Here is a 144,179-nt window from a genome sequence, read left to right on the forward strand (position 1 = left end):
AAAATGCAACTGTGAAAAGACTGAACAGATGGTTCAAGGATGGTATCAAGTGAGCTTATCATTTATGAACCAGACAGAACATGGGCAAGGAGTTGTATGATTACAAATAGTAACACTGAACAACTCAGAAGTCCAGTTTTGGCTTTTTTCCCATAACATGTACTTATATTCTCCATAAGATCAAGATCAATGAGAATGAAATTGTACAACTCCAACAGCAAAAATACATTATTAGACTAAGAATGGTCATTAAAAAAGGCCTTGCATTGGTCAGCACTTGTTAAACACAAGGGCCAATCCTGTTACTAAGAAATTTTCTTCATACTTAACAGATTTTTTTGCGTTAACCCTTGAAAACTAAGTGACTGATTGGAAATAAAAATAGGTTTCAGTCATTGTAGATAAATCTTCAGAAGATGAAGTTGTTGCAACCTACCTTTTTACCTTGAATTTGAGAAAAAGTAAGAGTCTGAGGCACAGAAAAATTTTAACATCTCACTAAGCATCTTTGAAAGATGAATGACAAATCAATAACACTATACTTGACAATATATATATGCAGCTACAACCAGGTGGTGAGGTTGATGGTAAATATTAATTTATGTTATTGTTTGTGTACACAATATATGGAATGTTTCTTTCCATACTAAACACCTCATTAAAGATAATTTAACCAGCTGAAATGCTAGGATAATAGAAATTTTATCTATATTGATGATCTTTAGATTGGGGGAGGTAGAAGGGCTGATGTATCTGAGCTAAATAATGAAAAGGAACAAATTATTCCTGTGTTTGAAAGGTACAATTCTTATTTCTGTCATCAGATTTCACATTGCCAAAAGCTTCACAGTGATACAGAACTATCATAGTGACCTCATGTGCAAAAGAGATATGATAAATATGCTGTCACTTCCCAATTCACTGCAAGTGATGAATAATCAGATATAAACTGTCAGTGATTGAATATATTTACAATTTTTCAGTTTGCCACAGTGATCAAAGGTGAATCAGTTCAGAGCACTTAAGGTTTGCATATACATTCACCCTGCCTGCTCTCTGCCAAGGCAAACCTTTCTAGTATTATACATTGTTCTTGTGCTGTCATTGCTTTTCACAAAGTCCATCCAGACCAGCCTCCTTCTTATTACTTCTTACTCTAGTAATAAATTTATCACCTTTCTAGGCTCTTTCTCACCATTCCATCCAATCAGAACCTGAACAACACTGAACACCTCACTAAACAGGTTTGAGACAGACTCTATCACAGTCCAGCAGCGTAACTCCACACTTCCATTGGTTTATAGTTGCCTTTACAGTTGCCTTCACAGTTGCCTCAACACCAGGGGACTGGGCTCCACAGTCAGGAGGTCATTTCCAGTCCTTGTCCCCACACTGTGCTGTGCAGCACACGGTGAAAGAGAGAGGGAAGAAGTCTGTCAGGTGAAGAACCAACTTTTGTCTCCATTACATCACGCCACAGTGACAGCAAAGCCACATATCTGTAAGCTAGCAATAAGAAAAAGTAGCAGCATGGGTGCATAAGTGGGTAATATTTTTAGTATCCAGGCTTATCAAGCACAGCCACTCTTAATTCTCCACATGTTTCACTGACAGTGGTGTCATATACTCTTAAGTTAATGTGTGAGAAAAGAAGTAATAGGGAAGAACAGCAGGAGGCAGATGTGACATAGTGAAAATAGAAAATTTGGAGATGGAAGCAGACTGGGAGTATTTTGCTTGAGAGGCTCTGACATCTATTTCAGAGGGAAAGTTAATGAGAGTTAGTATAACTACTACATAACTTTTTAACAGCCCATCTTAAATTTCAGTCTGTCACAACACTCTTGTTTCGTAACTGCAGATGAATAATAATATCTGTAAAGGTCTTCAGCAAGCTGTATGTATGGATGAATATGTATTTTTATTCATCTATAGACACTACCTCCTCTTCTAGTTTGGCAAAGACACAGACATTTTGTTTAGTACAGTGGAGAGGGCCTGACGATCCACACCTGGTTTCTTGATTCCTTTAGGTTACCCCTAACCCCCCAGAGCTAAACAAAGCAGCTGACAGGAGCCCTAATTATTCATGTAACTGCCCCTGCGTTCTCTGCTTGAGAAATGGAAAGGAAAATGGGAAAAGTTTGTGGTGCAAGTGCCTCATCAAGAGTTCTCTTCTCACACAGGATTCGGATCATGCATTTATGAGTCGATTATGGTTTTGCTTTTCTCCTTTTTTTTTTTTTTTTTTCTGAAGGTATCGAATTTGGACGCTAGCATATGATTAATTTTTTGATACAGACTACCTTCATTAAAGAGCTGAAATGACATGAAAACATCAGCATTCATTTGCTTAGCCTCATCCACTTTTTCTCCTTAGGTTACAAAGGTGAACTACATAAATGTAAATTAGCATAGGAAGGACAGGATGAAAAGGAATATAGTGTTTCACTGGCCAAACATAGATACCTAATATAGACTTTGTATCTGCCTTCATCATCTAGGTTCCCTTTCAAGTCAGTGATAACATACAGGTAATTATAAGGCACAATTTTACCTTGTCTTAAAGCTGAGGGCAGATAAGTTACACTTCTCTCCCTTGATTATCAAGATTGCCTGTACAACCCATTCTCATACAAAAATCAAAATTGCAAAACGTCATGTTAAATGAGATTAATTCCTTCTATCTGCCTCCCCACTGCAAAGCAGCACACATACCTACACTTTGTCTCAGACCAGAAGTTTTGGTTTTTTTTTAATTTTGAATTTTCAACTTTCATGTGCCTCATACAGAAACCTACTAAATGGCTCCAAAGCATCACAGAACTTATCCTTACACATTGTCTTTCTCTCTTTAATCCACCATCCATCGTAGTTTTCCAGAATCCTTCCCTACCTCCCAATTTCACAAATGCTCAGAAGTTGCTTATTCCTAAAAACCAAAGTTTATCACCTCTGAATTTACTGACTTGTTGCCTACCACTTTATCACATCTAAAGAGAAATCCTACCTCTTTACTACATTTGGTCTTTTTACTATCATTTCTTCACTGCAGATTTATGCTTTCCACCTCTTGTAAAAGTGATATAATTTCAGGTTTTTCTATAAACCAGTGTAAAATTCATCTTCATCTGCTTCAGTTTATGAATCTCTGTGTTGAGTATCTTAACGACAGCATTCCCTGTGAAGGATGATTTGTGAAGTAATAGTGTTGCTTTGTAGAGTAGATATTACTCTCCTACAAACTAAAGACATGTTTGAAGGACACTGCCACTTTTTGCACTAGTTCACAAATCAGGTGTGAGTGCTGAATATATAGGAATAATTTACAGTAGGCACTAAAGCTTTTAAGAGAAATTTTCCCATACAACACACAAATAAAGAAAACCCAAACCAACCAACCAAACCTCCCCTCTTGTTTCTCATAGATGTATTTGGTTTAGAATTCAGTCTCAGCAGTCACAGAGAACTCAGTTCTGCATGGATTTGAGACAGTACAGCACAAGTGTGCACTAACATACAGACATAGCTAATAAACATACTGCTCCCATGTCTACACTGCTCCTGTGCTAACCATATCTAACTCACCTCAGGAACATCCTTTAATAGTGTGAATATATTAAAAAAAAAAAAAAAAAGCTCTGCTACACTTTAATTATTTGGTAATATTTTATTGTCAGTAGTACAAAGTTTTCAGGATAAAAACATAATTTTTGAAAACACAAATATTTGGATATCACAGAATTTGAATATTTGAAGTATAGAAAACAAAAACAGATGTTACACTCTTGAACCTGGAGTTCTAGTGCTGTTCCCAGTACCTGTTCTTGTTATAAAATAAAACCCATCACTGGATGCATTATTTCAAATGTCCAGTATTAACATTAGGATACACACAAGGAGTCTTTGTATATGTTTGTGTCCATACTTTCAATGGACTCTTACATCCCAGGAGGAGTGCAGTTTTTAAGATCTAGTAAATAGAACAATTTTCAAAAATCTTTGAGCTTTTTTACAAATCAAAATACTTTCTTAACACTCATTTCAGAAGAAATAATAGAAATATTTACCTCCTCTAGAAGTCAGAATAAAAATTTCAAATTGTTAACAATTCTCACAAATTTGCAAGCTTTCACCAGTTTTTCTATATGACTCATATTATTATGGTTAGAATAGCTGCTCAGGATGCTCGTTCACCTTGAATGTGATACACACACTGTTTGCCTTCCAAGCTTTTCAGTATTAAGTCAAATAGATGTTATAATGAGGCCCACTTTTAACACTTTAATGAAGTTTGAATAAACCTGATTTTACCCTACATCCTCTGAGAGGACATGTGGCCAGATTTACTGTCATTTCTTCTCCAGGTATCCTGGTCTTTCTTGTGCTTTACATCTAACCCTGACAGGGATACTATTAATAACTCTCCTTAAACTTAAATCAGAACTGAAACCTCACTTATTTTCCATTTGTGATCTCAGTCATTTTGATCATCACTGGAGACCACAGTATTCAATGAATGAGCATATTTTGTAAAGGGCCTTGAAATGTCATTGCATGATAAGGTGATACAGCATGGATACAGCCCCAATTTTTAGCTTCCATTTGACATATCTTAAATATTTTAAAACATACATGAAAATTCTAGTTAATATTTAAACACAGGCATGCCTACACTTCAAATCTGAAGTACCATAAATAAATGTTAACACTTATTTAAATAAAGAATAGCCAATTTTGATGAACTGCAAAGTAAGTGGTCTCCTGCTGAGATTCCAGAAAACTACCATGTGTCCATTCTGGGGAAAAGAGCATACAAGTGAAACACAGAGTCTATTACTCATCTGTAAGAGTTGGTCCGAACAGTATTTGCCTGACCATCACCATGAGGGAACAGATGCTCTGATAGAAAGAATTGGACAATGACTTGGAGAGAGGCCTGAGGAGAAGAATTGTGTTGCACAGGTCTCTCCGACCCGGGGGGCTACCAGTAACAATAGCTGCTGTGTGGACTTCACCTGCTGCCTCAGCCAAGCTTACCCCCACCTCCTAAAAGGAATTGTGTTATATGTGTCTCTCCGACCTGGGGATGATAGCCGCTGTTCAGAAGATGCATTTTCACCTGCTGCTTCAGCCAAGCTTGCTCCCCACCTCCTCTCCGTTACAAAAGCCAAAGAAGAAGAGCATGCCCAGAAGCAAAACCAGGACACTCACCAAGGGTCCTGAGGTCACCCAATGGACCAGAAAGAGACCCCTGAACACAAGGTGACACAGGTGCAGATGGGTCCTGGCAAGCAAAGCGGGGACTTTTCAGGCCTGCGCAGTTAAGCCTGGATTGTGAAACAAAGGCGGAGATTGGCCTCAAACAATGGGAGTGAGGGGGGGTGAAGAAGCATAAAAGATGACTCCCGACCGGACATCGTTGAGATCTGCCCACCAAAGAATCCTGAATCACGACAGAGGACCGGCAGGAGTCTTCTTACGGGACCTGAGACCAGAGGGACGCCTTTCGGACTCGTCCGGTGGTAGCTAAATCAATCCTCTTTCCCCATTTTCCTTTCCTTTCCTTTCCTTTCTTTCCTTTCCTTTCCTTTCCTTTCCTTTCCTTTCCTTTCCTTTCCTTTCCTTTCCTTTCCTTTCCTTTCCTTTCCTTTCCTTTCCTTTCCTTTCCTTTCCTTTCCTTTCCTTTCCTTTCCTTTCCTTTCCTTTCCTTTCCTTTCCTTTCCTTTCCTTTCCTTTCCTTTCCTTTCCTTTCCTTTCCTTTCCTTTCCTTTCCTTTCCTTTCCTTTCCTTTCCTTTCCTTTCCTTTCCTTTCCTTTCCTTTCCTTTCCTTGTTTTTCTCTACTGTCTCTATCACGTGCCGCTGTACGGGCAAAATAATAAAGTAACACTGTTTGATTGAGTTATAACCCCTTGGCATTTTGGTTGCCTTAATTTTGCACTTCGAGATCAAGGTAAACAAACCGTCACGAGTCCATCACTGAATGGACCGTGACATCATCCCTCCCATGCAGTCCATGTATTTCTAACATTATGTTTGATAAGAACTTGCTGATGGCTTTTCTGCACAGCTTTGTTGGAGGGAGCAGGTGGTTTCACTGGACCCAACTTCTGATCTGTGTTTTGGTCTTGCAGGGTTATTTCAGACATGGCAATGACGAGAGGGATGTTCAGTCAGTCAGAGGCAAGAGACACGATGAACTGTGCTCTCTGAAGCACACCCCTGATACTTTCCTGCATGCTCTCTTCTGAGTTGCTTTGCTGTTTTGTGCAAAACTACCTACATGGGTTTAAGTCTGTGCTACATATCGTGGTGAGGTTGCTATGAGAACATTTCTTGGTCCCACTATTTCATTTTGCCAGGTTTTCTGTAGTGCTCCTCTCACAGCTCTCTCTCTTTTTCACTATGGTGTACATGGGTCCCCCATAGGGCAAGCAGTCTGCGCTCCTAACAGAAGTGATAGAGAGAAACTCATCTTCCTCTACATAGTCCTGTGGTCCAGGCACTTGTACCTTGTCATCCAGTTGCCAAATTTCCTAAGCTGGCACAAGCACAGGCAACAGCTCTCTTTGCGGAGGACAATGAGGAAAGATGTGCCTTTCTGTATTCAGCATTTTCTTTGAAGGAAATTTATATGTATTTCTAGATTGATAATTTGGAGTGTTCAGGTTCAAGTATGTGTCCACAGCCTATAACTGCTGTTCGCAGCTCCTACCGAAACATCAGCTGTGGTTTGTTTGTTTGTTTGTCTGTTTGTGTGTTTTTTCATTTGGATAGAATCTATTACTCACAGTGAAAATTAGCACAAGCTGCTTGAAATTCTGGAAAGGCACTAAAAGATACTATTCTACATAACGAGTAAAAATAAAAATCTATTTCCATTGAAAAGCAGTAGGCAATATGACAATAAATTAGAATTTCAGTCACAAATATTAACCAACCAACTGCAAATATGTGTTAGAGAACATTATTTTCATAAGTGAGCCTTTCAGTAGTTAAGAAGTGCAAGAACTAAATTTTCCTGGGGTACTTCTGTTTGCCACCCTAGCTTTACTGGTCTTAATTACATGATCTGATTCTATTTTCAACAGTGTTCTGGCTTCACTCAGAACTCATGATGGTGCGTGCTCACTAAACATGTATCTAGACAATAGTCTGTTGTCTCAATGAGCAGTCAAAAAACATCTGCAGGTATTATCAGCCTCACATATTATTCAAATCCAGAGTTTAACAGCATTTCACAAACTGATTTAATTTCTTTATGCCCAGTTTTAGGCATGAAGAACTAAGGAATACCGAGAAAAATGTCAGAAGTTTCAACTAACATTGAATGTCCATTCCGAACTGCCTAGAAGCCAATCTTTCAGATAATTTAATTTTAAGTATCCCATCTGATACCCGTAGCAGCCATCCCAGTGGCCTCTGTCTCAGCTGAAGAGGCTCAGCATTCCTCCACAGCAGACCTCACTGCCTCAAGTCAGGTCTCAGAAAAGAAGAAACATTACATTTGTTGCATTTGTGACCCTTTGTAGAAAGGACGGTAAAAAAGCATCATCTAGGAACCGCAAGATGCAGGCATTTTTCCCAGAGTTTGGGGTTTTCCCAGTGTTTTTCCCAGAGTGATTTAGCAGACCTTGATAGTTAGAACACTTTTCCTTCAAGAATTGAAATTGTCAACATTATTCCTTCTTAGTTTTGAAAATTATTCAGATTATGCATCCCCCTTTTCTTTGGTAAGGTTACATGTCAACTAGTATATATATCTATATAATCTCTGTATATCTCTATATCTCTATATATCTATATCTCATTCACATGAGTAGAGCCAAACAGGTTCCTAATCTGTGTAAATGAGTATGTAAAGGATTAAGGCTAGCAGAATCAAAACTTATTGAGAATGAAGAAACAAATCTGTGTTGTTTCAAATCCAGTGTAAACGTCTCTTTTGGAAACAAAAGCAGATTGAATGCAACAACACTATGCAACCAGAGTGGGGACAGTCACACTTCCTCCTGATTAAGTCTCAAAAAAAAAGAGTATGAAAGAACAAGAATAAATTTACACAAAATACTACAGCGATTCTTTCTGACTTTACTGCATTTGCAAACAGCATCATGATAAATTGAGGAATATTATATAAAGCTTTGGAAATTCATATAACACTATCAGGTAAAAAATCTCAAGTAAAGTGTACTGGTGTCTGTTGCTGAATGATAACATTTTTCACACAGAGAAGCAACTATTTCAGCTGACTGAAAAATAACTGGTGCCCACACATTTCTAGTTTTCAAATTATTTCCTGACTCAAGCAAGTTGCTGCTTGTATTATAAAGCTCTACTAGACCCTGGCATACACACTTCTACTCTGGAAGTCTTTGTGAAATCATTCTCTCTTGAGACAGAACATTTCTTTGTGAGACAATTCTCAGAACTGCAGTATTGACCTGAGTGGTATGATTAATTTTGTAAAGGCAAGCAAAAAAAAAAGAAGTGTTATACTCCATAAGAAGCATGTTTCATCTGAATTCAGGAAGAGGGAAGAGTCTAGTTTATCCAATTTCATAATAGGAAGTGTGAGAAGAAAATTAAGATGGGCAAGGCTTTCATTTTATTGATCCAGTGAGTAGCTATGTCAGATTTAAGTTTAATTAATATTTAGGAATTGATTTAAAATCTAGAGGGAGAAAATTAATTGGGAAAACACATATTATAGTAAATATTTGAACTAATTGGAAGGTCAAATAAAATAAATAAGGATAATGGACTTTACAAATCTCAAGTGTCTCTTGAAAAGAAAATTTAATTTGGAATAAGCAAGGTTAGCTAGGAATGTTGGAGACAGTAGAGGTAGACAGGTAGTGCTATAAAGCAAGGCTAACACAGGACCGAGAACTAGGAGTGACAGCACCATCAGAGGCACTGATGATGGCAACATCTCCCAGCTGCTGGTTCCAACTGAATTCCAGGCTCTGCAATTGCTAAGAGCTGCTATTTTGCTTAAACAAAATTTGTAACTGATAATTTGATTGACAGCCTCTGTCTCTTTGAGAGGCAGTATCTTCCAATTCCTGCTGAGACTTAGCCTTCACCTTTGGGACAACAAAATGCAATCCAGTTGTATATGCCACTCTTGATACTGTCTTGACCAAAACATCAAGTGCAGAACAGCTGACTGTTCTTGTGAACAGCTACAGAAAAGCTCAAACAACTAAGAACTTGCTGATCTAAGTGACTTGGTTTGCTGAAAGCAAATCCCCTCTCAGCCTTCTCTTCCCCAGGCTGAACAGACCCAGCTCTCTCAGCCTCCCCTCATAAGAAAGATGCTCTAGACCCCTAATGATTTTTGTAACCTTCCACTGGCCTCCCTCCAGTAATTCCTTGCACTGATGAAGAAAACATGCTGAAAGAGCATGCAGATCAGTCAAATGTGAGCATTGGAGCAGAGATTGAAAATATTCACTTTGGAGTTATTAGGAAACTAGCCATTAGAATTCTGAATATCAGTAAGTATTTGTCAGGGACCTGCAGGAGAAGGAAAAAGCCAATAAAAACTTCTCAGGGCTAATAGAGAACCACATAGTCTAATTAATAACTTTGGAGTTAATTATTAAACATTACATATGTGAGTTCTTAGAAGACAGTAAAACAATCCATATGCATCTCTCAAAAAGAAATCATGTCAAGCCAGTCTATTTTTTCTCCTTTGACAAGCTAACTAGATAAAGGGAGAGTTGTAGATATGGTATATCCTGAGTTTTAATTAAAGCTTCTGAAAATATTCCGTTTAATATTCTCATAAATAAGCTAAGGCAGGACATGTAATCACCATCATGTGGGTGGACAACAAGTTGAGAAATTGCTCTCAGCAAACAATTATCAATGATTTGCTGCCAAACTGGAAGAGGATTTCAAGTGGGACTAGATCAGGGACTGTAAAGGGCTGAGATCTACCAAGTATTTCGATCAGTTCCACCAGTAATGACAAAGACAAGACCAAATTTGATTGTTAGACTAAGTGCAGAGGGGTTCTAAGCACACTGGTGGCTGGAATAAAAATTATTTTTCAGACTGGGGCTGAAATTTCAGCATCTGTCTGGAATTGAGTTGAGGCAAGAACAAAGTATTATACCTGGAAAACAGCAAACACAGTCACAACATGCAGAGTAATAGGGCAAGCTGAGCAGATAAAGGTGCAATAATTGTGCTCAATTAGCACCACTGAGCTCCAAGTAATGCAGTGTCCTCTTTTCACAACACCACTTTAAGAAAGATGGAGATAAATGAAGAAAATTGCAGGGAACAGTGAAAGGGACTAGAAATAAACTATAACCTGTAAGCAAAGGTTCAAGAAACAGAATTTGATTAAAGATAAGAAGACTGCGTAGTGACACAGTATAATTCTTCCAACATGCATGCATGTGTTTTAAACAAAAGGGTGATTTGCTTTGCTCAGTGACCACTGTAGGGTAGAGAAGAATCTAATGTAATTTGCAAAAAATACTATCAAAGCTGAATAGCTAGAAACTTTTCCATTGTTAGGATGAAAGAAATAATGGATACTACCAAATAATTTCTTTGGAAGTTTTTAAGTACACATACATTGCTGGTGCAGCTTGTTTAGGTGTAGTTGATCCTATCGGAGCTCAGAGACTGAACTAAATTACTTGACTTTTCTTCTTGATGTCATATATTTGAATGTCGTTTGATATCAACCACTACCTATGAATCAAGCATCAGCAAGTGATATATGCCACTTTTAATATCAGAGATTTCTAAACTATTAACTACCAATGAAGCCACCTCAAGCTTTTAATTTAACTGAATCATCGGGATAAACCCTTTATAGCTGGAGATTCCAACTTAGCAGCTGCAGATTTTCAAATGCTTAAGTAATTATATGTATTTAAACAACTGGACAATTAATGACTGAGAGGAAAATAATAGTAACTTTGTCTTTGAAAACCTTGATAAGGCTGATATTGGAGGAAGCATTACAATATTGAATGAAATGTGGAACCCATCACATTAAACTATGACGAGGTTGCAGATTTCATCTTTGACATTACCTGAATTCCTGAGATAATTGAGACAACAATTTTATCACAAAGAAGGTATGTTACAAAGTTGACCCAGCCTGTCCCATATGCTTCCACACCACTTCTGAATAATAGGAGTTCTGCTTTGATGTCCAGACAGTATGGACAAGCTGAGTGTTTCAGCATGATACTGTTTACTCTTAATTATTACGTGGACATCCAGCCCAACAATCAAGCTTTACAATATTTTTTCCCATAAGAACACAGTGTACCTTAACAGGGGAAAAATTTCTGTTGATCCAGAACTGGATTCAAACAATCAGCTCAAGTTAAACACCTGGGACTTCCATGAGTTTCACTACATATGTAACCTTTCTCCAAGAATAAATATAGTGTCATTTATCAGACAAAAATGAAGCTTAAACAAAATAGGGCATACTGGTAAGTACAACATGATGCAATAGGAAATTGCAAGGAAAAAAACCAACCAACCAACCAAAGACAAAAACAAACAACCCAAACCAAACAAAAAACCCCCAAACAAACAAAAAAACCCCAAACAATCAAAAATCCCACAAAACAACCAAAACCTCTAAATGATCATCAAAAGACATAAAATCCGAAAAATACTTGAGGTACTCAAATTTATGTAGAAGTGGATTTAGTGCACTTACAACCAAAAGGTCACAATTGCTCCCAGGGAAATCACCAGAGACATTTATTTTAATATAAATAAAGTGGGATTTCATTTTTAAATTATGGCCTTCTGAAGATGTACAGCTACTCTTAGGGGAGTACTTACATAAGAAGTTTTATCCTGGTGCAAAATTTGCTTTGTTACTGCAATCATAGCCCTGCGTTTGAACAGATGAACAATCCACACACCTCTAAGTGCCCAAGAGCACCTGCAGCTTTCAGAGGCAGAACTGAGTTCATCTGTTACTGTGCTGGAGTGAAAAAAATGGAAGAGCTTTGTGATTTCTAATATGGCATTTTGAAGCAGACAAACAGGGAATCAGAATATAATCACATGTTGTACCTTTATTGGTTTTGGGTTTTGTTTTTTTCTTAATAATAAAAAGCATTAGTTGGATGAGGGCAAAGTTCCTCTTTTTCATTTTCTTTTATCTGCATCCTCAGTGAGCTCACTCAGAATTCAGAACAGATTTTGTTAGGCAGTTTTTGGGACCTGACTCTTTGGCATCCCAACAGAAAAGCAAAAAACCTGTCCATCTGGGTGTAGCTTGTACATCACCAGGAACTTCTATAGAAACAATTATTTGTCACATTAATGTGTGATAAAATATCAAAATGTCACCTGCAATAAATAACATTTCTTACTTGGAAACTTGATTTTTATCTTGAAATGGCAAAGTCTTTTAGGGGAAGAATATAATAGTGCTAGTTTCTGTTTGACCTAATACTTTCATTGTTCGTAAAACTTCAGCTTATTTCCATAAAGAGCTCGGACAGGCGTAGCCTTTGCTTTACAAGACACATTCCATATCTCCTTGAGGTTTTCCTGTATTAATTTTGCAAAAAGTCTAACCCTACCTTCCCTTTTTAATATGGTGAGACAAGGAAGTCACATTTGTTGCTATGTCATTGTCAGATAAAATACAAACAAGAATTTGGCTATATTTGAAGCAGGTGTTCATGCATATTTAATCCATTGCCTGTTTTATCTGATTACATCTAATAGGTAAATAAACATTAAAAATAAAATTTAGCACAAAAAAGATCCTGATCACTACTATTGTAAAAGAGAATACTATTACAATCCAATTGATACTCTGTTTTTTCACGATACTGTGTTATTACTCTTGTACTATGGCAGAGAATAGAAAAGGTACCAGTAACATCCCAGTCTGTGCAATATGAACCATCTATCAGGAGTTATTGAATTACTCAAAATAGATCTGTTTATCCAGTTCAAGCTTTGAACATTTTGTACCAATTTAGAAAAAGGTAATAGGACATGTAAAACCAACTGCTATAGAAAACACGTAATATGTTGCAAATACACTTTATTAAGCGAACAGAAGACTCAACAGACCTACTTAGATTAAGATGTTTGGTTTGATGTAGCTGGAGCATGGAGAAAAAAAAGTATCATCTCATGTTTTATTAAAAAAATATATAAATTACAATTAAAATACCTTCATAACTACTGATTTTGCCAAGTACATGAAATTATTCAATTGCTTACTAGAACATAAATACAGATGACAGTCCTAGTAAAAGGTAATTAGCATATCCAATGATCCATGAAGCATATAGCTTTCAGTATAGAGTTTAATTACCACAGTCTCACACTAGGCTGAATATTAGGTTGAGATTTATAAGAAAAATAAAGGATTATGATCTTGAATGTTCTGTTGGCACAAATATATTTCCTAGACTACTCAGGCAAACTGAGAAACATAAAAGGTCTTCATGATGGTATGTAGTGAAACAATTCAATCACATATCCAGGCTGTAGTGTCATAGGGTTGTTACTGTCACTAGCACTGCTTGTGCAATAAGAGTTATTAGTTAACAGAAACTCATCTAGACCAGCAGATACCATTAATCCAAGCCAAACCATGGATCCTGTCTACTGGATTTTGAGTCTTCCTCATGTTCAAAGGCACATCAATGTAAACACTGTCACCGAGCTTTAACCAGCAAGAAGACATGAAAATTGATTAACCTTGACTGATGTCATAGAGCTAGTAACCACTAAATTTATGATGGAAGATATTAATGTAAACTCTAAATTATGTACAAATAAAGTATTTCAGAACATATTCTACTTACTTAGACCAATCCATCTTAATAGCCTTCAATGACGGCTACATATCCTTCCTGTAAAGCTAAAATAAATTTCTGCTTTGTTACTTTGGTCAAACATTCAGCTGAATTTGTGAATTAAAGATAATGGTGACGAGTAACTTAATGGAAAAAAATAGTGTGTTTTCATGTGATAAAGCCTTTGTGAAGGTAAATATAACATAAGCTGATAGAGAAAACACATACAGAAGCATATGAAATACTGTGCAATTTCAATAATTCAGACTTTTTCACTCTGAATTTGCTCCTGTATTGCTGAATGTCAGAATCTATTTCTGTAGTGGAGTTGGAAGCAGCTAGGACTGCATACTGGGGAAATGACTGCTCAAGTCAAAGACTGCAATGGAGAGTGCATCTTAGCAACAAGAATCCCTTGCTTTTTAAATGACTTATTTCAGCTTCTCTAGAATTGTTTTAATTAGCCCTTGTATACAAATACAAAAATAATTAGAAAACATTAGAGAAAAAAGTTGTTACCTTCTTGGAGGTCAATAACAAATCAAGTCAATGTTTTAGAATCTCAAAAGAAGAGTACTTGCACTAAAAAGGACAGTTAACTTTTCAATGAAATTGTGCTCGTTTGCAGCACAAGAAAAAAATACAGTCTAAATAGGGTAGAAATGATTAAAATTAGAGTTTTCATAAGACCACAGCCTCTACAGCTAAAACCAAGTCTCCCTTGTTTGATCTGCATATCTAATCACATTATCTGTCTTTCTATAGGCTATTTATCATTAGAATGAGATATATAATATACTCTGACCTATAGGAAAGTAAAATTGCTTCTTCAGTCTCACAGGTTTCAAAAATATAAGGAATTTTTTTTTTACAAGGATCACAAAAAACACTTTAAAAACATTTTAAAAAAAGATCATACTAGTGAAAGGCTGCTTGCATTCTTGAGCACAGCAGTGCGCCAACCACAATGTGGGTGTTTCAAGAAAAGAAAACTGAGCAGTTTTGTAACAAACCAGGCAAACAAGTGTGCACCGGGAGCGGCAAAGCAGTGAGTGCAGCACCTCTGCTTTTCCTCTGCACTCTTCCCATGCACATGTTATAATACCCAAAGCGTTCTGTTACAGTCCTACTAACCCGCCTACTTCTGCTTCCAATAGCAGCAATGAATCTTGTCACTGAGCAATGCATAGGCACATTTCCTCCTCCCTGAGCAGAAAAGTGAGAGCATTAGGAGTCTCTGTGGAGGCTCCAGAGGCAGAATCAGGCAATCCAGGTAGTATCAGGTCTTAACTGACCGCTGGATCAAATCATCCAGACCTTTCAAGAGCACATTTCAAAGAAAACTGGGGCAGTTACTGAGTTACTGAGAGTGGGACTCCACTGACCAAGACCTCATATATGCAGTTTTCTGTGATGTCTGCTTCCGTCATCACTTTTACAGTCAGTAAAGATTCATCTCACCTCATAGAGGTCTTCAAAAAAAGGTCAGATGAGCAGACTTGAAGCATGGTTATTTCTCTTTGTTGCTTGCGGTGGGGGGTAAGATGCAGGATGTTAGATTACAGCTAAAGAGCACAAAAAGAAAAACACCAAAAAAAAGACAGAATACATGAGCTATATGCAGAGAGGAGTAGTGCCAGGATGGAGTGGGAAGAAAGGATAAGAAAGAGCTGGAATTGGAAATGGAGAGAAAAATAAGGAAAGAAATAAAGAAAACAAGGGTAAGAAAGCTCCCTTGCTTGAAAAACAAACACATCCAAAAAGTTAATAAATTCTATTTATTCAGGTACCTAATTGCATGAATTATTCATTTTTTACAGAGTGTTATTGATGTTCTTGGCACTTAAGAATAAAGCCAAGGCTCTGAATATGAGAAAGTCACTGCTTTTTATTTTTCTGCTTTTTTATTTTTTAAATTGGTGAACATGATTAACTACTGTCTCACTTAAGAATACACGCTTTTCCATCTGCTAAATCTTCCCATTAGAAAGGTACTTAGATAACAAAGGACAACAGACTGGTTTTGTTTAGCCACAGCACAAGTTAATGTTCATATGATGAAGCTACTCTCTTGATGCTAACATAGAAATCTTAACACTACCAGAACAAAAAGTATCCACAGATAAACAATGATTTAAAGGTTGAGCTGGGCATAAACCTTCCTAATGACAGTAGTTTATTTCTTCAGTGACTGAAATAAATTAAATTCCTACTCGACTAAAGAAGGTAAAAGTAGGGGTTTGGTAGATGAGTCCTAGCAAGGATTCAAGAGGTGGTTTTGAAGGAGAAATTTTAAGTTGTTGTTGTAACTGAAGAAGAAAGTTGTTCCAGGTCTAGAGAGAAAGCAATGTGAAAACACGGCTGAAATTAAAGGTTCTGCAAGGCAGGCAGTCAGTAATGCACCCAGTGTTCTGGATGGGTGCATTTTAATTAAATTAAACAAGTCAAAGCAGGGCCAAGTGTGAGCCAAACCGTAGGGAGGCTTGTCATAGGAGGCTTGAAGGTGAGTCTGAGGAAGTCTGGAGTTGCTGAGGAATGAGAAAAGACAACAACAGAGAAGAGCTGTGTAATATGCTGGGGGGAGAAAGAAGGATGATAATTGTATCTGTAAAATGATGAATAGTCTACAGCAGTGAGAGATGAAGGGTGTACTGGCTGGAGGAGAGATGGTATTACTTGTCAGTATGCGGTTGAGATATATAACACACTAAGACATTATTGGGAATAGTGCTCATAGTTTACATGTTTTCCCAATCCTTATCTTTACTGCAGACATCTAGAATGAAATACCCTCTTGAGTTATATTTTTAAGGTTCATTTATGGGTCACTGACCATACTTTGCTTTTTCAAGAAAGTTGACCCATTTATTTCTTAATACTGTCACTGGTGAATTGTGCAGCAGCTGAGTAATCAACAGACACTCTACTTTTTGGAAACAAGTTTAGGACTCTATTGGTATGTGCATAATAAAAGGAATACTAGGGAAAATCCTCTGGAAGGAAACAGGAGAGCTGGTTACCCAGGATATGGAGAAGGCTGAGGTACTCAACAATTTTTTTGCCTCAGTCTTCACCAGGAAGTGCTCCAGCCACACTACCCAAGTCACAGTAAGCAAAGGCAGGGACTGGGAGAATGAAGAACCGCCCACTGAAGGAGAAGATCAGGTTCAAGACCATCTAAGGATCTTGAAGATGCACAAGTCCATGGGACCTGACTGAGATGCATCCGTGTGTCCTGAGGAAACTGGTGGATGAAGTTGCTAAGCCACTATCCATTATATTCGTGAAGTTGTGGCAGTCTGGTGAAGTTCCCACTGACTAGAAACGGGGAAACACAACCCCCACTTTTTAAATGGGAAAAAAGGAAGACCTGGGGAACTACAGTCCAGTCAGTCTCACCTCTGTATGTGGCACAATCATGGAGCAGATCCTCCTGGAAACTATGCTAAAGCACATTGAAAATAAGGAGGTGACTGGTAAGAGCCAACATGGCTTCACTAAGAGCAAACCATATCTGACAAATTGGGTGGCTTTCTATGACGGGGTTACAAGGTTGGTGGATAAGGGAAGAGCAACTAATGTCACCTACCTGGACTGTGCAAAGCATTTGATGCTGTACCACACAACACCCTTGTCTCTAAATTGGAGAGAAACGGATTTGATGGATGCACCACTTGGTCGATAAGCAATTGGCTGGATAGTCATGCTCCAATTGTGTTCAATGGCTCAATGTCCAAGTGGCGACCAGTGACGAGTGGCATTCTTCAGGGGTCAGTATTGGGACCAGTGTTGTTTAACGTCTTTGTCAGGGACATGGGCAGTGGGATCACGTGCACCCTCAGCAAGTTTGCCAATGACATCAAGCTGTGTGGTGTGGTTGACATGCTGGAAAGAAAGGATGCCATCCAGAGAGACCTTGGCAGGCCAGAAAGGTGGGTCTGCATGAACCTCATGAAGTTCATCATGGCCAAGTGCAAGGTTCTGCACATGGATCGGGTCAACCCCACGCACACAGGCTGGGTGGGGAATAGATTGAGAGCAGCTCTGAGGAGAAGGACTTGGAGGTGTTGGCTGATGAGAAGTTCAACATGAGCTGGCAATATGTGCCTGTAGCCCAGAAAGCCAACTGTGATCTGGGCTACATCAAAAGAAGTGTGACCAGCAGGTTGGGGTCGGTGATTCTCCCCCTTTACTCTTCTCTTGTGAGACCCCACCAGGAGTACTGCGTTCAGCTATGGGGCCCCCAGCATAAGAAGGACATGAACCTGTTGAAGCGAGTCCAGAGGAGAGATTGGAGTACCTCTTCTGCGAAGACAGGCGCAAAAGAATTGGGGTTGTTCAGCCTGGAGAAGAGAAGGCTCTGGGGAGACCTTATAGCAGCCTTTCAGAAACCTAAATGAGGGCCTAAAAGAAACCTGTAGAGAGATTTTTTACAAGGGCATGTAGTGATGGGACAAGGAGTAAAGGCTTTAAACTTAAAGACGGTAGATTTAGATTAGTTATAAGGAAGAAATTTTTCACCATGAGGGTGGTGAGGCACTGGAACAGGCTGCTCAGAGAAGCTGTGGGCGCCCCATCCCTGGAAGTGTTCAAGGCCAGGCTTTGAGTGACCTGGTCCAGTGGAAGGTGTCCCTGGCCGTGGCAGGGGGGTTGGAACTAGATGATCTTTAAGGTTCCTTCCAACTCAAATCATTCTGTGATCCTATGATTAAATTTATGAATGTCTGTAGATATTAATAAGAGAAAACAGTTCCTCAGCCTTGCTCCCCAGGAATTCTACAGTTTGTGACTCGGAGTTTATTTAAAAGAAAAAGAAAAAAGGTATTTGTGTCTATCATGAGAGGCAGCCCATTCCTTGGAAACTGTTTTATGTGACTAAAGGGACCAGGAGGACAGCATGATGGATGGATGTACAAAATATGCAAACCAGAAAACAAATAAAAAATCTTCATCCACAACTAACATTACAGAAGTGATCATCCTAAGCTGTTCCCCTTGCAGTGCTCATCTTTTCCCCTGATGTTTTCCTTGAATTGAGAAAACAAAACACGAATAAAAACTTTGCCAAAAGTCTAAGCTAACAACAAATAACACTTATGACCAAGTGGTAGGAGAACTGGTCAAAATATCTTTCCCCAGATGTTTCACCATTGTTTTACAGGAAAAAGTAAATATTCAAGTGATCCAACAGTTACAATTGTGATGTGTTTTTTAACAGAATTAGAATATAAGTTTTTATACTAAAGCTATTAAGTCTAAGGCCATTTCTCTTATGACCATTTACACACACAGTACACTGATTCACAGTGAAAATTCTGGATGCAGCTGTAGGCACAGAAAAATTTGGTGTACGTATGGAAAGCAGACTTATTATCAATTGCTAGAATATTCCCAGAATGCCAGGTTTCAAGATATAATGAATTAATTTAATTGTAAAATGCTTTTAGAATTTACAGTTACATAGAAGAGTTTTGCAGGTCATTAACTGTTCATACTTCACAGCAAAGAGATCTTACATTAAATACTAAATAAATTACATTAAACACATTAAGCTCAAAATTGATTACAATGACAAAAGTGCTCAATTTGAATACATACATGCTTTTCTCTGAATGCCTCTTGCAAGAAAAGCAAGCTTGGGCTGTATTGTAACAACAAAGACACCTCAAAGGAGACTTTAAACTTCATTTTCTGTGTATACAGCGGATGAGTTAACTGCTGGAGGTATCATGGGATATCCGTATACAGAAAATGCACTTGTTTGATAACAGAGATGTAAACATCCTTGACTGTCAGTTAGCGCAACAATATTCTCATGGAAAGCAGGCTTTTAAAATCCAGGTTTGAATACAGAAAGTATTTCGTGAACAGGTTCTCAGTTCAGATATCGTAGGCTTTTATCATTTTAAGCAATTATTTCAGCTTTATATTTTTGGATTCTTGATTATGCAAATATAGCACAGCAGAGATGCATACATATGCCTTGATATTACCAATATATAGCCCCGAACCCCCACTTTTTCCACCCCATTTCACTTTGCTTCACTGCGGTAGTCAGTTTTAAATTCTTGACGGTTAAAACTGACCTGACAATTATGAGTCTAGCCAATACTTGCTTTTCAATGGGAATTCAATGGTAGGTGAGGCAGTAATATTGATCTATGAAACAAACTTTTTTTTCCCACAGCTTTCAAATAAATATACCTAATTCAAAATAAAAATATGAGCACCATCTTAAGCTGATTATTGTTGAAATATAATGAAATATTTCATCTTGACCACTAAGGCAAAGCATGTACTCAATTGCCCAGCTGAGCAGACACCTAAACAAATAATGTATTAACCTTTCTTGGGTTGCTGGTTGACACTAACCAGCAACTTCACAGTTGAATTTTATATGTGAAATTGCATATGCTGGCTTTGGTCCAAGGCCTGACAACCATGTACTTCGGAATGTCTCCTGAGATCCTGTGGAGGATTGTTGCCCTTGTCCTCGTGGCCCGGGAGGTCAACAGCAGAATGCACAGGAGTTTTGTAATAATAATCCTTGGATTAACTCGCAAGCCTCGCTTCTACATAGTCCTGCATCAGCAGTATTCCTGCTGTTCCTGTGATGTTTCCTTCCTCTATCCTTTTACCTCACCAGTTCTGGATTTTCTCCAAAAATAGATTATTTTGCCTTCTTCTACTAAAGGTGTCAATAGGCAGTTTGGTCATCCTCAGCTACTGAAATATTTATCTTAGGGTTATATGCATTCTGGACCCAGAGCACAGCAACTGCAGTTTTGCAAGTGAGCTTTATTTCCGTGTTCACAGCATTACTGTGCTTTGGGAACAGCCAAAGCTCTGACATGTCTGTATTCTGTAACTACTGAAAGGCTCCAGTCTCACCAGAGCTTTAATAGGGATGCCATAGTTGATCAAACAATTGCCAGTCTGTTGCAGATCTGAGAGCTGCAGCAGTTTTCATTCATCATCACACACCCAAGTAATTGAACCTCCAGGGCAATTCTGTCAAGCATCACACTTAACTTGCGTATGACATTTGTGTTTCTACAACTGCATGGACATTTAGGGAGAAGAGGCAGTGGAAGTAGAGAATGATTTGAAGGACTTTTCAAAATATTGAATGCTTTTCTGTACAAGAAATATGAACTATATATCAGTCCTAATTTATTATTACTCTTGTAAGTTTCCTCTCTGCCCACCCATCCAGTTCTCTGATCCCTTAAGTATACGGCTCTGGAAAAAAATTAGTAATCAAAACAATAAAAAGTGCTAACACTCAGTTATTTGATTTGGACTTCTATGAAGTCTACTTGGCAGAAATAAGACAAACAGGAAAGCAGAGAGGGAAGAGAGGGAAATAATTTGTAGATCAGTTTAGTCAGCCTTCCCTTGTGCATGAGTTTCAGAAAAGAGACAAAGGTTAGAAATGGATTTGGGTATCACGTTTATCCAAGAACCTCAGATGTCCTGTTTCAGGATTATGTTTAATTCCCGCTATATGCTTAAGTACAAATTTGATTTATTTGCATTAACACATTTTTGCTCATAAAAACAAAACAAAACAAATGCACAACCAACCAACCAAAAAAACTCCTGAAATACAACTCACTCTGTGAAGCTTTGATCTGCACTCAGACATCAGACCTTGAGCTCACCTTTGTTACTGGATGTAAACATGCAGATGTGTTTTGAGGATCAAGGCTGTTTTATCACTCGGTGTAGTAAATGGCAAGAGAAAAAAATGAATTGAGGATAAGCAAAACATGTTGAAGAAGAGAGTACTATTTTCTCTTTTTGTTTCTCATCTACACTAGAAACACAAAAAAGACGTGTTAAACGGCCAGACTTGGATTAGTCAGTCATTGTAGGAAGCCATTTGTTTTAGACTCAACTTGAAATCAACGCTTGGGAGCTGGTGAAGACAGGACAGAGCAAGGCTGGCACAGCAGCTGCCCAGGAGCCAGCAGCCCCAGTGCTTTAGCCAGGGCTGTAAATTCAAGCACCTCAGTGTGCCCGGTGGATTCAGTGTCACACTCAAAATGGAACTGCCTGTCCATAAAGAGAATCCAATGTAGACAGGTTGATGTCAGCAACATAAACTTCACCCAGAAACCTACGGGCAACTAGCATAGTGAACTTCTCCTTTTGTTGTTCCAAATAATATTTAGTAAAATCGCCTTTGTAAATAGTGAGATATTATGCCTTGTAATCCAGTGTATGTGATCTCTCCAAAATGTGATGTTTCTACAAATGTCTCTTAAAAATGTTTGGATATACACCAAGAGGTCATGCTTTAGAACTGATTATCCACATTAACATTTCTTAAACTGGAAAAATGTAAATAATGGGAAATACTAAACAAATCAAAGCTATGAAAATGGAATAACTCACTAAAGAGAGCTGCCATCTCCAGGTACTTCCTTTGTTTCATTTTTATTCCTTATAAACAGAACCATAAGAGGTGATTCAATTTTGCTTCAGTTTTTGGTTAATGTGTTTATCTGTTTCTTTTGTACCATTATGGATAAAAAATCATCTACTCTCTCAAAAAAAGAATTACCTAGGCCACTGGAGACCTGTTCTACATAAGTCTATAATCCAGAGTAAGGCATTCATCTGGAAAATGGACTCTCAGCTTCAGCATCCCTCTTCTGAAGTAACTGGAGTAGGGACTGAAGGGTCTTTCACATCTTGTGAAGGCAAGCTTGTCAATCAGCTACTGAGTGCATTTATTTTATGAACTACTCGCAAGCACACTGTCATCTCAATTCCGACATTTCCATGAGAAGTTCTTTTCAACAAGTATGGCCTTTTCTTTAAAAATGCACTTAAAACTAATAGTTCAGATCACCCCTTTAAAATTAGTATTAATTATAGTCGCTTCTCCTGAGAAGAGATGCTGTACCAGTGTTATTCCACCAGAAATTATGGCCAGAAAAAAGCTTGCCAAAAGTTTGATACTGCTAGATAGAGTATGATACATTATGCTGCAAGGAAACAAGGAACCGTGTGGGGATATAAGGCTCTAAATTCAGGGTGAGACAGGAGAGATATTTACCACGAAGTGAAAAATGTTCTATAAGAACTTGGTAAATTGAAGAGAACATCAAAACTGTGAATATTTACAAGGCATTTATCTCTTTCTAAGCCAGTAAGAGAGGAAGATCCTGGCACTTCTTGGAACTGCCCTGCTGTGTTCCCACATTTTATTATGAAAACAATTATCATTCATTTCTTCAAATTACATTGAAGTGTTACTTCTGCTAAGTAATGTCACTTTCACTTCATAAATTTCTTTTGGCTTCACTGTACATTTGATCCAGTTTTAGATCACACAGCTTATTAAGCAGGTCTTTGTGAACTCAACCAAAACATACTAGACACTATTTGAAATTTATCATTTAGTAACCAACCAATCACTACAAAACAAGCACAAACATCCTGACCAGAGTGTATGCATTAGGTATTTAAAACTAGCTCTGTGTGTCAGGTTCTGTCTCAGAGCCTTCTATTACTATGGCCACATTGCTGCCTACTGAGTGGCACAGTATCGTATGAGGTGATCACAGCCAACTCACAATAACTTAAAATGTGACACTGACCTTTCACTACATTAAAAGAAAAAAAACCAAAACAAACAACTGAAAGAACCTGTAGCAGTGTCCCAAAAGACAATATGGAACATTACTATCTCTTTTTAATTATAAGTACTGAATTCATGTCTCTAGAGTTTGCTGCTTCTGAAGATTCGACTGAAAACGTAATTCGTCACATATTAATGTGTAATCTCATTTTTAGTTGTGAGGATAACTTAGGTTTGCTACAGAACGCTAGTTACTTAGACCCCAGTAGTAAGTGTACTTTGATAGGAAGAGCTTTTGATCAGTCAGCAGAAGAGCAGCCGACTACACTGTCAGCTGGGGCTGTATCTTCTCTCTGCTTCTGTCAGCGCTCTGCTTTGGATGCCCCTCCAGCTCTTCTGCCTATTATCTCCATCATTCTTGGAGACAGTAACAAATTGCTTATTTCTTTCCCCTGTGAGTCAGAATGATTGATTTGTCAATGTCTAGTTAAAACTTATGACAAGGTAAGCAAGATCTTGCACAAGTCTTTATATGTCTTCATATTCAGGGGCTGATCTTTCTAAAAGATAATGTTTAGGAATAGACCACACAAAGTTTTCAACCTCACCTATCTTATAAAAGAAACCTAGTGCAGAATTTCCTTAACCTTCCCATTTCAACCACAGTAATAATTTCAATTTGGGCTGCCTAGTCATTTAGATAGCTCAAATCCTGAGCCTGCTACTGTGAAGTAATTATGGCAGAAAGGTACTATGCGGTTTATCCAAGTACAAACATTTTCCACAGACATATTAAAATGGGAGCAAATTTACTGTAGGTGTTAAACCTGCCACCCTGGGGAGGTTATGAGGCTGGAAAAAACTGTGTCAATGGAATAGTGCAAGAATTCTGATTATGAAGTTGGACTTGAACTCTCTTTTGTTACATCTTCTATTACATCCACAGCTGACCTTTTCTACTAGATGTTGCTGCTGTATTTGGCTTCCCCAGTAAGAGAAATGGGTGTGTTTCATCTCCTTCTGTGGTCTCTCTACTATTACCTCACAAAATGAGAACTTGAAGCTCAGATACATAGTTTGGGGAATCACAAACATGTTTCTCCTCAGGTTATGAGCAGTCCGAGTTCACCTTTCCAAGATTGAAGACATTGAATGCTAACAGACAAATAAGATTTATAAAGATTCTGCATATAAATCCCATTCAGCTTACTGTGATGTAAGTCATGATCCTGCACAAGAAAAACAGCTTACCCCATGTTATAAAAATAAAACACAGACAGACATCTCCCTTCTTTCATTCCTTGCTGCTCTTGACCATCCTTTGGTGGGAGTTCAGAAGTTCTCATGTTTTCAAAATTCTGCTCTTGTGCAAGTCCCACCATCTAAAACCTCGCTTCTATTCCACAGCTCTGACTTCTCCATTTCTAAGCGGAATTTGACCCCTTTGTTACCTGGAGTCTTCAATCAGTCAGTGAATCTGTCGCTTATTTACTAAACGTCTGAAATTCAGACTTGAAATCTGAATTCACCCTTGGAAATATCTCTTGGTCTGTGGGTGCTAACAATGAAATCTGTGGATGCTGAAATTTAGCAATTTGTTAGCCTTTGCTAGTCTCCACTGTTAGTCTTGTGCCTAAAGCAAGAATTTTTCTGTTACCTTTTTTAGGTTTTAGATCAGTATGAAGACATTCAGTAATAGAGTATAAACAAGCCCCATATTCTAAACAGAGTGCACTCAGACTGAACTTTTACAGAGAGAGAACCTCTGGTACAAAGCAGAATTCCTAAATTACATATTAATGCCTCCAAAGAATTTCTCATGGCAGAGATAGTCATAACATTTTCTTTTCTGTGAGCATTTTTACCGCATTAAATAAATCATTGAAATAAATCTTCTCCCAAGCTGAGTTTAAGCTCTCAGCAGCTGGCTAGCTAGAAAACAACACACACATAAACCTTATGGTAATCAAGAATCAGATTTAGCTAATAGAAGAAAAGGCCAGATTTGAACTGCAGGGTCTTCTCTTGATCTTAAAGAGTCTAGCACATCAGCAGAGACTAAAAAAGGTAGAATATTTTGGCTTAGCTTCAGGAATATCCTCCAGCTCCTCTGTGCTGTTTCTGTGATACAAGGCAAATACTGAAGTGGTTAGACAATCACTTAATCAGCTGCTTCGCCACTGCCAGAAAAGTGAAAAGCTCTATGTCTGGCACTTTTTTTTTTTTTCCCAAGCAGTTTATGTACAGTAAATATAAAGGGAAACAAAGACAAACAGAAGGAAATCACATGTTCTTCATCAGTAAGGGAACTAATTTTCTTCTATATCAATACTATGAACTGAAGATTCCTGAGGAAAAGGCAAAAATAAAATCTCCATGATGCTGTTCATGAAATTAACACAGAGCTTTGTTTCAGTTCATGAAATCCATAACTTCTGATTTGACTATAAACAAATTAATTTTCCTTCATGGAATTAGAAAGCTTTTTTTCTGTTTTGGTAGCTAGCATGGTCACTGTTTGAATTTAGTCTGAGAACAAGAACACCCTAGGATAGAGTTAATGTTGTTAATTGCTCTGGTCTGAGAGCCAAGGATGGTTCTGAGCACTCCGCCCACAGGTGTAAGGCATCCAGGAAGGGGGGCATGGATGGGACAGAGCTTGACTGACAGCCAGACTGATCAATATGAGTATTCCATCCCATTAGTGTCATGATTCATATTTAAGGAGAGTTGGGATCTTCTGGTTAGTTCTTCTTTATTTTTTTGGAGCCAGGGCAGAGATATGTTTGGTGGAGACCTGTTCTACATGAGTCTATAATCCAGAGTAAGGCAGGACTTTCTTTAGTTCAGCCTTGTGCCATCTTGCTGTTTGCAGAGGCCTCTGGGCCCTTCTGCCTTTTTCTCCCTTCTGGGACTGGCTGCTCGGTGTGGATGGAGTTCATGAGGAATTGCACTGAGTATATCTTATTTTATATACTATTTCCATTTTATATATAAGTAGCACTATATTAATGTTATTTTGTTATTTTATTAAACTGAGTTCATCTCAATCCACAAGTTTCTCCCTTCCCTTTTGATTTTCTCCCCTATTGGAGGGGCGGGAGGCGGGGAGGAGAGTGAGCAAACAGTTGTCATGGTTTTATTGCTAGCTGGGGTTAAACCATGACAATAACGTACAATAATCTACATCAGGAATGTGATTCTGATGCCAGTTTTGGATTCTCTTGATAAAGCACAAAGGCCGTTGAGATGGAATTATCTCAGAACTGTAACTATTTTATGCTATCTCAGAAGCACTTTAAGAAGCCTCTTTTCAGAATAGATTCTGATTTGCAAACACAAATTCAGTTCTTAAAAAGGACACTGTCATGATATACTTGACAAACCAAAAATGTAATGGCATAATGAAAATTCAATGCAAAATAAATACCCCAAGAGGTCAATGTCGCCACATATGCTGAAAGATAAATTATTTCAATGTTTTAATAATCAGTTCATCTCGTAAAGAAGGCTGATAATGGACATTAGTGAAACCGAGTTCAACATCTGAAGTTTCTAATTAAAAAATGAGTTCATTCTAAAAAAGTGAAAAAGATTACATTTTTTTTCTTCCAAGTAACTCGTAGCACCATGTCTGAAGCCCTACATCTGACACAGTATGTTCATCCCATTATCATTTTGAGGGTTACATTAAGTAAATCAAACAAAGACTGAACAATGACCTTTGTCTGGCATTAACATAACAGTTTATTCCTTTTGCTAAGCATGCTGAGGCTTTCTACCATGAGTGGCAGTTGATTTGTACCACTGAGAAAAATAAGCTGTGAGAAACGAGCCCTCTGATTCAAGTTTCAATTATATTGTATGGGCTTAAAACCTATAAAACCAGCACTGGGGTAGGAACTGCGCTGTGGAGGACATCTTGCCTCCCGGTGCACCTGGAAATCCAGTTTTCAAGTAACTGGAAGAATACCATGCGCAGATTTTTCAGAAGTATTTTTCAGAGACAAGCACAGAAGAGCTTGCTTAACATTCATCTCCACAAGCTAATTGTTATTAACACAGTTGCTGCCATCATATTATTCATCATTTTCATGGACAGTCAATCAGCAGATACAAAAAAGTATTTCTATCCACATATTCAAAGCTATTACTTTGTCACAGACAAATGTTAGCTTTAATATTTTATAAGGTGTGTGACAATTCCAGGGCCTGAAATTGTGATAAAAGCTGATGGAAAATAATCAGCAGGTACAGAATTCTAAATCATTCTGCTTGAAGTTCTTTGCTGTGAAAGTCCTTGCTCTTTTTATATATAATATTTCCCCTAATATCAGTTGTAGCTTTGCACAAGGTAAGAGCTCAGGATTTTCATACATCATTGAAGTGAACGTTGCTAGAAGTTATCTAAGATTTATGTAAATGTACACGCTAGGAGAAGTCAGCGTTCCTTCTGTGTGGAAATTTAATTTGAATTAATGAAGTTTTTTGCTTCTGAAAAGTTGTTTTCTTTTTTTCCTAGTACACTGCTTCTTAACCTTTTTAGATTTATGATCCAGAATCAAAGTAAAAAATTATTCATGATCTAATCAGTCAGAATAAAATGTGTACATGTGTGCAATATAATAATATAATTTATTTGTGCATGGGTTTCAATAGATGGGTTGGAAATACTCAATCTTGAAGGTCAGCGCATGGTGATAGGAAAAGAAGCTTTTCTTTGCTTTCTGTTACAGCTGCGGTGCTTCTCAAATCCTTATAACCACTCATTGTTTTGAGACTTTCCCCCTACCTAGAAGAATTAAACACTGATCCAGAAACAGTAACTTAATCTTGCACACGCAAGATCCTGTGATACTGCACAGCATTGTGCATCTCGCTGATGTTCAACCTTCCATCTAGAATCAGCTTCCCCTTTTCCTAGAAGAAGGCAAAGATATTGATGATTGCCTTGCAGCCACAGGCTCCCATCAGATTTTGAGCTGCAAGCTGAGGCAGGCCCAGATTTCCTTATAAACCAGTTGCCTGCAGAGGTCAGACTGATCATCTGAGAGTGTCCTGAGCCTGGGACTAAGGGACAGATCCAGGGAGTGACTTGGTGAAAGTCAAACCAAACTTCGAAAATGTACACTGAAGAACTTATTACTGACCCAAAAATCTGCCACTTCAACTTTACTTAGTCAAATCCTTAGTAACATAAATAAGGAAGGAATGGTGAAATGTGCCCCCCTTAAAAAAACAACAACAACAAAAAAATTGTATGTTTTGGTAGAAATTTATCATGTTTCTTATCCTACAAAGGCACAAAAATATCTTCCTAAAATACGAAGTAAGCTAGAAGCTGCATGACATGGAGATATTACTGTTCAACTTAGAGTTTAGCTACATATATGTACAAAGGAGTGTTACAGTTGAACGAATATATAATTTCTTCGCATTGTAGAGCATGAAAATAATAGAAGCTAAAGGAAAACACAGACAGTTCATGCTATAAAAGAAATGTTCTCATTTATGACACATACTTCTAAACTAAAATCTTTAAAAGAAACATGCTACTGCAGAAATTAACATACAGCAAACAAATCTGACACATATGAATGGCTACTCAAAACAGGACATTTCATGTAATATAAAAGCCTGCTAAACAGTTAGCAAGATAAGAAGAATGGAAAAAAGAAGTGTGAATATGTACATGCATATTTCTATTCAAAGGTTAATTTAAAATATCAGCATCTTCTAGGCTGCACTGACCTTATTTATATTGGTCCGTACTCCAGGAAACGCTGAATTTCTGACCTCTATAGCACTGAATAACACGTGTAACTTCATTTACCATTGGCAGAGGAAATATTCACATTGCCAGTGTTGGCTGCAACATTAAGTGTGTGCTGACTATAACCTTTAAGGCCAGCTCTTCACCCAGAAATCAAATGAGCTTTTCATTTATTCATTCATATTGGAGTGGAAAAGATAAGATGGTCCTTTTGTTTGTTTTGTTTGTTTTTTAATATCAACAATGTAGAATGAATGTACAATGAATGTACAAATAATACCTTCTGCATTTGGGATTACATCTTATTTGTCCAAATTAAATCAGTTTGGGTTTTGGTTTTTTTTTGGTGTGCACAACCCAGGAGAGTGAATCAGTAGGTACAGAAAACTAGGACAACAATGTCGTTTTCAGTACAGCTGTTTCCTGTACATTTGAGCAATAGAAATATCTGAACAATTAATTTATTCCAAATATAAATGTTAGGTGAAGGTCTTTTTTAAAGATAATAATTTGTTTTCTTAAAATACATCTGAGATTTTTTCTTTTATTTTAAGACTTTTATCTTAAATTAGCACAAGATAGTTTGTAAAAGAAATGTACCAAAATTGACATAATCATACCTCACACCTAGCTTACATAGATCCTACTCCTTTAAATATCCCATTCCTGATTTCAATACAACTAAATAAAATGGGCAAATTTATTCCTTGTTATAGACAAAAGTATTCATTTTACTAATGCCATATATAACCTTGCAAACTATACAAACATAAAGTATAGAATTTAGAAGCATTCAAAATTAAATCTTCAAATATTTCAAGTATAACTCAACACTGAGAGCGTCCTCTGCAACTTTTAGCAGAGAACTTCTGCTGGCTGCCCAAATCCAGGCAACATGACAATACACCAGGAACAGATTATTCAGTATTGTTTGAATAAAAACATATTATAGCTCCTTGCTAAAAATGATGAACATATCTCATGACTTTATATAAAATCCAGCACAGTTCAAGAATAATGCACATTATGAATATATTATAAATTATTAACCTAAATAAGTTAATTAGTAAAATCAGACATATTAGGCAAATGAGAAAGAGATTTGCAAATATTTAGGTTTGTACAACCTCCGTATCTTGTGGGTTACTTTATTTTAAAAAAATGTAGTGTAACTAACGTGCATATTGCCTTTTGATGTAGGAGTAAAAAAAAAGTTCAATATTTACAGACTACACAATGGAAAATGATAAGAAGACATTTCTATGCAACTTGATAAAGTTTCCATGAAGATGAAAAATCAAATCACTTCACTTTGAGAGAAGTAACTAAAGTTAATAAAGAAAGGTATATTAGCAATACTCAGATCAGGAGGAAGTTTCATGCTACCAGTGATTTTATAAGAACTTATAATTTAAATGCTAGCAAGGAAGTTCACACAGGCACACAAATGTGACTACTGCTGAAAATCAAGGTGCTGGCATAAAAATGGAACAAAGCAGAAAGATCAAAGACCTTGACCCTGTATTTATGTGGAATTTTTCCTACAAGATTGAATAGAATCAGCATTGTATTAATCACTTCAGGTAATAAATATGTATTATTATTATGTCGATAGCAGGAACAATAATCTTTTTAACTGTTTCAGTGGTACACATACAAACCAAGAAGCTTCTAACTTAAACAGACAACTGTGAAATTTCTATAATTAGCAAGAAAAGAACCAATACTAAAACTAGGCAAAGTAGATTTTATTATCTGTTATTGGTTCCTCAAAAATGCCAAGATAACATGTTGAAAATGTGCTTTGCTTCCTCAGGTGACATCAATTTTTGTTACTGATAACTGTTGGTCTAGTATATACAGCATAAGTATAGAAAAGTTGAGACTACAGGACTCTTGAAAGTCATTACTAACAGAGTAAAAACTGCCAGTTTTCAGTGTGGATTACTAAATGTTGAGATTAGAGAAATGAAGCTTAGCAAAATTCTCTGGAGTTATTAATATGCCTGTGATAGTTTTCCACTAGATACCAAGGGAAATGTTTATTTTCAGAGCCAGAACTACCCAGATGGAACACCATCAATATTAAGACATTCTGCCAAATTTAAGGTTTCTGAACTACCTACCATCTGGATTTTTCATTAAAAACAAAACAAAAAACCCCACCAACAAAGAAACAAAAAAACCCAACCAACCAACCAAAACCCAACCACAACAACAAATACCCCCCCAAACACACTTCTTTCCCCTCCAAACCCCAACACACTAACCAGAACACAGAGGGCACCAAATCTGGTAGTATCTGAAACAGATGCACCACTCTAATACTGATATATCTGGAAAAGCCCTCCTCAACTTTTAGTCATATTAAAAACTTCTATTTTTAATTGACATAAACTTCTGTATGGGTAAATGAGTGACATACTTTAGCATTCTTGTAACTTTTGTAAAAAAATTGCACAAACTCATTTCTTCCCAGAGAAAGTCAAAATTATGCTGGCATCTTTCTTAGCTTGGAAATGTAAATCAATAGTAAAAAAAAAAAATCAATATCTTGTGACACTTGGATTTCTTTTCAGATATGTAATTGTCAGAAGATTTCTGATCTGTTCCTGATCTCACATTTGGAGTCATGTAGCAGCTATGCATTGGCTATTTGAACTATTAACCACTTAATAGAAGAACAAGTGTAGAAAAAAAAAAGTTCACTTTGAGATACATTAAAAAATAGGTCTATTCTATACTCTCCTTTTACATGGAACGTTTATTTTACAAATTAACAGAAAAGTCACTGTTCTAAGATTGTTATTACAAGCTTGAACCCAGCAGGTCTTACAACTACCAACCAGTTCTTGTGTATTTAATGGGGGAACTTAATTCAAAATGTAAGTGCATACCACAGCCCAAGAGAGATCTGAGATGCTGAGGAAGAATCTGAACTACCTGGCCAAATTCTTAGGAAAAACTGTTGAAGGAAAGTGCATATAGGAGAAAGAAAGCAGCAAAAGGACCTGATCGTGCATGGCAGACTTGTCCAGAACAGGTAACTTCTGCTACCTTAGGAGAGGCCTGCGAAAACATTTTTTTGGTCTACAGTGCTGGATGGGAGAAGATGGTTATTTGGGGCAAAGAAAATTTCTCCCACTCACTAAAACATCTTTCACCCAGGACTTCATCACTCTTTGCAAGCATAGAAAAGATCATTAAATAATCCCTAACTTCATTTTGTTCCCACACTGAACAGAGAAAATCTGTAAGACACTGATTCTGGCTGCCAGTGATAACAAGGGATAATAATGTGAAGAACATTATAATCTCTCTGCACTAGTATCACTGGCTTTTCATACATTTTATACACTGTGTGCCATGCATGCAGTGCAGTACTGGTCTGGTTCTGTGGTATGTGGACTGTCTCATTAGCAGACTTGTAGTTTTGGTAGACTTAGTAGTGTTAGATTAATGGTTGGACTTGATGATCTTAAGGGTCTTTTTCAACCCAAACTATTCTAAATCAGAGCAAGGCATTTCTGAATGCCATATCTCTGAGTGCCTTTGTATGGTTTGGATGGAAACCTCCACACAAGTTAACTGCATTAAGTTCTAATGCAACCCAATATGTATATTTTGGATCTACAGTTGCCCCACTGCATGAATATAGCTAAAAAGATCCAGTCATGCGATGAGATAGGAAAGAAGGAATTTTTCCAGGTCATTATTCAGAGATTGACTCTTAGAAACTCACAAGGCCTTTGCAGATGGAGTACAAGGATTTCCACAGTGGACAAGGCCAAAGGTTTGCCAAGCTGGGGATTCAGGTTCTGATTACAGTAACTAAAAAGTTAATAAAAAACAAATTTGAAGAAAGTATTTATAATAACTTATCCCTAGGGGATGTATCTCCTTCATCTATTAAAAGATGGGATTTTTTGTTTCTATAAGAACATATGCTGATAACAACTGGACGTCCCTCTATCTCAAATCTGTTGTAACATTCTTACTGTTCACTGAAACATCCAAGTTACACAATGGCATTTGCTTTTCTCAGGTATACTTGTTCTGCTTTTGAGTGTTTACTTGGTCTGAATTTATTATAAAACTGGAATGCATGGTTTCTGTGATCTCATTGAAAATGGGGTACATTATTTAGTACAGTATTAGGAAAGTCTACTAGATTTGTTTGTTTTTTTGATTGGTGCCTTCTCTAAATTACATGGAGCCAACCATCTCAATATTAATTCACGTGTTATTGCTCCTTATCTATCTTGGTAAGTGTACTATATATCTTTAGATTCTGAAACTCTTTGCTATATTCCTTCCTGGTGGTGTCGGAAAGCAAAGATTCAACTCTGTATTTCAGGTTAGAGTTGTTTATAGTATGAATAAGTGGTGTCTTAATGGACTGTATTGTACTTACAATTTCATTCCTTACAAATATTATTAGCTTGTTTTCTTTAACTATCAACCTAACTAGAGGTCTTCACTGTATTGTTCATAATGAAAGTTGAGTCTTGTCTCTATGATGTTAGAGTTAATATGCAGGGTGTTTCAAAAAGATGGACCCAGTGTCAGAGATATAGTGATTCTAAATTGGGTCCATCTTTTTGAAATATCCTGTAGACCCCAGCGAAGCCTTTGTGTATATTGGTATCTTTTACAATGCGTGGTAAGCCAGACTTGATTACTAAATGCTGTGTAATTGAAAGGACATTTGTTGCATAATATCTCTACTAGAATGAGATATGAATACTACAGGCTGTATGTAGACTGCAAGATCATGATGTACCAGAAAACAAAGTGAACAATAGGTAAGACTGCCTGCTACCCACTCCACAGTCTTTGCATAATTGCTCAGCATATTCTACCACCCCTATGATGCAGCAGAACTTCTACACAGAGAAACTTGTTTTCATCATAGAATACTTCTAAATAAATTGGAAATTGCTATCAGCATCACAGTAACAGGAAAGAAACCTTAACACCTATAGCAAACCTGGGTTTTCTCTCCCATGGATAGCCAAACAAAATTCTACATACAACCACTCTTTTTTTTTATTTCAAAATGAGAAGAACCTAACAAGCTCTTAAGACTATCAAGAGAGGGTCAGATCAAAGGCCAATGATTAATGGAGATAACTGTTCCTGAAATTTCTCATGACCACAGCAGTCCTTCTAACAGACTATGTTGGCTGTCCCAAAGACTGATCTAGACACGTGTCTATAACTTGCCATCTTCACGTAAGCAGGGGAAAAAGAAAGAAAAACAACCCAACGGTGTTTACCACGACAACATAATCTGTCAACTGCAGATCACTTCCACAAAGGTGGCTGTTGTTGTCTATCTGAAAACACATAATTGCTGCTCTTGTATTTCCAGAAGATGGAGCAGCTTGAAGTAGATTTATTAATGGGATTTATTAGACCACTAGCTCTGCCTTCTGCAACTTCAGTTTCCTCTCAGTATAAAATAGGCCTCCTGGTCTTCAGACATCTCACAGTGACAGGAATAGTAGCTGACATGCTTGTCAACAACACAGAGTAAACTAATAATTTTTGAAAGAGAACACATAAGCCTGTACAGCTCATACAAAAGACTGATGCTTGAACAGAGACCTCAGTTTTGTCCAACTCATTCTCTTTAGATGGGCTGCAAAGGAGGACACGTGACACACATTTATCTATGGATCCACATATTTCACAGGTGAAACACTGAAATGTGAAATGTGTGTTCTGGTAATTTATATCCCCCTCCCATATGTGATACTTTTCTCTCTATAAAACACGCACCCACACTGTCCCCCATCTGTGTAACAAGGCGTATGCAGATAAATGCACTTGCTTCCTGAAGTGCAGCACTAGCAGCTGAACACTTTGCCAAGTGCCCCCAGCAAAGAGCTCTGCTTTACAGTCATCTCCTATTACACTTGGACACACTGGTAATCCAGGACCAAACTGCTGATTTTGAAAAGGGAGTGATGGTTAGAGAAAGGACAAACCACCACAAGAACAGTGAGGACCATAGTTGACCAACTAGACAATCAGATTTTGTAGCTTGCAACACACTTCCACTCTGCCACCTGGCTTACAGAAAATACATATTGTTCAGAAACTCACTGCTACCTGCCTGCAGGTTTTTCAATAAATGGCATAAACAGCTTCAGAGGAACTCAGAAGTGGTAAAAAGTAAAGCCTTGTCTTCCTCTCTCCCAAGTCCGAGAGATTTCTCCACATCTACTATTTCATGAACGAGTCTCTCCTTACCGCTACAATTTTGAAAGTTCATCTTAATAAACCAGCATACATTAATGTACTCAGTGAATTTTGATTTTTTTTCTGAAAAGAAGGAGGAGAAAAGGAACCTGGATGCCAATGGTATCTACCATTAAGTGATATTCTTTGAATTTGCCTCAGATACTAAAAAAATCAAACTACAAGTCACAAAATATCTTAAATTTCTGAAGAAGGCTACAGAGAAAAGTCAGAAATTCCAATTAAAACATTTCAAACACTTGATATTTTAGTTATTCCCTAGTTTTCTAAGTAACACAATTAGTTTACTATGATGCCATAGCAAAATTTGTAGAATGTTCCAGAGAGAAAGTATATTTTCTGAGGTTTGAATTGTTGGGTTTTTTTGTTTCTGATTTAGACAACAAAGATTCTTTTAGAATGACCTTCTGAAAACTGAAGTCATAGCTATTGAGCAACTTCATCACAAAATGATGTACAAAATTTACGTGAATGTTCAGTGTTAGATCAGAAATTGTGCTAACCTGGCATGGAAAAAACATAAGATTATAAACCCTGTCACTAATCTAAGCTGTCATTAATGCCAATATTTTTAAAATTAAGGCAGAGCATTAATAATTATAATTCCAGTGATACTGTATTTGAGGGGAGAGTATGGTGATCCAGGAGACATTCACTCCTGGGAAAGTTCATTTCTACTCAGCTGAGAACGGAACACTATGTTCTTGAGGACTGTTCCTACAGCAATACATATAATTATCTTTTGATCGTGGGTTCTTAGTCAGATAAATGTTAAACATTTTTATTACCAATTTTTTTTGGAATTCCCTTTTTACAAAGTCCATGTGCATTTATTAAAATTTGGAAAGCTGAATAGGTATGAAAGAGCAGTAATGAAAAGAAAGGAGAATTATTGTTAAAAAGCAGGCATAACATGTAATAAAACAGAACTAATCCAATGAATAACTTTAAAGTTGGACAACCTTATAATGAAAGGAATGTCTCATGAAAGGCAAACAAACACCTGTCTTGCTTTTCCTTTTCATATGTGTATCTGTGCTATTATAAATTTATCCAATAAAGGACAAAGAAAATGAACAAATCAAGAACTGACTATTTATTAAGGAATGCAAAGTCAAAACAAATCTCTAAAACAATTATTTGTCAGAGGATAACAAAGGAGAAGCAGATAATCAGTGTTTAATTTACTGAGTTATTTCATTTGTTGCAAGGTCTCAAAGACTTTAACTTCCAGTCTTCATCTCTTAGTAACTTCTCCCTCCTAAATTTATAGAGCATTACAAGTTTATATAGTTTTTCAGAAACTACTCAAGACATACAGCTGAATGTCTTTGGGAACAGCCTAGAATCTATAATTTTATTTTTTAATTAATATATTTTGCTCCAGCACTTACATTTGCTATTTCAGACTATGTTTCTTAGAAAGACTCCAGATGGTTGATTTGAAACTAAGGTCAGCTTTTTTTTGACATTTTCTTTAAAACAGCACCAATGTTAACAAATAAATAAATTAGAGTGATTTTTCTGAATAATGGCTTACTTTAAAAATTACAATCTCATTACTTCAGCATTCATTTAGGTAAATTGTGGGTCTCACCTTGGTATTTAATTAGTCACTTGGAAAAAACCCAAACAAAACAAACCACCAAACACCTCCACATGGGCATATATTTGCACTACATAACAGTTATTGTTTAATTATCTTTATTTGAGAAGCAATATTTATTCACTTCATCTGTTAAAAAGTGTTAGCCTCTCACAGTCCACTGTAAATGTATTATCAAATATAAAAGCATTTTCTCATTTCTCTTTTATATCCAATCTCTTTTTTTTCCATCCCCTAAATCCTTAGATGTCGCTTTGCACCCTCTCTTACCCCAAATTAGTTCGACAAACACGCAAAAGAATAAGAAGTAAATATTTCCATTTTTACTCTAATGAAATATTTGTCCTTTAAGATATTTCCTGCCTGGAGCATGTACTGTGCTTTACTCAGCTTAATTCAATTCATTTTTGGTATCTAATGTAGAGTAGAATGTCTTTCTTTGCTTCTCATCATTCGGATACCATTTCCAGCCTATTCTACATGTGTATCATTTGAGCTAAGTGTTCACCTCTAGCTGCTTTGAAAATTTAGTAGGAAAACATGCTCACCTTCAGGCTCCCCACAGAGTGTACACTGTGACTCTGCAAAGAAAAAGAGATAAATTGTAATTTCTTTATTTTATGATCAGTCATAATTGCATCCAAATGTAACAAAACTTATAGAACTCTATTTAGCATGAAAAATGCAATTTTATTTTCAGCACCCTTTTTTTAATAGCTGCAAAATAAGTTTCAAAAAATTTGAAAACAGAACTATATAAATGTCTAGTTACATTTATAGAACTATCACCTTCAGAGACTCCAGCTGAATGCATCCATGTAGCAGGGCTTTCTGCTTCTATATGTTTGCTGGTTTGTTTTTTTTTAATTTGTAGAGGTACAATACTGCAGTGACCACAGTCACTCAAATAAAAAGTTTAAATTTCCTAATATTTTATTACTCAAGGTAAGAAATAGTAATAGTGACAGAGTTATAATATTTCTTATAAAAGACCTCCAAGCCCCCCCAAGCAAGAGGAATAAGTCAAATAGTCAATGTAAATGTGCAGTTATACTCTGCAAAATACTCAAGTATAGAAACTAAGGAAATAAAACTCCACCATTACCAACAGACGGCCTCTAAATGTCCAATTACTATTTTATTCACACACCACTGTTTGGAAGTTAGCTGTCTTAAAAACTATTTTACATAATGCATAAATATATAACCACATGGAGGAAATATTTTAAAGTATCCCTCGAGGTTGAGCTGCCTCAGGTGTTAGTATCAAGTTGTAGAACAAAGCTGTTGTTTAGAATTAAAATACCAGAATCAATTGAAATCACAGGTAATGTAATCAAGTTGGCAGATAACTCTGATATACTGGAAAAAAATCCTGCTAGAACAAGACAGCACAAGACATATTTTAAATCACAAATCTCTGAGATCTCCATTTTAACACTCAGCTGAAAAAACACGTCTCTACAAAATATGCAGGCACACACATGTGCACATGTATATATATTTTATATAAATTAAGTACGAAAAGCAGTTTGACGCGCTTGGTTATATACAAATCAAATTCAAAAGCTTGGTGAAATTATCTCTGGCCTTGAATGGCAAATAGGAGATTGGACTTCAGCTGTAATCTTGACTCAAAGGCAAAAAAAGGCAGAAACATTGAATATGAAACACATACACTGAGTAGATTGACCTTTATAGTGCCACTGTGACATTGCCAGTTATTTAGAAGTACTTTCTCCAGACAGATAAAAGACTATCTCACAGTAAGCCCCTGTTGTAATGGTACTTGAACCTACACCTTCCATATATTTTACGTTTTTTAATTTTTTTTTTTAATTCGTTTTTTACTACTGCCAGAGATTGTAGCATGCAAGAGGGAAAGGAATGAGAAAAAATTACGTTCATCCAGGCAACTCTGCTGCTGATAGGTGGATCATAACATTTAAAACAGCATAAAGTTGTATGATAGGGGGGAATTAATTTTGATGCAGTTCAGTACCACGAACCATGTAGTTGAACCATCTGTTGACAGACCCACTAGTGCCCCCAGCAGATCTGACAAACTGCAAACATCACCCCAACAGCCAGCTTGAGAATCCCCCAGTGCAAAGCATGAAAAGCCCGGTCTCAGATAACACAGGCCTGTTTCTTTCACTGCTGGATGAAAAACGCACTTGCCACAATCTGAAGTGATGCAGAGGGTGCAGCTCAGATCTTTTTTTCACTTTTAATTCAAAGACTTTCTGAGGTTTTACTGAGAGGGGCTGCCTGTCTGTGTGCAGTTTATTATCCTGATTGACAAGGAAGAACAAGCTGAGACTTGGTTTCTGAACTTCTGACTTCTTGCTGATCCTCTGTGTCCTGCTAACAACTGCTTCACTGTTTGTTACAATCCAAAGAGCCTGCCTGGCACTTTTTGCACCTCTACACACCACTTTCCAAAGGTGCCCACTCAACAGTACAAATTATTAGCGTTCCTTTTTTTCCTCACTAACATAAATTAGTGCCAATATTGCAAATCTGCGGCAGGGTAGACAGTCTAACCACAAAATAAGGCTTGCAGCTCTGACCGGTGCCAGAGAGTTGTCCAAAAGCTAACTAAGTGTCAGCACTATCCCTGCCAGACAACTGCTTTTTTGGACTTCTTTCAGGTGTTTGTTTAAGGTCTCACATTTACAGGCAAGCCAGGTGTTTCTTCCCCTACCTCAGCATGCCCAGGGAGAGTTCATGGTGGGAATTTGTTTTAATTCATCAGTGTATGCCCTGCTGGGGATCATTTCAAACTGGCAGCACTGCCTCTCCACTGGTGAGAAGCAGACCTGGTGGATGTGGATGATTCACCAATAAGCCTCTGGTTATGAACTTCCCCACCACAGTCTGCTGCTGTGGAGAACGAGTAGATAAACTTTTTGTTGTGCTTGATACATACGGATCGAGTGACAAAAACAGAACCACTTCTACTAGACACGTGAACAATGATAGGGATGTTGTGTGGAGCACTGTTTTCCACAGAGCCTCTGTGTGTGTGAGAGAGAAATAATTAAGTCTATGTAGATCCACACATTCTATGGTAATTGTTGAGAGACTGCATGTCCTAAGTTTCCAAAACTGAAATCATATAAAACATATACATCACACTCAAATATCTGTATGTTTACATTATACAGAAATCCTAAAATCCTACAGAGAAGCTATGTCTTAAAACCGATCTTAACTTACACACTCCTTTTTTTTTTTCTTTTTTGCTTTTTGTGTGTGTGTGTATTGTAAGAGGTCTTAGGCTACATCTTTACAAGAACATTTATGGCAAGAGAGAAATGTTCATTGTAAGTGATCTCTGGATGTTGTCTAGTTCAGCCTCCCATGGAGAGCAGCGCTGTTGCCAACACAAGTTTTGCTCAGCTGGGGCTTTGATAGTCCAATCCTGAAAGCCACCAAGGATGGACATTCCACAACCTCAGTGGAAAGCCTGCTCTAGCGATGCATCGGCCTTATAGTGTCCTACCTGAATCTCTCAGTCTGCAATTTGTGGCCATTCTTCCTCGTTATATCACCCAGCACCACTCAAAAGACTTTGGCTTCATCCCATCTATAACTCTCCTTCAAATAGCTGTAGTCCGCTATGGATCCTCACCTCAATGGATTAAATAAAGCCAGCTCCTTTAACTATTCTGACCAGAGGGCCCTTTGCTAGACTCCCTCCAATTTTTCCCCTACGCTTCAAGAATCTGGGAATCCCAGCCACTGAACACAACCTTCCAAGGGCAGCCTCACCAGCACCAGAGGGTCCTCATTCTACTCATTGCCTATTTGCAATGAGAACAGTGTCTGTAAACCCCTATGCAGCTAGGTATCCATGTTCTTTCAGAAAAAAAATGAACTAATAAAACCAAGTCTTATTAATATTAATCCCCTGATCCAGTTATAACAGTGCTAATGTATGGCACAAGGAAAGAGGGTACACATGGCCAAACACGGGCAGACTGAGACTGCTCTTTTCAGGAGTGGCCAGCCCTTAGATCAGCTTAAGGGAATCATGAAATCTCAGCCTCAGACAAATACATTTTGTATGCCCACGCGGGACGAAATTATGTCTAAAGTGAAAGTGCTTAAGCTACTGTGTGTTGTAATGGAATGGAAACAGGGACATGACCCATTAACACATTTCATACAAGGGTGTTTCTTAATCCCCTCTTTCTCACATTTCCTGGTAATGGATTATGCCTCTACATATCTGATTCACCTAAAGTATTATAAAGATAATTTCACAGGAGATAATCTTTCTTTTTAGTATGTTGCTAATCAGCTGCACTTAACAAAGATGCTCGTTCTTGCAAACCTACATGTGAGTAACTTGTCATTGCTCTCAAAAGTAAAATGACTAAGATGGGCAAGTGTTCAGAGACCTGAGACCCAATAAATCAATAGAACAAGGAAAACCTGTATTTATATTATTAATCTCACTCTATCATTTTGAAATTGTCTAGCCAACAGAAATAATCTTGCCAGATACAGGAACTTGCTGACAAAATAGGTCATAAGAAGGATCTTTTGCAGAAACAAATTTATCATGAAGACCAAAGCACTTTTTTCCCTGCAAATAATAAGAAATTTATTTTATTTTGATAGTTTTTCTCATCTAACCTAAATTATAAGTAAAACTAAACATAATATAACCTAACGAGACATGTAAATGCCAACATTTTTCTCCAAAAACCGAGTTCAACATTCCATTTTAATTTAGAGTGAAGACAAATTACCCTGCTAAACATGTTAACTTTGCTTTGTATATACTTTTCTTGTATGGTTGGTGCAAGTACAATAAAATCTACTGTAAAAAGCTACAATTAGGAAAACAATATGTGGGCCAGATGAAAAATGCAAAATAGTCATTGTGAATAAATTACAATTCAAAATACCCATGCAAGCCATATAATGTAATAAGACTAAGATGACAGAATATTATTAGTATTTTAAATCAGTTTAAAGAAAATACTGGATGATATTTAATAGTTAACTACACTATGCTCTCGGCAGGGGTTTATCCAGCTTATGGAATCTAATCTGGATGAGTTTTGACCAAGATAAATGGAAGTCACAGTGTGACAAGAAATAATATGCAAAGGTGAAAAGCAGTGCTGGGGATAACTTGTCACTGCAGTACCGCATTCAGACAATGGATGCAGTCAGCCCTTCTGACTGCCCCTTGAATAATACCACATATCTGGATCTCTGTATCCCCACTTCATTTCTATAACAGACCTTTATCTCTCTTTTCACCTGATGCTACCAGAGATCCTTGCAACTATTCTTCGCTGTCATCCTCCTCTATACTATTTTAAATTCTAATTGCAAGCATATATGTTTGCTATTGCTTATATTTCTCTTTTATTTTTTTCCCATTACTGTCTAAATCTATTTACTGAGTGGCCAAAAAAAGATACCCGTTATATAATTACTGAATATCACTGCCTATTTGAATTCAAAATTCGATGCATCAGAAGAAAACTGGATTTTATTTTTGTTTCACAGGGAAATGTGGTTGGCTTCACAGGAAATAATTCTCAGTTTGCTTTCTTTTTCCTTCCATTTATACAAAATAATAATAATAATTTAAAAAACAATGAAAAAATTGATCAAGTTCCAATTAGGTAATTTAGCAGATAGTGCTTTAGATTTTGGTTCCAGTGGCAAGAAATGCAACTGTTTCTGACACTGTTTCATCAATATGTCTCTTTACAACATTTTACTAAGGTGAGTGAAATGGAACTCTATGACACTTAAAGAGACTTAGAGTAGCCATGCATTATATTGGAATTTAGTGCAGCTGTAAAGCAAGGTATAATGTAAGGCTAAACTGTGAGACTTCTAATCATTTTCAGGATTTTAAGCCAATATTTGTATCTAAACATGGCTATAGTCGTGCAAATAAAAGCTGACTGCACTATGAACTATGTTTTCCAGCCTCTCTTTTCATGTCAATTTTTTCTCTTACACTTTTTGTCTTCATTGATAGCTTTTTCCTCCTGTTGATATCTCACCATTGCACAATACCATCAGCTGAAGCATTGATGTGACAGACCTATAGGATAAACTCCATTCACAATCACCTCTTTGTTCTGCACTGATGCCAGAGTAAATGCTGTGGAGAGCTCCCGCTCTGTGGTCAGTCACCCATGCAGGGAAAGCATTGAGTGACACCTACAAAAACCAACTAGTGTTTTCTTCTGCAAAGCACATTCAAGATTTAACTACAGATTTTTTTTCTAACATATTGTCTAAGACCTCTGATGACAGCAAATACAACCCTGTTCATGTAAATTAACTCTGTTGCTAAATTGTCTTTGCAGTTGGAGAGATTTTTCCTCTATAGTCCGAACAGGCATTGCTTTTGACTTTGCAGGTAGAGAATAAAATTTCTAATGCACTTTGGAAAGAACAATAATATCTAATTCAGTTACTTATTGTTTCCTTCATGTTCCTTTTTTTACCCCTCTTTTCTAAGCCTTCAATTTTTTCCTCACAGTCATGGCTGCTAATACTCATCTCATCTTTGCTGTTCTTCCCTAGAGTCCTCCCAACTTTGCCATATTTTAAAGTTATGTGTCCCACACTGAATACAGAACACTACATGAATGCTTTAACTGCCAGGTAGAGCAGAATATTTACACTGTAACACCCTTTTTATATTTCTATGCCATTGGCCTAATTTTGGGCAGCGCTATTTTTTTGACTCAAATGTGATCTCATCTCTAGAGGTACCTTGAGCAGTCACCACCATAAGAATGACATAAGTCAAGGATACTTTGCTGGTCTGCCTTTGCAGTAAGAGCCCTGTCCATGTAATCCATGTAAACCAAGGAAAATCCACAAGGCATTCTGGGTGCTTCTTACCACTTTTTGTTTGAAACTATGAAGTGCCAAAAATAATCAAAATGACACTACAACAAAACACTATATATTTTACAGCATTTTGAGTGCTGACAAATGGTACAGCAGGAAGAGAAAGCAACTATGTTTGGACTCAGACATTATTGGGCTCATTTCCATGAACAGTGATAAAACAAATAAACAAAAATAGTTTGAATTTATACATATATACATACAGACACATTTAGTTGTGTGCATATATATCTATATGCCTATCTTGAAACCTTTTCCTTCTCCTGAACAATAGTGTTTACACATAAAAATAACTACCAGCAGTGACTTCATCATGCAGAATGTACTGAAAAAGGTAATAACAACAATTGCTTGGAACTGTTGTGGATAGAGTCAATAAATTTATTTAATCCCTCCGGAACTACTTCTAGAAGCGCACTTCTTGCTGAGTATAAGAGCTGGCTTTCCTGCCTGCCTCTCACTGCTCAGCACCTACTGGATGACCGCTCTCAAGATGAGATTCCCTCATGTTTGCAATTTCAGCTTTGTTGAATCTTCCTTTCAACTGGGGTATTCGAAACAAAGGGTCTTTCACTGCCAAGGATCAGGTCTTGGGGTGAGGAAAAACAAATATCTACTAGAGTTTTATAGAATAGGAAAAATACAATAGAAAAACCAGCTGCCTGTGAGAGACTAGAAGCTGTGCTATATTGGGAAAGACAGAGCAAGGGGAATGCGTAGCCCTGAGAAGGGCAGATACTGAAAGAACTTTAAATAAAAATAGACTACAGAATATTCATTATTAAAATAGAATGAGCCTAAAGCAGAAGAAAATCAACCAGCCTGGAAGCAAACTTAGTATCCTTTTGAGCAAATGAACTGACATCCAACCAAACGCACAAAGTAACCACTAAGAGACCATTATTTTCCCTAGATAAAAATATAAGGTTCATTCTCAAAGTAATGCCAGAACTTATTCACAGTACTTAAGCATCAGATTCTTCTCCATATGGAGTTTACACAGTACATGTGCATCAACCAAGCCAAAAGCGATTTCAGAAAAGAATTATAAGACTAGACAATCAAATATTTTCATAGGAAAACAAAAATAACTGCATCAATGAAAAGCAAGCAAGAAAGAAAAAGAAAGCTAATGTTTCTCTTGATGATCTGAACACAAATACTTCCTTTTCAGAGGAGTAGTCATAAACACAGTAATAAAATGAATGTGCTTTAGCACCCTTCTGATACACATTTCAAATGTACTGTATAAAAATGAAGAGTCCAGATATCCCAAATGAGCTCAAAAATGACCAGATGATATGTTTATAAAGAGTGAATCTACAAGTTTTTATCCTCATTTTTATGCTAGTTTTCTAGTATTTGACATTCAAAGGTTAAAGTGAGTCATATTCTTCACAATCAAGGGATTCTTACCACCCCCACTCACATTTTTGTATCTTTACAAAAAACACCAAGGAGTGTAAGTCTGGTGATAAAAAATCACGAGAGCGAGGACCCGTAAGAGTGCTGTGAAATACAAAACTGAAGACAGTCTGCACCAGAGGCTGGCTCCAAAACCCCTCTGGAGCCAATGCAAGTGTCACTGGAGTTCAGGCAGACTCAGGGACAAATCTCAACAGCACAATGCAAAACTAGCCAGTCTATTTATCACCATTTCTCTACTTTCTGTCTTTCTTCTTTCACTTTGCTCATTTTAAGAGTTTTCACCAATATTCTCAGAGTCTCATAACGACAAGTAAAAATGACACAAATCCAAATTGAGCACGATATGGCAAAGAACCAGCTAGATAGATGACAAAAAATATGGAATGGGACTGCACAGTTCTAGAGTAGATCACATAGGCTGATACTCTGGTACTCTGAAGGTTAAATTGATTTTTCACTCCTTTCTTCTTCTTTTCTCTCATATAAGAATCAGATTTCAAAAGCATTTAAATGGAGTGGGGAGTTGACTTGACAAACAGATTTAAGGAGCTAATTTGAAATACAAAGGGTGTATAAAAAATGACGTCACCATTGGAAAAAGTAAGAGATCAAGTCCAAGATGTATCCACATCTGGGCAAGACTGTTGAATGATGTCTGTCATGTAAAGTCAGTAATGTATATCAACTTAGAACAGTTCGGGTTTGAAGAGACTTCCTGAGGTCATTAGAATTTATCTCTCAGTTCAGAGCATTACCAACATCAAAGCGACTTTAGGTTTCTCTTTTCTCTTTAGGTTTCTCTTGCCCACTCAAGTTTTGAAAATACACCAGGAAGGAGAATGAACAGTCGCTCTGGGCACCTGTTCCAGTGTTTGAGCACCCTCATCATGAAGAGTTTTTTTCTTGTGCCTAATTGAAATTTCCCTTGCTGCAACATCTATCTATTCCCTCTTGTCCTTTCACTGTGCATGTCCATTAAGAGTTTGGCTCCATCTGGCTGTAATGACCCATTAAGCAGCTGAGGACAGCAATCAGCTCTGTTCTCTTAGTTTCCTCTTCAGGCTGAGCAATCCAGGTCTCTTCAGTGTCTCCTTGTGCATCATATGCTCCAGTACCCTATCCATCTCTGGACACGCTCCAATTTGTCTATATCTTTCTCATACTGGGGTGCAGTAAGGGCTAGAACTGGGCACTACTCCAACTGCAGCATCTGAAGTGCCAAAAAAGAGGGGAATAACAACTCCCTTCAGCCTCCCAGCTGTGCGGATGCAGCCCAGCGTGCAGTCAGCCTCCACTGCTGCAGACACACTTCTGAGATCCTGATGAAAGGGCACTCACACAGAAAGGGCTGTGACATCCAGCTAAAGCTCTGAACTGGTCCAGTCTCGAGTATGTAGTGACCTCAGATGCCAAGTGGCTACTCGAGGAGGTTACAGCAGCAAGCTCTGTTGTGACAGGCAATGTTTCCCAACAGCTAGAGACCGTAGCTCAAGCACTGATCTGTTGTATAAACCTTTTGTATACTCCTGAGAAGGAATCCACTATGGATTGCTTCCTTAATACAGGCTGGAGTCACAAGGGTTTTTCACAAGAGCAATGGGGTGTTCTCTGTAAGGATTTCTGTCTTGACCAGTCTATAGCGACTTTTGGGATCTAATGACATTTCCAGATATATTTGCAAATCTTATGAGAAGAGCTTCCATACAGTCTCTGCTCCCCATCAGAAATGCTGCCTTCAGGAGGGAGTGAACAAATATACAAGAAATATAAATTTAATGTGAAACATTAAACTTGCTTTTAAAAAAATAAACAAAAATCTATTTATGCCATATAGCACTTGCTACCAAACAAATAAGTTCTAATAAACCTAATCTGGAAAAATTTAGAAGTGAACTGACAAAAAGTACGCTTCCCTTTCCATCTTGAACATTCTCAGGAAAAAAAAGTCTGCTCTGTTGATAAATTCAAACACTTCCATCTCACTAGATATACAAATGTGACCACTGTCATAACTATTACAAAGGCACAAAGAGTTCATTGCAGGACTCAGGCCAAAGCTCAAAATAACAAGAGTGCTTAATTTTAACCTTTACAATAGAAAATAAAAAAATTATTTGGATAATAGTAACTTTCCTGTGAGTTAAACAGAAAAAAAAAAAAAAAGTCTGCCTTTTTTTTGTAAAATAACTGCAAACTTCAAGCTCCTGACTTGTTCTGATGAAGTGAGGATCCACACTTGTACAAAGACCCTATGCTGGAACAAAACGCAGAATTGGGCACATCTGGAAACTTTTTTTATACACAAAGTTTTCCATAGTGAACATTCCTTATCAGTATTCAGAAACATAATAATCCAAAATTCCAGTTCCAACTAAATAAACATCAATCAGAACTGTAGATACTTCTGTATGGGGATATAGCGGAAGATTTGGTGAGGAGATTAGTTAAATGTAAATACGCTCAAGTGACTTGCAGCTGTCTGTAGAAAAAGCACACACATCACACTAATTGGTTTACTGACCTTGCGTGCTTGATGAGTAGAACCTCTGTGTTAGGTAACATAGGCCTGTGAGAAACTCTAGGCACCTTATCACTATGTCTGAGATGCCTGCTTTGTTGTGAGAAAGAGCGGGAGGCTGAGCCTGCCTGAAGCCTTGAAACACACGCGAGCTCAGCAGGCCCAGTGATCTTCCAGCAGGGCTGAACTGACCAGCGCCTGCGTCCCTGCCTGTGTCGCCTCTGCCTGGGAGCTCAGGTGTGGCTTCGGAGATCCCCCAGCAGAGAGGTAACTAAAATAAAACTTGCTCTTTGCAATGCATTCATGGCCTCTGGCTCTTCTTGCAACGTGCCTGAGTATGTGTACACAACTTCATTTCACAAAAAGATGTAAAATTGCAATAAAAAATAGGACTTGAGAGTAAAAAATATTTCATGAAGATAAAAATGAGATATGGAATTCAATGACTGAAAAATAGACTGATCTTTTTGCAGAATCACTGAGAAATTCAACCTTAAACACACAAAAGCAAAGTTGAAACAGCAGATTTAAATTTACTATTTCTTTACAACCATATGAGTGCCTTTTCTTTCTTCAGTACATCATGTACACAGCAATGTACACCTCTTTAGCCAACCTCACCATTTAGGTTACTGCAGCAAGCTCGCATTCCCTGTCACTTCTCTGACCTTCACTTCTTTTATATTTTCGCAATGGTCTGGTGATTTCTTTAATAGTTAGCTACAAGAAGTCCAGATCTGCAGTATTAGGAGTCCAGACCACAATCACCAAAAGGAGCCCTAAGGTCAAAGTACAAATTATTAACACGTACTATGCCACATTTGTAACTTCTAAGTATCATGGATTACTATGTGTTGCTTAGAAAGTTCAGGGGACCTGAAGTGCAAACCCCCAAAGCTCATATGGGATGCTTTTGTCTGATTCTTGAACACCACTAAAATAAGAATTTCAGCACAAGGCTTGCAAGTATTTCAGACGTTGTTATTAACATATTAAAACCCTCATAAAACTCTCAAGATTAAATTAATGTATAATATACTCAGCTAATTAAGTACAAATTACTGGCATTACCATCATTGGAGTAAACTTACATTGACCAGTCTAGCCCAAGGGCAGGATACTGTTGCCAGCCCCATCTGAATGTTATTGACTTTTGGAAATTGAGTGTTTTGTTGTGTCAAACATAAGATGAAGTTCTATAATTACACATCACCTTCAATCTAGTAATAAAGTAGGAGTCCAGAAAAGACACTAGTCATATTAACTGCCTGTAATTTCTCAGATTAGTCAACTAAGTTTAAATCAAAATTTGTTTATCTCTGTTCTTCAGAACTACCTTTTTTCTTCCAAATCCATTAAATAAAATTTCTACTGTAACTGCCTCTTTCAATCTCAGAATAATGAGAATTTTTTCTACTTCCTAACAAGATATAGAGTTTGTATAAAAAAATGAAAACTCACAGATTAATTGAACAGTTTCTCTTTATGAGTGTTCAAAGGCTATGCCAGGAAACTGCCATGCTCAGTTTTTCTGCCTCAGTATCTAAATGGGAGAAAATTTGATCAATCATAAGTTTGTTGTTAATGCAGCCTTTTCTTTTAGATAACCCTAGTACACTCTGCTGACTGAGCCCTGGTCACCTAAGTGAGGTTATATCTGCAGGAATGGGCGTGAATTTAGAGATTATAAACATGCACATTCTGTGATTTCCATTATTTTAGTGGTTTCCATCAAATTATTTATAAGGTGTAACTAAGGAGTAAATTCCTGAAAATTAGAAACTAAGGACATTATTATTAACAAGGAAATAATATTGTTTTACTTACAAGAGACAAGTAATGAAAAAGTTACGATCCAGCTTTCAACCATAAAATGATAAATAATTATACACAAGTTAATTATAAACAAATATCATAAACGACTAGTTTATAAAGCTAAATTCTCTTAATCACAGAAACACCACTGAATTACTAGTCAATGGAAAACAGACATCTCAGGTGTTAAAGTAGCTTTCTGTCAGATTTAATACTTCATCCTTAAAGAAAAAATCAAACCAAATGAAACCCCCACGATTTACCATATTATTCAGCTCTATTTATTTATGTATTTAAAATATTTCAGTTATCGGATGACGTAATTAGAAAAATACTGTTTGACTTCAAAAACTATCGCACCTCAGATGTGGTTGAAAGCCAGTAAAGCATAATATTGGCTAAGATGGGGTCTGAACATAAACAAGTTTCCCAATATATGTAATTCTTCAATATTTCAGGCCACTTCAATAACCAACCACACGATCTTCATGAACTAATCTATGAGGCACTAGTAATAACATGAATATATCTGTTACACTTGTAAGTGCTATGGCTCATCTGAAGCTTCATGGTATAAGTTTTCTAGCCTAGTTTTAATATTGCAAAACAAAAATACATTTCACATCTAAACTACCTGGAGGGATCTGAATACTTCAAGAAGATTCATAAAACATTCCTACACATATTTTATCTCTCCATGTTCTGAAGGTACACAAGGTTTTCTCTAGGGCTGTAATTTTAGTTCCCTCTGGTCCCATAGCATTAAAACAAATAATTAATGAAACAATTTTTTTATAAAAATAAAATAAAGTTCTAGATGTGAAAATACATGCTGTCACATAATTACACGGGATGCAAAACCTGCAAAAGCAAACAGCTCAATATTAACACTCTTTTCAGCAGAACGAAGTACTTTGTCATACAATATCTGAAATGAGTCTGGTTTTAAATTGGCCCAGATTAGACGATCCTTAAATGCCCATACAACAAAAATAAATCTAGTAACATCCATTCCCTCCTCTTTACCTTATTTTCTGTCAATTAAGAGAAATCACAATATACATGTTCTGATTATGGTGATGCAAGAATAAGTTGTAACATAAATAAATTTAGAAACTGGAAAAGAGAAGTACTCACGTGAAAAAGTTAAATTGTATTTGAAAGGGGAGAAGAATTAATCTCTCAAATAAAGCCTCAGGTAAATGCCCAAATTAGCATTGCCTCATGTTACAGGCATTGAATACGATGCTTACAATTACCATTCAACTGACAATTATTTTTGTTAAGTGGAAAAATCAAGATCAATGGCATTGTATTGTTGAAACAATAATTAGGAATACAAAAGAACTGGAAGCCCTGAGGAAATCCAGGTGTTCTTTCAGCAGTTCTTTGCCTTGCTTGTCCAGCTAACTAGAAGTCTAAACTCTGTGTTTAAAAAGGCCATTGAAAAGAATATTTTTGCTGATTGATACACAAGATAAAATGTTGCAATAAGCTCGTGTTCCCTATGAATTCGTGTCCCTGCTACAACACTTTAGTCCCACTGCTCAAACTAACAACTTACAAGGGTTATGCTTATATGAAACATTTTTCCACAGTGAAAAGAAACAGTTCTGCATAGTTTGTATGGTAGGTCTCCTTACTGTAATAGCTCCAAAATCCAATTCAGCTGATTTGGAAATAAGAGAGTCTGTCATGAAAGAAAGAGATTTTCCTACATAGAATCTATCAAAACATACACAAATACATAGATGGGAACAAAGGACAAGAATGGGCCTTGTGAGAAAGAGCTTGGTAACAAGAATGCAGGCTGAAGAGCCAGCTCACAAAAAGAACATATTTTTCATCAAGTAAGGTCACAGGTAGCAGGAGGTAACAAGCAGCAGAGAAATCAAAGTGCAAGGCTTAAAATAATTACACCAAAACCAACGAAAAAAACCAACAGATCCAGAGAAATAAGATACGTATGAGAATTTAAAAGTGGTAGGGGTGTTTTGTTTGTTGGTTTTTAAATGCTGTAAGCATTGGCATTTCAAAACATCTGCAAAAGTTCACATGTGCATAGCAGCAAATGAATACTCAGTTTGTGTTTACTGAAACATTGAAGCTCTTTGGAAGTGCTACTAACTTCTCATGAATTCCCTGGAAAGAGTACACTCAGAGTAAAGCTAAATGAAATACTCATTCACAGCAGGATCTTGGTCTAAGTGTGGGAAACATCATCAATACTGTATATAAAAATTGAGAGAAGCGTGACTCAGACATTTATTTTTTTGAAAGACGGAGAACTTAAAATATACAACAGTAGGAAGTGAAAGATCAGAATCTCGGTATGTGTCACCATGGCTCAGCCAAAATCAAAGGAATCTCACTGGTTTTTATCAATTATTTGGCCCAAGATCCTCCAATCTGTGGGTAATAACACAACTGGAGACAGAGCCAGTAATTAAGAGAATGCAATCGTATTCAAAAGGTTTTCCATTATTTTTTTGTGACTGGATGAGCAGATGGCAAATGCAGCTTAACACAGAAAAAATGTGAGATAATTAGAAGGGAAACCAAACACCAAGTTAGAGAATATGTACTAAATGGAAATCTCATCTAGCAAGCTAATCAAGAGAGGAATTTGGGGGTTATTATGAAAAATAATTAAAACCATCAAATCATTTCACAGCTGCTGGAAAAAAGAAGGCAAAGATGATAGCAGGTTACATTAATAGATAGATACACCAAAGTAAAGTGATATTATTAGTGTTCAAGGCATTCATTAAGAACCATCTAGAATACTCCATCTGGCCCTGGCAGGCATGGGAGTGTGTGGCAAGGCAGTGCATTAGAGATGAAAATTTGGTGTGCTAGCGGTACTCCCTGAATACCAGGCTTCTAGCTCTATTGAGACTGAGCCTCTCCCAGTCTCTTTCATGATGTGAAAAATTCCACCCAAACCTTGCCAAGATATTTTTGTTCCCACTGCTCTTACAATGCTACTGCAGAGCCTCAGTCCTGGATGGTTAAAATCATCCTACTAAATCTCAACCTACATTTATTCATGGCCAGTTATTCTTACACTGGCAATATACTTTAGACTATATTGCTCTTTTTTCTTCTTGCTGTTTACTGCCTTGTTGTACCTATAGAGGGCAATCATATCTCTTCTTGGCCTTCCCCTTCCTGTGTAAAACTTGTTAACCCATTATCTTTTCTCTTGCAAAGTAAACGCTCATCTTTCTTGATGACCACTGTAGTCCTATAAGATCAAGTGTTCACTTCTGTCTGGACTGTGCAAAGGATTTGACACTGTCCTGCACGACATCCGTGTCTCTCAATTGGAGAGACATGGATCTGATGGATGGACTACTCAGTGGATAAGGAACTGGCTGGATGGCAGCACTCAAAGACTTGAGGTCAATGGCTCAATGTTCAAGTGGAGACCAGTGATGAGTGGCATTCCTCAGGGGTCAGTATTGGGACCAGTGCTGTTCAGCATCTTTGCCAGTGACATGGACAGTAGGATTGAGTGTACCCTCAGCAAGTTTGCCAATGACACCAGCTGCGTGGTGTGGTTGATACTCTGGAGGGAAGGGATGCCATCCAGAGGGACCTTGGCAGGCCTGAGAGGTAGGCCTGTGGGAACCCCATGAAGATCAACAAGGCCAAAGTGCAAAGTCCTGCATATTGGTCAGGGTAACCCCAAGCGTGGGTACAGACTCGGCAGAGAATGGATTGAGAGCAGCCCTGAGGAGAAGGACATGAGGATATTGGGCAATGAAAATCTCAGCATGAGCTGGCAATGTGTACTTGCAGCCCAGAAAGCCAACCATGTCCTGGGCTGCATCAAAAGAAGTGTGACCAGCAGGTGCAGGGAGGTGATTCTCCCCCTCTACTCTGCTCTCATGAGACCCCAGTTGGGGTACTGCATTCAGCTCTGGGGCCCACAACATAAGAAGGACAGGGGCCTGTTGGAGCAAGCCCAGAGGAAAGTGACGAAGATGATGACAGGGCTGGAGTACCTCTCCTGTGAAGACAGGCTGAGAGAGCTGGGGTTGTTCAGCCTGGAGAAGAAAAGGCTCTGGGGAGACCGTATAGCAGCCTTCCAGTACCTAAATGGGGGCCCAAAATAAACCTAGGGAGGGGCCTTTTACAAGGGCATGTACTGACAGGACAAGGGGTAATGGCTTTAAGCTGAAAAAAGGTAGATTTAGATGAGATATAAGGAAGAAATTATTCACCATGAGAGTGGTGAGGCACTGGGACAGGCTGCCTGGAAAAGTTGTGGATGCCCATCCCTGAAGTGTTCAAAGGTCAGGCTGGATGGGGCTTTGAGCAACCTGGTCCAGTGGAAGGTGTCCCTGACCATGGTAGGGGGGTTGGAAGTAGATGATCTTTAAGGTCCCTTCCAACCCAAATGTTCTATGATTCTATGATTCTATTCCAGCACAGATTTCTGCTCTGTGAACAGGTCTCTATGATTGCAAGAATCACTTACGACATCGATATCTATGTTAGGTAGTAAGGAGCCCATGGAAAGGGACATGCTTATCTGTCAGAGCAGCCAAGAAGTTGGTCCAAATGATTATTGGGAGCAAATCCAGAACATAACAGCAATGCATCAACACAGCCATATTGGTATAAATTGCACTACCTGTACCTGGCTGGGGAAAGAGGCAGATGGTTATGGGGCACTGAGGAAGGAGTGTCACATGGGAGAACTTGAGGTGGAAAGGGTTGGAACCACAGGATTGGGAGGCTCTGGGTTGAACTGGGGTTCTGGGGTACGAACTAGGACCAAGGCTGGGATAGGGTTTTGGAGGGAGCAGGAGCACTGTGGGAGAGGAGATATGTAACTGTGGGGCAGGGGTAGGGGGAGTCACTTGCAGGATGAGAGAGCGGTGTATTGTAGGTAGCTCCAGATAGGCTGGGAGGAATGGAATTGCTTTAGAGTAAATTCAGAAATACAGGGGAGGCTCTAGAGCAGTGTTGGTACTGTTAATTTGGAGTTCATTTGTAGAGCAGGACACACACATACAAGCTGCTCCCTTGTTCCTGCTTCATTCTCCTTTTGAATTTTGCTTTGATAAGGAGATTAAATATGTGACTGAACTGTCTGGTCATTTGGCAGTTCTCTGACTCTCCTACACACTATTCCTCCACCTTTGCACACTGTCCTGCATTTCAACAGGGAGTTTGACACCTAGAAGACAAGTTGCTAAAAAATTTGAGAATATTGGCATCTGGGCAGAGGAAGGAGAAACCCAAATTAAGACCCCCCATTGGAAAGGCAGCCGTACAAGCTCAGCAACTATCAGATTCTTTCAGTCTCCCAATCAGCACGAGTATTATGTTGAAATCAGCTATTATACAAGCTGCTTCGTCCCCAGCAGCTGGGATTTAGGGGAAATGGGAAGGTGCCAAGCGCACTGTGAATAGGGAGGCTTAGCAGATGTTACAGAGGAAGTGAAGATATTACTTGGGGTGGGAGGAAGGTTATTTATAAGGAACAGGAGGAGAGAAGACTGGACTACTGTAACACAGGAACATAGGTTACAATTCTATAAGATACTTTCATCAGTTCCAACATTAATCAAACAACATGCTTGCTTTCCAAATACAAAATGGCGTTGGAGTGTTCAGCATAAGCCTAATGTTGAACTGGTGAATTACTACAGGTCATCAGAGCCCATATATTCAGCAGAATTTCAATGCAATGACTGATATATGCCAGGTATTAATTACAGTTTGACTGAAAACCAGAACATATTTCTAAATGTTTTTTGTTTTTTTTGATCACATCCCTTAAACTTGCAGAGAATCAGTGATCTCAAAGTATTGTTTAAACAATATTGAAAAATTGCAGTAATTTTTTTTTTTAACAAAACAGAGAATCTCTAAATTACTGTTCTTCGGAACATTTCCCTAGAGTTTGACTGTCCTTTGGAGTATTTTCAACCCACATCTACAAGAAAGAATAAGACCTTTACTGTACATTTTTGTATGCCAGCTATTTCTTTCTTGTTCCTTCACCTGCTTCCTCTTTTCTAACCTGGTAGGTGGGAAACATGAAGTCTTATCTTCATATAACAATTATAACCATAAATTTACCCGTACTGAGTAAAGTGAGACTTTGCTTCTGTTACTGTCAGTCATCTGATTAGTACTTCACTGCAGCAATGGGAATGAAACTGCCTTGGAGACAGATTTCATTTCCAGGATGCTTCTAGGGTCATAGACTTGCACAGAATGACATTGCTATTTTTCTTTGGGAATAACATATTTATTATACAAATTAAGACTAAAGTGATGTTGTAGTTCACTGATACCCAATATACAATATCATGTACAAGGTATTATAGGTTAGTTAACACAAATCAGAATTTCTAACCAATGGAGAAGTTCAACATTTCAACAATTGCTTTTATCCACAACGAGTAAAACTAAAACCTCAGCCCCTTTTGTAGGTTAAATTACACCAAACTCGGACTAAGCTGAAATTTTTCACTCGAGTTTATCGAAGAGAAAGGAAATATTATTTCTATAGTTTGATTTATTTTGGTCAAACTCTGTTTTGCTGCTCCTGTTTCTCAGGCCTCCTCTCTCCCCAAGTAAGCTTCCTAGCCATCTCTGTGATGCCAAATAGCTCCTGTGAAAACATCTGACCACGCATATAATGGGAAAAAGCCCAGTCTAGGAGACCTGTTCCATAAAAAGAGCGTGGACACAAGGAAGGACTCTCTGAAAGGCATTCGAACCGCACCAGTTCATGCAGTTCAGTGTCTATCACAAACAAAAGCATTCCAACAATGCACAACCCTGGAACATGGCTGATCCAACCTGAAACAGAAATAATTCCTTTTCCTTATGTAATGTTCAACAAATTAAAAATCTGGCAGTTTCTGATTTTGCAGGAAATGCTTTCCTCAATCATGGAATATGTAATAAACATCATAGCTCATTTTTGCAGAAATCAACTTTTAGTAAAGGTATCTGTCACAGGCATGACGAAACCTGCAATATGTTAAATGTTATTAAAGAAGGTTCCTAATGCTATTGATATTTTTATTACTGTTTCTCTTGCAGCCTTGTTCCGTTCTTTTTGTAAAGAATTTTCTGAGCTAGAAAATGAGAAGAAGCAGGAAACAAACTTGGGCTGCTTTAAAAAAAAATAAACTGCAAAAGGCTGTTGCAATCTGTTGTGTCTCTCCCTTTGGCCCTCAGCCTAAATAATTAGTGCTGGCTACTTTTCTGCTAGTCATTCAAAGCTGTCACTCTTTCCCTACCAACCCAGCAGCCAGAAAGACTGTCTTAACACAAAGGTTTCCCCGAAAAGCAGCTGCATTTTCCTTTCTCTGTGAAGCTGGAGAAAAGAGCACTATGTTTGAAAGAAGAGTTAGGTCATGTTTTACAAAACACTGGTGCATTTAAAATCTAATCATAAAATAACATCTTGTGCGCAAAGGTTCTTATAAGTTCTTCCACTGTTTTGTCCCCAGTGGGTACCATCAAGTGATTTTATTTTTTATGTTGACAGCTTACTGTTCAACAAGTAGTTAGAGAAAGGACTGTGATTTTTCTGAATGTGAACAAGTGGTCATTGGGGGATACAAATGCTATGGTCATGTGGGTATGGGTCAGAATGCCCTAACATACATTTTCACAGGGAACTAAAAAAAAAAAAAAAACAAAAAAAATCTTAAGTAACTGATATTTTGCTGAAAGCCTGTACATGAGCTGGGGCGTGACAACATCTTAAGGGAAATACTGGAAAGCAGAATTCTTGCCTTAGCTTCCTGGTGTCAGTGGGGGTCACCCATTTCTAATTTCATGGACTAAATAAGGTCAAAACCACAGCCAAAGGCATAAGAAATAAATACTTCCTGCACTTTACTCAGAGAAGAAAAATAATAATTAAAAATTATATTAATGATCATTATTGAAGCTACAAAAGGGCTTCTTGCTCCTTGAGTAGAGGCTAGTTACTTCTTATCTGCCTTGCCTCTGTCTTTAGTGTCTTTAGCCTGTCTGAAGGGGCACGAAAAGAGATGATGCGCTGGCTGGCAGCATTATGCTTCAGGTGAGGTGGTTGGTGGGGGTGTGTTCCAGAAAATTAGTTCCACAATCCTATTTGCTGGAAAATCACACCCTTCTATGAGAGTAATCTTATTAAATTTATTTGTTTAATCTGTCATTATAACACTAAAACAATACTGTTACAAATCAACCATATTAATATATTAGATTGCAGTGGGTGAGGAATAAAGTGGGCGTTTATAAAGCAGGAGTCATGATACTCAAGTTTTGCTAAAACAGCATACAGAATGGTCATTAAATTATAGGAAATTGTAGGAAATTGTGGGAAATTTGTTAAATTGTAGGAAAATTGATAGGTGCTATTGTTTAAATTTCATAACACCTACTTCGGATTCCTTCCAGTTACCAGACCACTTCTTGACAAAAAGCCCTATCCATTTAAAACATCCCAACTCTAATATAAGGTACTCTCTTCCCCTCATCTGAAGTAAAGCATAAATGTATTGATCTCCCCTTCACTGCTCATGCTATCTAGAGTAAGAAGGTAGTTGTTGATATGCCTGTAGATGATGGCACGGGCAAGGCAAAGTGACGCTGCCCAGTGCGTGCAGTGCACACAGGAAAATGAGAGAGGTGGCAAGGAGCTACGCAAAGCAATCAAGTCACCCTGGCATGGAGAGCATGGAGATTGCAAAGACCACGAGAGCAGCCCAGGTTGCAGAGGAAGTGGCATAACCAGCTGCCTTTTATCGAAGGCATCATGCCAAACCCGTCACGCTATACAAGCGCTTCTAACAGCTGCAATTAAAAATATACCGGTGTCTCCAGAGAAATGTATTTTCCTTCCTGCAAATGCATTTTTGTGCCATCCTCTCACTTTCATTCCTCCCCCACACGACACTGTCCTAAGGTCCAAAATGTACAAATGAACCAGTGACAGGCTTGGCATTCAATATCTGGCAATTCCCACGGAGATAGCAAATGGCACTTCATGTTACTGGGAAGTGAACATTCCTCAGAGGATCCCAGCATATGTCTCACAAACCACACTTAAAATTGAGAGTTTTGCCACTGCTGTACAGAAAGCTAGATTAGATCATTTCAAGTCAGAATTTAGTAATTTCAGTTATGAAGACAAAGGATTATTAAAAAAAAAATAAAGTCCTAATAAGTTCAAACAATGCTACAATTTCAAAACAGGGATTTTTTTTGCATATATAGTCTACAATGGAATGTAGCACGAGGTTTATGGTACAAGTGCTCAATGCAAATATGTATTAACCTTTCCACATAAAGGCTGACATTAATATTTTGATGTTTGATTCACAATATAAAACCTAATTTTTGTCATAGCTTTTACCAGGTATCATAGGAAGTTACTATGCAAAAATGAGAGGATAATATAGATGGGAGAAACTGCATCGGTAAAGAGATCAAAACTAATCTTGTACATTGAAAAAGCAATAGTACATGGGACTGTTGTGCTCAACTGTAATGCCCTCTGAGGTAGAAAAGAAAAAGTAAAAAATTATTACTGTACAAACTTAAAGATTAAAAAAGCAACTCTTTTTAAAAGCTAAATTATGTCCTGTCTTTTATTTTTCTACTTCAGTAACAAACTTCATCAATTCTTACCCGTAATTTGCTTTATCAGGTTGCAAATAAAACAAAGAGAATTGAATACCTACAGCTTCTCAGAACATTCATTCTGATTTAACCATGCTGATTCTTGTTTACAGACAAACAGACAAAGCAGTCTTTAAAGGGTTAAGAGAAAAGCAACTTCAATGGCGTATGAATAAGGATGCTGAGTGTATTTTTCTTTAAGAGCTAAAAGAGAATTATTTGAAGGCGGATTGCCACCCCCTACTGTGTAAAGTTGCTTGGATAGTACATTTAGGCTTTGGTCTTTTTCAGTCTTCTAATTCTAGTCTTTCTGAATGGAGGGACACACTAACCGAAAACAGACAGGCTTTTGCAGTACCTGAGGTCACGAGAGAGAAGAGATGCAGATGGCAAGGCTACCAAGGCCGGCCGGTGAGACAGCAGGGCCAGAGGTATCATCCATAACCACAGCAGTGTCAAAACCTGGCGAATCAAAGTCACTGGCTCCTACCTCCTTATTTATCTGGTTCAGATGGGGTCAGTAGTACTTCATCTTAAGGCACCAAGTAATCATGAAGACTAAAACTGAGTTTTCTGCAACTAGAGACTGCTAAATTTTTCACAAATTAGCTACATTTGTAAGATGATATGAATTTTAAGTCAAATATGTTTGATTAGACTAGAAAATTTTATTTGGCTGATTGGTTATTTTTGTAAATACAGTACACTAGAGGACAGTAGAAAATTTCATCTGGGATCTGCACAATAACAGCTCTAGAGCTGTGATATACACATACTATGTTCTTTACCCAAATGAATGACACAAAGATTGCTTGTCATAAGTGAAGTCAGTGAACATTATATGGAAAAGGCATCAGAACAAAGGAGATAATTTGCAGATGATGTTAGTTCTGTGAGAATAAGAGTGATATTTTATCAGTGCTGAGTCGGAACAATAGAAATAATTTGCAGATAAAGTTTGAAAGAAAAGCAAGGAAAAAAAATGGTATTTTTATCACAGTTAATGTCTAAAGTTTGTGATGATTACTTTCCTGAAAGACTAGGATGATTCACTGTGGAAAAAGGAAGCTGAATAAATAATTCCTCTCCACCCAAAAACGTGTCAGAGGAAATCCACGGAGATCTGAAACACTTTGTTCCATGAGCAGGGGCCACTAAAGCATTTTTTCTTCTATTTTTTTGTTCGTTTCCAGTTATCTCCTGACTTTTTATATACCTATTACTGTATTCTAGGTTCTCCCTGTGCACCCAGTCCCTCATGTAGAAATTCCAATTTCCTTCCATTCCCCTTTTTCCCTACATTTCCCCAAACCCAGCACAGTCTTTCTCCAGGCTCCTCCACAGCGGTCGCTGGGCCATGCGCCAGCCCTCTGCCTGTCAGTCTGATCAAATCTGGGCCTCTCTCCCTTCCCTAGCTCCCCAGCTGTAGTTACAAAAATGACAAACCTTCACAACTTCGAGATCAGTACGTTTACAAGGCCTTTGTTAGGAAGTCCATTCCACTCTTCGGAGAGGTCCCTCATTGGTGTGAGGGAGTTTCCTCAGTTTCCCCAGCTGCCAAAGCCAGTCAGACACCAGCATGGTCACAGAAGCAACAGATCTGCTGTCTTGCCACAGACTGCACTATCATGAACAGCCTGCTCAACAAGAACAGCCCAAGAGTTCTAAGCAGATGACCCGTTTTGACCCGTTTCATCTTTCACTCCTTTCCTCCCTCTTCCCAAGCTCTTCCCTTTTACCACACTCATCTCCTCCCAAATAAACAGTCCACTCTATCTTCCCCTTCCTCACTGGCTCTGTTTTTGCTGACTTTATACTCTTATTTGCTGATTCTGATACAGTTGCCCTGGTATTTCCTGCCTTGGTCCTCAGTTCTGTTCAACTAATGGTTCCCTTTATTTATCTATAGTGTCCTGCTGTCTCTCACATGGCCATCTTACGACCATCATCAAAGAACACGCTGGGTTGTTTACATGTACATTACTCCCATTTGACTCTCTGTAGTATCCTGCAGTTCCACATGTCATATCTTACCAGGTGTGCAACAGCTCAGGATTAGCCGTCTACACACATAACCTTTTGAGGGTTTTTTGAGGATTTACAGATGGACACAATGATGGTGCGTGCACACGAAGCCTAAAACCTAGGAACATTGCCCTGGTAAAATCCAACAGCCCAGCAAAAACCATTTCAATCCCAAGGGAAACTGGATCTCAAGAATCTCCCTAAAGACTGCGGAGATAACTGACAGTACCTGGTGGGAAACAGAGAGAATTTTTTAGCTAGAATATGAGACAGCTGAGTGAGGTCTTGCTACAGCAGTAGGGTAAGAGTAAGTGGTTGAAAGAAGCCCACAGGCACTTACAAAACACAGATTTACAAATTTAGAAATTACACATTGCAGTAAGGCTATAAGAGGAATAAGAGTGAGAATAATGAAATTTTATCTGAATCTTCTGGTAAATGCCAGGTATTAGGCTACTAGTAAGGATAACATAAAAACATCTATACACATCATAGATGTCACAGAGACAAAGTGAAAGAAATCCGTTTTTAACAAGCACAGGTGTTGAATTCCACGTCTTTAACACTTTGAAATTCAGGAGGAACTAATAATCTATCGAATGTCTCTGGGTGGATCTAGCCAAAGAAAACAGAGTCATCACCAAGGAGTAGATAGGGGCTTGGAAGACTATTTTTTATTATTTTTTTAGGACACATAATTTATCACATCTTTAATGCAAAAGTTCAGTTAGTTTCAAGAGGTGGAAAAAGCTACTGGGGAGGAGCTATTGTAGGTTTGGTTTTAACTAATAGTGAAATAAACTGGAAGTGCAGAGCTAATATGGGGTCATCATAAAATGATGAAGTTTACTGTATGAAAAAAAATAATTGAAGTCCTTGTTCTGAGCTAAAATTACTGATGAAAAGAGAAAAAAAAATCCACAGTGAGATCTCTCAAGAAGATAATCTAAAGGATAAATGAACACGAGAGCCACTACCTACTGAGAGAAACTATATCAAATACACAAAAGCAAATCGCTTTTGAAGTGTAGGTATGAAAAATATGAAGAGACCATTCTACCTGCATCAGTAGTTTTTTAATGACCTAAAAAAAGAAAAAGAATCATTATAAAAGTGGAAACAAGAGCACATGATTAATGATAAGCATAATGGATAGCTCATATGCCCTATATGGATGAAAATCAAAAGGCTGGGGTGCAAAATGCATTTCAATTAGCTAGAGTCATAAAAGACAAAGAGCAAAAAGTCTATAAATACATTAAGCAGCCATGGGAAGACAAAAGAAAGGAAGAGATTATTATTTAATTGGACAGAAGACAACAATATGGATGATACACAGAGATGGCCAAAGTGCTCAATGCTTCAGTTTTCATACACAGAAAAATTAATTATAATCAGCTACCAAACAAAATGCATTTTAAACAGCTGCCCGGCAAAAGAAAAGAAGCTGAAGAATATTTAGAAAATGCAGACATCTGAAGCTTCAGAGAATGAATCACTGTAGAGAAATTCTAACTAGCCAAAAGGAGCTGGGTCTCTTTAACTTGGAGGAGACTGAGGGGTGACCTTATTAATGTTTACAGATATATAAAGGGTGAGTGTCACAAGGATGGAGCCAGGCTCTTCTCGGTGACAACCAACGGTAGGACAAGGGGTAGTGGGTTTAAACTGGAACACAAGAGGTTCCACTTAAATTTGAGAAGAAACTTCTTCTCAGTGAGGGTGACAGAACACTGGAACAGGCTGACTGGAGGGTTTGTGGAGTCTCCTACTCTGGAGACATTCAAAACCCACCTGGACGCCTTCCTGTGTAACCTCATCTAGGTGTTCCTGCTCCAGCAGGGGGATTGGACTAGATGATCTTTTGAGGTCCCTTCCAAGCCCTGACATTCTGTGATTCTGTGAAAGCAGTCTCAACAGAGAGATCACCTTCAAGAACACAAGGAAGAAGTAGCAGAATGGCAAACATCACAACTTCTTCTACTGGGAAAAAGAAAGACTGAGGAAATTAGCAACATATTAATCTAGCTTTGAAAGTAAAAATATTGCAAAATAAGCTAACAAAAAAACTAAGGTACAAAAAGAACATAAGACAATCTATAAACAGCTAGTAAGAATTTGCCAAGCATAGCAAAGCCAATTTGATTGCCTGCTGACCAGTGCATATAAGAATTATTTCAATACGGTTGTTGATACTGCTGAAAATTTTGATAAAAAGTCTTGTTAATTATTACTTGAATATTATCACTACTACAGAGAAACACAAATGTGGAAAAAAAAAACCCAAAAGATTCCTGCTGTTATCAACTGTCAGTCATCAAACTTAAGAGTCACCAAACTTGGAGGCCATCTTCAGTGCAGGCCCAAGTCGGGACTAGAATATATTTTCAATGATGATTTACACAGTTGCAGAGGAACCTCATTCATACCACTCTAGGTACAAAAAGTGTTTTGTCAGATAGCATCAGAATTCAAAACGATCTTGACAAAGTTCATTGTGTTCAAAATTCAGAAAATAAAATTCAACACACACCAGGCAAATACTGATATTGGAAAGGAGCAGTCACATGCACTAATAAAAAAATGGAAACATACAGCTAGGCAAGAATTGGCTGAAAGAAATCCAGGTGTTAACAGTGATCACAAAGTAAACAGCAATGCCAATGGCATTTCAGAAAAAGGATGTACCTCTTTCTGGGTCATGTTAGGAGGCAATGCCTTGAGACAGAGTGTCAATCATTTGGCTTCCTGAGCTAGAAAATCCCTCCAAAGGTTATTAATCCTTAAAAAGCAGCTCCCTTTAAGAAAGCTATAAACTAGGACAAGTCCAAATGAAAAACAAGCAAACAAACAAACAATCAATCAAACAAAAACATAACCACAAAACCCAGCACATTTAAAGTGGTTTAACTAGGATGCAAGAATGAAGGAGCTGAGCTGTCTTGCCACCAGCGCACTCATATTATATGGCATGGGGTGTCACGCAAACCTCTTATTGCTAACTGCACCATGGCATATTCTATAAAAAAATCTGTAATCAGCACACAGTTTTTCATAACAATTCTCTTAATAGAATACAGAACATTCTCTGTTCTTTCTGGTTCCCCATTAGGGTAATGACCTCCAACTGAAAAAGATGCATAACACAGTTAAGTAGAAAAGCATAGCATTACTGAAACAATGTTGGGATCAGGTCTATTTGACAAACAAAGTAGAAAGTACATCACAACCTATTGTAGTGTTCTGTTTATCCTTTGAAGGGTTATCAACATTTGTATATACTGGAGACATTAAGCAGGGCATTTGTATTGTAGAAGCTTTTTATCCCTCCAGGCCTCCTGTAGCTCTTAACAAAAGGCTTATTCTAAATGTTTCTATGCTTCCTCCTCTTAATGCAGTAAAACAAATGTTATCCTTCCTCATCAGTACAAAATGGAAAACATTAATTATCATTATTCACTATAAGACAAAACATTGAGGTCTAGACTGAGGTATGTGCGAATGTAGCAGACTCCTCTGTTATGACAGGAGTACAAGTCAGATCTTGGCAATGGAGACACCAGCTGTGGTCAACAGCAGCCTTACAGAGTTTCATTAGAGTTAATTGCTCAGTGTGATTATAACAAAGTCTGCATTCTAGAAGAGGTCTTTGAGAGTAAAAGCACAGGATGGTAACAGGTGTCTTGAGAGAACAGACTTGGTGTAACACTGAGGCCCCAGGGGAGTAAGCACATAGTGCAACTGGTCTGTCCCTGGCCACTACGGGAGTGCAGCTTGGAGAGCTCAACAGAATTCCTTTCAGAGCACAGTGAAGAAAATAAAAAACACACACCAAACACATAAAACTGGCTACATGAAATGGAAATTCAAAGGAGAAAAAAAAGGTACATAAAAACAAGAAGTCACAGCCATTCTAAGAATGAGGACCAACAAAAATCAGGGAGAGCATTGCTCCAGTAGTATCTCTCCTGGTTAAGGATGCTGCACCTGATCAATGCCCTGCACCCCTTCAGCAGATGAAAAGTGTTTTTTGATTTGTTCTTCACAACATTTTTCTTCTGCAATTCAGAAATCATATATGAAATGTTAACTGTTAGTATATACTTGTGTGAAGTAAATCAGAATTTTAAAGAGTTGCATGTGTGTGTGTTTGTTTTATTCACCAACGCTTGCCTACATGGCAAGGTGATTGATATTACAGCACCAAATCAGAATAAACTCAGATGCAACAGTACATCATATTTAGACTTGAGCTGGAGAAGTTTTGCATATATGTGTTAAAATATAAAAAGATGAGGTTTTAGATCCCCTATAACATAATTTGTGCTGATAACTGGTATTCAGTTATCCTGCCATCCTTCCTACAGCTGTTTAAGTTCTAAGATGCCCATTCAGTTCCACATATGATATGCTAGTCATATGCAGGAATGACAGAATAAACTTCCATGGGCTGATGTCACCAAGTAAAATATCAAGAAACTTTCACTCAAACTGGCATGAGTCAGGGAGGCTGACAGATTCTGTTTCAGACTGCACTAGGACTGAATCTGTTTGCTGTACAAAACGATAAGCTGTTTGATAAACAAAAGTTAAATTCATGGATTGGTACAAAATTTCCAAATTATCAGTCCTGTTTTACTCGAATGACTGAGCCAAAACAAAATTTTCTCCAGGCTGCCATATCACATCTGGAGTCTTCTTTGTAAGGCTTAGTCTGCAAGTACACACCTATGTGAGAGAGAATGGAAGAACATTGCTGTTAGACCCATATACAAAATACCAGAATTTTAGACCTGAGTGTGTAGGAGTAAACCAGACTATTTTCCTTTGAAACAGGTGAGCAGAAGGACTATAGGGGGGAGTGGCTACAGATTGAAGTCTTTTTCCAGACTTCTTGGCTGGAACAGCTGCGCCACTGCAGAGACATACTAATTTCCAGGAGCAAATTACTGTTCCCTCAGAGCAAGACAGAAGCAGAAGAGAAAATGTGATTCAGAGGAATATCTGAGTCACCATACTTCCCCAGGCTGGCATTACAATGATGCAGTTCGCACACCACTTTTTGCTCAAAGCTATGCCAATAGGCACGATCTTCCCCTAGATAAAGTACAGGACAGTTGTGTCAGCAACTTACAGTTTCCATAAGTAAGCTTTATATGCTGCTGTTTAAGGTTTAGGGGAAGATTGAGAATCTAGAAAGCTATGAGACAGAGCATTTGCTATGTTCTCATACTAAAATATCCCTGTGTCACATGCTTTGTGTCTTTTCATAGCACAGAAAGTCCCCGCTGTAGAATAAAAACCCAGATGGATCATTTTGTAATGATTAGGCATCGCTGTTTAAATGTAGAGACCATGAATCACTCTGCAACAGCTGCCAGTGATTTGCCTTGGAAATAAAAGCAATCATCTACCAAGTTTAAAGAGCTACTTTATGGGAAAGGGATGGGAAGCGTGTGTTCAATGAAAAAAATGACACAAAAATCCAGAAAAGGGAAATGATTTAGAAGTTTTGTCAAAGTATTCTGTAGGGATTACAGACTATCATCATTTAGGCTGCAAGGACCTCTGGAGTCATGGGTTCCAATCATGTTGGCTAAAATCAGGGCCAGCTTTGAATATTGATGTTCTCCATCTAAATGTGATTAACATGATTGAGGTATTCATGTTCTTTATTATCAGAAATAAAAGGAAGGTGCATTAGTATTAACTACTTGTTATCAAATTCTGTTTGACTTTTAACAATAAATACAATATACATAAAAAGTTCATTGTGTTATGAGCCTAGGATCTGTAAGTATAAAGAATTCTCTTGCCATATATGAGAAAAAAAGAGTGGCCCTACTTTATCAGATCTTCTGTTAGGAAAACTGAATAAGCGCAAAGGAGGAAATACAACTGGTCAACAAAAAGTGAAAAATCCTATTGTGTACATTGGTCACCGTTGTCTTAGCTATCTTGTAAAACTATTATGGAAAGAGTCAGCTATTTGCATGAGTCTTTCTTGTGCATATGCTTAAAACTGCTGCCATTTTGAGTTTCTGATCCAGTATCTCTTCGCCAACATTCGCTTCAAAGACTCAGAAGTAGACATACTCAGCTGGGCATGCTCAGAGTCCCTCTAAGATACTAAGATCCTTTAATTCAACAATAACATTTCAGCATCAGCGGCAACTGCTATTGATAACACAAGGTTGATGAGTAAGAAGGAAGCGAACTGTTTTAATCTTTTCTATACCAGATGAGGGTTGCCTTTATCCAAGAAGCAAGAAAACAGGTCTCTTTCAATGCCTTCTTCAACAGGAGGGATTTTGTTATCACACCTCTCCTTTCCCAGGAGTATAACCCAGTTATCAGACTGGAGGAAAGGATGGAGTGGGGTTTATGGTGCCATTGAAGTTCTCATACTGCATTGTGAAGACTGAAAAAATTCATAGGAGTCTGTTGCTAAAACACAGGAGGCAATATGTTTCTGCATCTCTGTTAGAAGGACACTTTGTTGGGAACAGAAGTACCTACTTTCCTGTCCCTGCAGTCAACCTTGCCTGTGTATATTATCCTCTGACTAATGAAAGTGCAAACACCCCCGTGGTATTTGGAGAATTCATCTTACCATAGTACATTACAGGGAAAAAAAAAAAAAAAAAGTAGGGAGGATATCATAGAAGTCAATTGTCCAAGATCACAGGTACAGCCCCAGCACTTGTTACTTGCATCAGTCACTGTAGAAACAGTGGTACTTGCTGAGTTATTTCACTGATCTCTGAGATATCCCAGTGTATTCCTACAGTCACAAAAAGAAACATCCAGTTTATCTCTGTTACAGGAAAAAGTAACTGTCTGAAACACCAACTTTCTAATAGGGCCACCTATGAGTTTCATTTTCTCTGTAAGCTTGGTTTCCAGTGTCCTTCTTATTGATAAGCCTTACTCGAGCCTTCTTGTGGACTCACTTATCTCCTGAGCAAACCTTCATTATTTCCTTACCAAAATAATTTTAACTTTACAGTAGTGCTGTGGCAAGGCAATCAGCCATCCTTCTATCTAGGAACTGGATTTACTCATTGAATGGCAGAGGGCCCTGGATCTGAGAGCCTTACCCAAAAGCTCTAAGGTGTCTGTTGACAATCTTCAGAATACATGAGGGAGATATTTCTCTCAGTATACTCCTCTAAGAAACCATCTGGCCTGCTGGTTAGCTCACATCCCATGGAAAAACTGAGCCAAATGTCTCTATTATCCACACAGCTAGAAGCATTCCATCATAGAGCTGAATGGTTTGAAAGCCACATGATCCTCATTATCACGGAATTAATTTAAAACTGTCTTTCATTTACAATACAAGAGACACCTATCTACCAAATGTCTTCTTCAGACCTTCACGTATAGGATCTTCCTGGATGATCCACACTCCCATATGCACAGTCTTTGTCATGCTATTAGACAAACGATGCTCAGTGAGATGAAACCTAACCACAAATAACTGTGCCATGGCTCTATTTATCTGATTTCTTTGGTGGAACAAAATCGCATCAATTTTTAAAACTTGCTGTGAATATTTAAGCTCAAAATATCTGGCCCCATGAAGAATGCAATATTTTTCTATGGCTATATACTTCTGTGGACATTTGTATTACCTATGAATGTGATATTTAATGTGCAAGCCAAGAAAGGAGAGGAGCAATGTATTGTGCAAGACTAATGGACAGCTAACCATAATTCATTAGGTGAGACGGGCAGTGTATAGAATGAGAAGTTAAATCAAGCAGCAATGACCTTGGACTGAGCCACTTTTCTAAGCGAGTCTACTGCATTTTTGAATTTACTTTGGAGAGAGGTCCTTTTATTATGCAATGAACACTACCGAGTGGGATTCATATAATCAAATGTAGATGACTACAATGAATTACATTTAAGCTAGTTCCCTCAAAGTGAAGAGAGAAAAACGGTCACTTTAAAGGCACAATGCATGTCATTTGATGTACAGCTCTGAAAGAAAGACAGACCTAAAACCCCCTATTTCTCAGCATTAATCATGAAAGAAGGTGGATGTGATGAGTTCAATATACAAACATCTCTACTGTACCAGAATTAGGTGAAATTAATTCCATTCAGAAGGACTAAGAAATTCTGCTCTCTATAGCCAGTTTCAGGCATCCAGATTAAATTCCAGCCAGGGATTTAATTTTAGAACTGGGGGATAAGGAACATGCCAGATATAATAACAAGGCTTACCTCCTACCTCCTTCTCTAAAAATATACAGTTTGTCTCCTAGTTGCAGTATACCTCAAAATGAGCAGACTACTGAATCATTTAAGGGAAACAGTTTTTCTCAGGAATTTTGTCATTTTGGGATTTTGATTCTTTTCAATCATGGAGAACACTTGAATCCATCTTGCAAAATCTTCTTCATTAGAATCCAAGGAAAATCTGTGGAGCTATAAATTGTTACATTTTTTTTTTATTTCAAGAAAATATTAGAAAAATAGTAGAGAACACTACTTTGTCTGCTTTCTGTCTTAGAGCTTTATTTTCAGCTGCAGTCTCATTTGGCACCAGGCTAAACTTCCTTGTGCTGGCAATATAAAGTGTGTCTGGGGAAGTAAACACAGTCACAGCATCAGGTCTGCACTGCTTGGCATTTGGACAGCACAGTTCCATATAGACCCGGAGTTTTCTAGTGCTGCTCACTTCGGTTTGTATTTTAGGAACCAGCAAAGCTTGGAGTAGCTGAATATGCTTAGTAAACACAGGTGTCCAGCTGTGACCTTGTGTTATGGATTTGCTTGTGTTGTTGCAATAAAATAACTTAAAAATGCACGAGGCGTAGTTTTTAAACAACAAATACCAAATGAGCAATGAAACTATGAAAAACAAAGCTTTCAGAATGTAGGATATTATTCATCTGTCAAAAGCACAGAGGAAGCTTCATCCTTTTCTTCTAAGAAAAAAGTGCTAAGCAACCCACAAGGTATAAGGTATAGTGCAGTGTTTATTCTAGTTCATCTACAACTACAGAAAATACTTTGAATAATTGATGATTCAAAATTAACTTTCTGTTAATAAAGAAAAATAATAATTTTGGCATACTATTTTACGTCGTATTCATAATTATTTTAATTAAAGTTATTGGCTCCTATTCTGTCCAAGAAATTAGTATCATTATTTATTTATATAATTTTTTGCTATTAAGTTCATCTCCAGTGACTGTTCTTATGCTAATTGATATAACAGTACTAAAACATCTATGAAACATCTGAGTCAGTGCTGAGAACTAGTGACAAAATGCTACGCGAGCTTCAAGTTGTTGCCAGGACACAGTGGTACTAAAAAGAGAGTAGGCTGAGGACAGGACTACGGAGTTCTTACACCTTTCCGGTTTCCTCTTCGGTCTGCATCACGCTAATATCTTATTCTGATACTTACATTTTGAAGGCTTTGAGATAATAATGCTTAGGTCATTAAGTCACCCTAATAAAGACCACTGAGATACACAAACAGCAAGCTTTAGGGAAATGCAGGTCATTTTAATAACGCACAAATAGATGCAGCCATCTAGAATACAACAAGCTTCATATTCATCATATCTGCTAAAAAATCTATGATGATAGAAAAATATCATTTCTATAACATATTTCACTGAAGCAGGAAAAGACATTTGCTGCTACAAAATCTCCAGTTCAGAGGCCATCTTGAAAATGTCTTCCATGGCTTCATGTACTGCAGTGAAGTTCAATAAAACACATTCTCCTTAATCTTCCATTTGCCTTTTTTCCTCCCCCCCCTTTTTTTTTTTTCCAGTTGAAATTCACAATCACTACACCTGAATGTGGGTTCAGTTGTCTAGCCGGCTGCTACAGACTACTCCCATTCAGTCAATGAGTTTAGCATGGGGAAAGCTACAACATCTGGGTCCCTAACATGGATTAAAACATCAGACTATGATGGATTAAAACACGAGACTATAATGCAAACAGCTTACATGTTTTCCAGTGTCCACTAATTCAAATCTTAAGTATTCTGAATTTTCTTTTTCCTTCTCCTGTACAATTTCTTCTCCTGCATACTGGCACTACAACTAATATTCCACAGCTTCACAGATAACTTCACCAGAGCACAATAAAAATTGCACATTCCCAGCAAAAAACCATTTGCAAAGGCATTTAGTGATAGTTCTAAAGTTAATAATTTATTGTCTCTCTTCATTAATTATAAAAAACTGAAAATTTTGCTACAAATGTCTGTGTTAAGAAGATCTAAGGAAGACAAGCTTTGGATGTGTTATATAAAAGCATGTAAGAGCAGTGTTACATTTTTAAAGGGAAAGCTGCCTTTAACACTGGAATTCCTCAATATTCACCCTTTTGAGACATTTGGCTAGGAGATAACTGACCTTGAAATAGGTTATGCATCTTCAGTTTAGGATGCATAAGAAGTCATGGTCAATTAATACACAACAGAGCCCATAATCATGGAGATTATTGCCTGATCTGGAGAAAACAACCTCAAGGGCATTGCAGCCTAATTTAGCTTTGCAGTCAAATTGATAACTTTGGCACCTCAAGTACTCAGAAACCACAGCAATGAGTGCGCTGGAAACACGCATGGATCTCTAATAAACACTGACACCCTACAACGGTGTTTAAAAATGAGCTGTAAAACTTTAATAAATATTAGGCCCATAAGCCTCATTTCACAATCTTGCTAATACATGATAACGCAGTCCAGAACTTGTCCTCTACTATTATTTCCCAACAGAAAGCAGTCACCCAAGATGGAGAATTCAACTCGGGGCTTCCCCTACATAGGGTGAAAGAGATGCTGTCCAATAAAAAGGTCAACTGGGAGTTCCTCGCTGAGATGGGCCACTGCACGGCTCAGACCAGGCAACCACTGGAAATAATCTTACAGCTCTTCAGAGCTCCACTGAGCAAGCATGGTGCATTGACACCATTCTTATCCTCAAAAATATCCTGCTTTGACCAGCTCAACCAGAGAAAAGAACATGGGCCAGAGAAAGAGGACGCCTCAGGAAGAAAATGTGAGGCTACATTTAACTATAATTTAGAGTGTGTAAGCGAACATTGTTTTTAATGTTTACACTTTTTGTCCTGTAGAGGCTCTGAACATCAATAAAACTCTGCTCATTAATTTCCACTGTAGTTTTTGTGGATAGTTTTTCAATTCTGAAGATGACTGCCACTGACCACCCTACTCCCCCCCCCCCCCCAAAAATAGGTTAAAAAATTGGATCCCAAATTACAATTGATTGTTTTTTTAAATTAGAAATGAGTTTTACATATGTCCTGAAGAAGCTGAAAATAAATGAATAATAAATAAGAACGTTTTATACTTGCAGTATTTGGAGCCTTTAATCCGAAGATTTTAATAGTGCTCTGAAAAGTATTTGCTAATTAACTTTCACTTTACTATGAACAAGACCAATCTCTGTAACCTTCTTTTTAGCTCAGATAATAAATAAGAGGAAAAAAGGAAAGAAATTATGTGATTTTTCTATTTCATGCCCCATACTAGGTTACAATCAATAATGTGCAGCACTAGCTTGAGGTATAACACCTTGTTGTCATTCTCCACGCACACCAGCCTCACAATGATGCAATGTTTTAAAATCTAGCTAGCTGTCCTACCTGGAGATGAGGGTTGAAGCTCAAATACTAGTGGTACTCCTGTTAGTAAATAAGTGAGGAACCAGTGGTAAGAAGTGGGTAAACTGATTCTCCCTGTTGTACCTCAAGGCTCTCAGCTACAGATAAATGAAGAATATCTCTTCAGACTACCCTCCAGAAGAGGAGACACTGAGGTAAGTATGTCCATGTCCCCAAGGAAACCACCACAGCTGGCATGGCAGGACTGGAGAATCTCCATGGCTTGACAGCAGGTGCATTGAAGCACATGAGAAGTAACCTCAAACCTTTCAGGCTGAGAAGCAAATTCCCACTCCAGACCACTCGCCTAAAAGAAGGACAAGTGGCTGCATCAGATTGCTGGCACCATCAACCTCATGTCCATCAGTGGTTTTAGAGACCAAGCGAGGCAAAGAGATTTGCCAGGAAATACATTCTACTCCAATGAGTGCCTTGTTTTGAACCTCGTGAAACTGCCTTATCCAGCAAACGGACTATTCCAGGAAACAGAAAAAAATACTGACCGCCCAGCCTGACTCAGCTATTCTGTGCTGTTAATACAATCGCTTTGGTGCACTTAGTTACCTTCCAGGGTAGCTTTTCTCACTCAAGGCAGGCTGGGTTGACAGAAACTAATCCAAATTCTGATTTTTCAGCACTCAGTCACATTCAATAGATATTGATTCCTCCCTTTTCCAAATGAGATACTGGTGTGGGATGGGAGTCCAGGAAAGAATAAAGGAATTTTGGAGATGACCTGAGATATGACTCGTCCTTGTCATGGACAGCAAAGGGGAAAGTCAGCTTGATCAATGAATATGCTGACTGAAAATTTCCATGTCAGTGAATCCTAGGACTCATACTGATGACAGTGAGGATTAGGAAACAATACAGGTTTTCACGCACCCTATCATTGCAAAGTAAGCCACACAGTTCTTTGAGTTTCAAAAATGATTACAAGGAAGAATAAAAGGAATTTTGTAAAAAAACAAGCATAATCTGTATGAAAAGCTTAAAAGAACTTTAAGGTTTAATGGACTCCATCAAAATAGTAATCCAGACAACATGTATGGCTGCATATTCAAAAGGTACATGTACGTGGCAAGTATAATAATCCATCTCTGATTGCAAACTAAAAATAAAATTTCCTGGAAGAAGTAGTAATCCTCACCCTATTTATTTAACAATTGACTTAGATCATAATACTAACTGTATTAAAATTCTGTATTTGTTCATGAGTAATGGTTCTGTGTTTAATACTGAGAAGTTAAGACTGATGGATGCAAACCAAGATTTTATTGATTTTATAATTCCAAACATTCAACCACAAAACTCATACATTTTTTTTCATGTATTCAATCACCTCTTGAATATTTGATTGGCTGAAGAAAGATCTTCTTATTACAAGATCAGAAATTAGATCCAAGTGTTGTTTTTTTGCTTTTAAATCTGAAGCATAAACAATTACCTAGCTATGCCATTTGGCCCTCGTTCTAAGGTTCAACACTCCACCTTCCCCTCACCCTGCCTCTTGCCACCATCATCCCTAATCTTTGTTATCTCTTTTAAGATGCAAACCATGCTTCCATGCCTCCCCAGTTACACCTCCATCTCCCAACACCCTTTGCAGCACCTTGTACACTGCTCGAGTTCCACATTCACTGCAGTCTCTCCCTTTCATTCCTGTGGTCTACACGTTCCTCCCTAACAGAGCTTTTAACAACACTACCAAGACTTCCCATCAGCACTTTTAACCTTGACATCAGGTCAAGACACTCCATGCACTATATTTAACACTACTCAAATGGTAGTTATTGAGTTGAATGCTACCATGTAGAAATGACTCAAACTGAGCTACCCTTGCATCCTAGTTTAGAATCATAGAATTATTTAGGTTGGAAAAGACCCTGAAGATCACTGAGTCCAATAATAAACCTAACCCTGTCAGGTCTACCACTAAACCATGTCCCTAAGTGCCACATCTACACATCTTTTAAACCCCTCTAGGGATGGTGACTCAACCACTTCCTTGGGCAGCCTGTTCCAATGCCTGACAACCCTTTTAACACTCCATTTCTCCACACCAAACAACCCCAGCCACTCCTCATAAGACTTGTGCTCCAGACCCTTCACCAGCTTTGTTGCCCTTCTCTGCACTCTCTCCAGCACCTCAATGTCTTTCTTGTAGTGAGGGGCCCAAAACTGAATGCAGGATTCAAGGTGGGGCCTCACCAATGCCGAGTACAATCACTGCCCTGGTCCTGCTGGCCACACAAGCCAGGATGCTGTTGGTCTTTTTGGCTACCTGGGCACACTGCTGGCTCATGTCTAGCTGGCTGTTGACCAACGCCCTCAGACATTCTGCCAGGCAGTTTTCCAGCCACTCTTCCCCGAGCCTGTAGCGCTGCCTGGGGTTGTTGTGACCCAAGTGCAGGACCCTGCAGCTAGCCTTGTTAAACCTCATACAATTGACCTTGGACCATCTTGCATTCTGTCCACATTCTCCTGCCATGGTGAGTGAGGTATTTCTCTGTCAACTTCAGCCATGGGCCCATAATCATTAGGGAAGGGACTGTTAGACAGAATGATTGCAGAAACCCAGCCTGCTTAAGAAATAAGGCCATAAAAACAAGGCTACAAGACAAAAAAGGTGAGGACAAACAGAACACATAAAGCTGAATGACATAATTTAAGGCAACTGCATCATCAATATAAATTTACTCTGAAGACAGATTCACAGCTAGCTACTATTACACAGAGCACAGTGTGACTGTAGCAAAGGGAGATGTCATTAAGCCATCCTCATTAACACTGCCTGCCAAGGACAGGTAGAACGCAACTCATTAGAACTGCAACTCATATCACCCAGGAGCAGTAATGTAAGAGCTGGAACTTTTCACTGCATAAAAAACATTTACCAGGTAACTGGTCAGGAGATAAGTGACTTGGAATGTGTTAATGGCAGCAGGAGGATGGCTGTTCACCTGGTACCTGCAGTGGATGAGATTGGTCTCACAATTAACTCCGAGCAATGGCAGGATTTGCACTGTCTTTCTGCTACAAGTGCCTCAACACACGCTGTGAGTCAGGAGCCCGTGCAGCCCCATGAGCAGGCTGTTCAAAAGCGTTTGGCAGTTCGCTGTGATGCCTCCCACCTGATCTAACTCAGCTATGCCTGTGACTCATTTAGCCTGCTAATGCAAGGAGAGGCACGCTTTATCTCATGCATGTTCCTGTTACTCTCATGCTTTGCATAGTCATCTTATGATGGATTCGAGTATATTATGAGATGTCACTGATTGGATCAGATCAGCTCATTTTCTTACCTACTTTTGTATTTCCAATTCTGCAAAGACACAAGAGTTTCTGTTACCTCTATGCCACCTATTCTACATCTTGAGTTGAAATAAGCCAGTGAACTTTGAACTGACTTCCCGCACACAACATAGGAAGCATGCAATTCAGCATAGAGGGTTTGAACCCCATTTATATCTTTATGTATCATCTCTGCAACATCTCTGCTCTGTTAACAAGTTCATACCAAAAAAACTGAACATACATATCATACGATACTGGCACAAATTTTCCCGTACTTTCCTCTAGAATTGCAGTGCTCTCTGATTTTATATTTTTGATATCTATTTGATATCTGGGACTACAAGGAGGAACCTTGGAAACAGAAAGATTAAGACAGAGTATAAGGCCCTCCATGAATACTGGATATGTTTTCTGTTGGCTCTTTTCCATCTGTGAACTTTGCTGGTATTTCTGAAGTTCATGGCATTGGCACCTGTTTTTCCAGCATGAGTCTATATAAACATCTGCACGCCAGTATGGATGGTCACGTTGTTCTGGAGTAACAGAGACAGGCAGACATGCCTACAGGAGTAAGGAATGATGCTACAAGCCAATAAATACATCCTTCCATGCAGTGTGGATCACCAGGCTGAACACACTCACTAAAATGTGGCCAGAACCATCTCACACAACTAGCTGGCTCATGATATGGGAAATGTAAATGTGACACTTTCTGCTCTGATCTGTGTAGATCTAGCCTAACATTGCATGTAAAGCACTAAATAAGGCCAACTTACAGAGTGGGAGAAATAACATTTTCCTTTGGGGAGTGTCTTTAAGTCTCAGAAATTTCAAAATGTCTAAAAGTATTATGTTTTGAATTGAAAATTATCATTTCAATTTCTACTACATAGATATTATATGCTTTCTTTGCTAGAATTCACTTTTAAGAGTCACACTGCAGATAACAGAGACAGAAAAAACAACTCAGTTCATTATTACAATAAGTCAATATTGGATGATGTACAAGTTGATTTTCTTCTTACTCATTACAAATACCTGAAGAGTTTACATTCAAAAAGAAAAAGAAAAGCTCTGTCCTATTTCAAAAAGGAACTGTGTCAAAATAGTGTGGTTTTACTTTCACATATGTATTTGGAGTGTGCAAATAGACACTGGATTATTTTTCTTCATATGCACTCTTAGGACTGTTCTGTTAAGTTCTACATATTTATACCTGTGCATGTGTCTTAAAAACATGAAGGTTGGTCTGATTTCAAGCTATTCATTTGTTCATACATTTATGTATGAAACATGGTGGGATGACTCGCACAACTGGATGACTCGCATTGGATGGCTATACACTCTTCAGAAGGGACAGGCAAGGAAGGAGAGGAGGTGGGGTAGCCATGTATGTTAGGGAGTGGTTTAATTGTCTGGAACTTGATGAGGGTGACGATAGGGTTGAGTGTTTATGGGTGAGAATCAAGGGGAAGGACAACAAGGTGGACATCCTGGTGGCGTTCTGTTAGAGACCACCCAACCAGGATGAAGATGCACATGAAACATTCTGCAGGCAGCTGGGAGAAGTCTCCCGATCGCTAGCCCTTGTTCTTATGAGGGACTTCAACCTACCAGATGTCTGCTGGAAATACATCACAGCAGAGAGGAAGCAGTCTAGGAGGCTCCTGCAGTGCATGGAAGCCAACTTCCTAACACAGCTGGTCAGTGAGCCTACGAGGGGAGGTGCTCCACTAGATCTGTTGTTTGTAAGTAGAGAAGGACTCATGGGTAACAGGTTGGTTGAAGGTCACCTTGGGCATAGTGATCAAGTTTTCTATCCTTGGAGAAGGAAGGATGTCTGCTTTGGACTTCTGAAGGGCAGACTTTGATCTGTCTAGGAAGCTGGTTGGCAGAGTCCCTTGGGAGGCAGATCTGAAGGACAAAGTAGTCCAGGAAGGCTGGTCACTATTTAAGAAGGAAATCTTAGAGGCACAGGAGCAGGCTGTCCCCATGTGCCAAAAGACGAGCAGGTGGGAAGAAGGCTGGCCTGGCTGAGTAGACAGCTGCAGCTGGAACTCTGGAATGAAAGAAGAATTTGTAACCTTTGGAAGAAGGGGCAGGCTACTCAGGAGGACTACAAGGATGCCATGAAGTTATGCACGGAGAAAATTAGAAGGGCCAAAGCCCAACTAAAGCTGAGCCTGGCTACTGCTGGAAAGAGGAACAAAAAAATATTCTATAAATACATCAGTAACAAAAGGAGACCTAAGGAGAATCTCCCCTCTCTGGTGGATGCAGGGAGAAACATAGTGACAGAGGATGAGAGAAAGGACGAGGTACTCAATGCCTTCTTTACCTCAGTCTTTAACAGTAAGACCAGTTGTGCTTCAGATACATAGCCCCCTGAGCCAGAAGACAGGGAGCCAGATGGGATCCACCCAAGGGTACTGAGGGAGCTGTCAAAAGCACTCACCAAACCACTTTCAATTATTCATTAGCACTCCTGGCTAACCATGGAGGTCCCAGTTGGCTGAAAATTGGCCTAGGTTCCAGGGAAGATTATAGAATAGATCATCCTGTGTGTCATCACGCAGCACATACAAGACAATCAATTGAGCAGGGCCAGTCAGCATGGGTTTCTGAAAGGCAGGTCCTGCTTGACCAACCTGATCTCCTTCTATGACAAGGTGATCTGCTTAGTGGATGAGGGAAAGGTTGTGGATGTTGTCTACCTAGACTTAAGTAAAGCCCTTGACACTTTCTCACAGCATTCTCCTGGAGAAACTGTCTGCTCATGTCTTGGATGGGTGCACTCTTCTCTCGGTGAAGAACTGGTTGGATGGCCAGGCCCAAAGAGTTGTGGTGAATGGAGTCAAATCCAGTTGGAGGCCAGTCACGAGTGCTGTTCCCCAGGGCTCAGTATTGAAGCCAGTTCTGTTTAATCTCTTTATCAACAATCTGGATGAGGGGATTGAGTGCACCCTTAGTAAATTTGCAGATGACACCATCCCTGGAGGTGTTTAAAGACATATAGATGAGATTCTTAGGGGCATGATTTAGTGCCAGAGTTAGGTTATGGCTGGACTCAATGATCTTGAGGGTCTCTTCCAACAGGAATGATTCTATGATTCTATGATTATGGAATACCTGATCAGAGTAATAACACTTCAATGAACAAGGACACCTTTGTGTCCTCTGAGTAGATAACTGTCCCCTGCATAGAACTCAGTTCAAATCAAGAAATTTTAATATAAGGTTTTTAATTTTAGCTAATTTCCTTCAACAAACCATAGTACAGACATTTAGGTTGTAGAATACCACCCTTTCAGAATAGTGCTGTGACAAATTGTACAGCCTCCTTTGAAGGACTTTAGAAATTAAAAAAAATGGGTAAATGTATGTTACTTTTAAAAACAGTGTTTAGCAAAAAAGCGAAGGTTAGATTTTGAGTCCCCTCTGAGATCAGTGTGCCCCTACGGCACATGGTCATATCAAGGAGATCTGTCAGAGTGGTGTAACTTTTTTTTTGTGACATCCTGAGACACTAGTTCACAACAGAATTGAAAATTCCCAGAGGGCTGAAGATACCTGTACTGGTAAATGCATATTATTTTATAAGACACATTTAATACTAACTTTAAAACATCTTTTCTTTCTGACTTCTTTGTCAGTACTTACAAGTCAGTTGTCAGAGAAAGAGCAACTACAGCTTAAGCATTTTAAGATGTTTGCTAAAGAATTAAGTACTAGTTTTCTATCTCAAAACATCAGAAGTAAAATTTTAACTACCATATGAACAGCTAAATATTTTACCAGCTGAGATTGCAACTAAATACATACAGAATATGGTCCCACTATGGAATATGGTTCCATTGAAACAACCGATTATGAAAGAGACACTGCTGCTCAGGCATCTGGAAACAACACTTTTACTCTTGTTAATAAAAACTAGAGTTGTAACAGATGCCCACATGTTCCTGGCAGGTACTTCACAAACTATAGTTTAAAGCATTTTGCAGGATTAATTAATTGCCTTTTTCATGTTTATAATATGAAATACAAGCTTTAAAGACCACAGGGAAATGATAGCTAAACAAAGCATACAATTATTAGTCTCCCTTTGCAGGAACACAATCTCACCCTGACTGGGTTAGATGAAATCATAAAACACTTGTCTTCACATTTAGCCTTGATGATCTTGTGATATTTATGTTCTCTTGTAACATAAAATTCTCTTAGCTGATCATGAACAACCAACAGAGAAAATATGTTTTGGATTTGCACGACAGATATTGAAGTAATATAGCAGAAGGTTGTGTGGAAGACGAAAAAGAAATATTATGTTATTTATAATCTGTCTCATGGCTGGCCAACTTTCTTCTCTTATTGGAACATGTATTAGTCTGTTTTCTCCCGAGGACACTTCTCTCAAATGTGTCCTCCCTTAATGTCTGTTTTCTCTGCTTCAAAATATTGAGTTTACACTAAATCTTTTTTATTTTAAGTCACATAAATTAATTCTTCAAAGAAAAAAAAAATAAGGTAACAGGCATACTATCTTTCCTGGAAAAAACTTCACTCTAAAACTTGATTTGTACTTTGTGGACTCCTAGTGCACCTCTATACAATGGTTAAGTAACACGCAGCAGCCTAGAATGTGAAAAAAATATTTGCTTTTGTTGACAGTGAGATAACAAGACTTTTCTCTTTGTTTGTGCTCTTACAGATTGAGTTTCCAGCTCAAAATGGCTTAGCCCACACCGGGTAAGCTCATTCCTGAATTTCCAGATCCACTGGGGTCCACTGCACCACCTTGGCAGCAAGAACGATTTAAAATAAGGGTGAATGTAACTTAAACCAGATTATTTTATACTGTTTAAGAATGGAACTAAGAAGCTAAACCTTGATCTCAAGTGACAGCTCCTTCACACATCTAGCATGTAACAAGCTGCACATCTGAATGTTTTGAAACACACGTTAACCCTTTCTCAAGAGTAACTTTTGGTAAGAATGCAACACGCCCAAAGCGAACACTGTCACAACAAATTATTTGGCAAATATTTGATTATGCAGGCTGGTTTTTTTTGTGTGCTTCCCCTCTGCTAATGTATCCAGTCGTATTAACCTCTTTTTTATTCAACTTCATCTCTCCTAAATGGTGTCCCATCTCTGCTTCTTATTATCCAATTATTAAATCAATTAATATATGGCTTTCTGTTTCACAGAGAATGCTCACATTTTTTGAATTAACAAATTTGAATCCTACCTTCACAGGCTAAGAATACTATTTTGCTGCTGTTTGAAATAAATGAGCAATGTGTCATATATATTTACAGTACTTAGAAACGTATATTTGCTGCTCTGCAAAATACTAGGAAAGGCCAAGCCCCATGCAGAGACATTTGCAGCACAATTTCTGTCACCACACAACAGATGGTGGTAACCAACACAGAGCGGTTGGAAAGCACAGAAACGAGCACTGCAGAAGTAACTACTTAAGTTAGGAGCACACATTGGAAAGATTTGCTGTTTTTCCTTTGTTTGGTTAATTTTTCTAATCTAAATTCATGTATACTTTAAGTCTTTGTACAGATATTACTAAACATGGTTAAGGATGAAAGGCTTCTAGATCTGATCTTGAGACTGGTTCCTGGCAGAAGCTAAATGCACTTGCAGCACAAAAGGGTTAAGCATAGCGCTGGAATACAATATAGAAGAAACTACCAAAAGCTGCATTATTACTGAACACAAGGTTTAAAGTGCAAACAGCTAACCTACTAGTATGACAACTACAGGCAACATAAAAATAATTCTTTAGCATCTTAGAATGCTAACATGTTTACAGTGTTTTGCACAGTATAAATATAATGCCACAAAGTGACAAAATTAGAAATAGCCAGAAATGCTGCCATGGTAAATGTTACCAAATGGCAAAGAACAGTAGAGAGAACTCTTCATGTCCGAATTACTGGAGAAAGTACAGCCAGGAAACTTACTTAAACTTAAACTACTTTCCCAGTGTAAGGCTGGGCAAGAAATGGGAAACCTTCTAATTGTGTGTGTGCACATGGATAATGTCTGGAGACTCACTCTTCAAATGTGGTGAGTTCTTTCACACTTCTTTTGACTTCCATGTGAACAGGAGGCCCTCAGCATGTGGAGGAACTGCACTGCCATTGCCACGAATGAGCCCATGCACACCGATGAACAATGCATTATGAACTGCCTTAAGTGGTTCAATTGGATTTAATGGGGCAACTCATATGCACCTGAGAATTCAGGTCTAATTCAGTAAATAAGGATTCCTAAGAGATGTTGTCATGCTACAAGTAAGAAACCTGTCACAGAAGAGGTCTACATAAACCAATAGATGAGGCTGACAAAAAAACAGAGGTTGGCTATAAAGGACTAGGACAACTGGTCCTTACACTGGAACAGGAGTGTAAGCCTCAAATAAAGCAATGGCTATTTTTTTTTTAACTGACAAAATAAAATACAGTAGTAAGCATTTAAAAATCAGTTATATTGATTAAACAATCGTGGCAATTCTGAGCTATTATTATTCATTTAGTTCATAAATTTCTGTAGAGTTCTGCTGAGTCACACAAATGGAAAACCTAGCCAACTGCATGGATATATGACTTGATTACTATACTGAGACAAAACATCCTGTTATATTTCTGTGACATAGTTTAGCTTATTGATTTGAATACACAGATTGTGTGATTCAGATAGTCAGATAGGAGAAACAAAGACGGCAGTGTTACTCAGGATACCACACAAGGTCAGGGCCAGTGGGCAGCTGGCCTGAAAGACCAACAGCAGAGATGTCCATCAAACTACACCTATGGAAGAGAGCACTAATGCCACCTGGACCTGTTTGGAAAACATTTTTACTCATTTTACATCTGTTCGAACTTTATTAGACATGCTCATTTTTAAAAACGGATAGAACAACCTCTAAATGAACAGTCATTGATGCCAGACATTTGTCTTGCCTGCTCATGTATCTTTACTCAACATGAATGAGCCCTTACTGTAACAGTAATTTCATATATTCATATTTTCATAATACTTCCTGTGCAGTAAGCAGTGGTTCACTGCCTGCTGGCTTTTCCAGGACTCAGAAATATTTCTGAGAACATTTTACAGGTCATGCTACCTTCAGTAATTTTTTAATAACAGAGAAGTTCTTAGACAAGCAAGACAAAACAAATTCTCGGTATATAAAAAATGGAATATACCTTTAAAAGAAGCTAGTCTGACCAAATTTCCTACAAGGTGGGTTTCAGTTTCAACTCCACCCACTCCACCTCCACTTCCTCCCACTCCCACTCTTACTGGTCCCAGCCAGCTGTACAATCTGCCCCATCTCACCCCAAGAGCCAACCAGTGGGAGGGGAACGTGGCTCCTCTGCTCAGATGTTGTGAGAAAGGGTCCCATGGAGGGCACCCACCAGGGCAGAGGAGACAAGTAAGAAGGAAGGAGCAGCAGAAGTGAATAGCGAGGCCCAGCGCCCACCCTCCTGCATGCCCGGCCTGCCCCAGTGTGCCCCGCCGCGGTGTCAAGGGGAGGGGAACCAGGACACCAGGAGACGTGTCCAGGCTGGAGCTGGACCTAAGAACAGGGGAGAAAATGTGTCTGTCCCAAATTGTCTTCTTAGTTTCTCAGTGCTGAAGTCAGTAATGATGTTAATTGGTAAGAAATTAAGTGAAATTCCCCATGTCAAGAACACTTCTCCGAGATGCACCATCATTTTAAAGGACTCAAGTTTTATCCATTAGGATATTTGTACATTTTGAACCTCTGTTATCTTTTAAAACATTTTTATAAATTTTAAGTTATTCACAATATCTTTTAACAAAATATATTATGTAACATCAATATAAAAATACACATACTAATGGATTAGCATCACTGTTGGATATATATAGTCATACGTGGACAGCTTCATACACTATTTATGCATAAATACAAGTAACACACTTGCTATATTCTATGATCACACAAGGGCAATCTTCATCATCACTTTGACAACATACATGTGTAATGTTTGATATGCAAACTGGCTTCTTCCCCTTTGATCGACCTGTTAAATTTGTCTATTCTCATCCCTTTAAAAGGAGTGACATTCCCTATCATCCCCTAGGAGGTGGCAGAAGCTGCATGTTCCTTTGGAAAATGCAGCAGCATCAGTACTGCAAGGCAGAGACAAGAAAAAGCAAAGAGATAGAGAAAGGGCACACCTGGATCCTGAAGCTCAAAGAGAACCTGACTGATTGCTGAGAGCAGCAAAGGGCTATGAGCAGACCAAGAGGAGATACTGCCAAGGACTGATAAGGACCACCAGAATTTGTAGGAACACAGCAGCAAGGAGATGACTGAAAGCAAAGATCATCCTGCAAGGTCACAGGGAGAAGGAGGTCACTGATTTCCAAACCTTGCTGTATTTCCATTCTGCTTCATCCGGCCCCTTGGAGTTTTCTATAGCTTTTATTAATTATTCCAGTTCACAGCCTAAGAGAACCTGGCTTTTGAACCTCAAAGCCATTTGGATTCAATTTGGAAAGCTCTTTATAAGGAAAAAGGTTCAGGCAGCACTACCTCAAAGCTCTGGCAAGTTCAGGCTCTCCCACCGCTCTCAGTTCTCAGTGAAAGCTTAATAGAAAGCACACTTTACCATGAGGAACATAATGTCTTTTACAAACTATAGAATAGAACCATTGACAAGCACAACACAAAGGGCTCACTTGAGTATGTCCTGTAACTCCTACAGATTTGATTTACTCAGCCATGTGATTTTCCATTGATGTTGCTACTCTCAAAAAGGAAAGAGGTGCAGTAGTACCTGAGACACACAAATTCCAGGCAAAGAAAGTATGGCAAGTGTCAGCAGGAAACTGACTGTGAAGCATTGAAGCTGGAGTCCAAGCTGGGATATCTAACAACACATTACCTTAAAACACAGATACCTGTAATTGTGCCAGCAACTTGTGCAGTTGCACAGTCAGAACTGTACTTTAGTGCTTCGATGCAGCTTTTTGGTATGAATGGTCATTTACAATATTTGGCCTTTATATGCGCAATTTTCATTTGGAGGCAAGTCAATCTGAAACCATTTGAAGTACACCAATAAAGGCTGTGATAGCTAGCATTAATTTCCAAAGATATGCTTAAAAAACCCCTCCATTTTCTAAAGAATATTGCTATGATCAAAGAGTTCAGGTTCCTTGTCAGCTCTAGATGTTGAAGATTATCACAATAAATCTTAGAGAAGCAAATTATTGTGATGCTGGCTTGACGTCTCTTCTTACTATCCGCCAGTGTAAAATGTTCTGCAAATATAAAACACTATCTGAGGAGAATGCTGCACATATGCAACTCCATAATGCTGGAAGCTGTCAGTTTAATACTAACATACTACCAGGCATAACAGCAAATAGAGAGAAAAAATATCCTGTCAGAGACAAATTCTCTTGATCTCAGTCATGAAAATTCCCGGCAGTTTAATGCTGTAGAAAACAGAAAATTTGGTCCAATGTTTTAAAGATAAGTTATTTTTTAAAAGAGAAATAAATCAATTTCCTGGTACTGGGGTTTGAGATTTTCAAAGCAGATATAGCTATTCTTCTTCTGTAAAGGAAAATGTGCAGATAAGTTCCCCTGTTCAAAAATAAATCAAATCATTTGACTAGGGAATGATTCTCTATGAAAAGTAAATAGGATATTTGGATTAATTAATATTAAAAAACATTCATACTATATAATACTATGAATTGGTAACTGGCATATTAGTAGGACAAATAAAATATCAGGCTGGATTAATCAGTATTCTGACTTTACTGATAAGAAACTTCTCATTTAAGTTCAAAGCTTTGGAGGGGTTGTTTGCAAAAATATTCAGGGTTTATTCTTTTCCAGTGGCTGTGCAATTTGGGAATGAAATTGGTGAAAACCGACTCAGAGTCTTTTACACATTTCTGGAATTCTCTCAGGAAACCTGAACAGGTATTGAAAGGTGATACTCTGTGGAATGAATGTGAATTTACTCTGCCTCTAAATGTACACAGTTGTCTAGAGTAAGATACAAAGTGGCATTCAATTTCATTCACCTGCAAGAAGACAGATTTCTTCACAGCTCCTGGTGCTTTTAGTATTGTTTTACATTTCAACAGCAGCAGTGGTGGTGGTTGCTATTGAGATCCGCAACCATATTGCAAAAACCAGTTCATTTCCATGGAAGACCAGTATCCTATATTGTTACAGGACCATAAAGAGGAAGCAGGTCTCTGTGACTGATTTTCTTCTATTGTAGTACTTTTTTTTCCTTACAGAATAAATATTGCTTCAACAGATGACAGCAAAAATGGCGAAGTTTTCATTTATTGTTTGTGGTACCATTGGCTGTGAATGTGATCTGAATTGGTAGATTTGCAAAATGGATGACAATTTGCTTTCCTCAGTTGACAGTGGTTGTATAGAGCAATTGATCTATCAAAGTATAAAGTTAAATTAATGGAACATATGTGGATATTTCTGAACACTTTTCTTTTATAATCTGCCTAGATATGCTCATACCAGTCTACCCACACAACATTAAAAAACACAACAAAGGTTTTGCCCCAACACCATGTCTTTCAATTCCAAAATCATGAAACACATCACATTTTCTAAATAAGGTGAAACACTCTTTTTTCTTCAAATCTATAAGCTTTCAATACAATAGACAGCATAAGGCTTTAAGATTCTGCCTTTTTGTCCAAAAACTTACAAATAGAGAACATATTCTCCATGTCAATTACAAACTCTCTAAGCATTGGTATCAATGATGTGCATCACATATAAAGAATTGTGGATCTGCGGTTCTTTGGAAGAAACTGCTTAGCAAATTTCTGAATGGAAAATGTGAGATATTTCTGAATATTTCAGGAGTGTCTTATTGAGTAATGCAATGTCCTCAAGCAGTTGTGTGGTTATTGATTGCTACCAGAAGAAAACTGTAATGTAATACCATACAGTTTTTACTAAGCTCTTTTAATAGGTGAATATGTCAAAGTAATGTATAATGTAATTTAAAACAATTACAAATCCTTCAAGCATACCAAGCAAGAAAAAATTAAATAATGTTGTACTGAAGGGAGATTACTTTCAGATGGGTATTGAATTCTTCAATTCTTCAGTGAAAATCTCTGATGCAGAATGGCAGGTTCAAAAATAATACAGCTCTTGACATCAGCAAATGTCTTTACAAATTACAGATGGTACTTACTTTCTATTTTATATACTTACCCAGCACCTGCAACTGTATTATCTGGGTTCTCCTCAGTCCCATTTCCAGGTGGGAGAAAAGTATAGAAAGATTAAGGCCAGTGTCACACAGACCATGGCACTTCGGATCAAACTCAGGACCTCATTTTCTAAAGATCAGCACCTTGGCCATCAAGGTGCTGATCCTCATGAGGCCCTTGCATTCAGTTAGAATCAGCTTAGTTTTCTGGTCTGAATCCTGGCAAACCAGGGCTTCTGCACAGCGCCCTAGAGACTGGATGAAGTCTTCTGGAAAAATATGTTTAGAGTGCAAATGCAAAGGTTTTCTACACTCTGTTTACGGGTGACTGTGTCTTTTGGATAAAATGGACAGTGCTGTGTGGTAAGTGCTACTGATTATGTTATAAGCCTGCAGTGTGTGGCTTGTTCTCATAAGGGTAATTTAAACAAGTAATAGAGACAGGTGTGAACAACAGAGATCCTGAGAAAACCTTTAAGGCAAGAGAGGATAATACATTTTGCTTGAAAAGCATGGGGAAATGCCATGCCTCCTAAACTGTATATGCATTATTTTTAAGCTGCATTCTCACAATATGTTGTGGTTTTCACACCATAACTTAAAATGCTATGCAGCCCATGTCAACTTATTTACTGAAGTCACGCTGGCAAAAAATATTCTGTGTAGCTCATATCATGCTTATCCTGCCGTTTGCTGCTATTATGTTTTCTGCATTTAATACATTAAGTGTATTTCTAATGGTATCTAGTTTTGAACATCTATTCTGACACTGAAGGTGACAGCAAGTAAATTCAGTTCCATTTAAACTAATGGAAAGGTGTGAAAACTGATCTAACAGCATTTGCAGCTAATTTTACCTTTTTCTTACTTTTAAAATTATCAACGTAATCTTAAAAGTGAAAACTTCTTAGTTTCTAATGCAATTGTATGTTCCTCACAACTACTGAAGCAAAACTAGTTACTCATTTCCAAAGTTGGAGTTTTCTTTCCTGTTTGTTATTATGTGATCCATACAATGGCATTACCAGTGACCAAAAAATTACACTAAATAGTTGCCGAGATTCTTCAGTCTTCACGCAGGCAAAATGTAAAATAATTGATTAGATCTTCAATTTATTATTTTTCACTTTCTGTTCTTCCCCATGGAGTTAATATCCATTCAATGAAACTTTTAAACTTTTCTCACAAGTTATGCTAATGATTAAGACTTTTACAATGTTCTTGATGAACTCGGTGGAAGCCACAGCTAGAACATGATGAAAAAGAAGTAATTGTCACTCCTGGAAAAACAGGTAGAAAGAGACCAAAGAGTCAGGTAAGAAGAGCCGGTATATGAATAACTAAACTAATTTTATAGCTAAATAGTGCAATCCATGTGAAGGACTTGTTTTATTGTAGACTTGCTATAAAAGTCAAATAAGGGAGGGAGTATTCTGAACAAGGGCTGTGCAGGCTGCTCTTTAACCTCTTCATACATGTCCCCGATGAAGAAACTCAAAACAATCTGGACCACTGTCAAGATTAAGATTTTAACTAAAAGTTTTCTGGTCTGAATCCTGGCAATCTGCCTAGATATGCTCATACCAGTCTACCCACACAACATTAAAAAACACAACAAAGGTTTTGCCCCAACACCATGTCTTTCAATTCCAAAATCATGAAACACATCACATTTTCTAAATAAGGTGAAACACTCTTTTTTCTAATAGCTAATAGCTATGGAGCTATTTAAATACTAAAGAGTTTTTTCCTAACACTCGGTCTAAAGAATAGTTAGCAGAAGAGTTAAATGGACTCTTCCAGTTTGTTAACCGCTACAGGAATTGCTGGCTACCCAGAAAAAGTGTTAGCAATAAAGTATTGATACAAATGTTTTCACTGTCTTGTACCCTTTCCTTTTCTTATGTTCTTGACAAATTTGGTGAACTTCTGCTTTCCTCTCAAAAAATAAATAATGAAACTGTGGTAAATAAATAAACTCTAATAATAGAAAAAATGACAGTAGTTTTTGCCTTTACTTACTGAGCAAAACTGTTTTGAAACTTAATATCCAAATAAACTGTGACAATGTAAACAAAGGCTTCTGTAAAAACCAAACATATTTTCTGAATTAAAATATGGCAGAGGGCTATGTGACCACTCCAGTTTTTAGATACTACATACTGATGTTTTATTAAGACCTAGAAATAAATGTGGTTTTTTGTGGCATTAAAGCAGATAATTATCGTTCCCATCCAACTAGGTGCTGGAGGCCCATTCTATTTCCAAAATTAACTCTGTTGGTAGGCAAAATCATTCCTCTGCAAAAGTGTGCATGTAATAATAATAACAATGCAGAAGGGAGCTCTATAAAGTTATTAGGAAAAGAACATTTAAAAACAAGTTTCTAAAGTTTCCTCAATAAATTTATTGTGAAGCCAGAGTCTGGGTTTCCTGAATGTGTGGTGTGCACAGAGATCCAAACCAGAATATCTCTTTTTGAATTTTTTTTTACATTGGAAAATCCATATCCAGAACAAACTAAATCTGTGAGGTAGGAATTTCCCTAGTTGATGGCTAAACCCGCTAGTGTTTAGTGTCCTTTCATTATTCAGAATGATGGAAGTTCCTGATACGTAACACCTTAACTTCAATAAAACAAACCACTAGAAAAACAGCAGCAAGGAATAAGCTTTCATGAGAAAAAGAATGGGTTAGATTCCCTCCTGTTTCAAAGAGCTATAATTTGACAAATGGACTCTAATGATACCCGTGGAAAAAATACATGGAGGAGGAGAAAGACAACATGGACACAGGGATTGCCTTTCATTGCTTCAGGGCAGGACAAAGGGGAGCGGCAAAGGTGCTCCCCGTGCTCTACAGAGCCGGAATGGAAGACTTGAGTCAGTCTGGCTTCCTTCGGGGGTACTACGTTCATTTACACAGAAGATGAGTCCTGAGACTGCGTAATGTACTAACAAGAATCATTTTTTCCCTGCCAGTATAAGATCTGATGGTATTATTATCAACGGATCTTCTCCATTCCTTTTACAGGTGGTAAACACAAGCAAAAGGTGGATTTTTACAGTAAATGAAATATTTCACTGAAAAGTATTTTGACAATGCATTAATATACATTTTTATGTAAGCCAAAATTGTAAGGAATAAAAAGAAAGCTGCTTCAATTTTCCTCACATTACCTGGACTTAATGAGTTGCTTTTATGTCATCACCAGCACGCATATTTAACAGAAAAAAAAATAAAAAAGACATACTTAAAGCCTGCAGCAGTTTCCCAAAGCTGTTTCTCCATATCTTTTTAGAAAAAAAATGGATTCATCCAGTTCTAACAGTTTTCCACTGTCTGGGTGATACATGACATGGATCTGAAAACATATGGATGACTCAATCAAAATTCATGCTTGTATATGCTCAAATTTGTTAAATATTTGGTAAAGGAAAACATTTTTTTTTATCTTTCTTTTTACCTTTTTTCCCAAACCTCTCTCAAAGACAATAAGAGTTCAGTTCAGCGCAAGAAAAACAATCATTTGAGAAAAAAATCTTTAGGTGACATGCCACTTCTTAGCAACTTATGAGATTTCTACTGAAATTATATATATCCTAAACTGACCTATAGAGAGAATCATACAATCAGGGAACCATTTAGGTTGGAAAAGGTCTTTAAGATCATTGAGTTCAACCATGAACCTAACACTGCAAAATCCACCACCAAACCATGTCCCTAAGTGCCACATCTACATGTCTTTTAAACCCCTCCAGGGATGGTGACTCAACCACTTCCCTGGGCAGCCTGTTCCAATGCCTGACAACCCTTTCCATTAAGAGGTTTTTCCTAATATCCAATCTGAACCTTCCCTGGCACAACTTGAGGCCATTTCCTCTTGTCCTATCAGTTGTTACCTGGGAAAAGAGACCAACACATATGCTCTTTCATCAAGAAAAAAAGATAAGACAGAGTCATGTTGCAATATTTTAGTGAGCCCTTCAGCTGGAAACATTGCTTATGTTTTAAATAATGTTAGAATAAGTCTACAGTTCTAAAGTAACAAGTAACTGGGATTGTAGCTAATTTAGATTTGTATTAATTGTGCTTCCTACATAATCTAAGTATAACTTGTTTCTGTGCACAACACTAACTGTACTTCAGCAGAATTCTCATTGATTTAAGTGGGAAGGAAAAAAGATCTATAATTTGCTGAAGTTACAGGACTCAGCTTACGGATAATGATTTTGTTCTCAGCTTAGTAGACAAACTGGTTATTTGTCTACTGAGAAAGTTCTGCAAGACAACAATATCCACTTGTCACCAAAATATTAATTAAGCTTCTAGTATCTAACTGTGCTCCCACAACATAATCGATGGATTATTTCCCAGTGCTTCACAGTGTGGGTGATTTACAGCCTTCTAAAGTCTTTCTTACTTTTCTTTGACTTAAAATTCATACATATCATGATAGATCCAGTTGCCATTAGGAACCTAAACATTTCTCCAATATTTAGAAAAAAATAATCCATCTCTACAGACATGATTGGTTTGGAGGTCTTTAGAATAATATTCTATTTTATCTCCTAAGAAGATAGCTATTTTTTTCTTACAATTTTCTTTCCTTTAAGATGACCATAAATGCAAGTTTGTTTCTGTTTCCAAGCTGTACAGGATATCTCTACCATTTACCCCTTTTCACTCTGCCATACAACGCCCATATTGGTCGTAAACTGCCTTCACATAAATATGAAAGACTATTCCTATCTTTTCACTCTTTCCACTTCCCATTTTGCCTTATTTTTTCTTACAGTCTATAATCTACTATTATTAATTTGTTAGTCTGGTAATAGCCTTGATGATGCACCATTAATAAACAGTTAATGTATCTAACTTCATGTATGTATATTGCATTTCATTCCAAAGCAAGTACTTAAGTTGATTATCTACTAATAAATGCAATTCAAGTATTAAACTGCAGTTATGCCTATGGCAAAAAAAAAAAAAAAATATATATATATATATAACAAACACAACCCTCCCATTTGAGAAGAAAAAAACAAACAAAAAAGCAGTATTTTTTTAAGTTCCCCAAGTCTCCTTGTTTTTGAAGGTGCGATATTTAGAACATCATAAAGTTAATTTTATTTAGCATTTTTGTAGTTTTCTGATCATTAGCATTTGCAATTTTCTTCTTTATTTTAGACTCGTCTCTTGTAGTCTCTGAAATTTGCTGTTTTCCTTCTGTGTTTCTGTCATTATAGTACATGACTGTGATTTGCTTACTAATGCTTTCCAATTAGCAAAGCATTTACTGAGCTTTCACAGTCAATATTCTGTGATGGCGGAACCAGCTCCTGGAAAACTAAAAGTTGATACTACCATTGTTCAAATAAGTCATGAGACAGAGTAAAATATATAATCACCAGCTAGCTTAACATTTTCTAATACATATTGAAAACAATTTTGTTGCAACTGGCAAGGGAGCACTAAGCAATGCTTTATTCCAGCCAATATGAATGTATAATAGGAATGTCTTGCATAACCAAGTTGATAGAACTCTGAAGATAATGCTGCTGTGATAGATAAGAGTGTGATGTGGCCAGTATGCATTTTTCAAGAAGCATTTGATAAGGCTACATGTCAAAGATAATTGGTTGTTGTAAAGAAACCTGACACAGAATAGAACAAATCTAGAGAACTGGAAAGTGCATATTGCCATTAATACATAAAAATTTTCATCTTTGTAACTATAAACCATAAGACGAACATAAAACTATTAGTAGCATTAGTAGCAGAGACGCCACACTGGATGCATGAGAACAAACCAGCTCCAACCCATGTAGGTGAGTACAATGATATTCTGCTGCATTGAAAGATACAGGTACGTATTTGCCAAAATTTTAATCACAAAAGGCATCCTTTCCTGGACAACTATGATTAAAATGAATCAATCTTTTGAACTTCATACCAGTACTTCAGAGAAAAATAATGTGTATGGAGGTGTAACAGTGAAATTATACCTCCATCTTTTTTTAATTGGAGGTAAGAGGTCACTTGTCTACTGATATTTTTTATTAGCTCTTTCTTTGTTTCCTTGCCCCTTTTTGGATAAGAAGATCTACGAATCTTTAATATTATTAAGAAGCCGTACTTGGCAGTGAAATGTATAATCTCTATATAAAATTACAGAAGGCTTTAAATGCCTTTGCATAAACTATATAAAGCATCATGAAAACATACCAGGGTGATAACTCCTGCAGTGCGGTGAGATAGATTGGTTGGTTTAGGTGTTCTCTGAGCTGTGAATGATGAGATTCACTACTGGTCTATCTCCCATGAAATCAAGTCCCCCTAATCTCTGAGGCTTCGCCACTGGTCAGCTCATATCTTCATATTCTCAGCATACACTTGCCTTCAAGACTGATGAGTCTATCGTTTTTTCAGAGCAAATGTATGCAGGGTCAGTTCAGTATTCAGGCAGTGTCATCGACATTTTGTAATTATTGCTTGAATTGTTACACTGCTGTTTAGAAATGATAGCTAATAAAAATGTCATTTATTCATAAACATCAGAAAACCTAAACATAGCCGTTGAGCTTTTCATGAATACTGAAAAGTTAATAGTTATTCTTCATTGAAACTCATGACAAGTTTTTATATCTACCCTCTGAAATTGTTCCATAATGAGCTCTCAATAATGACAGACTCCACTGATTTACTGTCTTGAATACCATTGACTGACTGAACCCATGATGCCGAAGCAATTGTTTTCCCAGTAGCATCCATGCTTATGCAGCATATGCAGTAATACATCTTTGAAATCTGAATTCTTTTGCCTACTTTCCATATGTCTATATTTTTACAAGAAATCTGGAAGCATTGAACCTAAGTCCTTATTTTGTCTACTGATCTTATTAATCAGCCCACTACTACACGCTTGCAATCTCTTTTGGATCTACTTGGATTATGTCTGCAATAGACATCTTCTTTATTTGGTATTCTAGTCAAATACTGGTAAGATTGGAAGGAAAGATGAGGAATGTCAGGATTAAAAGTTGCTTACTAACCAGCATGTTCCAGTGGTCTTCTACTGCAATTTTTGCACCCATTTAGAGAAAAAATACTGAAGAGTAGACCAGCAAGGACATGCCTAAACTGTTGAGAGAGCATGAAACAATGAACTCTTCATTGTATCTTTGTTTAAATGTATACTTCATACAGTTTTGCCAGCTTTGACATGTTACGCTGTTCTTTCAAATTTCTGTCACATGGCTATTTTGGGGCTCTCACATTTAGAAAAATATGCTAAAAACAGTGGGAAACAAACAAAAAACCAAAACCCCCACACAAAACAAACAAACACCAAACCACAAACATGTTCAAGCTGCCCACTAACACAGATAGTTCCTACTCTTTTTTTCTTCTATGGCTAGAATGAGGCCTTCTTCTGTTTCCACAGACACTTTTATCTAGCCAAAGTCCATCTATAAATGAAGTGGTGGGACACATTCACCTGAGAGAATGTTAGCTTTGCAGCTCAGGAAAAAAAAAAATATTATAATGGATGGGGGGGGAAAAAGCAAAATGTTTGTTACTATTACAGACTTAAAACATAGTTATAACAAGTTAAAAAGACCTTTCTATTTGTGACAAGCATAACTAAAAAATCATGTAGTCTTCAGAAAATCAGGAAAGGAATAGGGTCTTATTTTTTTAGTTAAACCTCTTAAACCACCTACTTTAACCAAGTTCTAAAGTTTTGGTAAGATGCAAGTTACTCCAGAATGAACAAGAGAAATTACGGTCTACAGAAATGAGCCTTATTATGATATGCCAATCCTTGCCATCAAGCCCTTGGGTCTTCAGCGTGGGGTTTAGCACTTATTTTGAGAAGAGAACATTTAACTTCCAGGCCTTTTGTATTTAATTGCATTCATAGTTGGAGTCCATGCTTCCATATGAGTATGCAATAGCTTATAGGATGTAGCCATCATAAACTCTAGCTCGGCAATTCCATATGTCAGAAAGACTCACAAAAACTGTGTTCCAATACAAAGACATGCAATTCAAAGTTATATTTTAGCAGATGTATTCATAGAATTCATTTCTGGTAATTTGATCTAATCCAATTATTTTAGATACTTGGCTTTGTAAAACAGCTCAAAATACATTTTGCTGCTATTTAAAAGCATTGATATATATCAATATAGATTTATGTCAGGAAACGAGCTTTTCAGAATGAAGGTGAATGAGTCAGAATACATGTGACATTAATACATGTACACCTGCAAACACAACTACATAAAAATACCCAAAAAATTCCTTATGATCTCATTTATATTATCCAAATAATTTATCAGTCAAACAAATATGCACACGAAAAGCACTTCTATTATACTCACAGGCAGTAGCACAGTGACAGAAAAATTATATTCAGGAAAACAGGATGAACACAATTATAGAGCATAACTTGTGCAGTGAAAGACATAAATTCAAGATCAGAGAAGACTCCTATCCCTAAAAATCAAGTTAAAACAACACTTGTAGAGAGGAAGAGGGTGCCTCGTCTTCCCTTACTTGTTTTATAAAATATTAATAACTATTAGAGAAAAAACAAACGTTATCATTTGTGGTAGTAGTCGTATTTCAATGACAAACAAATCTTAAAGCCTTAAACAATTTTAGTTTCCAGAGTTTTCTGCCCAATAGCCTTACACACCTTTGCCACCCTAGATTGCTGTTAAACAGAGCAGAATCCTGACTTTCCTTACATCTGAGATCAGGACATTGCTAACATTCAGTGGAATTACAACTACATGAACAGGTTTTTTTATGGTTAAAATTGCACAACTTAACCCCATCTCTCCATTCAGAAAGTTTCATAGAGTGATATGAGCATTTCTGCTAATGACATTATCAAGAATTTTGGTTCCTTATAGGATTTTGGATTCTTACAGTATTTTGGTTCTTTCTAACCTTGAGCATTTCCATAAGATGGAAGCTGGAAGTATTCTCTCCCTCTACAGCCACTGCAGAAATTCAGAGGTAAACCTCTTGCACAGGCACTAAAGCTCGACAACAGAAACTAGCTATTATCTTTGCCACCTTAAGCAAAACTCTGGAAGTTACTTGGAATAAATATTGGCTATTGTCTACCTACACCCCATTGTGTGAGCATGGGTTTATCTTAAATTCTTCTTCAAATAATAAGAAATTATTAATCTATTGAACAAAGGAGGTCCTTACAGACAGCAATCATACCCACTTATATAGACACACTTTTATAGTCACAGATCACTGGGTTATGGTATAATGGCTGCAAGCCATCCACAAATGTGAAGCGTTATTCAGCACTACTCTGATGAAAACACCGGCAGCTGCTAAAATGCTCACAGCAATGAAAGAAACCATGCTGGATGTTTATCCCTCGCACTATATATAGCCCTGTAGAATGACCTAAGCTTGTGAATTACACCAACAAAAACTCTTCGCTTTTCATAACAGATGATGGAGAAAGAGGTTACTGTCGAGGATAATAAAAGTGATTCTGAATAGACTTCCCCAGTAAAACATGTATTATGCATGGGCACCAGAGGACAGTTAAAATCTTCACTCATTTATAGGCATTAATACCGTGTAAATAATGTACTGTGGTTGCCTTTATGCTTTGCTCTAAGTATCAGTGTGGATCATGATGGGGATAACCTCCTGGGTACTGAGCCACATCTGAAGGCTTCTGCCCTAGAACTTCATCTTCCATACTTACTTCTAAGATGGAATAAGCACTTAACCCTCTTGCTGTAAGATATATTAGTGACCAAAGCATGGTGATAAAGGCAATTGCTACCATTCTAACAAAGCTACTGGGACAATCCAGCTCCCAAATTACCCTGAAACAAAGGAGTAAGACTGCTGCTGTCCAAAATTACACACTACCTGATTTTCAGTCATGCGAGTTAGTTGGTTTAGAATGGCACTGAATTCAATCAAGTGACCTGGATCCATTGAACTTCTTCAGAGAGCACTTTGAAACGGCAGGATTTATTTGACATCTCTTTGCAATGGCACAGAGAGTTAAGCAAATCACCAACTTCAGATTTTTCCTCATACATACTTTCTAATAATTCCAGTCTGCTCCGTTGTTTGTTGTTTGTTGTTTGTTGTTTGTTGTTTTTGTTTGCTTGTTTGTTCTAGAGACTATTGATCCAGGTTTGAAGAATAATGACAATTATGATAATTTTATTTCTTATATGTTCCTCTGTTTGTTTCATAAGTAATATGGTTTTCTGCAGTTTACAAATTAATAACTGCCCCTCTGTTGTGCTCTTCTCAGGCATATCAAGTGACAGGACAAGTGGCAATTGGCACAAATTGAAATACAGGAAATTGCACTTAAAAATTAGAAAAAAATATATCACTGTGAGGCTGGTGAAACACTGGAGTATGTTGTCCAGAGAGGTGGAATTCCCATCCTTGGAGATACACAAAAGCCAACTGACATGGACATTGTCATGGGCAACCCACTCAGGACCCTCTCCAGGGATGTCTTCCAAACACAACTGTTTCTGTGATTCCATGAAATAATTCCACTTTAAAACATCCACTGGACAGGCACTCCCAGAACAAAAGCTCAAATCTTGATTGTGTTCCCAGAAGAGAACTGAACAGAGAGGAGCTCAAAGACGCCTTTGACACTGGAGGTCAGTATAGTATTGCTTCCCTGATAGCCGTAGACTTTATGCCAAAATTGGTGCTAATCTTGCATTTGCAAAGCAGATTTCTGGGACAAATACTGGCATGGAAAAAACCTTTTCCAGTCTAGGTGATTTCTCTAAATAAAGATGGTAATAATATAGCAAGCTTATATCCACTACCTACTTTGTTTCAAAGATGGTTATTAACTGAAGATTCAGTCCACCTCCTTTTCTTGGCTAAGCCTTCTCTTACTGAATGCCAATCTGGACTGAGGTAATTGGCCAGTGTTTGAAATAACCCAGTTTTGTACATGGAGTTTAGAGGTCACTGCATGGTCAGAAAGGTATTTCAGTACTGCTTTATTATTCCATTTATAGAAGCCTAAAATAATAGTGCATAAGCTGATTTTCCATCAAACTATTTTTCTCCAGCTTCACTGCGTGGTTTATGTTTGCAGAAGCAGTTCGCAGTTTCTTCTGGCCTACCTAAGCATGCTTAGCTACAGTGAAGGGGAAGGAAACTACCCCAAAAGTCAAGTCCTTCCTCATTGCAGACACTCAATATTGCTTCACTGATTCAAACCAAGAGCAGGTTCTTTCTTGTATCCATGCATCCTTCTTCTATCCAAGCAAAGATGTCATAAGAGAATTAAGAAGCAGAATTTTTTTCAGATCCATCCTTTCCTTGCCCATGAGTTCAGCTTACAGTGCCAGCTGCTTTTCTGCCCATGAATAGCTCATGAGAGCTCACGAGAGCACTGGATGTGAGGAAGACACACATCTTGAATGACCATAAAAGTCAGGATAGATATTTGTCACTAGTCATTTCATAATGATAGGTCAACTAGCGTGTCCAAACCACAAAAAAAATAAGAGTACATTTTCCAAAAATCTGGAAGTCAGTGTATATCTAAACATTTAACTCCTCTTGGATACATGAAAGCTACTATTTAAAACACTTGTTATTTCATCTGCTGAGAAATTTGGTGAAGCTTGTCTCAAATTTTGTGCTAAATCTTCTTCCTTGACTTTGGAAACATTTATTCTGTAAAAATAAAAATTATTAGTAGCCCTCTAAGAGGGAATAAGCACTTCTCAGTATTTCCTGCTTCCTCTTCTACTCTAACTCTGCACGTTTATAAGTAAAAAGAAACAGTCCCATAGCCGGGAAGCAAAGCAGACCCAGCAGTGGAACACGTGCCGGAGCACTGCCAGACAAGGAGCCATGTGTGAGATCTGCATTGGACGATGCCTCTGAATGTGCAAGGACGAGAAAAAAAATCCCGTGAAGACTGTACACTTCTAATACACTTTGTTAAACAGTAGTATTTAAATTATGTCTTCAGACATGAAAATGAACAGGCTAAAGGGACCTGCTTTTATTTCTGCGTGTGTTCATATCAGTGATGAAAAGCAAGGGGATTAAGTTCACATTGGGAACACTGTGGGTTTCTAACAGCTGCTGGGACCACAGAGCCGCACTCAGACAGTGTCCGTGCCCAGAGAGGCACTGCTGGGGCAAGGGGAAGGGCTGCCCCAGGAGAGGGGGGCATTCCCCACTGGGATATAAATTATTATGGAGGAGATGATCTTTCTGTTTTGTTTTGGTTTGGTTTTTTTGGCTGGAGCACCTCAAGGAAAAAGATAGCAAGAAATGATGCATTGCTTTCTCCAATCTACGCAGCATTTAAACCTTTCCACCTTAGGTGAAGTGTTATCCGCTATGCCTCCTGCATGGCAGAGGTGGGGAGCAAATACTGCAGCCATCCTTTGCCAGTCTGGGTCACTGTCTAAAAGGAAAAGAATTTGCTTTCAGTACTTCTCTCCACCATTCTGCACATTTATTTATTTTCTAACCCTAGTGACCATTGAAGAATACTGACCCCATGGAAAGTGAGAAAATTAGGCATCTAGGAATGCCTAATGATAGGGACAGGTCACACATAGTAAGAGGGAGAAGGTGCACTGCTGGCATGACCTGAGAGAAGGGAATTTGGCAAAAATAGAAATAATGCAGTGAGAAAGCCTTTAGTATTTCCAGTTACCAGCAGAACTGTTGGCAAAACTCATATCCAAGGGTCCTTAAATTGCTGACAACGTTTTACTCTCTTTCAATCTGATCCAGCTACAGCTGGGTGAAGGAAGAGTTGAAGCATTACTAAGACTTGCCCCATGTAAGTCAGAGAGGTTTTGCCTCTCTAGAGAGGGCAGTCAGAAGTTATAGCAAGGCTCACAGTGACACAGGATAGAGGAGTGCATTTGTTGTTTGTTACTCCAGTTTGCTGTTAGTTGCCTAGATTCACTCTGTCCTCAAAGCAGCAGCATAAGAGGCAGCCTTTCTTCCTGAAGTGCTGCCTTGCATGGCTTTAACGCCAGCCTGAATTTCTTCATGGCACTGTACGTCTCACATCTGTTGTGAAGCTGACGCAACATACCCGGTTAATGATACATTAACACCAACACCCCAGCCTGTATGGGTTGCTGCTAGTTTCCAAGTAAATGGTTCGTTTTCACATGTGGAGTTTTCAGCAATCTGGATCGTGCTCCTATTCTGTTGCATTAGTAATGAGTAAAAGCATCTGATTTTAAGGAAATGCCTAAACCAGGTAATTTTCTATATTTCTTATATAGCATCTCTTTTAAACTTTTTTTCTTTTTTTTTGCTTCTAGTCCCATACTAAACTGTATCGACTTAAAAGGGATCCCTAACTGTTCAAAACTTCTGCAGAAGGGAAAGGACAAGAACACATGCCGAGTACTAGGAGGAATATCATTATGATTAATTCCTTGGCTGGATAATTTTGTCTGGTGATGGAGTTGTGATTAAATAGCCATATTAATTATTTATTTAAGACTGTTTAAAATATAGGTCATGGTTTCCAAATGTCTGAGGAAAATGCTTTCCATTAATCTATACAGAACAAAATAAAGACTGCTAGAGGCATCATCTATCTAGTTTGTCCTTACACGTAATTTCTACCTTGCCCCTTATTACTGTTGAGTCACCTCAAGGCTGAAAATTGCACAGGTGCTTTGGGATGTCAAATTCCCATTCAACTTCATAGGTGTCCAAGGCCTTCTGGATGTCGGAAAAAATTCTGACATCAGCGTATCTGAATAACGCAGCAGCAGCCCCGCAGCCTTTGAGGGTCCGCAACTGCAGCTGCTGCCGGCCTGGCTCCCTTCTCACTCCCCTCACCCTTCGGCTGCCAGCCAGCTCTCCCTGCCTTCTCCTCACGGCTCTTAGTGCTCAGCCATCACCATCTTCTAGCTCTCTTCAATCCTACAGTCACATCCTCTACACAATTCTGGTTACCTCTCTCCCAAGTCTCCTCTTCTACCAAAGATAATGATTGTGCTACTTCACATCTAGCTTCATGCACAATTCGGAACATTTCTGCAAGTGGTGCCCAGCTCTGTTCTCCAGCAGGCAGGACTAGTCCTGGTCCTATGGAATCTGGTAGGATTTTCCGGTTTAATTCAGTGGCTTTAGAGCCAGTTGAAGCAGAATTAGGCCATTTGATGCTAAATTCTCAGGATGTGCCTGAATAAAAATAGTACAAATACTGTGGAATTCAAGCTCTTCATCCATAATATATTCATCTTGAAGTGCACAGCTGCCATGCATATATTTATGTAACTGCTATCTGTAGAAATATTTAAGCATTCTGTTCATCTCTGAAAAAAAAATGTTTAGGAAAGTTAAGAATGGCTAAATGGTGAGAGCGAGCAAGGGGAGATCGTCATTAGACATGTGTCTTCATAAAGCAGCAAACCACTAACAGTTTCATCTGAATCGCTGAAGAAACACAGAACAGCTAGAAAATCTACAGAGAGGGACAAGGATGACCAGACATATGGAATAGAGGAAATCTAAGCAGACCACAACTTTACAGCTTATAATTAGACAGCTTAAGGTGGCAATGACAAGCGTCTCTGTGAGGTATACTATTCACAGTAAAAACACTTGAGGCAATCCTTAAAATCCTCAGACAGGAGGCTTAAAACAAAGACAATGTAATTAATTTATAGAACCCATTTCCATAACATGTTTTTTGAAATCAATAATTTAAACAAGTTAAAAAAACAAGATTGGATAAATTCATGAACAGTTGAGACATCGGAAGCTTTTAACCACAGTGCGATCTCCAGTCTGAGAGGACCAGCCACAGCAGAAGCGGGATAAGGATCAGAGAGGAAGGCGGCAGCACCCCCTACAAGTCCTCTCTCCTGCATTGCTGTTCTTCACCACCAGCTACTGAGAACTCTGGTCTCTCCCATTACGGCAGCTGTCACACATTTGCCCTGCCCTGTTCCCAGCCTTCAAAGACAAAAATGCCGCAAATAACCTGTTCTATATATGTAGTAAGTACTGCAGGCTGCAGGAGCATCTCTGCCTCTCCGCTCTGCCCAGCTGATATGGCCATGCAGAACCTCCTTACACATGCCTCTACTTTTTCCAGATTTCTGTTCCCTTCCTTTCTAAACTCATCTGTGACAAGTCTTTAGTATCGCATGGTCTTACAACACAAGCACAGTCACATTAATCAGCAATATTTTTATTCTGTTGCATCTCTGGCAGGCTCCTGGCAGTAGAGCAACAAACATCCCAGTAATAAATGAGCTTTCAAGTGCACCAGACTTTACAATTCAGCTGCTGGCATGTGGTCTCTGATCAAAACTTAACTTACACAAGCCCCGTATAGGCAGCACACCAAGTAGCAATAACAGCAACAACACTAATAAACAATGTAAGGCACTGCTCTGACCTCAAGAACACAAGCCAACCATCTTCCTAACTATACCAAAATCTATTACTTCAGAGGCTCTTTTCCTAAGCTACACCAATACTCTACTGAATTACAGTGAGGTAGGTAACTACAAGCATGATACCCATTTAATCTCCACAAACAATTAACTTGCACAGCTGAGCTCTACCACAAAATACCCTGCCTGCTGCCATGGGATGTTGCTTAACTTCATGTAGGTCATCGGTGAGGTAATAGACAGTTTTAACCAGCAACAGCAGAAAAGTAGTAAAATCCCATCACAACACATCCTTTGATAGGTTTTAATAAAAATACAGATCAAGTTTATAGCAGAAGAAACTGAAAAATAAAAGCAATTATTACCTCACTTTAATGTGTTTTAAATGTTTTCAAAGAACACAGAACTTTACTGCTAAATATACCCCAACAAAACATACATTCAATGTAAAAAAAAAATGCCTTAAACTTACCTCTTAGTTTACACTGATTTAATATATTTTTTCTTCTACTTTTCAACTTTCCTTGCATCTTGGGAATATAGTGGTTTTCTCCACCCGCTTCCTTCCTCTCACCTCCTCCCCCTCCAATCTGGCCTCCTTTCCTTCCTTGGAGGTTTTTAAGCTTTAATTTGAGAGTGTAAAGCTGAAAAATATTTGATACAATTTTTTTTTTTAATTAGAGAATTGAGCTCCTCACCATGGTTGAAGCATTTCTGGGAACAGCACCAAAAAGCTGGAAGCTACTGCACCGAGTAGCCACAGCATCTCTCTTAAAATCATCACTCATTTATTCTTCCCAGACAACTAGTGTTTCAGCATTTTACTTACAGACATGACTGCAGTTTAGGAGACGAAGGCTAGAAATGAGTCCGAGTCTCTTTGTTCAATTTTGGAATGTGAAACCTAGATTCCCAAATTCCAGCGTGGGCCCATCTCCAGCTGGAACAGGAACAAGACTCACCAAGTGGGATTTGACAATGTATGAGCTGAGGCTCATTTTCAATGAGCTCAGAAGGGTATTGATGATTATATGTTCTAACTGGAGGAGGTAGTTGTCAGTCTGCCTGCAGCGAGCATGTCACCACAGCGGGGAAGGGGAAATATTTTAGAGTTTGTGTGGGATTGTGCTTGCTGAATGGAGTACTTGGGAAGTCTCCTATCCTATAATTTGGACATTGTTGGGGAAAGGGAGGGGAAAGAAAAAAAAAAAAAAGGTCAGATCTAACAATTTAGGGCCTCTGCAATGCACGTTCACACTGAGGGGTGTTGAAGAGACTCAGCATTTCCATATGCTAGTGAGAAACAGCCTACAGTCTATTTTAGGTCTACATTAGTTGACTACAGCCTCTGTGTCTTTATTTTTTAATGCTTGACGTAATACAGTAAGAGTTTGCTTTCACCTAATAAAGAACATTTTCCTGATATGATATCAAATTTGTGGTAATGCTAAATAAGTCATCTTTTCTCTAAACGCTTACAGATGTTTCAGGCATGTGGATAGGCATGAGGAAGAAATTTTGTACAATGAGGGTGGTGAAACACTGGCCCAGGTTGCCCAGAGAGGAGGTAGATGCCCCATCCCTGGAGACATTCAAGGCCAGGCTGGACGGGGCTCTGAGCAACCTGATCTAGTTGAGATATCCCTGCTCATTGCAGGGGGGTAGGACTAGGTGACTTTTGAAAGTCCCTTCCAAACCAAACTATTCTAGGATTCTATTCATATAGTAGACTTCCTCTCCATTCCTTGTTTGCTCAGTCATTACATTTCAGTCTTTCCTCTTAAATCAGTCTACTTAACCACTGACTTATTTGCCATTGCTTGAACAACAGCAAATTGCTCCTGCAATCCACCCTATTTTTGTGAAGCTCAACAATTACTTGTCTGCTCTTTTACACAATCTATCTACACATTCTCCCAAAGACAGTATTTCCCTTTTTGGTATCACACTGATCACAAACTGGACTTTTCTGAAGCAGAAAAAAAAATATTTTATTGTAATTTAGTTTGGCTGTTTCTGTATACTTAATATGTATTAGCCATACAAAATCAGTTCTGAACTACTTTATCCCAGATGCATCAGCTTCTCTTTTTTCTCAATCTGAATATGATACATTGATAACTCCTCTTGCTCATGTTTCTAATCTGTAAGTATATTCTATTTTCTGTTTCCTGCTGTTTACATCATCTGCTGACTTCATTAACATGCTGTTCACTTGCTTTCTTTAATACTGTTAATGAAACTGTTAAATAAGGCTGAAACAGAGACAAATCATTATAGTAGTACATTGGACATGAGTAATGTGTCATCAGTCAGGTTTTCTGCAGTAAGGCCTAAAAGCCTGTTTATCAAAATCATTCCTTTTAATTGGTTTCAATAAGTTATTATTTGTAGAATTGACTGATGCTTAATTGTTGCATTACCACAAAGCTGTTTGAGAAACCTTGGCATAGAAAAGCTGACTGCTTATATATGTGTTTTTGTTTAAACCAAACCTATGGGAAAGTTTGGATTTGCTTCAGAATGGGTTTTAAACTATTTACTTGAGTTCTCCTTTCTATTTACCTCTTCATACTCACTATTTCATACCACAGTTTACTCTTACCGATTTAAGGTATTTAAATTAACCCCATGCAATTGATAAAACAATTAAGTTGCTTAAAAGCTGTGTAGAAGGGTACCTGATAACAAACATATAAGATTAAATAGAAGATAATATTATTTATTTAAATAGACACACATAGTGTGAATGTACAACAGACATAAACAGTTCCAAATGCATTTCCAGGATAACTAAGGGAGGCATGAGAGGTGTCTCTCTGTTAAACATCAAAAACAGATAAACACAGAGAAGGAACAGACAGATTTTACCTAATAGTTACTAATGACCTGCAAACAGACTAACTGAGAATAAATTAGGCTAGAAATGAGAAGGTATATAACAACCATCAGGACTGTGAGGCTTCAGATAAGTCTTGCAGTACTTGTAACCAAGGCAACGAAACTAATGTCTTTTAATACAAAGCTGGCTTGGTTCACAGGAGGGGCTGTCGAGTGGCTGCTTGAAAAGGCAGCGTATCCAGCCCAGTTTTCAGATGTGCCCGTCCCCATCTTCCTCCCAGCTCTACAAGCACAACACTGAATATCAATGAATCTTAAACCCTAACTTTGTATTTGAAACTACTGACTGTTCTCAAGCATGTTTTCTTCATACTGAAAGCCTGGAATTAATAGCGATCGTTTTGATGTACCTAAATTGCCTCATGAAATCTAAACAAAAGAAAATGAAATTATTATGCGTTATTACTAAGTAGACACTAGTAGCTAAAATTTTAAATGCCAAAATTCCAGCCTCTAAAACAGTAATTATAAGTAAATACACAAGGAGGAAAGCTTCACAAGCAAGGGTAATCCTGAAAAAAATGGACCTCAGCACTGGCCAAGTTCTTGCTGAAAAGCTCAAGTTCTCTACTCCTGACACAGAGCAGCTATGTCAGGCTCTGCTGCCTCTCCCAGACCTGCAGGCAAAGCAAATCATTTAGACCACAAGAACACCCCCTTGCTACTTTTCCTCCTTTCGCTGCCAAGAAGTATGGAAATCTCTCACGGGTTAGAAAAGATGGAAAATATTTGAATCCGGGTCCCCAAATCTATTTTGGATCTGTGAAGTGTCAGAGTTGATAGCAAAGGACAACTGGGCATTTTTTGTACTCATAACATTTTGGACATATAGGTCATTTCATTTTGAGGTTTTCACCTCAGCGACTCTTCCCGACATGCCAAAAAATCAGCAGAACTCTTTTCATAAATTAAAAACTAGTCTCAGTTAAAAAGAGTATCAAAATATTTGTTCATGGGTATGTATGAAATTTCATGGAATGAAGTGTTCTTGGTCCTCCTTGGAGCATTGTCCTTTAAGTTTTTTTAACCTTTATAGTGTATTATTTACACAGACTACTCAAAGAAAACAGGGCTCTTACTCTACATATGATCTCTTTATATGGCTGAATAGTTCATGGCCTCTTGAAAGCACACGATTCATTGTTTTCATCAGCCAATGATCATAATGATACAAAGAAAAATCATAGTAATTATAGAGCAGTCTACATAAAAGCTACATTTAATAAGCTATGTTCATCTCTGTTCCAACTCCACTCGCTTTTGTCAAAAACAAGGATGTATTTTACCATTATGTGCTAGCTTGCATAGCTACAATTATTATCCTTGAGAAAGCAGTAATGCTCTGGCCCATTTAGAGGTTAAACATTGTTTCTATCTGTTAACAAAAATACTGAATACTTAAAATAAACTGACAATGCAATAAATGTTCATGGAATCCAAACTAAGCATTCTTTCTCAAATCTCATATAAAATAGGCTTAATTATATTTTTTGCTTTTCAGCTGGACAACAAAAAGGGTAACAAAAGGCAAACATACATATATCTGTATGTGTGCATGTATAGGCATTTATACAAATATTGGCTAGAAATACTTGTATCATCAAAACTCTTTGTTTTTCATTGGATTACTAGTTGCTGTAGCATTTAAGAACTACAATTCAATTTCAGATGTCCATAAGAAGTCGAACAAAAAAAAGAAGACAAAATACACTCTTTGTTTAGAAGAGACCACAATCAATGTATGAGACAGCAGGAGGAGACAGACAGCTGTGCAGCACAAAGAAAATTGAGAAAAAAGTTGCTCAGCATACATCTCCGCACGTGACTACTTGAACTGAGCATTAGATGTAATCTGTTGCCATCACCAGGTGGTTTATGTAAACATTTATTGGTTATGAGGTCTCTTCAAATGCTATTTTGAATTGTTACTGGATTTATTTCAATATAATATGAACTAATGACAAAAAATCTCAGGGCACCAGCATAACCTGGTGCTATTTTACCTGTTGAATTTAACTGGGCAAAACTAATTCAGACTACCTTGCAGGAAGATAAAGCTTGTTATTGACTTTAAAGGGCTCGCTAACAGTAGCATACAACTTACAGTCTGGCATTATTTCAGTCTCACTGATTCATGATAATTAAAATTATTGTTTACTGCATAGTATACTTTTAATTAAAAAACAATAAGACATTTACATAGTTTCTTTCTTATGCTCTTTGTAAACATGTTGTGTTCTGCCACACAAGTGTTAACTTTCTACTGCCCTGGAGAGGAAGCCTTGTGCACACAAGGGAGGAAGAATGTGGCTTGGAGAACTAGATCTACAGAACTATCATGCAGTAATTCACCATTTCAGGTGGGAGGGATAAGGGGGGAAATTTCACATAACAGTTATGTAGGGGGGCAGACAATGGGGCCAAACAATAAGTCAGATAAGAGAATCAAATTCAAAGATCCCAACAATCTGGTTTAAGGCTATGCCAGAACTCCACATATCCTTCCTATTATTAAAAATCATGAAGTATCACAAAATCCTCCCATCTCATAAACTGCATACAAGATACCCATCTTCCCATCCTGCCATCTGATAGAGCTCCGAATTAGGGACTTATAAGCCTCAAGATAAAATGTGCTGTTGTCTAAAATAAAACTTGGAAAGCATACATTGTCTTTATAGGCTGGCTCACAGTCACAGGGACCATGTGTGTCTGCGCATGTATATGTCAGTTTATGAGACAAGACTACTGAACCTATTGATTAATTTCTAATTAAAAGAGAATAGAGTGAAGCACTGGGAAAATTCTGAAGAAACCTTGTATTGTGATATGCAGAAGAATGCAAGCTGCAGTTCATTGGTGTCTCCATAGAAACAAGACATATTGGAGGGTGTAAGACATTGTCAGAGGACTAAAAAATTTCAGCTTCAGCAGAAAACAGAAAAGCACCTAAGGGATTTTTTTAACCAGGAAAACAAAATTAATTATTCATTTCCCATATAGGAAGCATCTGTTTTTTAGATGAGTTACTTAACATATATCAGGATTAAGTTATGGACTGGGTAATCCTACGATTTTCTAATCCATAAAATCTGTAGAAAATGCATGGTTACACTTCTAAGTATAACGCCGAAGAGGAATATAAGTAGACTCTCAATGAATAATTGAAAGCTCCATTCAATGTGCTGTTAATTCTTGGTACCATTTTCACACTCGCTTTAGACAGGGTGCTTATGCATTCTTATGAATATTGGCCTATATGCCCCTGTCTTGGCCTGTGCAAAAGGCATCCCCAGGAACATTAAAGGCAGCAGGGAGACGTTTCTTGAATAAGACACTACGCTCTCAACCTGCTCAGCATCCCTCCTACTTCAAAATGAACAGAGACTCACAGCGTGCAGCTGCAGCGACTATTTTTAAGAAGTTGAACCCACACACAGGATGGATTAAAAAAGGCTCATCTCCTTCTGCCAACCTCAAGCTACAGGCATAGGGTTTTTTTTATTATGTGACCAAGAGACTTGTGTCAGCTGGTAGCTTCATGAGCTGGGCTGCTCTTCCCTGATTTTCTGCCCAGACCTGGCCAGTGCAGCCTCAAGGACAGTCCGCCAGATGAACCGACCTCAGCATGCTTAGATCCTCTCCTAAAGACAGTCCTTATCTGTGGAGCTCCCCAGTGCTGGAGATAACTCTGCTTCTCTGCTGAAACAAAAATTCTGGGGAAATTATCAGTTTTTAGTTTCCGCATCAAGTCACTTCTCCTCCACTTCCACAAATGAGCAGAAAGACTGTCTTGCTGCCTGCATTGCCCAGGGTACAGATGGGGTATATACATGTATATACATGCCTGCTTGTGCTATGCACACAAGCTAAATTTGACAATTGCTGTTAACTTTTGGCTGGAGGTCACTCTGGTTTTAGGAGCTTCTCTGCATTAAGATAATGCATGGCAGACACCAAAAGAGAAAAGGTCCTTCAGAATAATCAGGCCTTTTCCTGGTGGCATGGCATGGCATGATGCTGTGGCCACATCTAACCCTTCCACAACAATTAGCTGCTTTAAAGCTGCTTAGTCAGGAAGACGATTAAGGAAATGGATGAAAACTATGAGACTTCCCAGCTGCAAACAAGAGTTAGGTCTCTAAAAAGATGTATCAGGGAGTGAGATAGGAATGAAAAGGTTTAAGTTAAAGTGAAAAGAGTTATTTTGGGGCTTTTTGGTGTGCATGCAACACATAATGTTCTGTACAGAGCACCCATACTAGAAAAAATATTCAGAGGACACACTGGAGACTAAGTATTACATATTTTTTTTTTTACCAGTTCTGATCTTCATAATAAATATTGAGGTATTAGAGCTGTGCCAGAGCATGCAGACTGATTCTCTAGCTCTCTACAGACTTGCATCAATATACATTTAAGAACCAGTGCAATCCTTTAATTAATAAAGCATGGCTTCTTCCTGTCAGTTGCCAAAATTGATAAAAACACAAAAATGGGAGTAAAAGTGATTATGGCTCTTTTGTGTCCAGGTGTGCTTTTTAGCATTTGTTAAAAGACGTGAATTCAGAGAAATGTGAATGGATAGGCTCTATTGCTGCCTGCATAGGATCTCCAGAAAAAGTTAAAATTCATGGGTACACATGCAAAAGGGAAAAAAAAAAAAAAGAGATGCAGAAGATGATGAAAAATAGTTAATATTGCTATTTTTTTCTAAGGAGGATAAGAAATAAAAAAACCTTGTGATTTATATTTGCTCTTATGAGGACTAATGCAGTGGCCCTGTAACCCTGATAGCATCCTACACCCCTGTTTATATGTGCCACTCTTGCCCACCTAATCAGTCTTACAGATGTTAAAGGCATTTCTCACACAAGTAACATTTACTCAAGGAATAAGAGATACCAACAAAACCACTTTTTTCTGAAGGACATAATGCTAGACTGCTCCTTTAGGGAATCTCTTAAACTCTTCTTAGTTACAACTAAAACAAAAGACAAAAAAGCTGTGTGATCTCAAATATTCCAGCTTCACATCCTTCACTGTCATCACAACTTTGTCTCCTCATAACTTACACACAGTGACGTAAAATGAGGAAAGGATAAAATAATCTGAAGCCTCTTTTCCCCTTTCGTGTACTCCTTAGCTGTTTCCCAAACAAGGGAATGAGAAAGAGGAATGATTAACGTTTTCCGCTAGTTGTGCTACTTATTGATGAAAGTCAGACTGAAAGGACACTAAGAAATAACACTCAGAAAGGAAGAGTGCACCAAAACATCTGATATGCGGTTGCTGATGTGTGCACCATGATGATATATTACTGCAATTCCAGATTAAGTTAAATGGAATGGTGTTGACATATCTCAGGAGAAAATTAGCTACAGCTTACCCAATAAAGTCTTTATTACCCATGAAGCATGCTTGACACTTATTTTTACTAAGTATGGTACTTTATAGGAGTCTATACAAACACTGACTAAATGCTTTATTCTATCACAACTTATAGGTATGTTCTTTGATATTAGATCTGTCATATCAAAACCACATCCCTGCCGTGTGCAGTGACGGAACTTCAGCACGTTTTGACATCAGTAACATGCATTGACTTCCCCATAATGACTGCATGTGTCATGCATACATGCATGTATGAAGATCACTTGCACACTGAACAAACCAGAAAACACCATTGCATACACTCTCACTAGCTCATCTAAGAGGCAAATCTATCCCCAGACCTAAATGGTTCAGGCCTATGTAGCAAACACCAGTGATCAGTTGTTTATCCCAGGGCTTTGTTAGACATATTGCTGAAGGATTACAGTTGAACTTTCCTAATCTCAGCTCTAGGAACAGTGAGATCAAAGATTTCTGCCCAATCTCCCGTCCCTGCAGATGCACACAGACCCAAATTTTCCAGAGATTCACATTTTCTGGGCAGCCAAGGCTGGCTGAGTCAGCATAGGATTTACAAAGTTTTAGCACAGTTACTGGAGAAAACCCACTGGCCACGCTGGCTGTCATAGAGTTTTGTCACTCACAGTTATCAGACATGAGGAAAAAGTTGTGAATAACTTTTACGAAAGACTGAAGACTATGGCAGTGTGTCCATCATTCAGGTCAGTGGTTATGGCTGTACTGTGAGACTGGTGAATAATGGGTTTAATTTCATGATTTGCCAAAGGCTTCTAAGGGACATGAGGGAAGCTACAGAGCCCCCGTTTAATTCTTAAAATAAGGATAATGTTCTTTCCTCAGAGGTGTGCTCAGATGAAAACTGAGGCAGGTAGCCATAGTGTGCAACAGGTTCACACCGGTTTGTTCCTATATATGTATACATATACATACACACATATACATATGTACATATCACAGTATCACAGTATCACAGTATGTTTGGGATTGGAAGGGACCTCAAAAGATCATCTAGTCCAATCCCCCTGCTGGAGCAGGAACACCTAGGTGAGGTCGCACAGGAACATGTCCAGGCGGGTTTTGAATGTCTCCAGAGAAGGAGACTCCACAACTTCCCTGGGCAGCCTGTTCCAGTGCTCTGTCACCCTCACTGAGAAGAAGTTTCTTCTCAAATTTAAGTGGAACCTCTTGTGTTCCAGCTTGATCCCATTACCCCTTGTCCTATCATTGTTTGCCACTGAGAAGAGTCTGGCTCCATCCTCATGGCACTCACCCTTTATATATTTATAAACATTAATAAGGTCCCCCCTTAGTCTCCTCTTCTCCAAACTAAAGAGACCCAGCTCCCTCAGCCTTTCTTCATAAGGGAGGTGCTCCACTCCCTTAATCATCTTCGTTGCCCTACGCTGGACCCTCTCCAGCAGTTCCCTGTCCTTCTTGAACTGAGGGGCCCAGAACTGGACACAATATTCCAGATGTGGTCTCACCAGGGCAGAGTAGAGGGGAAGGAGGACCTCTCTCGATCTACTAACCACCCCCCTTCTAATACACCCCAGGATGCCATTGGCCTTCCTGGCCACAAGGGCACAGTGCTGGCTCATGGTCATCCTGTTGTCCACCAGGACCCCCAGGTCCCTTTCCCCTATATTCTCAGCAATGGACCCCCTATATTCCCCTATATTCCCCTATATTCCCCTATATTCCCCTATATTCTCAGCAATGGACCAATGGCAAAGACCTCACACAGTGAGTTTGGATAAACAACCCAAACTCATGTGTTTTCCTAAAATTTGCAGGCAGTGCATCTTACTTAGAACGAGGGATGATTTTGTAAATATAAACATCTTTACATTATGCTTCCTAAATCTATCCAGGACACCATAGGGCAATATTATTCCTTTAGTTATGTTACCACTTTGGCATATAACTGATTGATCGTGAGCGTATTTAAGTGAGTTTGTTTGGGTTTTGCATTTTGTATAGTGAATGCAAGCTGCTTTGAACAACTTTACTACTTTCTTTAATTAAAATAAAATAAAGCAGAAAAGGGACATGTTAATTTTCCAGAGTTGCAGTTTGAGCAAGGCACAGTGATGCACAATATGTTGCACAGAAATTGTGCCTGGTTAAAGCTCCTGATATTAAAGAATAAGCATGCATCCAAAAGACAGTCGGCCTCAGACGCAGACAGATTGACACAGCATGGTGCAAACACTTTTGTATAGAAGCTAGAAATGCCTGCCTGTGAAACTTTGGCAAGAGTAAGTCTGCACCATGTGTATCTCCTTGTAAGTTTAATTGTCTGTATACAAGCTATTAGTCTACCTTCAGGAGTTACTTTTCTTCATATTTTTCTACTTCTTTTGCAGCATTCTGGCTAAATGAATACGAGTAAGTCAAATAAACGAAAGGCAATCTGTGGTAATTTGAGGCTTTTGACCAAGCCTGAAGCCAGAGCTGATGAATAAGATAAATAAATAAACAGATAGATAAAGAAATGTTTGTCTCTTAATCAGTGCTGCTATTCCACAGGCTGAATTGCTCAAGGCAGAGGTTCTTTAGTGTAGACCACAGCTCAGCAAAGCTAATGTGTTGATCTCCTGCCATCACTGCACTATAGTGCAGTCCTCCTTGTGTTCCTCATTATTATCTCTTCACTGCAGTAAATAATAGAGCTATCCTTCATGAAAAGGTATATAAAATAATTTAATAAAAATTTGCACTAAGGAACAGTGGTCAACCCAACTGAAACTGCATGAAAGTTCTGCAGCAAAATCACAGAGATTTCTTAGAAGAATTTGTATGCTGATTACCTAGTTAGCAGCAATAATCAAAAGAATGCTATAGGGATAAATCAACACACCTACAAAAGAAAGGCATGAACTGAAAACAAGCACAATACATTTCACTTCTCCACATTGCATTTCAGTGCCACAGCACAACGAATCCCTGTGAACAGCACAGTGATGGCTATTTTGAAGGCACATCTATCTGCCTGCTAAAAAAGATTATGTCCTGTGTGAGTCTATTCAGACAGTTTAACTGCATTACAAACTGTACAGACTATCTATGCCATGTGCATGTGTTGTTTACATTATTGTCATTAGGATAGTCCCAAGGTATCACAATCAAATTTTTTCTTGGTCTCTTCCTTTTGGAAAATACAGAGTTTTCTTAAATATTTGCTCTGGGCTTGGTTTCATAGAAATTATAGTTTAAATAGGCATGATGTTCATTCTCATGTGTCTACATGAGGCTACATGTAGGCTGCTGGGGACTTACACAGGTGCCACGGTGACCGGAAATCTGAAAAACCTGCAACTCCACAGTTCCACCATTGCTGTGGGACTTCTTTGGCGCCGTGAACTATTTTGTTCTCTGTAACTCAGAAGTGCTATCAAGTTGCAGCTGAAGTGATCTGGAAGACAATCTACATTAACACATTGTGGAGCAACTCGCATCTGAGCACACAGTCAAACCTCCAAGGAGATGTGCTGCTTGGTGCTCCCTTCAAAGGGAAGCTCCTGAGGACAGGATGCTGTGCAGTGCTCTGAGAACAGTCAGACTGGCTGCCCGCTGGTCAGGCACTTCTCAGTCTGAAAGATGTCACCCGTGATGAGCCAGGGCTGGTCCCGGCTCTGGCACTAAGGACAGACTCTCACCCTCGCTTTGTGGGCTAAGGAGAGCACACAGAGCCACAGAGGCTGCTCTGGTGCCTGTTTGCCCTCATTTCTACCATGCTGGATGCCGTACAACCTCTCAGGGTGTGGACTATATCAAAGACGGACAAAAAAAGGCATGAACCTTATTGCTTCTACAAGTATATTTTTCCTCATATTGCAATGTTTTGGGAATGGTTGATCTGCACTGTCAAACTTGAGGGTTTTTCACAAAAAACCCCTACATGTGAATAATAATTACGAGAGCATTTCCATGAACTGAAACACTATGAAATTCATCAAAATTTAGATATTTTGGAATATTTCACTAAAAACTTTGTTTTCTCACCTGGAAATTTTCTGTGACACTTTTAAAAACCAGAATAAAATTAGTGAGGTTTTAAACAGATGAAATTCAGGACAACTTTGAAATTTCAGATCAGGGTTTCAATTTTCATCCTGGTCTGCCCTACACTCTTCCCTTCCCATGAGAAAAAGGCAGGACGCACTGCAGAAAAAAGCCTACATTACTGAATCTTCCACTTGCTTTGCCTACACATCATCACCTACACACCATCCGCATTACCTAAGGCTTTTTAAATTGCTGCTCCATTCTGTGATAATCAGATATATTAAGAACTTTTTGTTTTAAACAAAAAAGTGCCGTACTGGATGTGGGTACTCAGGCACTGGGGGCTGCAAGGCTGACTGTGAGGAGAGCTGCCCCGTGCCGGACACAGATGGTTCCAGCAGCTCCAACCACCCACGGCAGGGCACGGCTGAGCCCCTAGCTGAGGTGGTGGGGTCTTGGGGAAAATGTATTTAAGAAAGGGGAGAAAACAAGGGGGAGAACAGCTTTGCAAGCACCAAGGTGAGAGAAAATGGAGGGGGAGGAGGTGGTCCACGCACCACAGCAGAGATTCCCCTGCAGCCCGTGGTGGAGCAGATATCCACCCTGCAGCCTATGAAGACCCCATACAGAAGCAAGTTTATCCTGAAGGACTGCAGCCCATGGAAGGACCATGCGGGCAGGGAAGATGTGTGAGGAGGAAGGAGCAGCTGTTATGGACTGACCACAGCCCCTATTTCCCAGCCCCTGCACCGCCTGGGGCGGGGGAGGCAGAGGAGTCGGGAATGAAGGAGTGAAGTTGAGCCTGGAAAGAAGGAGGAGGCTGGGGGAAGCTGTTATTTTCATTTGTCTTTGTTTCTCACTATTCAAAACTATTTTTAATGGGTGATAAATTAAATTGATTTTCCAAAAGTTGAGTCTGTTTTACCTGTGCTGACAACTGGTAAGTGACCTCCCTGTCTTTATCTCATCCCACAGCTTCTTCACCTTATTTTCTACCCCATCCTGCCGAGGAGGGGGAGTGAGAGAGCAGCTGGGTGGGTGACTGGCAGCTGGCCAAGCTCAACCCACCACAGGCACTGAAATCAGGAATATACACCGTTCTAGAAATTAAGTACAGCATCACATCAACTATCTTGTTAATTAACTAAAAAGCACTGCTTCAAGTCATGAATACAAAAGCACACCACAACTGTAGAGGTTTGTAATTATAGCTAAGAATTACAGAAGAGGTTAACAGATGAATGGTTATCTGTCTTTTATAACACCATTTCGAAAAATTGTTAAATAGCTTGGTGGAAAATACACTGTTCCTTGTTATTTCTGCAGACTGAAAACAGTGAAAGCCTTTCCCGGCTCAAGGTTGCCTAGCAAGACTCCGATAGCCATGTAGGGAAACAGTCCAACATTCTACCTAGGCAACTAATTTCGGTATTGGAGGAGGCACATTTAACCCCTGTAAGTACATCAGTGGCAAGTGAAAGAAGAACACCATGAGCAGAGTAGGTGGGAAAGGGGCTGGTTTGTGCAAATAATCCACCTAGTCTAAGATAACACATAGGGAAGTTAAATCAAGTCTCCAGACTAAGCCTTAGTTACAGCCATGTAAACTTGGAATCATTTAAGCTAATACCTTAGCGATTCAAAAGATAATCTGCTCGATATAAATGCTAAATTATTAACCCCTCCACCAAACCAGATCTCAGGTTTTACAAGAAGATATTTTACAAGAAGATATAAACATATTCTTATTAATCTACATGAATAATGTCTTCTTGCTGAAAATAAAAATCCTTCCACTCTCAATTCAGATTTATGCTTACTCAGTGGACTTCAGAGTACTCCTACATCTGATTTTTCCTACTATTAAATACGCCAATGTTTTGACTGAGAGGATCTGTAACCTTTTGCTAAAAAGCAAATAAAAATCACACAAATCTCATTTTGAAACCAACCTATAGAACACTTAGTCAGACATCTGAATCGATAGATTTTGCATGCTTAGGGAAGGTTTGGTAGATCCCTACTTCCCTTTACTTGTGTGCACATCTTGATTTCATTCTTCTCATACTCTATACAACTTCTACATAAGAGTGTCCTTCATTTGAAGAGAACAGCTGCTAGCACGGTAATCACAGTGTCCCCTTCTGTGTCAGAAACAGTAGCTAGGAATCCTGTTCTCAATTGTTTTGCTGCATCACAGCTGCATGAATAAGACCACTTAAATTTACACACTAAAAAAAAAAAAACAGTAAAGTGTTTTGTTTGGAGGAATCTCTATTATTCAATGTCCAATACTGTTTTGATCTGTTCACAGATTTCAGTGTCTCTGAAAAAATTTTAGGCATGTCAGCTTTGTCTGAATTCCCTTGGAGCAGGGGCGCAGGTGCCATGTCCATGTGACCAGGAGCTATGCAACCCCCCAGCCTGCAATCCCATGGAAATCACATCTTGTCATAATCAAGTGACTACCCCAGATTGGATTCTTAATGGCACACTACCTGGAAATTCAAGTGCAGCCTCTTTTAGTTTCAAACTAACCCATTTGAAAGCATACAGTTAAACTTAATTGTTACAAGCATTTAACATGAGTGAAAATTCTAGAAAGCAAAAATATATTATTTCACCCTTGGAGGACAGGGAGAAAAATGTCCATATTGTATTCAGAAAACTGGCACTGCTAAAGAAAAAAATTACAATGGTTGATCTCATGATATTTAACTGCTAATAGAACTTGGAACTGAAATTGGTGAAATAGAAATTGTGCCATTAAATTAATATTAATATTATAGCAGTACTCTTTTGAAATGCAGTTTTAAATATCTGAGTTGATTTCCAGGTCTCTGTGCTACTTGTGGATGTGATTTCTCCTCTTTCATTCTCATGCCCAATGCAGCAGGGCACACATGGAACCTTTCGGGCTAGAAGGTTTTCTCAGTGCTTCAAAACTAAAATACATGTAAGTGCAGAATGTGTTAAAGAGTTGCACTTCCTAGTACTTCCTTATGATAGTCTTCAACCAAATCTCACCAGTGGCAGTATCTTCCATGTATTTTCAATTTCAAAACATTAATTTTTGGAAGCTAATGAAAATCTGCATTCTTTATTAGGTCTTTAAGTCTGCCCTTGCCTCCTGCTATAATTTTAAGTTTTAAATCTAAGGAAATGGAAAACATGGTTGAAGAAGAGATTTGAAAGTGAGCGCATTAGTGGCCAGGTTTCCTAGGTGTCTTCAATGATTTTTGCATGCAGAGGCTCTTTCACCGGACTTTTTCAGAGTCCAAGCAAATTGACAGAAGAGAATCAATGCAAATGTCTGCCCTTCTGTGAGAATAATTTCCCCTTCTTCAGAATAGGCAGAAACATTTATGGACATCATAATATGTAATTTTTATCAATTTATGTCGGTAGTGCTTCTCAAATATACAGTGAGCAGCTCCTGCACTTTTATGTCCAAGAAGACAGCCTTTTACTACCTTGTAAGGTATTATCATCCATACTTTCAGAGGAATGACTTGTAAAGAAATGGAGTGACCTGTAACAACCAAAAATGTTTCCAGCACAGTCACACCTCCACCTTCCAAAACTGTGCCTGACAAACTCACCTTGCTCTTTTTTTTTATCAGGAATAATGTATATATCCCATTTTTTTTCTCAAGTATCTGAGTAATTTATCATTCTATTATCTGTTGTTAACGGCATAAGCATAAAAATCAAATAAAAATATCCGAATCAGAGAGACTAATCTGGTAAAAAGCTGGTATGACTCTTTTGTCACTTTTCTGAAAAATCACGTATTGGTCCCACGGGGCCTCTTTTGCAAAGATCAGAATAAACACTGCAAGTGCATGAAACAGTGAAGATTGAAGTATTATGAACATGTTAAATTGCAGTTCTGCTTGAGAGTTTGGGGGAGGCTGTTAATTATTCCTGTATAAATTAAAAGTGGAAATTTCAAATTTACTTATCAACCATCTTCTTCACTTCAGAATCCCATCACTATACAATGATCACTAGTCCAAAATCCACTTTTTACTGATTTGATTGTTTAAAATGTGAATAGTTCCTGAAAGGGCTTATCTGAGAATTGCGTACCCACACTTCAAAGAGTTAGGACCAGAATCTGAGTGCACTGCATGGGCTCTGCTGCCAGGCTTGGGCACTGAGGGTGCTGTGTGTGCAGCCGTGGAGAGGGGCAGCGAGCTGAGTGAGGGGAGGCACCAGGCAGTTTTTAGCATCCTCCCTGGCTTTTGTGGCCCATGCAATCCAGCAGCATCTTGAGGAGACACACACTGCTTTGTCTGCCTCTTTCCAAAGTGTGTGTGTTTGAGCATGTGTGTGTGTGTATGAACACGTCCCTGCCTCTGCTCGGACATAACAGCATTCCTGTATGAGACCAGGTACAGGAGACATAAGATCCCAGGAGGACAAGAGAAATTAGAAGTAAATCTAAAGATTACATTACAATAAAACTATTAGACTGTGCCCAGAGGAGGTCCACAAAGTTGGTGAAGGGTTTAGAAAGGAAGCTGTATGAGGAGCAGCTAAAGTCACTTGTTTTGTTCAGCCTGGAGAAGAGGAAGCCAAGGGGAGGCCTCATCACAGTCTGCAGCTTCCTCACAAGGAGAGGAGGAGGGGCAGCTGCCGAACTCTACTCTTTAGTGACCAATGACAACCCAAGGGAATGGCACGAAGGTGTGCCAAGGGATGCTTAGGTTGGACATTAGGAAAAGGTTGATCACCCTGAGGGTGGTGGAGCACTTTAACAGGCTCCCTGGGGAGGTGGACAGGGCCTGACAATATTCAAGAAGCATTTGGACAACACCCTCAGACACAAGGTGTAAATTTTGGGGTTGTCATATGTGAGCACATGAGTTGGACTCAATGATCCCTGTGGGTCCCTTCCAACTCAGGACATTCTATGATTTGATGATAAGTACTTATCTGCTCTTGCTTACTGAAGCACAGACTTACCTGTAAACCCCCATGCTCTGATCAGACACTGAGGGGTTTAATATAAAGCAGTTAGTGTCTAGACAGCTTTGTCCTGTCTGGGAATCATGAGAATGATAAGAAGCAGGCACTTGCAGCACAACAGGTACATGAGGCATCCATCAAAGTAGTACTAAAACTAGCTTCAAGGGAGACCAAACACAAAGGCTGAGATGCTATGTCCTGGAAAAGGGAATTTCCCATGTCAGAAAGCATTTCCCTTTGCCACAGAGTCTTAACCCAGTCCCCTCTAAAACCAAGGGGAAGCTCATACTCATTTTCATCTAGAGTGCACCCAAACTGTTCCCACTACCGCTTTCTTTATAAGGCATACATTGCACTGTAACACACAATGCTGAAATTGACATTAACATAGTAAGAACCATGCAAATTTTATTTCATGAAGCTCCACAAAGGTCTGAACTGCACCAAAATCTACAGGATTTTAGAGCATGGCCATGGAACTGCCTTCTTGTGGTGTCTGTGTAGGAAAACTCAAGAACTTCCAGAAGACTACAAAATGCGGCTACATAGTGTTGCTGGAAAGTGTCCTGTGCTATCCAATTTCTCCACCACATATTACATCAAAAAACGTTATACCTAAATAAGCTTGCTGGTATTTTTAACTCACTATCTCATATTTGGATTTTATCTGTTTCATCGCCAAACTGAACACATTTTGACAGCTGCAGTGTGAACACTAAGGACAGGGGTTAATCTTTGCTTCCTGCTATAAAAACAAGGTCTTACTCAGACAGTGCTTAGTTCTATGAATTCCTCATCCTTCATTTGCTTTATAGATGCTCCTAGAATGGAAATTATACTGATAACCCAGCCATCCTATTCTGCAGTAATGTTGTAATATTGAAGAGAAACACTGTATTAACATCAGTTGCAAAAACCTTGCAGATACTTCTCCCCTTGTTAATAATTCAATCTGTTTTAGGAATCCAACATTTAGATCAGGTAAACTAAGCTTGTTAATATTACTTTAGCTGTAGATCTGATTTAAGAGGCTCTTACTAGAACTTAGTCTTGCTCCTAGGTCCAGATCTTTTCCTGTATCAACGTCAAAAGCCATGCTAATCAACAAGTTATCTGATGTGCTTTGAAACCGAACTGTGAAACGGTGCATTCAAAGAAAACTACACACACACACACAGGACTACACACACACACACAGGAAAATAGCAGGAAAAAAAAAAAAAAAAAGGCCTGTTTAGCCTGTATCTGTGTGTTTTTGAAAAAGCCAGTGTCATCAAAGCTGTGGTTTGGAGTGTGGCCACAGAAAGCGCCAAGTCAGCACACCTGGGCACACTCGAGGCAGGGAGTGGGGAAGAGCAAGTGTCCGTGGGCAGGATGTGGATCTGCTAACGGAATAATGAAATGGTGCCACAACTTTGGTTAAAATGTGGGGGAGATAAATGCTTAGAAGGCAGTTCAGAGCAATTGCGCAAATTAATTGTCTAATTGTAAGGTATAATTTTATCTTTTACTAAGTCTATCAAGATGTATACAAACTACATATTTATAACAAAAATACCATTGACTCCAAATAATCAATAAAAGCAAGAGTCCCTATGAGATTCAGCTACTTATCCTGCCAATCTTTATGACACTACAGTATTATTCCTCTTGGTTTAAGATGTTTTCTCCTTTCAGCTGCTGCTAAGCCTGCACAAATGGGAAGAAGCCAAATGACTGCACTGAGGAAACAGTGAGGCTGAATAGATACGAAATGCTGTCAAACACATCGAGTGAACAGAAAAAATATGCCTTTAATTTCTTTTAGTTCTTGCCGGTTACTCTACCAGCAATTGGGCAGGGGGAAGGAAAATAAAACAGATGCAAGAATGACTGTCACAATGACAAAACTCCACTTAAAGACGTATTGGTAAAATTCATAGCACTAAAAATTCATGAAGAAAACTGGGATTAGAAAATCACCTCAGGAGAAATGTGCAGAATAGCCCCCAAATTCTGTGCCCTCTCCTAGCCATGCAGCTGATGTGAACAGTGAGGGACATGAGACTTGGGGTGTTTAACCCAGGCCTCGTCTCTAAAAGGAGTGAGCCAGCACAAACAAGGGCTTTCTAAGAACAAGCACTTGCCACGGAAAGCCTGATTCCCTCACAAACAAGAACATCTGAACATCTGACATCGCTCAAAGCACTGTAAAGCTCACCGCCCCCTCCAACCTCACAGAAAAATTTCTATAGGAGATGAACTACCTCCGTTTGGGTTTCCTTGTCACCATGTAGATAGGAAGCCACAGTGAGGGAGTTGCCATGGCTGTGTGCTGAATTAACATCTGATCAGCAACACCTGTTTTCCTTTTTGATCCTCTGCATTCAAAGCCCAGGACGCCACTGGGGTCCTGGCAGCAGGGGTGCGGTGCCACACAGCTAGACATGGTGCTACATATAGGGATGATGCTACACATAGGGATGGTGCTAGAGAGAGGCACGGTGCTGCCGGCTGCACGGCCTGTACGCTGCCTGCCCCGGGCCACTCGCTCAACAGCGATGCCATCGCCTGCTCTGTGCTACAGGAATATTTATCTTGACGTGCCTGGCCTGCCCTTGCCCCTCCTCTCTCGGCAGGTAAAGCACACGAGGTCTGGAGAGCTCTTCCTCTTCGTGACCTGCTGAGAGATTTCTGCCCGCAGGAACACTACCTGGATCTGACAAGTAAAAAGCAGCCTAATATTTTCTGGCCTGTATTATTAAAAGGTGGGCTGCCCTTATCATGATCCCAGTTAAGCCAGTAAGTGTTTTGCCATCAGCTTCAGCAGAAGCGTGTTCGAGCCATAGATACCAAGGATTTGATGATGGCAAGTCACCTAGAAAATGAACAGAAATTTATAAAGGATGTTGTTGCTGTCATATCAAGACAGAGTGAAGAACTGGGAGGACAGACAACACATGATTGTTTTCACAACACATTACTATAGAGATCAGCTAAAACTTGAACCTGATAAAAACCAATGCCTTTCTCAGACATTGCATGGAAATACACGATCCTTAAGTGATTTTCTGCTTTGGATCTCTTTCTCACTTTCTTTTCATGGGCAATGGTCACCTTTAAATCCTTGACTTTGATACCGCAAGTAATTATTTCTACCACAAACACTGCAGTAACATTTATTAATTGCACGCTGTTTCTCTTAAGATGGTAATGGTGACTGTGATGCAGTTTCACTTTCCTTCAGGAAAGAAATCTATGAACTACTATGTGGTTTTCTCTATATATCACTAAACGCTCTACTATGCGGGTTGTCTGACAGTAACAGACTTGTTACCCTATTTGTACCTTGGTAATGTACTGCCAAGAGGAATTAATAGCTTGCTAAGCAGAACTACTTCGCTGCTTTCTGTATGCTTTGCTGGCATTCACACTGTCCTGTATGATTTTCAGGCTTTAACATCAATTTTGCAAGCGTATCTGTCAAAGACAATTAAATTATATGACAGATATAATTCGTATTGGACCAATCCATGCAAATCATTCATTGTTGCAGGTATGAATATTTTATATGACACAATGAGAAACTAAAAGCAATTCAGTTTGATTTAGCTATTGGTTTGCCAGGCAAGGATGTGTGGTTTTGTACATACTCCAGCCCTTTACACTGACCTTGGGCAGATTTTTTGAAGTACATACAAAAAGAAAAAATGTATTGCCTGTGGTATTCAAAGAAAATGAAGCCGGCACTCGCAGAACCTGTGTTATACTGAACTCTCATCAGTGAACAGAACTGCCTTTTAAAATGAGTGTAAAAAGCCAGCTAATTTTCTTTGCTACTATAGAACAATTTATTAGGATTTTATTTTTGATAGCAACTAGGAAACATGGAAGTGCATATTCCATATTCTTTCCTTTGTGTGCACACTTAACTCACTTTATATTCACATCAGAGACATCTATCTGATCTCATTTATACTACACTCACAAAACTTGCATGTACAGAAGTCCAGTTATTCATTATTTTCCCTGATACGCCTCAGCTCATCCTCAAAAACAGAAACAAATGACTTAACTATATAAACTTATGGCAATAATGAAGCCAAGAACACAAAATTAAGTATCTAAGAAAAAGAACTCCATATATAAAGATCAAAAAGTTTTCAGAAAAATAAGGCTGAGATTTCTAACATATTGGCAACAATAGAATGCAACAAATAATGAGGAAAATTTATGGAGCGTAACTAATACGATGTAATCTATGTTACAGAGTTGTATGACTCCTGGATATATAATTTTAAAACTTATTAGATAAAGCAAAAGTGGAACATTGTATACTCTGTGCTATGGTCATTCATCCTCCACTATATTTCTTAGATTAATTTAAGAACTGTATATATTGCTTTAAAGATTATGGATGGAATGCTTTTATTTATATGCCCTTCAGCATGCTTATTATTCCAATTATGTTGATTGTCTTTCCCATTAATTTTAGATTACTTTATGATTTTTGAAAAGCTGTTGCCAAATCTGCTTTCCTTTAGTGGGAAACTATGAGAGAGATGCAAAACTGGTAGAAAAGTATTAATGCAATTTCTTTGAAAATCAAATTTAAAAATAGTAAGTGTCTACAAAAAGCAATGAATACATAATAATTTATGCTTATTCTTCAAAAGATGCACCCTGCAAACTGCTCAATGTTTGAAATTTGATCAGCTAATCTACATAACAGTTGCATGCTTGAATTACAGAGCAGGTAATTTGGCCTCTACATTCAGTACATGCCACTTTCCTTCAGCTTTTTCTTAACATGCATAAAGGGTGGAGATGTCTTCAATTTCTAGATCACATTAAGAGGCTTTTACAGTGAAATAACTTCCCTGAAACATATTTAGCAGGTCTAATTATGCAGTTATTAGAACAAGATAGCCTTTATTCTGCTCTTTTTTTTGTTCAAAAGCAAAGGATAATGTCGGGCAGAGTGATGCTGTTTAATATGCTCATGTGCTGAAGTACCTTCACATGCCTTCCAGCATTTTTAGACAGTGTGTTTCATTCAAAAAAAGATGCCAGCAGGAACCAACTTTGCTAAACACACAGATTTTAAACACCTAGTAAATATTGTTTAACTGTTTTCACTTTTCAGAAGATACTTTTAAAATGTACTGCACTGGGCACTATGTTATCATGTAGATCACTTGTTGCTAAATAGAAGGATGCAGGCTTTCTCAAATGACAGGGAAACATGACAGATATGGATCCACGAACCCATTATGAGCAAATGCAAGAGCTGATAATAATGCATGCCTGTAAAATAATCACATCAGTACTACAGAAATCAAACCTTCAAACTTCTTCACAGTCGTGAAAAAGCAACAGTAATTACAACTTGTGAACTGATGACAGCCAGCCTGTACCTTTGTTCTCATTTCATACAGACCTCACTTATTTTTTTTCCCCTTTTTGGCTTTGTTCCTGCATAAACTTTTAAAGAGTGAGCTTTTTCACTCAAACATCAGAAACCTATACTGGTGAATACAATTTTTTTTAATAGACATTTCCAAAATTAGAAGGCTAATACTCAAGGAAAAAAACAAAACAAAACAAACCCAAATCTCTACTGTTGAAAAGTTTAAGACATTGGGAGGGAAGAAAAATAAATATAGATAATTCTTCCCATACTCAAACATTTCAAGCCACCTGAATGCTGCTCACTTGCTGCAAAGTTGTCGATTCTAAAATCAGGATTGAATGAATCTTGCTAAGGGAGACCCAGTAACCCAGTGATCCTTCAGACCTCTGCTTAAAGGTAGGTTTCTCTAAAAAATTCTTAGATCAAATCTTAACCCTTACTGTACAACTGATGTCAGCGATCTGCAAGAGTGCTTACTATGTGTGTGATCATAGCACTTTTTTAAAGCTCTTTAAAGAATATTTCTGTTCAATAGCATTTTTGTTAGCAACATTTCTATAATGTAAAGGCTCCTATCACTGTGCAGCAAACATGTGGGGTTTTTTGCTCTTATCTCATGTAGTGCACTCGATAAGGGGTACTACTGAATCTTCTTCTGCATGCTGCATTACAAAGAAAACTGTCTTTTTGTAAGGCATTTTCTCTGCTCTGCTTTCACATAAAATAAAGGCTCTTGTAACTGGATGTATTTGTCTGTATTAGTACTCAAATGAAAAACAAACCCCTTCTACTTTATCTGAAGTATAAACCCCCAGAAAGATTCTTGCCTTTCCAATTGTGTTTGCTGTAATAAAGGTTAATATTGAACTGAACTTATCGTATTCTAGCATCACATGTTAAATGCCAAATCTGTGTGTGTGAGATCTATTTTCTTTTTTATTGTTGAAATTAAAGAATAGGACAACCTATGTTGGCAATATTATTAAAAATTAGAGAGCTAAAGCATTTTACTTAATGACAGTTCAAACCTATTGCTTTCATGAGGAGAAAAATACATGGTGCAAAGTACTGGGGGGAGGGAAGGAAGAGCATCTGTTGAAAATTAACTACTTCGATGTTAATTAACACATAATTTTCTACCTGATGAGACAGTGTTGCAGAAAGTATAAATTCAAGGCACAAGAGTAAGAAATGAGTCATCTTTGACTTACCGTATGAAAGACTATTGCTGTATTGCAGTCAGCATCCAAACACAGAGCATGAAGCTTCTCACAAATCAGAAAAAATGTACGACCAAGGAACAAATCAAATGCATTGCAAAAATAAAGGCCAGAGATTAGAGTATGTATCCAAGGGTCTGGTTAGTCACAGCTTTGACTAGCCTGCTACAGAGCTCTGCAAAACAAGTATACTGCAGCAGTGTGGCAAGCATAGGATTGCAATGCATGTCCCATATATTCAAGCATAATAGAAAACATGGTCTGGAGCTTATTCCATGTGGAAGTGGGGTTTGTTTTAAGCAGGCAGGAAAAAACGGAGGGTTTTTTTCTCATATAATAGAATTAGAAATGAAGATTTTTCTTGATTATTGTACACAATAATTCCCCAGGATATCAATTACATAAAGCAGGTGCCTCTGTCTCCTGTTTCCCAGATAAATGCCTGTAATCTCATTTCACAAATGATCCTATTTAGACAGGAGCCACCTATTGTGATGATATCATTTGCTCTAGTATCCATAAATGGGCAACTTCCTACCAAACGTCACGACCACTGACGACACAAATCTTTATAATATTGAGTGGGCAGGGTGGTTGATGGGGTCCCATCAATCTACAGCAGCTTCTGCTGATGTGATATCATGAATCCTGCATAATCATCTAAAAGGTTGAAAATGAAGAGAAGCATTAAACCTGTCTGGTGAAGCTCATTAAATAAAAACACCTAAAACTGAAAAGAAAAAAATCCTAGAGAGATGGTGAAGGCAAATAAAACATAGCCACATAGCAGTGGCACCTTTTCAAATGCCTTCTGTACTCACGAGGATACTGGCAGATGTGAACAAAATCACTCTCAGTTAAGAAGTGTAGCTGTCAGTTTCTTTTTAACAAACAATAAAGACTGTATATCCTCTTTCCTTGCAAATGCAAAAATTATATTGACAGCAAAAAGGACCAGAGCTTCAATGATGCACACAAATTAGCACACTCTTACTGAATATTTTTAGAATTAGCAACTGCTTGTCACAGTAGCTTGGAATATGAACTCTGTAACAAAATATCCTCAGACTGTTTGAAATCCAGTCTGCTAGAGTGGTTTGCTTCATGCTCTAGCTGCATGGATTTCATTTCTCAGATCAGTGTTTTCTTAAGAAAAATAATTTCTTTAAAGATACATATTTGAGAAATGTTACGATACAGTAAGCTGAAATTAGTTTCCATCTGCCTGCTTTAACACATAGAGATTTGAGGAGAGTTAAAGGTGATATAGGGTTCACTTGCTTCCCCATCTTTTCCCCAAAGGACTCGGTTGTGCCTACTGGCTAAAGCAAATTGCTTAAGAACTTTTTATTTAATATTTTTCCTTGTAGGAGTTGGTAATAACTTCAAAAGAAGGTCCCCAGTTTCAAAAAAAAAAAGACCTCAGGGTATTTTTTCAACAGGATCTCCACAATCTTGGTTACATACTCCTGCACTGAACAGACTGAGCTGCATCTAAACAACTTGCTAATACACAGACCGAAAGGAATAACATTAGGATCCATCCACTCTAGCATTTGGAGAATGTTCACCAGAGCGCCAGTCAAGCTGGGGCTTCAGGGTAGAAACCTTTAAAGCTTAAAAGTGCAAAAACTGAAAGGACTTCATATACATTTCCACTGAGATAGTTCCATCACAACACTTCTTAAAATCCAGCCCCTCCATTGTAGGCAGCCCTTATTACACCTTGCATTTACCTCAGTGTCTTTGTGTCAGGGCCCACCCTTTACTGAACATCTGTATTACATGTAGGAAAGGTCCCCAGGGCAACCAGTGCATATGTTAATAACAAAAGCAACTCTTTCAGAGTTGGCTACTACTACAGTGACTCACGTCAGGTCTAGACGAGGTGAAAGCAAAACGTGAGCACAGCACCCGTGCCTCCAAGGTGCAGCTATGCTGTCAGAGCAGAGAAGTCAATGGGTTTCCTAAAAGCACCATAAAGAACTCCTTCCTCAGAGACGGAAAACAATGGAGAACACCAGAGCCCTGAATAGCCATTTAGACATGAGCAGGTGTTTTCCTTCTCCCTCCATCCCTCCTGTGCCCATCTTCCAGATAACACTAGCTGATCTCCTTAGATATGCTGTCTAGACAAAGACATAAGTGCAGTTTTGACTCTGGGGATCACAACCCCTTCATTTCAGTACCAGGTGGAAGTAGAAAAGCATATACTCTGTGTGTCCAGATGGCATAAATATTTTCCGTGTGTTTCCATGACAAAAGACAAAGATAACACAAGAAACAGTTAGAAAGTGGAAGCATGTGTGAGTGTAACTGAGATTGATGGTCCAGAAGTTTCTCTCTTGGCTAGATGAAAAATGATGAAATTTGAATGAGGAAAAAAAAAAGGGGGCAGAAAATAGCTAAAAAGAATATTCATCACTGCTCCATCAAATTCAGTCCTGCTTTGGGAAACGCCAAATGTCAGATTTTCTTGTTAATGTACAAAAACTTTTAAGGCTGTTTCAGGGCACAGTAGGAAAGCATGAGTTTTCTTATGCATTTTCTTAAAACAATATATTTTTCAGCGTCTGAGCCAAAGGATGTCACCACTCTTCCTTAGCCTAGTTTTGAGCTTACCAAGCACATAGTAATGAGCTTAGAGCAAGCACAGCTTTCCCATGCAGAGGAGGACGTTAAACATAGTCCAGTGGAAGATGCCCTGATGGTTCTCGTCTTTGACTAAAGGTCTCTAGGCTTTATAAGAGATAATGCTAAAGAGAATGGACTAGCATTCCCAAACAGTTCCCATTTGTGTAGGGCTTTACTGTGAGAAAACACCTTAAACATACTCCTGTCTCAAGAATGGCCTGAAGGATTATACTGAAAGGATGAGTTGATCTAGTGAAAGGAAAGCTGTGGTATTTCATAAGATCATAGAATCATAGAATGTCCTGAGTTGGAAGGAACCTACGAGGATCATCGAGTCCAACTCCTGTCCCCACACAGGACAATTCCACAGTTCACACCGTGTGTCTGAGGGTGTTGTCCAGTCTCTTCTTGAACACTGTCAGGCTTGGGGCCGTGACACCTCCCTGGGGAGCCTGTTCCAGTGCTTCACCACCCTCTGGGTGAAGAACCTTTTCCTAATGTCCAACCTAAACCTCCCCTGGCACATCTTCCTGCCATCCCCTCAGGTTCTGTCATAGATCACGAAATAGAAGACTTTGGCACCAAGGGGAGACTGTCATAAACCACAACATCTAATGTTAAGCAAGCAGTGGACATCTGACAAAACTATAGACCATACAACAGAATATTCTAGTCCTCTTAATGTCTTTGTTTTACATTTGGGATCATAAAAACAAAACAAAAAAAAAAAACCCGAACAAACAAACAGACCATGAAATCCTAAAAATAAGTCCAAATGTCTTTAGACAAGCTCTAAAATGCCCACTAGACTTCTTTTTATTTGGCTTATTCTTTCCAGCATACTTGGAAACTAAGTCTCACCAGGCATTAGGGCCAGTCCATAAATCTGCACATTCCTGGGCAGAGAATAAGCAGACTGAATCTTCTTTAAAGTGTCTAGACCTTCCACTGATTAGAATTGAAACCCAAGTCATAAACCACCAACGGATTACTGAAAACTTCTTTCTGAAGGGGTGGAGACAGAAAGATGCTACCTTCTAAAACACCTACTGATATTTTAGTAGAAAGTCTCTTTAAAGTAGAGATGGAAGGAACTGCTTCAGTTAAATCTGCTTTGTCTGCTGATTCTAGTAGCGAGAAACCCTGCCATCTCCAGTAAGCGTCACTGCACCTTATAATACTTACTGGGGGAAGAGGAAACCAACAAAAACTAGGATAAAAATATAGCAATGCCTTCCTTTCAAACTGCAAGCAACCAACAATGAATACAAATAAAAAGTTAATTCTGACATACCATCTTTTTTCAGAAACAGAGTAGGGAAACAGTTACTGCACATTGTATGTGCTGATTAACATGGATCATGCACACTGAGACAACAAAAAGCCTTATAAGAACTTGCACCTTCACTCATTTCTTCAGCAAACTAACAGGAAAATTAGGCAAGGGTCTTGGACAAAGAAATTTTAGTCCACTATCCTTTCTAATCTTTGCAGCCAGAATCAGAAATGCTAAGGGCTAAGCCAGATCTACTCGTATATAAAATCTCCTGAACTTGACAGGACAGAGTGGATGGACATCACCACAAGATGCATCACTTTGCTGTACTTAAGCAAAAATTCTTCCTTAAATCCCTCTGAGATTCATCACTATTGCTTTTCAACAAGACCATGGAAAACTCCAAAGGGGGATTTCAGCCTCATCAGGCCAAATGTAATTTGTCATAATATAATAATGATGAAGAATTATCTGCAGTTCTTAATTACTTGTCAAAATCCCATTACCCAACAAAAAACTAGCAATATCTATGGTCGATATCATTCCTAAACAAATTCTTAAGAAAAATAATCACAATAAATTATTACTTAATGGCTAAACCAATCAGAGAAAGACTCCGTTCATAGGCTTATGTCTGTACTACCAGCTGCAGTGCTGGTAATCCAAAGAAAACATGAATGTTCATTTTAATTTCACACTTCATTAAGAATACAGGTGTAAAAAAAATCTAGCAAATAAAAAGTGACATGTTCTGATGGGAAAACACATAATTTTCATTTCCATATCAATATTTAAATAATTGAGATCAGAATCATTTAGATTTTTTTAAGGGGGGGGATTTTCTTTGTTTTTTAAAGCCTGGTTAGCTCAGGTATTGATTGATAAGGGATGACCGTGGTTTCCACCTAGTCACCCTCCTAAATAAATCACTATTGTTTGGGAGATTGGTGGAAATGGATAAAAAGTTCTGTCTGATGTCATTCTGCCTTTGAAACTATGCATTTTACTAATCCATGGAACTCCCCACTGCTTTGAGAGCTGTGTTGAAACACAAATGGCCCAAAGGTTTGTGCAAAATATTGTTTAATGTAAGTAGTAACTAAATACCCTCTTCTACCATAGGCCTCGATACTGTAGGATGCCTGGTAGAAAGAGCCAAAGGTTAGGTGGTTGGCAGGCTTCCCCCTCATAGCCTATAAGTCCGATTCTTAGGCAATTTCACATCAGGATTCCCTATAAATTATAGCTGTTGTGACAAAACATTCCCATTGGCAGACAGATACTTTGCTTCCTATGAAATAGTCCTAACATTGACCAGCAAAGCTATGCTATGGTCATAAACCTGTGACACATAAAAAGATGTCAGAAATTATTTATATTCTGATATTACCAAGGTGGAAGATGCAACTGTGAGCACAATAGCTTTGTGAACAACAATTCCTCTCTCATTTAGAGGCAAGACTGCAAAAACTGCTGGCTACCCTTTAATGCAAGTTTTGAAGAATGGTAATAATAACAACAAAGACCATCCTGAAAGACCGTATACCAACAATAACATAAAAAAGCATTTTCCATTGATGCCTTCTTTTAAAGACAATAACATTTTTTTTAAAAAAAGTTCACTTTTTTATTCTTACCAGCATTTCCAGAGGGCTTAATTTAGAGTCTCTTAATAGCCTACCCTTTATTTCTTCCTTTTCAGAGCGGCTGGTGCTTTTCACTGCAGTTGCATTTTCAGAATATACCCAAGAACTTGGTATCTCAAAAAGCATATTGGAAAAGAAAAATAAACAGTAAACGCTTACTCTCCCTGTGGAGATGTGTAAGCTTACGGTAGTTGAGAAGTGTCTCAACTTTGCACTGTTAAATTGTAACAAACTTTATAACAGGGGCATTATTTTTACCAAAGCTGCAAATATTTTTCTCAGGTAACACTGCCTCAGAAATCACTGGTCTGAGAATGTCAGTGTAGACTTTCTGACCCTTCCTTGTTTTGAGTAAAAACAGGTACCAGTGACTTGTGACAAATGACTGGCTTTTATCTACCTTTTTGTCTTCTGACCTACGTCCCATGTCAAACAGTTCTTTCACTTGCAATCCTGTGTTCCTGGCTTTGCCTTCTGCTTCCCTGATTTTCTAAGTTCAACTAGACTAAAAAATGTTGTGAGACAATCTTTTCCTATCTGGTTTTGGATATTACACATTCCTGGTGTCTCTGAAATGTGACCAGTAGATATTACAACAAAAGTGAAGACGCTGCTCTAAGAAATCACTCTAGAAACTATGCAAAAAAACATAGCAAAGAGGTAGGACTTCAAGATGGCCAAAGGATGATCATGTTCTGGCTAAATCTCAAACCCACAAATGTGTTCTCCCTTGACAAGCTGAAGAACCTAGTGTGCCTTCTAGTACAATTGTGTTGTCAGTCTGTAAATGTGATCAGTAGCAGCATTTCAGAGAAAAACTTTACGAGAGGACCACAGGTTTATGACACTTCCGTGTCAGCTGTGTGCAAGAGGGGAAACAGATGCACGTTTTCTGAAGCTGGAACCTCCATTTTCATATTTTACTTCATTGACCATGAGTGACAAAAAGGAAATGTGAAGACAGCAACGGTAAAGACTGAAATGCCTTGGTTTTACGTCTGTGTAAACATATGTTTGCACAGAACACTGTAAATAACCAAGAATAGTTTGCTCAGATATATAAGGGAATTCAAACATCTGCAAACGTCCTTTACACACATGTGAGATCCATACTGCAAAAAGCTTGCTACCATTTATACCTAGCCACAGGTATTAAAAATAACACAATATTTGTAAGTACTGAAACTACCAGGTTCAAGCTCCTGGTTGAGCCTTACCCAGTCATACAGTTTGAAGCCAAAAATATCCCAACTAAATTGTTAAGTCTGAATTCCTGGAAATAATGGACAGTAAGATTTTCTCTACTTATCTCTGTATTGAGTTTAATCATTTTTGGTTTTAGAAAAAAAAAAAAGTAAAATAAAACCTGAAAAAATGAATTCTTCACATATAAACTGAACTTCTGCTTGAAGAGGGATCTGAAGTTTTAGCCCAGGGAATACAAAGAATGGGACTTTGAGATTTGGCTTTGTGGGAGAAACTGAGGAGAAAAAGTCAGGGAAGAGGAAAACCAGATAAACAAGATTTGTGGAAGAGAGAGAGATATCAGTAAGTGCAGACAGCTCCAAGGCTTTCTCGGGGGCCAGTGAGCACCAAGGAGACACCCTACATGTGGGGCACCAAGTGAAAGCACCATCTCCAAGTCATAGCCAGGAGAAACAGACAGCCCACAAGTTTTTGTTAATATTTCATGGCTCTTTGCTAATAATAACAATGTTATCTTGATTGTCTGGTGTGTAAACAAAACTCTGCTTCACATAATCTATGCTTTGCACCTCCAGCGTAACTACCATGTAAGCCCAATATGAAATGTTTGCAGCTCTGCAACAGCTGGAGTTCCCGAGTTTGGGCCATTTGGAGTCAAAACATATCATGGGGTTTGACATCACATTCAGGTCCTTGTTCTGGCAGATACACAGTGATACGAGATGACAAACTTTGTTTGGAAGGTGAAATGAAGTCAAGTTCTGTAACCTCAAATGTTGCCATGAAACAAAACTGTCGTCTTCTGGCCATATCTCATAGGCACTGGCACTAATCCATTTCCAGACATCACAGCTCATAAACTCAGAACTGTTATGGACTCGATAAAGTCAATCAATACATTAGTTAAGTGAGATGGAATGATTTAGCTCTTAGCGGAAAAAAAAAGAGCTCAGTATTTTTTGTTGCTGTTTTTGGGCATCTCGAAATAATACATTAAATGCCAAGGAAACTGAGTTCAGACAGACACCCATGCCTTGGCAAGTTGACTTGAAACAGAATCAGGAAAAGACTTTTTATTCTGTTTAAATAAATTCAGATGTCTTCAAAGCAAGGACCACTTCTTACTATCTGTTTTACAAAGACATCTTGAAGGGCTTTTCTTTTGGCGCTATTTCATATTGAGTATGTGAAAGAGCTTGACAATATACTGGTTTTGTCAAACTTTCAAGTATCAACATATCACTGGTGATTTTTCAAAGGTAGAAAAGCCTACAGTACTTAAATGACTCTTCCGCAGTGCCAAATCTGAGCTAGGTATAAAGACATGGTACAGTGGTAGTGGGAGGAAACATGGTACACTGGATCCCACAATATGCATTAAAAATAAATTTCCATGCAAATTCTCTTCAATCTTGCATGTTAACTTAAAGTAATAGTGGTAAACAGCTGCATGTATTTACACACATCAAAATAATCAATAATGTATGTTGACTTATCACAATCTTTATGTGTCCTATTTTATCAGCAACTCCGCCTTCTATTTTAGAAACCAAATTAAATTACATTTAATGCTTCATTTTTTGCAGAGAAAATACATATTCATGGGACATGGTTGGGACAGGGAAACTGTATATTTGTAATAAAAGAAACCCCAGAATACTTTAATGAAATCATACACAATACTCTGTATTGCAATATTCAATACCCAAATATACAATAAATTCATACAATAGCAGTCACATCTTGTCCTCCTCTATCAGCCTACACTCTTTTTTCAGAGAATCCTGCTCCCACCCCAAAATAAAGTTCCCAAACTGACATGTACTAGAACTTTTAATCCATTTCTTTTAGCTTGATTAAATCCAGAGGCTTCTAGCATAAGCTGTGGCAGTTATAATATGCAGCAAAAGGACTGTTTAGCATGACCGCTAAAACCAGTGAAATTATTTCTGACATAAACAAAATAGTGGAAATATTATTTCAGTAGATTATTTCTATTAAGTTTCATGTTTGTTTCAGAAAGACAATGTGTGCAAGTCTACTCATCAACAGTGGTAAGTAATAGGAAGTAAAATCCTCTAGCAATAGCTCAGAAAAGCGTATTTCTACACAATGGTCAACTGGCTCTTCTTTAAGTGTGGCTTAGAGCCAGAGAATGACATGACAAAAATGCAGGTATCACTGGTAGATTTTTTAACCCTGCCAGCGTGCAAAGGGAAATCATCAGCAATAACATTAATATTCACAGTGACAACCTTTGATGCTTTCATAATTTAGATTTGACCTCAGTGAGAAACTTGGCAAAAGACTGTTGTGTTCCTGTCATTCTAGTCTTTTATGCAAAGGACAAAACCCTCCCTGCATCGACCCTTCATCGCAATTGCCCAATAAGAACCTACAAATTTTTGATAACTAGGATTTTGCAGACTAGAACTGAAGCACACTGGCAAAGCTGTTATGTGTAGAAGTCACTATGGTTACTGCCTACACTTGCTTTGCCTCCAATAAAATCTTTCATTTCCATGAGCATTAAAATTCACCAAATGCACCAAAATTATTCAGACAAAAAATCCCCCATCTCTTCACTTTATAAGCCTTTTAGCTGTGTTGCATTTATCTTTTTAAGTTTAGACTCTTGGCTGAGGCACATTATTACACATCTGTGTATAAGGACAAGTAGTGCAGTAGAAATCTTGCAGTGGAAATGCTGCGTTAGTCCCCGGTTCAGCAGCGTGTGTGGAACAGCCCTCTTCTCTTGACCAGTGCAAAGCCAAACCCCAGAAAACGCTGTGCTGGATGCCAGACAAGAAGCACTAGCTGGAGAATCAGCAAGACAAATTCTGCTTAATACACTTAGTATTTTTGTAAATCTTCCCACTTCTAAAAAATTAAAAGTTCATCTTCCCTGATTAAGTTCCCCATCTGCTGTAATAAGAAGTAGCTATAAGTAAAGCTATTTTTTTGTTTGCTTTGTTTTATCTTATAGTAATCAGCATGATTCTTCCTTTCAGTATTCTTACCTAAATGCCAAACTGGCTAGAGCTTACAATGTTTCCTGAATTCACCGTTAGTTGGTATGCTATAAAACTGTGTCCAGCGGCTGTGTCCTCAACAGCTCCTAAAAAAACATTTATTACTTTTATTCTCTTACTGTAGGTAACTTCCTACTTAAGATCCTCCCTGCATGTCAGGTGATTTTGCTTCCTGTTATTGCCTGTTATTTTTAAAACCTGCCTGAGCCATGATCGCTGCTCCTCCTACATCTAAGTAACCCTTTCTTCCTCCCTTCACCTCAATACCTCCTTACAGCTAATTGCATTTAATCACCAGGTGACATACCTAACGGAGGTAGATCAATGTACTCTTTATCAGTTCAGCTATTTCACTTTGTTTTCTCTGTAACTGATTTTGCTGACAATCCCCTTAGGTGAACGTTCTTAATATTGCTCTTCATACTCCCCATGAGGTCTTTTGGGAAGGTTTCACTTAGAATTTTTCCCTCCTTTTTCAGGAAGAGCAGAGTGTTCACTGGGAACAGGACATGCAGATAGAATATGTGAAACCTTCAGCAGCAATTACACTGAACCACAGCTATAGTTTGTAAAGAAACAATGCTGTCAGAGGCTTATTCTTGCCTCTGAGGCAGGATGTATAGTCCCCTCAGCACTCAATTGCACGTAATCTCTTCGAGCATTGCCAGCCTCAGGTTTAGATTGGATATTAGGAACAATTTCTTCACAGAAAGGGGTGTCAAACATTAGAACAGGCTGCCCGGGGAAGTGGTCAAATCACCATCCCTGAAGGTGTTAGATTCTTAGGGACATGGTTTAGTGACAGTGTTGGACTCGATGACCTTGAGGGTCTTTTCCAACCAAAATGATTCTATGATTCTAGGTACTCAGACAACACCCCCAAAAAACACAGATGGAGCTTTCCCAAAATCAGAAATGCAAATTTCACTTGATACTCAGTTTTTAGTTGGTATATTCAGATCAGATTTCCAACCTGTAAGAAGTAAGACTACTGTCTGTCATACCATTACTGTCTTAACCCAGTTGAAAAACAAAGCTTCTCCTGTAAGCCCTCAGAATAACACACTTTGGCCAATGCATTAAATGGCACATTGAACAACAAATCAGCAGTTGTGACTTTTTCATGCATAATTTCCCTTTAGGTACATTAAAGAGAGAGGAAGGTACTTCCTAGAAGTTCAAAGGCCTCAGCTTTTAGTTTAAAAGAGTTTAATTCACTGTGTGAAATCTCCAGTCTTCAAGGACAAACATGGCGCAGGGCAACTAAATTATGTTTTCAACAGAATTTATCAATATCTATGTAAGTCATAAAAAGTGGTATTAATAGTATTGAACAATTCTCTGCTCAAAATTTTTCAATATAAATGAGAATGTGGAAAATGTTTTCCTTCTGTTGAAGTCTTACTAAATTCACTTGTGTCCAGGTTTCAGCAAAAATAGAATTGCAGTTTAGTGGAAGCTTATAAAAGCTGGGTAACTGTGGAGAGTACACCAAAAGGCTGATCTTTATTGGTAAAGTGCTACTCAGACTTTTAAGCTGTTTTCTGTTACTCTTGCCTACTAACTTGTGCTCCTGTCTTCCTTCCTGGGAGAAATGCCAAAAAAATAAAGTGACCTCTGTATACAAACTATTAAGTATGTCACATCATGCTACTTAAAATATGTTATAAGCTGGCTGGCACAGAAACACATTTTCTTCTGTTTGGGAACATATATAATGTACAATGAAAATTCACAGCCCAGCTTCTCGGGAACTGACAAGTCACACTACATATGGCTTCATATAGGGGTTCAGCTGCAGCATTATAAGATATAGCAGAGTATGTTAATCCATAAACAGGATAATTTAAAATGAGACAACATTTAAGACAAATACAGACCTTGTTCAGATCAAATTAGTACAAGTTAGGGATCAAATGACCTGTAAAGCTATGAATTAAGTTTTAGAAATCATTCTAAGCAAAGCTAAATGCACATAGAAGACATGCCCTCATTTTACCTAAAGCACAGACAAATATAGTGCAGATTCACAATCATAGAAATTGAGTACACAGTGTAAAGAAAACACAGCTATAAAAAAGCCATTACCAAATAGAACACAGCTGGCAAACAGATTTAAGGAGGTAATGAAGATGCTGAGGAAATGGCAACTTTTGAGGGCCTGGAAGATGTAAGAGACAAAGTGAGCCGCAAGTGGTGAACAAGAAGAGGGAGCAGAGAAAGCCTGCGAGACAATAGCCAGGGATGGAAGCAAGGATAAGGGTCTTTGATATAAAGAGGGAAACCTGCCCTGCAGCCCATTCTACCATCCCCATATCTGTCAGACAGGCAGTGGAGAGTTTGCAATTGTTCCCCGCTGCCAGGCTTGTGTCGGCGCCGCTGGCTGCAGGGCTCCTCCAGGAGAAGGAGTTCATCTCTGCTTGTAGCCAACCCTGGTGTAACACAAGTGGACAGCTCCATCTAGAGGGCAAATATTCCCTCGGCTGTTAAAATGGCATAATTGCAACTCTAATGTATTTCTTTCGTTTATCCACAGGTCAGCACGTACTCAAATAGCACTCCGAGCCGCTGTCCCCTCGGCAGGGGTTTCCAGTTGGGGGGAGCGAGCCCCAGCCACCTCACCTTCTGCAAAGTCTGAGCAGCTGAAAATAAAACCAAGCTTTCTCCAAAACCTACCTCTTCATTCGAATGGTCTGCAACACAAAGCCTGCCAGACCAATTTTGCAGCATCCATAAAATGCCACAGATCAAAGGCTACTCTCATTCTGGTTCCAAAGGCAAAGGGTTCATGAACTCTTTACCACTGGTGTCCCATAAGAAACAGACAGCCAAAGTATTTCTAACTAATATCTTGATAAACACAGCTATATTCAGTAGCAAACAGCATCAGTAGTTAATACAAAGTTAAACAAAATTTTAAAATGCTGAGATTATCAAAGAGGATGTTTATAATCCCTTCTGCTGCAAAGACTTTCTTTACTGAACAAAGAAGCTGCTATCATTTTCTATTGATCAATTAACAAATATCTCCAGCAACATACTGATACTGTTAAGGAGCCTGACAATGCTAAGAGCACCAAATCACACACTTTAAAAATAATGATATGCAAGCCGAACTTCATCCTCTCCACGGCTGGGATGTGGGCTCTGTGCCAGGCTATTCTCACAGAAGAGCTCCTCTTCTGCACACATCAGGAAAAAGCCTTCGAGTAGATGTGTCTGAACTCCCTTTTCTCCCAGTCACAGGCCAAAACATGTACCGCAATGTAATTTTAAAAGCTTAATTCCACTGTAGCTTACTGTACTGTAAGTGCTTATTCAAACAGGCAACTAATTATATCAATATTATTTTTCCTGTTCGTTGTTTTTCAGGCTGACAGGATATGTATCACCAAATCTGCACTTTTTATAAATCAATATATTTAGATTCAGACAAGCTGTGTATCTGAGCAACAGTACAGCAAGGAGACACTGTTGTCTATGCATTAAATTTTCTCAGATTACTCATTTATTATACAATACTGTTCTAAATTTTACCCAGCACTTTCTTCCGGTGCTTGTTAGTGAGGAAGAAAATTTTGATTCAAACAAGTATCCATTCTTCAAGTTAGGTATAAGCAGTTAATAGGAACAAATTTAAGACTAAAACTGCTGAGTTGATAAATATAAGAAAGACATGTTTGGAGAAAAAAAAAGAAGAAAAAAAAGAATGTTCCTTTTCCTACAAAGTTTAATCGCACAACTGGCTACTGATTTCTTAACCTATTATTTTCCTGTGTTTTTTTCTCATTTAATATGTGTTATTGCAATAAGAATATAAAGCTAAGTAAACAGAAGCAGAGGCAACAAATTTTGCATTTCTAGGTTTGGGGTCTTTTTGTTAATGGGCATATATTTCATGAAGCTTTTTGGTTTTTTTTAAAAAAAAAAAAAAAAGGATTCATTGCTTAAAACAAAAGCAGCAAACTACACAGTCATTTCTTCCCTGACTTCTTCCTACTGTATGAATTCAGATCCAGTTTTCTGTTATTCAAAACAAAATTAGTTGCAGTGATGAGTCATATTTTCATGGTAGCAAAGAATGTAAGATGTATGTCTATTTATGAAGCACATGTAAAACAGTGCATCTGAAGTTTTTTAAGGTCTCTCCTAAGAGAAGTGCAAGAGCATAGGTGAAGAGTAAGCTCAGTGGTGGCAAGGAAAGAGCCCAGTGCACTCTGGCATGTGTTTGCAAATATGCGTAGACATTACTCAATTGCACTGAATCTGCATAAACACCCATGGTAAGAACTGGGTATCAATCAAATGAAAACACTAGAGCTGACCTCCAAAGCAGCTCTACTGATTAGCAATCACTTATGCTCAAAGACATTTCCACCTTGCAAGCTCAGCTTCATCCCTTGGCGTCAGACCCAGAACAGACCAGCTCTCGAGCAAGTCCTGCCTCTTTGCAGTCATCTGGCTTTGCAGCGCCCAGCACTGATGTAAATCAACAACTCGAAAACCAGTGGGCTCAGTGGCCATGGAAGTGGCACCATTTCTGTACCTCCGAAACATACCTCACAGTCCCTGTCTTTGCTTGGGTGGTCCAAAACTGAAGAAGATACAGGTAAGAGATGGACCGTGGACTTTCATTATTACAGTAAGTTTTTGGAGGCAGTCTCTTTATGAAAACCTGAATTATTCTAATTCAATAAAAGAGAAGAACAGCTTAGGTCAAGGTGCACTGCTCATACAGGTGAATAAAGTATGGAGCACAAGGTAGCATGCTCAGAAAGATGGAGAACATGGTCTATTATGGTATATATCTAAAGAAGTGGTACAGAGTAGAGGCAATTTACAAAAATGTAACATAGCCTTCTCTGTGTGTCAAGAACACACGTGACACATAAAATCCTACCCTTTCCATGAGATTGTGAAGATTCTATCCTTTTCTTGCTCTACCTGAAAATGGTAAAATATATGAACAATTACTTGGGGAGACTAGACTACAGAAGTATCCACGAGTATAATCCCAAAACTTCAAATGTCAAAATCAGAACAAGCCTGAGACTATTTCAGTTATGGTAGATCAATGTTCCTGGTCCAAATTAGTCAGCTGCCTGTTATGCAAGATCATCCTCCCTGCTAGTCATTCTCACAGGGTATTTACAGAACACTACATGGTGAGAATCTGAGAGAAGGTACTACCAGGAGGAGGCTACTTAAAAAAGAACATACCGCATGCATTTGCAGGCAGACATTTAAGTAGACATTTCTATACTGGACCTGCTTTTTCACATTCCATCATATACGTGCACACACATATGTATATAAACACATGCATACATGTTTGCATGTCATTGCAGGTAACATAAGAAGGAAGGAATACATAAATACGTCTAAAAAATATTGCTAGGGCAAGAAATCTTTCTGTTATTTTTCAGATAGCACAGGTTCATTTGGAAATAGCTTTCAAAATGCAGCCTTTGGAGAAAAGTATTTCACAAATCAAACTGACTGTCTCAAAGCTTATTTTGCCATTATAACATTTACTGGAGTTGGAGGAAGAGGGAAGAGAGAAATTAGGGAAATGTGGGTTTATATCATCTCAGTGGTTTCAAATTTCTCCTTTTCCAGACGTTTCATTCAATGCCCTGAACAAGTTGTAAACCACCTCATTAAAAAGATCACAGCCAAACACACACAAGATATTTTAGCACAAGGATCTGTTGCTCTTCAAGTCCCTTTCTATTTTGCCCAGTTTCATCTGTATGGGGTAATTTCTGCCCGCTTAACTCATACTAAAAGGCTCCTTTTAAGAAAAAAACATAACAGAGGAACTGAACATAAAGTGGAGTAGCTCAGAAAATCTATTCAAATAGCCTTTTGTTATTGCATCATATGACAGCATTACTCTGTATGCAGATTTATCTCCATTACTGCTCTATCAATACACTCACAAAGAAGCTAGGGAAGAGAAGACCAGTAATGTTCCGATTTGTCATCATTATTTTTACTGTATGTTTTCATTTTTATTTCTTAAGAGGTATAGTACATGAATTAAAAGAAGTTTGATTCATTTTATTTACTCAGAATACAATCTGATCTGCACTGATTCAGGGTCCATCTTATTTGCTAAAGGCACAGGACAGGGAACTGGGGTTGTTGAACCAAGCTGAGAGTTTGGCTACTTTTCTTTGACAAATAGCAGTATTCTTCAATAGCACTTGACCAAAAATGCAGGAGTTTCAGCAAAGCCCGCCAAACTCCAAATGATGATGATTTGGCACAACCTGAGGTAACACTGAAAGTGAGTATGGCCAAATGAGTTCTTGCATTCAGTTAAAATGAAATGGACTATAATATAAATAGATCAAAATCAGGCCCAGATCCTGCAATTCACTGTGCAGGCAGACTGTCAGGTGCAAAATCAGCACTTTGGTGAGCAGAAATCTAATGAGGGAAAGCTCTAAAAAAACCCCCAAAAAAACAACAAAACCCAAAAAGAATTGCTAGAAGAAGAAGTACTGAAATCCTGCACATAACTGGAAATATTTGCTAAATACCACAAACGTTAATAAACAATTTAAGAGAAATTACTTACAGCCTATAAATGATTCTCTTAATGTAGTGAAAAGAATTTCATGCAACAATGTGTCAAGCCGGTTCAGAAAAAGCTCTAAAATAAGCCTGACGACTATGTTTATCTACAACAAAGTGTTTTAATAAGTATTAACCAGTCCAAGAAGCGGTGCACTCCCTGAGCACAACACAAGTGACAGGGATTTTGGAAGAAGACTAAAGATGAGAGAGAAGGAGCAAAAGGTTAAACATATAAATCCCAGAAAGAAAGGAGTCTTTAAATGCTGGGCTTTTTTGAGAACTGCAGCCTACAATGCAGTTCCTCTGCTTCATGTTTGCTCCGAATTAATAAAAAAAATGAAGCAGTCTGGTATTCTTAAAGAACCAGTTTTACAGAGAAATCTATTTACGTTAACAGGATAGGTTGCATCATGTTATATAAATAAAATCTTATACTGTGACACAAGGATCTGCTAGGAAAGTCAGAAATTCGACTGAAAGAGACGCTGTGAGAAATCTGCAAACCTGAACACCAAGGAGAAAAATGAAACAAAGAAAACAGAACAGGTTTCTAGACATTTCACAGAGAAAAATATGTACAAGTAATAAAGGAACAACAACAACAACAACAAAAAGCCTTACCATGATGTTTGCACAACTGTGTGTCTGTAGCCCATGCTATAAATGTGGATACCTCCTATTCCCATCATCTCAGCCCCTCTAGTGGCCAGTACCTGAAGATCTTGCCTTCAGGAGGGACAAGATCTATCAGTATGTACCATTTGCTGCTGCTCCTGTACCTTGTCAGTGATTTTTTTCT

General features: G+C 38.3%; 1 long non-coding RNA gene across 1 annotated transcript; it reads right to left on the minus strand.

Moving 5' to 3' along the window:
* Positions 1-36,601: 36,601 nt before the first annotated feature.
* On the minus strand, positions 36,602-103,662 carry LOC309437901. The gene is made up of 3 exons (XR_014183672.1): positions 103,564-103,662; positions 37,614-37,646; positions 36,602-36,720 (listed from the first exon to the last, which is right to left on the minus strand). It is a non-coding gene; the product is annotated as an uncharacterized lncRNA (long non-coding RNA).
* Between the last annotated feature and the right edge of the window lie 40,517 nt (positions 103,663-144,179).

The sequence above is a fragment of the Streptopelia decaocto genome, assembly GCF_964273445.1.
Source record: "Streptopelia decaocto genome assembly, chromosome: 3".
NCBI lineage: Eukaryota > Metazoa > Chordata > Aves > Columbiformes > Columbidae > Streptopelia > Streptopelia decaocto.